The sequence below is a fragment of the Urtica dioica genome, chromosome 1 (genome assembly GCF_054948205.1).
Source record: "Urtica dioica subsp. dioica isolate 48M chromosome 1, U.dioica_male_clone48M_v1_H2, whole genome shotgun sequence".
Classification (NCBI taxonomy): Eukaryota; Viridiplantae; Streptophyta; class Magnoliopsida; order Rosales; family Urticaceae; genus Urtica; species Urtica dioica.
Window position 1 is genome coordinate 15,535,780 of NC_142756.1, and position 125,982 is coordinate 15,661,761.

The window sequence follows — 125,982 nt, forward strand, 5'->3', positions numbered from 1 at the left end:
TTTTTTTTTTACTTTGTCACCGTACGAACGAAATGTTAAGTGCCTATATATTTTCGTTGTGACTATTTGTAATCCAATAAGATTACGACACATCATCACTTTCTCTTCATTAATATAATGAGAATCCAAGGGCAGGTTGAGCGGTTATATTTGCCTTGGAAGAACGAAAGAGAGAAAAAGAGAGGCCCAATAAAAAGAGAGTGCGAGAGATGGAGCGAGAAAGAGAGTTCGGGAGAGAATTGGCTGAAGAACGAGGATTCAACCGCTTAAGGTATGGCTCTCCTTGTTTTCCTTTGGTTATCTTTTGAATTTTAGATACGAAATTCTAGAATTTCGTCTTGCGTTTGATTTGAAGGTTCAAAGATGAAATTTGTCTTCAGTTTTGGGGGTTTAGGCGAGCAAGTCGAAAAGAAATTATGATTCATCGTTGGAATCGCTCAAGGTAAGCAAATATTTCTTCTTGTGTTGTCATATTCCCGAATTGCGACCACTTATGGGTTTTTCATTTGGGATCTTTGGGTTCTTCAATGGGTTTTTTCTGTTTATTTATATTTTTTGGGTTGGGATATGATTTTTTAGAGTCGAACCTCTCTTAGGGTTTTCCTTATACACGTGTATGATATTTTAATTCTGAAAAAAAAAGCTATAACAATATTTGTGTATTTAGAAATATGACCTATCTGTAGGCATTTTTAGGGTTTAGCTATGGTATATTGATAAGGATAGGCTTTGAGATTGATATTTGGTGGTATTATGGAATAAAGCGAAGGAAAAAGGAGGCTTGGTCTCGAAAAGTTCGGGTTTTGGGATCTTTGAGTTACACCCTCACAGCGGGTTTGGGATTGAACTCGAGGAATGATGAAGAGGATAGTAAAGCTGTGGCCAAATTGGAAGAAGTGTTTTCCTCGGTCAGAATTCTTCATTCTTTTGGTTTAATTTAGGGTTTATGTAACTTGAGTTTGACTGGTGAGAATTATGTAATGTTTTTCACAGATGGCCATCCAAATCGGTAGATATATTGTGACGATGATGAGTACGGGAGTAATCCAGGGAGTTGGATTTCGGATATCTGGTAAGTATCAACAAAATCAAAATGAATACATAAATCATGTACTGAAAATGTTTATTGTTTAATGATTGACAAATTTGAACCTGGTTTTTTTTTTTAAGGGGGTGACAGTGTTGATATGGTACGGCTGGCTCGGGGGAATCATCATCGGGCCGATGATCGGGTCCAACATGGTTTTGGAGGAGCATTGCCGAGCCGGTCCACGCATAGTCGTTATAACCAGAAGGTAAGCAAAAAAAAAAAAAAACCCCAAAATCGCCTTTTGACTTCCTTATTTCATGATGCAATTATTAAGGTTGACAAAAACTCGACGTTGGATTTGCTTGTATCGAACAGTACGAGGGGGCTAGGGAAAGCGCTCGCTCGTGAATTATATGTGTGTGTGTGTGTGTGTGTGTGTGTGTGTGTGTGTGTGTGTGTGTAGGTAAATACATAGAAGTCCTTTTTTGTCACTATTACTGCCACATAGAAGCAAAGTTGGATTTCAAAAATCTAAATGATTTGGATACACACATTTCTTAGTTCGTCTAGAGCCATAAAGAGATTAACTTTTTACTTTGGTGAATGTTTTTAGGCTTATACTTGTATGTGGTCTTGTTTGGATACACACATTTCTTAGTTCGTCTAGAGCCATAAAGAGATTAACTTTTTACTTTGGTAAATGTTTTTAGGCTTATACTTGTATGTGGTCTTGTTTTATATTACTCTGAGTTTGTGTGAATTTTTATGTTGTTGGCTTTGAATTTTTTCTTTCACACCTCCCTATTTGGTCTGGCTCAGTACGTAGTTAGTATTACTCTTTTGTAGTTATTTCCAGTGCCTGTGGGTGTGTGATTGCAGGGGCATGTAGGTTGCAACACATTCTACTGGTCGCTACAAGCTTCAATTAAATTGTGTTATAGTGATTACATGAATAACTTTGTGTATGAAACTAATGATCTATTAATATTATAATATTATTAAAATGACGAGCTCGACGTTCCGCCTTCTACCTCGATGACGAGCTCTTAAGCATGGCCTTATCCACGAATTCAGGTTCATATTTTCCCTCTCTCTCTATTAAAAACTCACTTTACCTCTTTCCTTTAATTACAGTCCAAATAATTTGATTCGGTGTTTTCTCTTCTCCAAGGTACGTACATTGATGTCTCAAGCATTTTCTCCTCACAGTTCATTGATTGATGTCTTGCGTAATTTCTCCTTGCAGTGTTCGGTTCTAGGGCATGATTTCGGTCTTCACAAATTTATAGGAGTTTTCTTATTTAAGGTGGTTCATCAAATTAAAATTCTAGCTTTACCATTTAGTATGATTGAGAAACGTATGAATTAAATACTCATTCTTTGGATTCCAGTTCAAAGTTAGCCCATTTATGTAAAAAAAAAAATTAATTTACTTATATATTATCAAGTTTGAAAGCATAATTTACTTATATATTAGCAAATTTTATCGAGCCATGTTGAGCGCAAGAACATAGCTTCCGGTAGGTAATATAATCTGAGCTTCATGTACAATGTCTCTCTGTTGCAAGGACTAATTGTAGATCACTCCTTGAGAATTACTCTGTCAAATCCTGTTTTATTAATTTCATTTATAATTTCTTTATTTTGGATTTTGGATGTTAATTTCAAATGGATCAATTGATGTTTTGTTCTTAAATTTGGGTTTGTTTCAGATTTTCCAAGTATACACCTATATAACCCATTTGTAATTATAGTACGTTTTCCGTATAATGAAGAAGTGGTTAATCTCATCAAAATTCAAGTGTAAAGCAATGGTGCAAATAATTGAAAGTTCATAATTATTTAGAAAGTCATGGTACTAATGCTTCTTCCACATAGCAATGATGCTTGTAGATTGCGCTATGAAATAAGTAGCTCTTGCACCATATTTGGCGTCAAGCTCATTGTGTATGACTTTGCGGAAGAGGAGGTTGATCAAGATTGAAAATTCTAGAGATGAAGAATCAAAATCTATTATCTCTTACTTCATTTGAATTTATTTTACTCCCACGGTTATTATGGAATATTATCTCTTACAATTTCATATTAGTTTTCAATTGTATTTTACTTTGATGAATACTGGTAAAACTCTTTAACAAAGATGTATTAAAAAGCCATAACATTATTTTAAAATAAATTTACCAATTAATATCTATAATCAGCACGTGCGAAGCACGTTCTACATCCTAGTATATATATATATATATATATATATATACTACAAATCTTTGTATACATACATATCTACAATTATCGAAATTCACATTAAAAATTTGTAGACATATATCTACAGTTATCAAAATCATAGACGTACATATCTACAATAACAAAATTGTAGACATACATGTTTACAATTATTGAAATTGTCGACATACATGCCTATAATTACATAAATTATAGATATAACGCTAAAAACTAAGACTATTAAAACTTTTTCTCAACTTCCCAACAAACTTTGATTCATTAACAAAGTAAGAAAAAGAAAAAGAAAACAAATAAGCATCAAATTCCCAACAGTTTTATGAAAATTAAGAGAAATGAAAATCTAATAATCATAAAAGACTTAAATACAAGAATCACGGAATAATTCATAGCATTGCTATCCAAAAGCTTCACCAAGTTAAATTTCAAACATGGCATATAAACAGCAAAACAAAAACAATTGATGCAAAAAAAAAGATATGATTGTTGTCGGTCGTTTTCGGAAAACCCGGAACGCCGAGAAGACACGCCGCTCAAAGGGCCGATGGTCAGGCTGGAGATCCTGAAGAGTGGCAGGCCTTCCGTCATGAGTCGACTGGAAAGTCCTCGTGCCAAACTCTCGGCCCCTCAAGTCGAGCCTCGCTCCTCGAGTCGTTCTCCTCGAGTCGAGCCTCTAGTCACTCTCGTCGAGCCTTCCTCATCGAATCGAGTCACTCTCGTCAAGTAGAGACCTTCATATTTTGCGTGACAAACGTGGTATCCGAAGACCCCTAAGGCCCACAAGAGTCCGAAGAGACGGGCCATGCACCGCGCGCGCAGCACGCCGCGCGCCCCATGCGCCGCGCATCCTGCGCCGCGCCCGGTGACCCGCGCGTTGTGCGCCGTGCGCCTCCACTTGAAGGGGGAACGCCCCCTAGTCCCACATGGACGAAAAAGAAGCCTCCTAAGGCCCTCAAACACCTACAAATACACCCCCTCATTGAGGGGAAAGCCATCCCATTCATTCTCAAGGAACTTGAGACTTCTCTCTGCTTCTCTGGATGCCATCCTTGGCCTGAAGCGGATTCTCCTCAATTTCTCGTTCTCAGAGATTCTGAAGCGCTTTCCGGGGACTCCCGAGTGCCGCCTCTCTTGATCGAACGATTAATCTTGAGACCACGAGTGCTCTAACGGTTTTCGACTGAAAATCGCCTACGCGTCTAGCACCCTAGACGCGTCCACCATTTGTGACAAGAAATCTCCTACGCGTCCGGCATTTCCGACTAGAAATCGCCTACACGTCCGGAATCTCCGCCACAACAAGGAACTCTTGACTTAGAGTCTTCCACGTCTCCAAAAGAGAGAAAACACACATTCTCTCTCGCGCTCGCTGTTATCGGCCCAACCCCGATCGCGGCCGAACGAAGGCGAAGCGAAGTCAAACGCGTCTCGGCAGCTTGCCCCGGCCATTGGCCGGCTCTAGGGCCAGCCGAGGCCCAAGGGCCAGCCTCGGCCAATGGCCGAGCCAAGCTACCCCCGGCCATTGGCCGGCCCTAGGGCTAGCCTCGGCCAATGGCCAGCCCAAATAGCCTCGGCCATTGGCCGGCCCAAGGGCCAGCCTCGGCCAATGGCCGAGCCAAGGCTATCCTCGGCCAAAGGGTTGCCCAAAATGCCCCTTAGTCTCCTATAAATACCAAGGTCCCTCCCTTGGTCCAGGTAATCCAATTTTGAGCCCCGAAATGCTGTCGAATTCATAACTCACTCGTTTCACTCATCTTTGGCCTCTAAACACTCAAACCCTCTACAATCTACCTCAACCCTACTAATGTTGAGCGTCGGAGAGGTAAACAGAGGCAACCCCTCTGTTTCCCCTTTGTAGTTCACGTATCCTCTGCTGCTTTTTAGGTATCGAGGCGAGGTGAGCTTCATCTACAGCTAAGGGACGACTTGGGATATCAAGTCTGACACGCTCGAGCCGGAGTGAGACCACTTGGTCTGGCCTTGGGTCTAACCACTTTGGGCTCCTAAATAGTTGTCCGAAAACGAGCGACAACATTTTGGCGCTAGAAGGAGGGGACCACCGACCTTAGCACGCTCTCCCTTCCATTCCTCACCTTCACTACATCTACGACTCTCGAAAATTGAGTCACATTCCCACAACCTCCGTTGGCACTCGAGCGACGAGCTCGAGGTACGGTCTCCGAAGCCTCGCTCACCGTCTTGAAGGGCAACCTCGTGATAATGAGAGCCAACCCCAAGACCCGGCGAACGACCCTGAGGCCGCGCTCCGAGAGGACACGGCCCGGCGGCTCACGGAGCTTCTAGACCGTCCCAGCGTCGACGGCTCACTCATCGCCAATCTCCTCGGCTACGACGTCGAGGATAGGTCCGCCCGAGATGACTCCGACTCCGACTATGTGGGGGAGTCAAGGACCGATGAGGCAACGCCAAGCCTCACCCCGTCGCGATCCGAGAGGGCGAGCGGCGACTTGGCCAGACCGACGCGGCAACAGGCACGCTCATATTCCCGGGGACTCGCCCCTTCGGTTCCAAGAGGCGGCCGGACAAGGCCCCTCGCCGAGGAGAGAGCGACTCTGGTGGACGATGGGGCCGATAGCCGAAGCGCCCGCCGGACGGTCCGACCAAGGGCGACCTGGCCCCGCCACACACCGAGTGTGGACCTTAGAGATCGCCTGGCGGCGCAGAGAAACTCCCGAGGGGAGGATCTCCGCCAAAGGCTCAATTCTCGGAGGGACGCTTTCCCCGCTGTGACTCTCGGCCGACCTCAGGCCAACGCCGAAGACCAAGCGTCCAACGAGCGCCAACAGGCGACTCACGTGATCCCGGCGGCCAGCCCGACTAATGGGCTTGACATGGTCACGATGATTCAAAGCCTCCAAAACCAAATCATCGAGAAGAGAATCGGGGAGGCAAAGGCCTTACGGAGGGATCGAGGAGTCATACTCTCCCTTCGCCGCTCAAATCCTCGCGCAGCCTTGCGTGGGGAACTTCAAACTGCCGTCCATTCCCCCTTACGACGGGCGGACGGACCCAAACTTCCACATCCAACACTACGAGACGTGGATGACGATGCAAGGACAGTCGGACGCGACCCTCTGTCAAGCCTTCAGCCTGACCCTTACGGGATCGGGATTTGAGTGGTTCCGAAGCTTGAGACCGAGGAGCATCTCGTCCTTCGAGCTCTACGTGAGGATTTCCTTGCGCGATTCACCACTCTCGTGGCGCAAAAGAAATCAAAGACCCACCTCCTCTCCATCCGGCAAGGGAGAGACGAGACGTTGAGACAATACCTCGCTCGCTTCACCGAGGAATCTCACAAGGTCGAAGGTTTCGACGATAAGGATGCCATCACGGCAATCACCGAGGGAGTTCGCACGAGCGACTTCCTCAAGTCTATTGTTGGAAAAGTCCCGCGAGACATGGCGGAGCTAATGTCAAGGGCCCGCACGTATATGGGAATCGAGGACTATCGCGATGGCCGAGACGGCCGGAAATCAGGGGGACAGGATAGTCGCCGCCGCGACGACCAGGATGGAGATCATCCCGACCCTCGAAAGAGGAGGAACAAGGGAGGCCAGGCCCCTATTGGTCGCTCCCTCCCCGGGCCGAGACCACCGCATGTCGATAGCTTCTGAAAGTTCTCGACATTCACCCCCCTGAATACTCCGCAAGAGCGGATCCTGGCTCTGCACCGTGATAAGCTGGGAAGTCCAACTCCTCTCATGAAAGATCCCGCGAAGAGGGATCGAAGCAAGTTCTGTGAATACCACCAAGATCACGGGCATCTGACGTCCGAATGTTACCAACTCAAGCGTCAGATCGAAAAACTGATACAAGATGGGAAATTGAAAGAATATGTCCTGAGAACGATCGGGACGGCCGCGGCGCACGGAGAACGCCCGCGGCAAGAAAGGAAGGGTCCGGAGACGGTGACCGTCACGGATCGAGCGGCAATCGAAGAGCCGGAGAGCTCGCAACTGCACGTGGTGGGCTCGATCATAGGTGGCTCGGAGTTCGGAGACTCGGCCACGCAAAGGAAGAAGTACGTGCGTGAAATTTCCCAAGGGAAAATAGCGCACTACATCAACCACACGTACGAGGCTCCTCCTTTGACCCCCATTCGAGTCCATGTTCTCCACTGGCCAAGAGGCGACGCGAGTCCTCCACCCACACAATGACACGATAGTCGTCTCAGCCCCGGCCACCAACAACCTAGTCCGGAGAATCCTAATCGACAATGGAAGCTCCGCCGATATTATCTTCAAGTCGGCGCTGGACAGGATGAAGCTATCCGGAATGAGACCGACCCCGATCTCGACTCCACTCTTCGGCTTCTCCAGGGAGAGGGTCATGACGGAGGGAACCATCGACCTCCCGGTCACCTTCGGGACACTGGGGGGGCTCGAGGTCACCCACATCGTGTCGTTCCTGGTCGTGGATCAACCTTCTGCTTACAACATCATAATCGGCCCGACCCTCAATCGGTTGAAGGCCATTACGTCCACTTACCACCTCATGATGAAATTCCCGACTAACAAGGGAATAGTCATGATGTTGGGAGACCAATTGATGGCAAGAATGTGCTACATCCAAGGCGTATACGGGAAAGAAAATGGAAAGATGGTGAGCACTGTCTTCCAGCTCGGGGACAAGCTCCCATGCAAGATAGAGGAAGGAGGCACCTTCGGAGAACTGGACCAAAGGGACGATGTCGAGCGTCGAAAGGTGGAGACACCGGACGACCTCGTTCCCGTCGTGTTGGACGACGCCAAGCCTGACCAGGTAGTCAAGGTAGGCGCCCAACTCCCGTCCGAGGTCCGAACCCAACTCGTCGCCTTCCTCCGCGAGTTCAAAGATGTCTTTGCGTGGACACACGCCGACATGCCGGGGATCGACCCCGAGATAATGGTTCACCGTCTCAACGACGACAAGAGAGTGACTGAGTGCGTTTAACCGTGACGGGCGTTCAGCAAAGAGAGGTACCAGACCATTGGTGAAGAGGTTGACAAACTTCTCGCCGCCGACTTCATCAGGGAGGCGGAGCACCCCAAGTGGGTGTCCAACGTGGTGATGGTCAAGAAGCCAAACGGGAAGTGGCGGATCTGTATCGACTACAAAGATCTCAACAAAGCCTGCTCGAAAGACAGCTTCCCTCTCCCGAGGATCGAATAACTCGTGGACGCCACGGCGGGCCACGAGTTGTTGAGCTTCATGGACGCATACTCAGGCTATAATCAGATTCGAATGCGCGAGCCGGATCAGATCAAGACCACCTTTGTTACGAACCGCGGACTCTACTGCTACAAGGTCATGCCCTTTGGCCTCAAAAACGCGGGAGCAACGTATCAAAGGTTCGTGAACCGAATGTTCGCCAATCAAATTGGCAAAACTATGGAGGTCTACGTGGACGATATGCTTGTCAAAAGCCTCAAGGCCCGTGACCACGTTCGAGACCTTAGAGAGATGTTCATGATCCTGCGTCATTATAAGATTAAACTCAACCCCAACAAGTGCACCTTTGGGGTTGAGTCCGGAAAATTCTTAGGCTACATGGTGAGCCGCGCGGGATGGAGGTCAATCCTGAGAAGATTAGGGCGATCTTAGAGATGAGGTCGCCACAAAAGGTGAAAGAAGTACAGAGTTTGACGGGGAGAATCGCCGCCCTGACGCGATTCGTCTCCAAGGCAACCGATAGGTGCCAACCGTTTTTCAAGGCGTTGAAGAAGACTGACGGGTTTGTATGGACGGAGGAGTGCGAGGAAGCGTTCCGCGAAATGAAAGCCTATTTCACCTCCCCCCTATTCCTCGCGAAGCCGAAGGGTGGCGAAACCTTGTACATTTACCTTGCGGTTTCCGATAGGGCCGTGAGCGCGGTTCTCATACGTGAAGAAGACAAGGTGCAATGGCCGGTTTACTACGTCAGCAAAGCGCTACTCGACGCCGAGACCCGATACCCAGAAATCGAGAGATTGTCCTCTCGAATGGCCATTTGGTCCCAGGAGCTGGGAAAATACGGGGTCGAGTTCCAATCGAGAACCGCCATCAAGGGCCAGGCCATCGCCGACTTCATAGCCGAATTCACGAGTGCACCCTCAACTGACGAGGGAGACGAAGGCAACAAGAATGAGGAAGACAAGGAGAACAACCACATCGAGTCGTCGAAGAAGAGAACCAACAGCCCGATAGGGCCAGTCTGGGACTTGCACGTAGATAGCGCGTCAAACGCCCGGGGGGCTGGCGCCGGCGTTGTGCTCATAAATCCCGATAGGGAAAAACTGAGATACGCCCTGCAGTTCGAGTTCAAGGCTTCCAACAACGAGGCGGAGTACGAGGCTCTGATGGTTGGCTTAGAGCTGGCGAACAAGTTAGGCGTCCAAAACCTGCGCATCCACTGCGACTCGCAGTTGATCGTGAACCAGGTTAAGGGCGACTACGCCGCTAAAGAGCCGAACATGATCGCGTACCTGTCAAAGACCTAAAAGAACCTAGAGGCCCTGTCATGGTTTGAGATCGTCCAAGTTCCCCGAGAAGCGAACATCGACGCTGACGCCCTGGCGCGCCTCGCGTCCGGGATAGACGAGGAAGGAGAGGGCAGCGTCCCGATAGAAGTATTGACCCGAACCTACGTCTCGAGAAGCGACGTAGGGGTAGTTGACGGGACTCCGCCCCCCTCGTGGATGACGCCGCTCGTGGAATTCCTTAAGCGATGAGTCATCCCCGAAGACAAAGAAGAGGCCAGAAAGCTGAGAAGCTTGGCGCCGAAATACACGATGAGGGAAGACAACTTGTTCAAGAGAGGCTACTCCATGCCCCTCCTCCGTTGTTTGACAGAAGTTGAGGCGAAGAAAGCGCTCCGTGAAGTGCACGAAGGGGTGTGCGAAAACCATGCCGCCGGACAATCGTTGGCATTGAAGCTCCTAAGGCTCGGATATTTTTGGCCTACCTTGAAAAAGGACTCCCACGAGTAGGCCAAAAAGTGCGACAAATGTCAAAGGTTCGCCCACATCCCGCGCCAAGCGCCGGCCCCGTTATGCCCGATCGTTGTGCCACGACCCTTCGCGAAATGGGGAATCGACCTCATCGGTGAGCTACCCATGGCCCCAAGGCAATACAAGCATGCGATCGTGGCGATCGACTATTTCACGAAGTGGGTAGAGGCCGAACCATTGGCAAAGATCACCGAGGCGAACACGACGAGCTTCATTTGGAAGAACATTGTATGCCGCTTCGGGATCCCCACGTCGATTGTGACCGACAACGGAAAGCAATTTGACAACGCGCGCCTCCGAGACATGTGCGAACAATTGGGCATTAACAAGAATTTCTCTTCTCCCCGCCATCCGCAGGCCAACGGTCAAGTCGAGGCGGTCAACAAGACGATCAAAGAGAACCTGAAGAAGAAGCTGGAAGAAAGAAAAGGGGCTTGGGCCGACGAGCTTTTCATGGTCTTGTGGGCGTACCGAACTACGGCGCGAAATGCGACCGGCGAAACTCCTTTCGCCCTCGCGTTCGGCGTCGAGGCCGTGGTACCTGTCGAGACCAAGCTGCCAACCTTGCGCATCAAGGAGTATGAGAAGCCGCCAACGGCGACGCGATCAGGCTCGAGTTGGACCTCATAGACGAGAAGAGGGCGGCCGCACTCTCCCGCCTCGCTGCACAAAAGAGAAAGGTCGAGAAGTACTACAACTCCAAGGTCAAGCTGCGGAAGTTCGTCGACGGAAGCCTCGTCCTTAGAAGGGTGTTCCGAAACACCAAGGTGCAAGGTGCATGAGTTCTGGGCCCCACCTGGGAAGGCCCGTACTGTTGTCAATGGTGCCCACAAGAAGAGTAGTAGTGTCTATTTATGTACATTTGATGTCATATAGTCTTACGTAGACTCTTGCTTGTAATTGCCTATTCATTCATTAATAAAGTTGAAACGTTCATTCAATCTTCCTTGTCTGAAGCTTTATGATAAAACCATAGTCTTTTAGTCCATAAACAAACTTAACAACTTACGAAGAGACAAATGTAGATTTGCATGAACAAACTCTTCGTAGTTTGCTTAAAACGATATATTCGCAATCTTAGGGTCAAAGGACTATTGACCTCAGTATGATTGTTAGAAGAATCTATGATGTCTGGTTATGAGGCATTGAGAGTTGGAGACTCTATAGTTCTTCTAGGTATCTTCCGAAGGTACTGAATTGACCAGTGCACTTCTAGAGACAATATAAGAACAAACCATTTAACCTCTTATGTCTCGAAGTCACTATGTATGAATTGCATCATGCTTACCTTAATCCTGAAATGAGACATGCCATTTCACACCTTAGTATTCTCATTTGAGAAAGTCAAAGTTCGGACTCACTATGTGATTCCGAACAAGGCCTATTGGTGAAGTACTAAGTTGTGAGTCTGTCATGAGTAACTTTGTGAAGTTCTCATAGATATGGAATTCATGTACAAGATTGCTGAAATGCAATGTATGTCACCTCATGCTTTGTTCCTTGGAGTGTGAATAAATGAACTGGCCAGTGTCCAAATTGAGTCTTGACTCTTTTGGATGAAACAATGTGACTTGTTAGCTCCTCGTCAATACATTGTTTCTAACTTATTCACAAGTGACAAAGGAGTTGAGGAAATAACAGCTAGAAGGGTAAAATGGTAATTTAGTAAATCCCGACTAGCTGATGACATTCATGAAGGGTAAACATAGATAATATTCAGTGGATCCGCTCATCATAATTAGGTCGAATTCTTGAGTAGAAAATAAATTCATTTGAACCGAGAGATTTTCAGTGTCAGCTCTTCAGTGGAGTCAGTTGGCATTAAGCTAAACTTGGAAAAGGTTTGTGAACTTTTGAGTCCAAGTGTTTAGCTAAAGCTTTGTTCATTTGGGTCCATGAGGTCACTGTCACGAATCACATCGATAGGAATAGTTAAACTGGAAGCTAAGCCAAAACAAGAACGAAAATAGTTAAAAGGGTATTTTTGTCTTTTGAGACAAAGGATGAAATGAATGTCAATAAATTTTTTTGACAAGGTCATTTTGTGACATGTTTCACTCGGCCATGACTTGATCATTGGACCTTGTGAATTAATTTCATTTCATAAGAATTTTATTTGAAAATTCTAAATGGGCCTTTTCTTATGTTGTCATGAACAAGTGAAGAAAATTCTAGAAGTCTTTTCTAGAAATGTTGGGCGCCCATAATACCCAAGAAAGAGAGAATATTTTGTGCATAAATGTATCAAGATACTTGCCAAAAGAAAAAGAGGAAACAAATTTGCATGAGGATGCTTAAGGGAATTCGGCCAAGTGAGTCAAAGGCAAGGCAAGGAACAAAAAAAGGAAACAAATCCAAGCCTTCTAGAAGGCTGCCTTGGCCGAGTGACTCATGAGGAAATAAGGCAATATTTTCTCATGAATATGTGATATTCTATAGAAGAGGAAACTACCTTATTGAAGGTGAGACCTCTCCTATAAATAGGAGCCTCATTTCCTCACAATTCATTCATCCAAGTTTAAGAGATTTGAGAGACTCTCTCTCTAGAACTTGGCCGAAGTCCTCTTCTCTCTCTCTCTAGTTTATTTTCGGTTTTCTCTTGTCTTGGCACCTAGGTCCTCACTCGACCTAGTCTTTAGCTCTGCGACTTCGAGACTCGTTCTCAAGTCGTAGTGTTTAAAAGTGCCCACTCACTAATTCCTTCTTTTCGAGTGATTTAGTGATAGAAACTTTCGTGGTTGCTCGAGGTGCCGAGGAAAGAAAAGAGAGACGTGCTGCGAGGGGAGACGAGCGTTGCAAACTTTCCACAAGCTTCTTCAAAGTTCAAGCTTCAAGAAAGGTTAGTAACTTTTATAGCTCATATTAGTTTTTATTTACATGCACATGCTCTTGTCTAGGTTAGTAAAAACTAGTTTTACTTAAAAAGAAATTTTTTAAAATTCCGCCGCTTAACGAAGCGTTAAACTTTTTCTTAAACCCTAGATCGATTCCAACAAATGGTATCAGAGCTATGGTCAAAGGAATGCATGTGCATGTTTTTAAAATTATGAGCTTGAAAATCGTTTTCGAAAGTTTACTAATTTTGTGACAAGTTAGAATTGTAATCTTAGATTTTTTTTAATTTATTGCTCATGCCTTTAAATTAAAAACCATGTTGATTTTCTATGAGTTTGGGATGATTTTAAAACACATTAGAATCAGTTCTAAAATTTTTTAATTTTTTATATTGAAAAACGTGTTTTAAAGGTTTGAGAATTTTCGAGTAAAATTTTGTGACTAGTTTTATTTTCTTGCTAGTTTCGTTTATTTACTTGAATCGTTTTATGCATGTTGTTATTTATTTTATTCTATGTTATTACCCTGCTAATAAAACACAAATAAAAGCTTTAAACAACATCTTAAAACGTTCCGTTACACTCGATTCTTTTTCGCACCTAAAAGGACGAAGCTTTAATTTATTTCTTTTTTTTCGAGCTGGAATGTAAACCCGCATTAAAAGCGGCATAACTCTCTGCTCAGAAATCGAAATTTAATGATTCTTGAATCGAATTAAAGCTCTGTCTGTCCTCTGTCCAATGCCACCGGTTTCGGCTCAAAAGGACATCGGAGCCGCCAGATATGGCGATTTTACTCCGAGGTGCGCGGCTGTCTGAAACTCCAGTTTTTTAGAAATCCGGATTTTCAAACCCCACTACCATGAGTTATAGAACTCTAATGAGAAAATTTTCTTGAGCAAAAATGTTTTTCATATGATTATAAACATGATGTGTAAAGATTAAAAGTTTTGATTTTTGAAAGATTAATTGAAATTGTTTTTTTACAAAACTAGTTTGAATTTTGAAAAACCGTTCTCACTTTCAAACTTGAAAATATTTTGTCATCCAAATCAAATAAGTTTTCAAAATGTTTTCAAAACTATATCTATATCACATATGTTCAAAATCTATATGCTCTTGAAATTTTGAGTGGGAGGACTCTTTGTAGACAAAGCCGAAAAATAAAAAGATGTGTAATCTCAAACTTTCAAGTGTTCGAGTGAGTTGAAGTTCACACTTCCCTCACGCACTTTCCCGAAATAGAAAATAGGAAAAGATCGAGTATGTCCCTTGTGCCTTTATGCACTAATACTGCTCTGAACATGTCGATCTAGGATTCTCTTCTAGTTGTCTGCTCTGTCGCTCTCTAACTAGGAAATTTGTTTCCGAACTTATAAGAGTCGATGAACCAACTCCAAAAACTAAGTGGGAGGGTTATACTTGTTGTTTGTAACCCACGATCCCCAACACTAATGAAAAGTGCAAGTGTCGCCGGACTAAGAGTCACCCTCGTGGCCCTCTCTTAAATGAGAGTACTCAAGGGCGCTTTGCTCTGATCATTGCTCAATGAGCTACGTTCGAGAGTGAGACGATGATGACAAGACCTCCCCTCGGCGGATTGTTTTTCAAAGTCAATCTTTTGGACTAAGTGGTTGGTTACACACTTAGACTCAATCCCTAGTAATCCTCCCTCGAGGCCCTGCGAAAGGATGTGAGTGATCAAACCAATTTACAAGGTGGCTAGTCAAAATTGATGTATTGACATCTTGGCTATGCATTAATGATGAGTCATTTACTTATGAAAGGAGACTCGTTGCGGCCTTCCCTCGAAGGAGTAAAGTGTCATTTCGTTCATAACACCTTTGGATTTTACAAAAGTCTTAATGAAACTTAAATCCTAAACCAAAGACTAATCATAAACTTGTTTCAACTTATATAGGCAATATGTCTCTCAACCCTCTCTCTATCTTTCTTTCCTCGAACCAACTCGAAAACGAAAACTACATAGATTCGAAACATAACCTCGACATAATACCTACCGTTAACAAGCACAAATGGGTACTCACCGCCCCGTGTCCTCCTCTGACGAATGATGATTCAACTCAAGAGGACAATGACGCCTTAGCGGCCTGGCTTCGATCCGATGAGATTGTGAGGTGCTATATCTTAGCATCTATGAACAATATGCTGAACAAGCAACATCGTGACATCGAGACTGCCGCTGACATGCTCTACAATCTCCTTGAGAGTTTTGGAGGGCAAAGGCGTCAAGCAAGGCAAAAAGCAGTCCGACAGTTTATGAACTGTCATATGAAGGCTAGGACTCCTGTTAGAGACTTTATGATACTGATCATTAGTTTTCTAAATAAAATGGAAATCCTAGGATCTGAGACTGATGGGAAGAATCTCATAGATATGATCTTAGAAACTCTCCCCGCGTCTCTTGATACCTCCAAGATGAACTACTCCATAAACAAGCTAGAGTACACTGCTACCAAGCTTATGGAGGAACTTCACACTGCTGTAGGTTTCACTAAGAGAAAGAGGAATCAAGGAGAGGCACATGCTACTGAGCAAAAAGCCTCCGCCTCTGAAACTGTGAAGAGACCTTACAAGGCCGATAAAAAGAACTGTCCCGCCTATCTCAAAGCAAAGGAACATAGTATTGTACTAGTTACCGAAGCATGCTTAGTAGCTGATAATGTATCAACGTGGATTCTTGACTCCGCTGCTACTAACCATATTTGCTGTTCCTTGAATGGTTTCAAGAAAACCAAAAGCTTAGAGGAAGGCGAGTTCTGTTTCAAATGGGGTGATGGGAGCCTGGTGTCTGCAAAGGCTGTGGGATCCGTGACGCTGTCTTTTGAAGACCGCACTTTAAACTTGAATAATGTTTATTTTGTTCCTACCTTTGGGAAGAACTTAATATCCGTTGCTCGTCTTCGTGAGCAAGATTATTGTTTAAAGTTCATTAAGAATGGAATTCGTATTTCGTTTCCTGATAATTCTTTTGTCACTGACGCATGTATGAAGAATGCTCTTTTCTACATCTATCCCACTCAACCTTCTCTTTTAGACACCGAAATAGATAATGATCTTATTAGGGAGCCAAAGAGGATCAAACTTTCTGAATCCTCCGATCTAACAAAATCAACACACCTATGGCACTTAAGACTTGGTCATATCAGTCTAGAAAGGATTAAGAGACTTGTGAGGGATGGTCCACTCCAAGCCTCTGCAATAGGTTCACTACCTACTTGTGAATCCTGCATAGAAGGAAAAATGACTAAGCGACCTTTCTCTGATAAAGGTCGAAGAGCCACTGAGTTGCTGGAACTAATACATTCTGATGTATGTGGTCCGCTCAGCCAACAGGCACGTGGAGGATACGAATACTTCGTTACCTTCACTGATGATTACTCACGATATGGGTTTGTCTATTTGCTCAAACACAAATCCGAGACCTTTAACGTATTTAAGGTCTTTAGGGCTTTAGTGGAAAAGCAAACTGGCAAAGTGATCAAAACCCTTCGATCTGATCGAGGTGGTGAGTATATGTCTGGAGAGTTCGACGACTTTCTTAAAGAAGAAGGTATTGCTTCTCAGCTTACCGCACCTGGCACACCTCAACAAAACGGAGTGTCAGAGAGAAGAAACCGAACTCTTATGGAGATGGTTAGATCGATGATGAGTTACTCATCACTCCCGCTTTCCTTTTGGGGATATGCCCTCGAAACAGCCGCTTACATTCTGAACCAAGTTCCGTCTAAAACGGTTCCTGGTACTCCTTATGAAAGATGGACTGGCCGTAAAGTAAGTTTGGGCCACATCCGAATTTGGGGTTGCCCTGCACATGTGCTAAGGCAAAAGACTAGCAAGTTGGCTAGTAGGTCAGAATTGTGCCTGTTTGTAGGATATCCAAAGGAAACCAAAGGTTTCATTTTCTATAGTCCCGAGGACGATAAGACTTTCGTTAGCACGAATGCTCGTTTCCTTGAGGAGGACTTTATGAAGGATGCGAAACCTAGAAGCAAAATTGTGCTTGAAGAAAAGTTGGGTGAGGAAGCTTCTACCTCATCTGTAAGAACTGTTCTTACCCCAACTGAAACACAACCTAACTCAACAGAATCTCGTCAAGTAGTACTTCGACGTAGTGGGAGGGCTGTTCAAAAGCCTGACAGGTACATGCCTTATGGAGACTCTCTTGTAGCCGTCTCCGACATGGATGATCCTGTTCCCTATAGCCAAGCAATGGCTTGTTCTGAATCAAACCTTTGGCTTGACGCCATGAAAGTTGAAATGCACTCGATGTATGTCAACAAAGTCTGGAAACTTGTAGACCTTCCTGAAGGGATTAAACCCGTAGGGTGTAAGTGGATACACAAGAAGAAAAGGGGTCCTGATGGGAACGTCGAGACGTTCAAAGCACGACTTATGGCAAAGGGTTATACCCAACAAGAAGGGATTGACTATGAAGAAACCTTCTCGCCAGTCGCGATGCTTAAATCCATCCGCATACTCCTATCCATAGCTGCAGCTCTCGACTATGAGACCAGGCAAATGGATGTCAAGACAGCCTTTCTGAATGGCAATCTTGACGAGCGCATTTACATGGCTCAACCAGACGGTTTCGTGGATAAAGGTCAAGAGACCAAGGTTTGTGAGTTGCTTAAATCCATTTATGGACTAAAGCAAGCATCTAGGTCATGGAATATTAGATTCGATGAAACTGTAAAGAGCTTCGGCTTTGAACAGTCAATAGATGAGCCTTGTGTTTACAAGTTAATACACGAAGGCAAAGTTGTGTTTCTGGTACTATATGTCGATGATATACTACTCATTGGTAATGACGTGGGTAAATTATCTGAGGTTAAGGTCTGGCTAGCAAAGCAATTCGATATGAAGGATCTAGGAGAAGCCGCGTACATTCTGGGAATCCAAATCTTTCGAGATAGGAAAAACCGGACCCTGTCGCTCTCTCAAGCATCTTATATTGATAAGGTGATGGATCGCTTCTCGATGCAAGACTGCAAGAGGGGTCAAACACCCTTTAGGCATGGAATTTCACTCTCTAAGGACCAGTCTCCCAAGACTGCACAAGAGATTGAAGACATGAGGAAAATTCCTTACGCCTCTGCCGTAGGAAGCCTCATGTATGCTATGCTTTGCACCCGACCTGATATATGTTTCGCCGTTGGCGTAGTTAGTCGTTTCCAATCCAACCCTGGACCCGAGCACTGGATTGCTGTTAAGCATGTTCTTAAGTATCTTCGAAGAACTAGGAACTTGATGCTTACATACTCAGGTACTGACCTGACTATGACGGGATATACCGACTCCGATTTTCAAGCGGATAAGGATTCCAGGAAATCCACTTCGGGATCTATGTTCATCCTTAATGGTGGAGCTGTCGTGTGGAGGAGTATTAAGCAATCTTGCATTGCTGACTCCACAATGGAGGCAGAATATGTGGCTGCTTGTGAAGCATCCAAAGAGGCTGTATGGCTTAAGAAATTCCTTAAGTATTTGGAAGTTGTTCCAAACGTCGACAAGCCCATGACCCTTTATTGTGATAATAGTGGGGCTCTCGCTAACTCAAAGGAACCTAGAAGCCATAGGCGCTCTAAACATATTGAGAGGAAATACCATTTGATTCGAGAGATCGCGCAACGCGGAGACGTGGAGGTGAAGTAGATCTCTGGCAGATCCATTCACCAAGGCCCTAGCGAACATGGTCTTCGACCAACTTCTAGAGGGATTAGGCATGTAGGACTACTCACATCTTCTTTGAGTCAAGTGGGAGTTTGTTGTCAATGGTGCCCACAAGAAGAGTAGTAGTGTCTATTTATGTACATTTGATGTCATATAGTCTTACGTAGACTCTTGCTTGTAATTGCCTATTCATTCATTAATAAAGTTGAAACGTTCATTCAATCTTCCTTGTCTGAAGCTTTATGATAAAACCATAGTCTTTTAGTCCATAAACAAACTTAACAACTTACGAAGAGACAAATGTAGATTTGCATGAACAAACTCTTCGTAGTTTGCTTAAAACGATATATTCGCAATCTTAGGGTCAAAGGACTATTGACCTCAGTATGATTGTTAGAAGAATCTATGATGTCTGGTTATGAGGCATTGAGAGTTGGAGACTCTATAGTTCTTCTAGGTATCTTCCGAAGGTACTGAATTGACCAGTGCACTTCTAGAGACAATATAAGAACAAACCATTTAACCTCTTATGTCTCGAAGTCACTATGTATGAATTGCATCATGCTTACCTTAATCCTGAAATGAGACATGCCATTTCACACCTTAGTATTCTCATTTGAGAAAGTCAAAGTTCGGACTCACTATGTGATTCCGAACAAGGCCTATTGGTGAAGTACTAAGTTGTGAGTCTGTCATGAGTAACTTTGTGAAGTTCTCATAGATATGGAATTCATGTACAAGATTGCTGAAATGCAATGTATGTCACCTCATGCTTTGTTCCTTGGAGTGTGAATAAATGAACTGGCCAGTGTCCAAATTGAGTCTTGACTCTTTTGGATGAAACAATGTGACTTGTTAGCTCCTCGTCAATACATTGTTTCTAACTTATTCACAAGTGACAAAGGAGTTGAGGAAATAACAGCTAGAAGGGTAAAATGGTAATTTAGTAAATCCCGACTAGCTGATGACATTCATGAAGGGTAAACATAGATAATATTCAGTGGATCCGCTCATCATAATTAGGTCGAATTCTTGAGTAGAAAATAAATTCATTTGAACCGAGAGATTTTCAGTGTCAGCTCTTCAGTGGAGTCAGTTGGCATTAAGCTAAACTTGGAAAAGGTTTGTGAACTTTTGAGTCCAAGTGTTTAGCTAAAGCTTTGTTCATTTGTGTCCATGAGGTCACTGTCACGAATCACATCGATAGGAATAGTTAAACTGGAAGCTAAGCCAAAACAAGAACGAAAATAGTTAAAAGGGTATTTTTGTCTTTTGAGACAAAGGATGAAATGAATGTCAATAAATTTTTTTGACAAGGTCATTTTGTGACATGTTTCACTCGGCCATGACTTGATCATTGGACCTTGTGAATTAATTTCATTTCATAAGAATTTTATTTGAAAATTCTAAATGGGCCTTTTCTTATGTTGTCATGAACAAGTGAAGAAAATTCTAGAAGTCTTTTCTAGAAATGTTGGGCGCCCATAATACCCAAGAAAGAGAGAATATTTTGTGCATAAATGTATCAAGATACTTGCCAAAAGAAAAAGAGGAAACAAATTTGCATGAGGATGCTTAAGGGAATTCGGCCAAGTGAGTCAAAGGCAAGGCAAGGAACAAAAAAAGGAAACAAATCCAAGCCTTCTAGAAGGCTGCCTTGGCCGAGTGACTCATGAGGAAATAAGGCAATATTTTCTCATGAATATGTGATATTCTATAGAAGAGGAAACTACCTTATTGAAGGTGAGACCTCTCCTATAAATAGGAGCCTCATTTCCTCACAATTCATTCATCCAAGTTTAAGAGATTTGAGAGACTCTCTCTCTAGAACTTGGCCGAAGTCCTCTTCTCTCTCTCTCTAGTTTATTTTCGGTTTTCTCTTGTCTTGGCACCTAGGTCCTCACTCGACCTAGTCTTTAGCTCTGCGACTTCGAGACTCGTTCTCAAGTCGTAGTGTTTAAAAGTGCCCACTCACTAATTCCTTCTTTTCGAGTGATTTAGTGATAGAAACTTTCGTGGTTGCTCGAGGTGCCGAGGAAAGAAAAGAGAGACGTGCTGCGAGGGGAGACGAGCGTTGCAAACTTTCCACAAGCTTCTTCAAAGTTCAAGCTTCAAGAAAGGTTAGTAACTTTTATAGCTCATATTAGTTTTTATTTACATGCACATGCTCTTGTCTAGGTTAGTAAAAACTAGTTTTACTTAAAAAGAAATTTTTTAAAATTCCGCCGCTTAACGAAGCGTTAAACTTTTTCTTAAACCCTAGATCGATTCCAACAAATGGTATCAGAGCTATGGTCAAAGGAATGCATGTGCATGTTTTTAAAATTATGAGCTTGAAAATCGTTTTCGAAAGTTTACTAATTTTGTGACAAGTTAGAATTGTAATCTTAGATTTTTTTTAATTTATTGCTCATGCCTTTAAATTAAAAACCATGTTGATTTTCTATGAGTTTGGGATGATTTTAAAACACATTAGAATCAGTTCTAAAATTTTTTAATTTTTTATATTGAAAAACGTGTTTTAAAGGTTTGAGAATTTTCGAGTAAAATTTTGTGACTAGTTTTATTTTCTTGCTAGTTTCGTTTATTTACTTGAATCGTTTTATGCATGTTGTTATTTATTTTATTCTATGTTATTACCCTGCTAATAAAACACAAATAAAAGCTTTAAACAACATCTTAAAACGTTCCGTTACACTCGATTCTTTTTCGCACCTAAAAGGACGAAGCTTTAATTTATTTCTTTTTTTTCGAGCTGGAATGTAAACCCGCATTAAAAGCGGCATAACTCTCTGCTCAGAAATCGAAATTTAATGATTCTTGAATCGAATTAAAGCTCTGTCTGTCCTCTGTCCAATGCCACCGGTTTCGGCTCAAAAGGACATCGGAGCCGCCAGATATGGCGATTTTACTCCGAGGTGCGCGGCTGTCTGAAACTCCAGTTTTTTAGAAATCCGGATTTTCAAACCCCACTACCATGAGTTATAGAACTCTAATGAGAAAATTTTCTTGAGCAAAAATGTTTTTCATATGATTATAAACATGATGTGTAAAGATTAAAAGTTTTGATTTTTGAAAGATTAATTGAAATTGTTTTTTTACAAAACTAGTTTGAATTTTGAAAAACCGTTCTCACTTTCAAACTTGAAAATATTTTGTCATCCAAATCAAATAAGTTTTCAAAATGTTTTCAAAACTATATCTATATCACATATGTTCAAAATCTATATGCTCTTGAAATTTTGAGTGGGAGGACTCTTTGTAGACAAAGCCGAAAAATAAAAAGATGTGTAATCTCAAACTTTCAAGTGTTCGAGTGAGTTGAAGTTCACACTTCCCTCACGCACTTTCCCGAAATAGAAAATAGGAAAAGATCGAGTATGTCCCTTGTGCCTTTATGCACTAATACTGCTCTGAACATGTCGATCTAGGATTCTCTTCTAGTTGTCTGCTCTGTCGCTCTCTAACTAGGAAATTTGTTTCCGAACTTATAAGAGTCGATGAACCAACTCCAAAAACTAAGTGGGAGGGTTATACTTGTTGTTTGTAACCCACGATCCCCAACACTAATGAAAAGTGCAAGTGTCGCCGGACTAAGAGTCACCCTCGTGGCCCTCTCTTAAATGAGAGTACTCAAGGGCGCTTTGCTCTGATCATTGCTCAATGAGCTACGTTCGAGAGTGAGACGATGATGACAAGACCTCCCCTCGGCGGATTGTTTTTCAAAGTCAATCTTTTGGACTAAGTGGTTGGTTACACACTTAGACTCAATCCCTAGTAATCCTCCCTCGAGGCCCTGCGAAAGGATGTGAGTGATCAAACCAATTTACAAGGTGGCTAGTCAAAATTGATGTATTGACATCTTGGCTATGCATTAATGATGAGTCATTTACTTATGAAAGGAGACTCGTTGCGGCCTTCCCTCGAAGGAGTAAAGTGTCATTTCGTTCATAACACCTTTGGATTTTACAAAAGTCTTAATGAAACTTAAATCCTAAACCAAAGACTAATCATAAACTTGTTTCAACTTATATAGGCAATATGTCTCTCAACCCTCTCTCTATCTTTCTTTCCTCGAACCAACTCGAAAACGAAAACTACATAGATTCGAAACATAACCTCGACATAATACCTACCGTTAACAAGCACAAATGGGTACTCACCGCCCCGTGTCCTCCTCTGACGAATGATGATTCAACTCAAGAGGACAATGACGCCTTAGCGGCCTGGCTTCGATCCGATGAGATTGTGAGGTGCTATATCTTAGCATCTATGAACAATATGCTGAACAAGCAACATCGTGACATCGAGACTGCCGCTGACATGCTCTACAATCTCCTTGAGAGTTTTGGAGGGCAAAGGCGTCAAGCAAGGCAAAAAGCAGTCCGACAGTTTATGAACTGTCATATGAAGGCTAGGACTCCTGTTAGAGACTTTATGATACTGATCATTAGTTTTCTAAATAAAATGGAAATCCTAGGATCTGAGACTGATGGGAAGAATCTCATAGATATGATCTTAGAAACTCTCCCCGCGTCTCTTGATACCTCCAAGATGAACTACTCCATAAACAAGCTAGAGTACACTGCTACCAAGCTTATGGAGGAACTTCACACTGCTGTAGGTTTCACTAAGAGAAAGAGGAATCAAGGAGAGGCACATGCTACTGAGCAAAAAGCCTCCGCCTCTGAAACTGTGAAGAGACCTTACAAGGCCGATAAAAAGAACTGTCCCGCCTATCTCAAAGCAAAGGAACATAGTATTGTACTAGTTACCGAAGCATGCTTAGTAGCTGATAATGTATCAACGTGGATTCTTGACTCCGCTGCTACTAACCATATTTGCTGTTCCTTGAATGGTTTCAAGAAAACCAAAAGCTTAGAGGAAGGCGAGTTCTGTTTCAAATGGGGTGATGGGAGCCTGGTGTCTGCAAAGGCTGTGGGATCCGTGACGCTGTCTTTTGAAGACCGCACTTTAAACTTGAATAATGTTTATTTTGTTCCTACCTTTGGGAAGAACTTAATATCCGTTGCTCGTCTTCGTGAGCAAGATTATTGTTTAAAGTTCATTAAGAATGGAATTCGTATTTCGTTTCCTGATAATTCTTTTGTCACTGACGCATGTATGAAGAATGCTCTTTTCTACATCTATCCCACTCAACCTTCTCTTTTAGACACCGAAATAGATAATGATCTTATTAGGGAGCCAAAGAGGATCAAACTTTCTGAATCCTCCGATCTAACAAAATCAACACACCTATGGCACTTAAGACTTGGTCATATCAGTCTAGAAAGGATTAAGAGACTTGTGAGGGATGGTCCACTCCAAGCCTCTGCAATAGGTTCACTACCTACTTGTGAATCCTGCATAGAAGGAAAAATGACTAAGCGACCTTTCTCTGATAAAGGTCGAAGAGCCACTGAGTTGCTGGAACTAATACATTCTGATGTATGTGGTCCGCTCAGCCAACAGGCACGTGGAGGATACGAATACTTCGTTACCTTCACTGATGATTACTCACGATATGGGTTTGTCTATTTGCTCAAACACAAATCCGAGACCTTTAACGTATTTAAGGTCTTTAGGGCTTTAGTGGAAAAGCAAACTGGCAAAGTGATCAAAACCCTTAGATCTGATCGAGGTGGTGAGTATATGTCTGGAGAGTTCGACGACTTTCTTAAAGAAGAAGGTATTGCTTCTCAGCTTACCGCACCTGGCACACCTCAACAAAACGGAGTGTCAGAGAGAAGAAACCGAACTCTTATGGAGATGGTTAGATCGATGATGAGTTACTCATCACTCCCGCTTTCCTTTTGGGGATATGCCCTCGAAACAGCCGCTTACATTCTGAACCAAGTTCCGTCTAAAACGGTTCCTGGTACTCCTTATGAAAGATGGACTGGCCGTAAAGTAAGTTTGGGCCACATCCGAATTTGGGGTTGCCCTGCACATGTGCTAAGGCAAAAGACTAGCAAGTTGGCTAGTAGGTCAGAATTGTGCCTGTTTGTAGGATATCCAAAGGAAACCAAAGGTTTCATTTTCTATAGTCCCGAGGACGATAAGACTTTCGTTAGCACGAATGCTCGTTTCCTTGAGGAGGACTTTATGAAGGATGCGAAACCTAGAAGCAAAATTGTGCTTGAAGAAAAGTTGGGTGAGGAAGCTTCTACCTCATCTGTAAGAACTGTTCTTACCCCAACTGAAACACAACCTAACTCAACAGAATCTCGTCAAGTAGTACTTCGACGTAGTGGGAGGGCTGTTCAAAAGCCTGACAGGTACATGCCTTATGGAGACTCTCTTGTAGCCGTCTCCGACATGGATGATCCTGTTCCCTATAGCCAAGCAATGGCTTGTTCTGAATCAAACCTTTGGCTTGACGCCATGAAAGTTGAAATGCACTCGATGTATGTCAACAAAGTCTGGAAACTTGTAGACCTTCCTGAAGGGATTAAACCCGTAGGGTGTAAGTGGATACACAAGAAGAAAAGGGGTCCTGATGGGAACGTCGAGACGTTCAAAGCACGACTTATGGCAAAGGGTTATACCCAACAAGAAGGGATTGACTATGAAGAAACCTTCTCGCCAGTCGCGATGCTTAAATCCATCCGCATACTCCTATCCATAGCTGCAGCTCTCGACTATGAGACCAGGCAAATGGATGTCAAGACAGCCTTTCTGAATGGCAATCTTGACGAGCGCATTTACATGGCTCAACCAGACGGTTTCGTGGATAAAGGTCAAGAGACCAAGGTTTGTGAGTTGCTTAAATCCATTTATGGACTAAAGCAAGCATCTAGGTCATGGAATATTAGATTCGATGAAACTGTAAAGAGCTTCGGCTTTGAACAGTCAATAGATGAGCCTTGTGTTTACAAGTTAATACACGAAGGCAAAGTTGTGTTTCTGGTACTATATGTCGATGATATACTACTCATTGGTAATGACGTGGGTAAATTATCTGAGGTTAAGGTCTGGCTAGCAAAGCAATTCGATATGAAGGATCTAGGAGAAGCCGCGTACATTCTGGGAATCCAAATCTTTCGAGATAGGAAAAACCGGACCCTGTCGCTCTCTCAAGCATCTTATATTGATAAGGTGATGGATCGCTTCTCGATGCAAGACTGCAAGAGGGGTCAAACACCCTTTAGGCATGGAATTTCACTCTCTAAGGACCAGTCTCCCAAGACTGCACAAGAGATTGAAGACATGAGGAAAATTCCTTACGCCTCTGCCGTAGGAAGCCTCATGTATGCTATGCTTTGCACCCGACCTGATATATGTTTCGCCGTTGGCGTAGTTAGTCGTTTCCAATCCAACCCTGGACCCGAGCACTGGATTGCTGTTAAGCATGTTCTTAAGTATCTTCGAAGAACTAGGAACTTGATGCTTACATACTCAGGTACTGACCTGACTATGACGGGATATACCGACTCCGATTTTCAAGCGGATAAGGATTCCAGGAAATCCACTTCGGGATCTATGTTCATCCTTAATGGTGGAGCTGTCGTGTGGAGGAGTATTAAGCAATCTTGCATTGCTGACTCCACAATGGAGGCAGAATATGTGGCTGCTTGTGAAGCATCCAAAGAGGCTGTATGGCTTAAGAAATTCCTTAAGTATTTGGAAGTTGTTCCAAACGTCGACAAGCCCATGACCCTTTATTGTGATAATAGTGGGGCTCTCGCTAACTCAAAGGAACCTAGAAGCCATAGGCGCTCTAAACATATTGAGAGGAAATACCATTTGATTCGAGAGATCGCGCAACGCGGAGACGTGGAGGTGAAGTAGATCTCTGGCAGATCCATTCACCAAGGCCCTAGCGAACATGGTCTTCGACCAACTTCTAGAGGGATTAGGCATGTAGGACTACTCACATCTTCTTTGAGTCAAGTGGGAGTTTGTTGTCAATGGTGCCCACAAGAAGAGTAGTAGTGTCTATTTATGTACATTTGATGTCATATAGTCTTACGTAGACTCTTGCTTGTAATTGCCTATTCATTCATTAATAAAGTTGAAACGTTCATTCAATCTTCCTTGTCTGAAGCTTTATGATAAAACCATAGTCTTTTAGTCCATAAACAAACTTAACAACTTACGAAGAGACAAATGTAGATTTGCATGAACAAACTCTTCGTAGTTTGCTTAAAACGATATATTCGCAATCTTAGGGTCAAAGGACTATTGACCTCAGTATGATTGTTAGAAGAATCTATGATGTCTGGTTATGAGGCATTGAGAGTTGGAGACTCTATAGTTCTTCTAGGTATCTTCCGAAGGTACTGAATTGACCAGTGCACTTCTAGAGACAATATAAGAACAAACCATTTAACCTCTTATGTCTCGAAGTCACTATGTATGAATTGCATCATGCTTACCTTAATCCTGAAATGAGACATGCCATTTCACACCTTAGTATTCTCATTTGAGAAAGTCAAAGTTCGGACTCACTATGTGATTCCGAACAAGGCCTATTGGTGAAGTACTAAGTTGTGAGTCTGTCATGAGTAACTTTGTGAAGTTCTCATAGATATGGAATTCATGTACAAGATTGCTGAAATGCAATGTATGTCACCTCATGCTTTGTTCCTTGGAGTGTGAATAAATGAACTGGCCAGTGTCCAAATTGAGTCTTGACTCTTTTGGATGAAACAATGTGACTTGTTAGCTCCTCGTCAATACATTGTTTCTAACTTATTCACAAGTGACAAAGGAGTTGAGGAAATAACAGCTAGAAGGGTAAAATGGTAATTTAGTAAATCCCGACTAGCTGATGACATTCATGAAGGGTAAACATAGATAATATTCAGTGGATCCGCTCATCATAATTAGGTCGAATTCTTGAGTAGAAAATAAATTCATTTGAACCGAGAGATTTTCAGTGTCAGCTCTTCAGTGGAGTCAGTTGGCATTAAGCTAAACTTGGAAAAGGTTTGTGAACTTTTGAGTCCAAGTGTTTAGCTAAAGCTTTGTTCATTTGTGTCCATGAGGTCACTGTCACGAATCACATCGATAGGAATAGTTAAACTGGAAGCTAAGCCAAAACAAGAACGAAAATAGTTAAAAGGGTATTTTTGTCTTTTGAGACAAAGGATGAAATGAATGTCAATAAATTTTTTTGACAAGGTCATTTTGTGACATGTTTCACTCGGCCATGACTTGATCATTGGACCTTGTGAATTAATTTCATTTCATAAGAATTTTATTTGAAAATTCTAAATGGGCCTTTTCTTATGTTGTCATGAACAAGTGAAGAAAATTCTAGAAGTCTTTTCTAGAAATGTTGGGCGCCCATAATACCCAAGAAAGAGAGAATATTTTGTGCATAAATGTATCAAGATACTTGCCAAAAGAAAAAGAGGAAACAAATTTGCATGAGGATGCTTAAGGGAATTCGGCCAAGTGAGTCAAAGGCAAGGCAAGGAACAAAAAAAGGAAACAAATCCAAGCCTTCTAGAAGGCTGCCTTGGCCGAGTGACTCATGAGGAAATAAGGCAATATTTTCTCATGAATATGTGATATTCTATAGAAGAGGAAACTACCTTATTGAAGGTGAGACCTCTCCTATAAATAGGAGCCTCATTTCCTCACAATTCATTCATCCAAGTTTAAGAGATTTGAGAGACTCTCTCTCTAGAACTTGGCCGAAGTCCTCTTCTCTCTCTCTCTAGTTTATTTTCGGTTTTCTCTTGTCTTGGCACCTAGGTCCTCACTCGACCTAGTCTTTAGCTCTGCGACTTCGAGACTCGTTCTCAAGTCGTAGTGTTTAAAAGTGCCCACTCACTAATTCCTTCTTTTCGAGTGATTTAGTGATAGAAACTTTCGTGGTTGCTCGAGGTGCCGAGGAAAGAAAAGAGAGACGTGCTGCGAGGGGAGACGAGCGTTGCAAACTTTCCACAAGCTTCTTCAAAGTTCAAGCTTCAAGAAAGGTTAGTAACTTTTATAGCTCATATTAGTTTTTATTTACATGCACATGCTCTTGTCTAGGTTAGTAAAAACTAGTTTTACTTAAAAAGAAATTTTTTAAAATTCCGCCGCTTAACGAAGCGTTAAACTTTTTCTTAAACCCTAGATCGATTCCAACAAATGGTATCAGAGCTATGGTCAAAGGAATGCATGTGCATGTTTTTAAAATTATGAGCTTGAAAATCGTTTTCGAAAGTTTACTAATTTTGTGACAAGTTAGAATTGTAATCTTAGATTTTTTTTAATTTATTGCTCATGCCTTTAAATTAAAAACCATGTTGATTTTCTATGAGTTTGGGATGATTTTAAAACACATTAGAATCAGTTCTAAAATTTTTTAATTTTTTATATTGAAAAACGTGTTTTAAAGGTTTGAGAATTTTCGAGTAAAATTTTGTGACTAGTTTTATTTTCTTGCTAGTTTCGTTTATTTACTTGAATCGTTTTATGCATGTTGTTATTTATTTTATTCTATGTTATTACCCTGCTAATAAAACACAAATAAAAGCTTTAAACAACATCTTAAAACGTTCCGTTACACTCGATTCTTTTTCGCACCTAAAAGGACGAAGCTTTAATTTATTTCTTTTTTTTCGAGCTGGAATGTAAACCCGCATTAAAAGCGGCATAACTCTCTGCTCAGAAATCGAAATTTAATGATTCTTGAATCGAATTAAAGCTCTGTCTGTCCTCTGTCCAATGCCACCGGTTTCGGCTCAAAAGGACATCGGAGCCGCCAGATATGGCGATTTTACTCCGAGGTGCGCGGCTGTCTGAAACTCCAGTTTTTTAGAAATCCGGATTTTCAAACCCCACTACCATGAGTTATAGAACTCTAATGAGAAAATTTTCTTGAGCAAAAATGTTTTTCATATGATTATAAACATGATGTGTAAAGATTAAAAGTTTTGATTTTTGAAAGATTAATTGAAATTGTTTTTTTACAAAACTAGTTTGAATTTTGAAAAACCGTTCTCACTTTCAAACTTGAAAATATTTTGTCATCCAAATCAAATAAGTTTTCAAAATGTTTTCAAAACTATATCTATATCACATATGTTCAAAATCTATATGCTCTTGAAATTTTGAGTGGGAGGACTCTTTGTAGACAAAGCCGAAAAATAAAAAGATGTGTAATCTCAAACTTTCAAGTGTTCGAGTGAGTTGAAGTTCACACTTCCCTCACGCACTTTCCCGAAATAGAAAATAGGAAAAGATCGAGTATGTCCCTTGTGCCTTTATGCACTAATACTGCTCTGAACATGTCGATCTAGGATTCTCTTCTAGTTGTCTGCTCTGTCGCTCTCTAACTAGGAAATTTGTTTCCGAACTTATAAGAGTCGATGAACCAACTCCAAAAACTAAGTGGGAGGGTTATACTTGTTGTTTGTAACCCACGATCCCCAACACTAATGAAAAGTGCAAGTGTCGCCGGACTAAGAGTCACCCTCGTGGCCCTCTCTTAAATGAGAGTACTCAAGGGCGCTTTGCTCTGATCATTGCTCAATGAGCTACGTTCGAGAGTGAGACGATGATGACAAGACCTCCCCTCGGCGGATTGTTTTTCAAAGTCAATCTTTTGGACTAAGTGGTTGGTTACACACTTAGACTCAATCCCTAGTAATCCTCCCTCGAGGCCCTGCGAAAGGATGTGAGTGATCAAACCAATTTACAAGGTGGCTAGTCAAAATTGATGTATTGACATCTTGGCTATGCATTAATGATGAGTCATTTACTTATGAAAGGAGACTCGTTGCGGCCTTCCCTCGAAGGAGTAAAGTGTCATTTCGTTCATAACACCTTTGGATTTTACAAAAGTCTTAATGAAACTTAAATCCTAAACCAAAGACTAATCATAAACTTGTTTCAACTTATATAGGCAATATGTCTCTCAACCCTCTCTCTATCTTTCTTTCCTCGAACCAACTCGAAAACGAAAACTACATAGATTCGAAACATAACCTCGACATAATACCTACCGTTAACAAGCACAAATGGGTACTCACCGCCCCGTGTCCTCCTCTGACGAATGATGATTCAACTCAAGAGGACAATGACGCCTTAGCGGCCTGGCTTCGATCCGATGAGATTGTGAGGTGCTATATCTTAGCATCTATGAACAATATGCTGAACAAGCAACATCGTGACATCGAGACTGCCGCTGACATGCTCTACAATCTCCTTGAGAGTTTTGGAGGGCAAAGGCGTCAAGCAAGGCAAAAAGCAGTCCGACAGTTTATGAACTGTCATATGAAGGCTAGGACTCCTGTTAGAGACTTTATGATACTGATCATTAGTTTTCTAAATAAAATGGAAATCCTAGGAATGTAATTTTTAACTATTTCGACATAATAATTGAATTACATTTCACTTCGAAACTTTTACCCAATTGTATTATAATTTCTAGTCTCATCTACGAGTACACAAGAAACTCGGGGGCTAATAAGGATAACAGGCACATTTTTCGCGCAACGCACTCGCGCGACTCCACGTTTCACGCGCCGAAGGGTAGCGAAACGTCAACAAATCGGATCCGCGCACCGGACCTCTGGCCATCGCGCGACACTCTCGCACGATTCGCTGCCCCACGTACCGATAGGTAGTTGGGCGTCGGCCGATCGCGTCTGCGCACCGGACCGCCGATCCCGGCAGTCAAAACCCAAAACGTGACACGCGTACCGACAGGTACCACGCTCACTAGGAACTGCGTTTACAACGTGCCCGTCCCGACAAATAATGCGCACGCCGATAGGTAGCGTACTCGTCGGAAGATGGGCGCGACGGCCACCCAGCTCGCGCACGCCGATAGGTAGCGAGTCACGAATGGATGGCAAAGAGTCGCGCCCGTCGGGCGAAACTGGTCTAGCCAGCGTCCGCAGGAAACTTCACCGCCAGGTGTGGTAGTAAGCCGTGCAAACCGGTTACGCTAGATATAGTAAGCCGGGTTCATAAGACACGCACTAAACGGATTGCGCAAATCGATTACACTAAGCATAGCAAGTCGAGAAAATAAGACGCATAATAGATAAGAAAAGCTTTAACCAAAGCAAATAATGTCGTACGAACAACCCATCGAGGAAAGTACGAGAATACGACAAATGTCAGACGAAAGAAAAACATAACAAATATCCGGAAGAAAACACGATACAAGCGCTAAACAAGTGCGCGAAAAACCAAAGAAAATTCGGCTACTCTTAGCCGAAGTCGATCTGCTCCTCATCATCCTCGGGGTGAGGGGCGCCAGACCTGCCAATGGATTCTCCATCAAACTGGCGGTTCGTCGACTGGGCGGCCTCCGCGGGGACTCGAGGACACGGGTCGTCCTCCTGCGGCTCATCATCCAAAGGAGGGAACATGGCATCGAAGAAGGAAAACGTGGTCCCGCGAGACGCGTTCTCCTTCGCGGTCGCGTCTCGGACCCGTATGGCCGCCTCATAGCGAGCCACCTCCAGCGCGAGGTCCCAGTCGTCCTCCAGGTCCGTCTTGGATCGCACGGCATCGTCTTTCTCCTCGACGAGGGTCTGCACCTCCGCCTGCAAAGAATCCCTCTCCCTCTCGACCTTGACCCGAGAGATCTCGCTCGCCGATAGTCGAGCGTGGATGATGCTCAACTCCTCATCCCGGCTCGAGAGTGCCGCCTGGAGTTTCTTCGTCTCCCCTAAGAAGGTGTCAACCGCCTGCTCTGCCTTCTCCCGAGACGCCTGCTCGGCCATGCGAAGCGATTTCTCGGCCGCCGATTCCCCGCGAACTCGCTCCAACTCCTCTTCGAGCACTTGAAACTCTCGGGCAGTACGGACCCCCGCTAGAGCGGCAGCATGGGCGGTCGCTGCGCTCTCCTTGTCCTTCTCCATGATCTGCATGCGCCGCAAGAGGTCCCGGAGAATGCGGTCACTCCGCTCTTGGCGTGCGAGCATCTGTGGGAACAAGTGATATACGCATAATCAGAATAAGTATAATGATTACACATGAGACGAGCAAACGAATCATACCTTTCGGGGGTCTCCGATCCCATTTGGAAATGCTCAAGGTCGCTCATTGTCAGCAGACCCTTGAAATCCCGCAGAGAGGTTTCAAGGATCCCTCGGGAGCACTGGTCCCTCAGCTCTGCCGCCTCCGCTAGGAGCATCGAATCCATGTTGTTCGGCGCCGCCAATGTGTGGGCGCGCTTGTGGCCGGAGGGTGATCCGAAGGAAGTCGATGACGATGGTCGCTTGTTGGAAGAGATCGCCTCGTTCCTCGCCCACGGTGGCGACCCCCCATGGTGAGACTCAGCTCGGGGACGAGCCGCGGTTGTAGCTTCGACGGTAGGTGCCACTCTCGGCACTTGTGTACGCAATCGATGTCGTCGGGTCATGGTATCTGAAAAGGAGAAAGGGCATCAGTCGGTTAGAACGTAACAATAAGCGCAAGACAACGAAACGTGCGATAACGCGAAAGCGTATGCATGGCTAGTACCCCCCCCCCCCCCGGGTGGGGGGGAGGGGCAGACAAATCCCCCGCCTCTGATTCAGGATCCTCCGCAACCTCCGCGTCGGGGCCAGGGCATGGAGGAGCGTCGCCGCCCGGCACGAACCGCCCAGTCCTCGCCATTAGGTCCGGGGACTCAAATAATGACCCATGCCGCCTCGAGTCCGGGATTGCCTTGATCACAGCTACGAGTTTGGAATCCTCGGCATCCCCGATGGAGGGGAAGTCGGTCGCGGGCCCAAACGATAGGGGTGCCGCCCCGAAGCCGACTCGGACACCCACACCCATGGGTACCGATACTTCGAGGTAACCTTGGTAACGACAGAGATGCGCTTCCGAGTGAACGCCGAGTGAAAGCCCGGTTTCCCCGGGACCCCGCGAACAACCACGAGGTCTTGAATATCATCTGCGGTGACCGCCCTTTTCTTCGCTTGATAGAGCATCATATGGCACGCAGCGATTACCCGATAGAAGGACGGAGACATCTATGACGCGTGCACCCCCAACCGAATCAATAGCTCCTGGATCACTGGCTGAAAGGGCAACCGTAGCCCTCCGCAGAGACTTGCCTCGTGAATGGCAACGTACCCCTTTCGCGGGTGAGTCGGGAGATGGTCGGGCAACGGTCGCAGGATCAATATGGATGACAGGATGGCGAAGCGCTTCCTCAAGCTTAGGAAACTGGCGAGCGAAAGCGAGCTAGGGATATCGACGCCCGAGCAGTCCAGGTCGCCTCGGATTGCAGATTCCCCGATCGGGAAGGCCAAGGCTCGGGACTCCTCTTGCGCAGTCAGAGTGACGGTGGAGATCGGTGTGGCGCGACGACTCGATGATTCGCCCGAGCATTCGACGTCGGAGGCAGTTCTCGGCTCGGCGAGCCCTTCGCGGCGGCCGCCCGGACCAGCCGAACGACCCCTTGCGCGTGCGCACGGTCCGACGGTCGGCCTCCACTGGTGCGCCACTCCTCAGGGAAGGCCGGGACCAGGCTGCCCGGGCCTCCCTCGCCGCCGCTCGCCTGCCCGACCAGGCTGCCCGCCCAGGGCCGACGCGACGCTCCCGGCGCCCGACTCGGCCGGCACGGCTCCTCCCAGGGCGGGCGTTCCCCAGCACCGCGTGGGCCTCCTCCGGCGACGCCGCCAGCGCAGACAGCGCCGACCAGGGCCGGCGCACCATCGCTCGGGCCCGCCTCACCGAGCGCGCCTCCGCCCAGGCCGCGCGCATCCCCGGCGCCGTCATGGTCTTCTCCGGCGATGCCTCCAGCACAGGCAGCGTCGACGAGGGCCGGCGCACCATTGCCCAGGCCCGCCTCGCCGAGCGTGCCTCCGCCCAAGCCGCGCGCGTCCCCAGCGCCGTCTGGGTCTCCTCCGACGCATACAGCACCGGCGAGAGCCGGCGCGCCTTCGCCCAGGCCCGCCTCACCGAGCGCGCCTCCGCCCAGGCCGACCCAGTTTGCACGCGCGGCGTGCCCGGTGCACCCCCCGACCAAAGCCTAGCTCGAGACTTTCGAGTTCACACTTTTGGCCCAGGTGAGATTACTTGGTCCGGCCTTGGATCGAACCGCCCGAGGTATTCAATCGTTGTTCATTTTCGTGCGACAACATTTTGGCGCTATAAGGAGGGGACTTCCCGACCTGTTCAGCCCGACATCCCTTTTGTCCATCTTCTTCTTTTCTTCTGAAAACTCTACTTTCTCGGACTTGAGGAAAGATGAGCAGTCAGCCACCCGTACGTTCTGAGGGCGTTAACAATCCCAATAATGTCACTGGGACCAAACAAATATTTCTTGCGTTCCCGAGCGCATGGTGACGAAGAGTCGCTCCACGAAGAGAGCTCGACCCCCTCACCATCTCCATCTCCAGATAGCAGGGATGACCGCATCATGGAGTTGGAGGAGAATATCCGCCAACTAAAGGCGAAGAACGCGAGGTACCACAGACAACTGGCTGCGAAGCAACCCGCGCATAACGCGGTAATCCCCGATGGAGATCCCGATAATCTCAATGAGGAAAGTCGCGACCGCGACCCAGATTATGAGGGTGCTGATGATTCGGAGGATATCGAGACTTCTCTCACAAAGGACGGGGAACTCTCCACTGTGAATGAAGCCGGTCCTTCGGATCCTTCACCCAAGACGGGAAACGCACCTGCGGCCTCCCAAGCAGGGAGCTCCCGACGTTCGGCCCATGACCGACTTGGTCAAAGGGAGAATGTTACGGAAAGTCAGGGCACGCGAAGAGCGCGCCGTCTTAGACGAAACCTGCGCCTCCGTGCAGCAAGCCCGGATCTTAGGGACCATCTTACTGCCCAACGCAACAAGCGTGGTGATGACCTAAGAGAGCGACTAAGCTCTCGGCCAAACATCCCCGTAGCAGCCCCAACTAACGGGAACCGCCGCACGGGTCAAGGGTCTAATGAAAGGCGGTAGGTAACTCCTCCCGAACAGGGAGTTACTCCGACTACCGGTCTCGATGTGATCACTATGATCCACAATCTTCGAAATGAAGTACGAGATCTCCGAGAATACGGAATAGGCGGAAGTGCATATGGGGTCATCGAGGAGAATTCATCGCCTTTCACGGCTCAGATATTGGCCGAGGTATGTACGGGAAATTTCAAACTCCCGAACCTCGCTCCCTATGATGAAAAAACGGATCCCGCTTACCATATCCAGCACTATGAAACCTGGATGACGATGCAGGGTATCGCTCCCGGCGCCATGTGCCAAGCTTTTAGTCTTACCCTCGCCGGACCCGGCTTCGAGTGGTTCAAGAACTTATGGCCGAGAAGCATCCGATCGTTCAAAGACCTGAAGGACATGTTCCTAGCACGCTTCGCTACATCTATGGTCCAAAAGAAAACCAAGATGTACCTGTGGTCAATCAGGCAAGAAAATGGTGAGTCTCTTAGACGATACATCGCCCGATTCACTGAAGAATCGAATAAGGTCGACCGCTTTGACGACAAAGACGCAATCACTGCCATCATTGAAGGCTTGCGCATAAGTGACTTCCTTAAGTTCATCGTAGGCCGTGTCCCTGCTACCATGGCCGAGTTAATGACTCGAGCTAAGACCTTCATGGGAGTCGAAGATTACCTCGATGGCCGCAAGGGCAATAATCAAAGCCCTCACCGCCGAGACGAGCCTAGCAACGAGCAAGGCAACTCTCGTAAAAGACGAAATAGATGGGGTCAGACTTCTAATAGCCGACCTCCGATGCCCTAAAAGCCGCGACTTGTGGAAGACTTTAAGGGCTACTCGTCGTTCACGCCATTGAACACGACGCCGGATCAAATCCTAGCTTTGGCACGTGACAAATTCACTCCCCCGGCTCCAATGAGCAAAGATCCCGCGACTCACGATCGATCTAAATATTGCGAGTTCCATCAGGAATACGGTCACTTGACCTTCGAATGCTATAGTCTTAAAAGGCAGATCCAGGCATTGATCCAACGGGGTGAGTGGAAAGAGTTCGTGTTACGCATGATCAGCGCTGTGGGCCCCACAACAAACAGACCACAGTCTGGCAAGGGAGGAGGAACAGCCGCTTCTGCCGACCGAACCACGGCTACTGCCGATGCTAATCCACAGCTCCATGTTGTAACCACCATACTGGGTGGCCCACAAGATGGAGATTCAGGCCGACAACGGAAAAAAGTCCTAAGGGTCGTGGCTCAAGAAGACGTTGCTATGCACGTCAACCTCACCTATGAAGAACCTCTGTCCGTGCCTCACGAGATGATGTACTTCACCAATGAAGAGGCCAAGCGAGTTGTGCATCCGCACAATGACGCGATAGTGCTCAAAGCCCAAGTGGCTAATAACTTGGTGAAAAGGGTTCTCATCGACAACGGCAGCGCTGCCGACATAATTTTCATGTCCACCCTAGAGCGCATGAAGCTCGGGGGGCTACGCCCAACCCCGACCCAGATGCCTTTATTCCGGTTCACTGGGGAGAGAGTCATGACCGAAGGCATCATCGATCTGCCGGTCACCTTCGGAACTTCCAGAGGTATTGAAGTCGTTCACATGGTCCCATTCCTAGTGATTGATCAGGATTCGCCCTACAATGTAATCATTGGGCGGCCCACACTGAACCGACTAAGGGCTATTACTTCTACATACCACCTACTGGTGAAGTTCCCTACCAAGGATGGAATCGGCATCATGGCTGGAGATCAATCCCAAGCCAGAGTATGCTACATCTAAGGAATCGATGGAAAAACCGCTAGAAAGACGGTTAACACGATCTCCAAAATAAGAGATAGCGTCGAGTCGACCAAGGTCCTCCGCGAAGTCCACGAAGACATCTGCATGACACCCAAGTGCAAGGTGCCGACGTCCTCATCCGAACAGGGAAGGACCCCACAAAGTCTACCAAGTCATACATGACGAGACATACTACATCAAATACACGGACGAGACGCCGATCTGTCGCCTGTGGAATGCGGAACACTTGAGACAGTACTACCAGTAGCCAGCGTTTCCCCCATTTTATTTCTTTGCTTTCCAACATTCAATAAGGCCTACAAGCCAATGTTTTAGGATTTCAATTTTTTGCAATATTAATAAAGTTCGAGGTTTTTCTTTCAAAATCCACTTTTTCAAATTTTTTCGGTCGTCAAAATACGATTGTAAACCCAAAACCTCGGGGGGCTAGTGACATAGGCAACGGTAAGTACACTCAAAATCCTCAAGAAAGTACGCTCCACCCAAAGAAAGTATGCTCCACCAAAACAAAACACCCGAACATAAACGGGAACGAGCGTTCAACTAAGACGCCTCCACGGCGTGCCATAAGACATCCCAGAGATGCAGGCTGAAGACGCCTCTGCGGCGCGCCATAAGACATCCTAGAGATGTAGGCTGAAGATGCCTCCGCAGCGCGCCATAAGACATCCCAAAGATGGAGGCTGAAGACGCCTCCACGGCGCGCCATAAGACTACCCAGAGATGCAGGCTTAAGACGCCTCCGCGGCGCGCCATAAGACATCCCAGAGATACGGGCTAAAGTCATCCCTCGCGACGGGCTTAAGACGCCTACATGGCACACCGAAGTCGCCTACATGGCGCACACAAGACGCCTCCGCAGCGCGCCATAAGACATCCCAGAGATGCAGGCTCAAGACGCCTCTACGGCGCGCCATAAGACATCCCAGAGATGCAGGCTGAAGACGCCTCTGCGGCGCGCCATAAGACATCCCAGAGATGCCGGCTAAAGTCGTACCTCGCGACGCGCTTAAGACGCCTACATGGCGCACCAAAGCCGCCTACATGGCGTACACAAGACGCCTACATGGCGCACCTAAGACGCCTACATGACGCACCTAAGACGCCTACATGGCGCTCTTAAGATGCCTACATGGCACATCTAAAATGCCTATACGCCACACCTAGGAAGCCTACATGGCACATCTTGGCCATCCCTCGCAACGTGCCTAAGACGCCTAAACGATGCACAGAACCGTCCCTCACGACGCGCTCTGAGTCGCCACAAGGCGTTGCATGTGATGACTAATCGCGATACACTTGAAGCCGCCACAAGGCGCACCTAAACCTCCATACAAGGCGTAGGTCCTGCCATCTTCGCCACCACCAACTGAGCAACAACTTTGCTTGGCCTGAGCTAGCTAAGACTTCGCTCGAGCAAGCTCCTCCTGGAAGAGTCCCAGGCGACGAGTGAGGTCATGTAGAATATTCTCGAGCCGAGCCTTGCTCCTCGAGTCGAGTCATTCTCCTCACGTCGGGCCTTGCTCCTCGAGTCGAGTCATTCACCTCGAGTCGAGCATCGTTCCTCGGGTCGTGTCACCCTCCTCGAGTCGAGTCTTGCTCCTCGAGTCGAGTCATTTTCCTCGAGTCGAGCCTCGCTCCTCGAGTCAAGTCATTCTCCTCGATTCGAGCTTCGCTCCTCGAGTCGAGTAATTCTCCTCGAGTCAAGCCTTGCTCCTCGAGTCGAGTCATTCTCCTTGAGTCAGGTCTTGCTCCTCGAGTCGAGTCATTCTCCTCGAGTCGAGTCACTCTCCTCGAGTCAAGTCTTGCTCCTCGAGTCGAGTCATTCTCCTTGAGTCGAGCCTTGCTCCTCGAGTCGAGTCATTCTCCTCGAGTCGAGCTTTGCTCCTCGAGTTGAGTCATTCTCCTCGAGTCGAGCCTTACTCCTCGAGTCGAGTCATTCTCCTTGAGTCAGGCCTTGCTCCTCGAGTTAAGTCATTCTCCTCGAGTCGAGTCATTCTCCTCGAGTCGAGTCTTGCTCCTCGAGTCGAGTCATTCTCCTCGAGTCGAGCCTTGCTCCTCGAGTCGAGTCATTCTCCTCGAGTCGAGCATCGCTCCTCGGGTCGTGTCACCCTCCTCGAGTCGACTCTTGCTCCCCAAGTCGAGTCATTCTCCTCGAGTCGAGTCTTGCTCCTCGAGTCGAGTCATTCTCCTCGAGTCGAGCCTTGCTCCTCGAGTCGAGTCATTCTCCTCGAGTCGAGCATCGTTCTTCGGGTCGTGTCACCCTCCTCGAGTCGACTCTTGCTCCCCGAGTCGAGTCATTCTCCTTGAGTCGGGTCTTGCTCCTCGAGTCGAGTCATTCTCCTAAGTCAAGCCTTGCTCCTCGAGTCGAGTCATTCTCCTCGAGTCGAGCATCGCTCCTCGAGTCGTGCCACCCTCCTCGAGTCTAGTCTTGCTCCTCGTGTCGAGTCATTTTCCTCGAGTCGAGTCATTCTCCTCGAGTCGAGCTTTGCTCCTCGAGTCGAGCCATTCTCCTCGAGTCGAGTCACTCTCCTTGAGTCGAGTCCCGCTCCTCGAGCAAGCACCTGAAACAATTTGAAGAACAGGCTAGCCAAAGAAAGACTATTGCAAAACAAAGCAAAAAGACAAACAAAGGAAAACATGCCCTCAGAGCGTTAAAAACGCCATGACATGAGAAGTCTACATCACTACTCGTTACGATGTCCCCTCGCGTCTTTAACAGAGACTCGCACTCACGCCTGGGGAATAAGGGCCGATCTTCTGAATGCAGACGGAGAAGCGTCACCAAAGTCGGAATGGCCGATGCCCCGTGAGACCGACTTATGCTCGATGCGTGATCGAACTTTGAGCATTGATCCCCGAGCAGTCGAAGCCCCCCCGGTGCGGCAGAGCCTTCCACCAGGTGCCACTCCATTTTCTCGAAGCATCAGCCCGCAGCATCAACCTCCGTCTTCGAGACCTCGAAATGAGCACGCCTTTGCGAAACGCAAAAGTGCAGTCGCCTTCCAAGCTGGCCGAGATGGACGCCATGATCTTCCCCTAATAGGTCACGATTACATAATCGTCAGCCCGCAGCATCAACCTCCGTCTTCGAGACCTCGAAATGAGCACGCCTTTGCGAAACGCAAAAGTGCAGTCGCCTTCCAAGCTGGCCGAGATGGACGCCATGATCTTCTCCTAATAGGTCACGATTACATAATCGTCGCCCTGCTAGTCACCATCGAGTCCTACAAACTCTGCTTGAAAATATCATCAAACAAAACGCCATCGAAGAAAGACTTGGGCATGACCTCGCCCAAAGATCAACTAGCCGTAACATGCCGTTCCGCCTCTGCGCACACGCACGCCCTACCTGCGCACGCATGTCCCCGTTGCTCCGGGGCTAGAGCGATGGATGCGATCGCGTCCTCCTCGCCCACGTTGAGCTACGCCTTCTATTCGCTTGAATCCTCCTCCACGTGTTGAACACAGAATCGTGTTGAGAAAGACGGAAAAGAGAAAGAGAGCACATGCAATTATGAAAGTTATCCTTTATAATCACAAAGGCTTTGCGAAGGCGAAGCCCGGGGAAATAAATTTTCCTCAAACACCCGGCGAAACATCTAAAAGTTCACCGCTCGGGGCCTCCCGAGCACTGAACTTGGGGGCTAATGTTGTCGGTCGTTTTCGGAAAACCCGGAACGCCGAGAAGACACGCCGCTCAAAGGGCCGATGGTCAGGCCGGAGATCCTGAAGAGTGGCAGGCCTTCCGTTATGACTCGATTGGAAAGTCCTCGTGCCAAACTCTTGGCCCCTCAAGTCGAGCCTCACTCCTCGAGTCGGGATTCGCTCCTCGAGTCGAGCCTCGAGTCGTTCTCCTCAAGTCGAGCCTCGAGTCGTTCTCCTCGAGTCGAGCCTCGAGTCGTTCTCCTCGACTCGAGCCTCGAGTCGAGCCTCTAGTCACTCTCGTCGAGCCTTGCTCATCGAATCGAGTCACTCTCGTCAAGTAGACACCTTCATATTTTGCGTGACAAGCATGGTATCCGAAGACCCCTAAGGCCCACAAGGGTCCGACGAGACGGGCCATGCACCGCGCGCGCAGCACGCCGCGTCGGCCAATCACGCACAGCAAGCCGCGCGCCGCGCCGGGCAGGCCGCGCGCCACGCCAGACAGCCCGCGCCGCGCCCGGTGACCCGCGCGCCGCGCGTTGTACGCTGCGCTTTGTGCGCCGCACTTTGTGCGCCGTGCGCCTCCACTTGAAGGATGAACGCCCCCTAGTCCTACATGGACGAAAAAGAAGCCTCCTAAGGCCCTCAAACACCTATAAATACACCTCCTCATTGAGGGGAAAGCCATCCCATTCATTCTCAGGGAACTTGAGACTTCTCTCTGCTTCTCTGGATGCCATCCTTGGCTTGAAGCGGATTCTCCTCAATTTCTCGTTCTCAGAGATTCTGAAGCGCTTTCCGGGGACTCCCGAGTGCCGCCTTTCTTGATCGAACGATTAATCTTGAGCCCACGAGTGCTCTAATGGTTTTTGACTGAAAATCGCCTACGCGTCTAGCACCCTAGACGCGTCAACCATTTCTGACAAGAAATTGCCTAAACGTCCGGCATTTCCGACTAGAAATATCCTACGCATCCGCAATCTCCGCCACAACAAGGAACTCTTGACTTAGAGTCTTCCATGTCTTCAAAAGAGAGAAAACACGCATTCTCTCTCGCGCTCGCGATCTCCGAAGTTCTGAGACGTCGCCGAGGACTCCTTCGCGCACCGTCTCCTTCGTCGAGTACGCTTCTCCATTAAGGCTCCGCGCCTCACTCTGCGTTATATACGCTTGAACTACGTTCTGACCTGATCCCACACACGGGTACGTAGGCAGCCGACACACAAGGCACGGTCACTCCTCCTCCTCATCCATTCTCTCCTCAGAGAGGTGGGTTGATCGGAGAAAGCCTAGCTCGAGACTTTCGAGTTCACACTTTTGGCCCGGGTGCGATCACTTGGTCCGGCCTTGGATCGAACCGCCCGAGGTATTCAATCGTTGTTCATTTTCGTGCGACAACATTTTGGCGCTAGAAGGAGGGGACTTCCCGACCTGTTCAGCCCGACATCCCTTCTGTCCATCTTCTTCTTTTCTTCTGAAAACTCTACTTTCTCGGACTTGAGGAAAGATGAGCAGTCAGCCACCCGTACATTCTGAGGAAAGTAGCTCTTGCACCATATTTGGCGTCAAGCTCATTGTGTATGACTTTGCGGAAGAGGAGGTTGATCAAGATTGAAAATTCTAGAGATGAAGAATCAAAATCTATTATCTCTTACTTAATTTGAATTTATTTTACTCCCACGGTTTATTATGGAATATTATCTCTTACAATTTCATATTAGTTTTCAATTGTATTTTACTTTGATGAATACTAGTAAAACTCTTTAACAAAGATGTATTAAAAAGCCATAACATTATTTTAAAATAAATTTACCAATTAATATCTATAATCAGCACGTGCGAAGCACGTTCTACATCCTAGTATATATATATATATATATATATATATATATATATATATATATATATATCTACAAATCTTTGTATACATACATATCTACAATTATCGAAATTCATATTAAAAATTTGTAGACATATATCTACAGTTATCAAAATCATAGACGTACATATCTACAATAACAAAATTGTAGACATACATGTTTACAATTATTGAAATTGTCGACATACATGCCTATAATTACATAAATTATAGATATAACGCTAAAAACTAAGACTATTAAAACTTTTTCTCAACTTCCCAACAAAATTTGATTCATTAACAAAGTAAGAAAAAGAAAAAGAAAACAAATAAGCATCAAATTCCCAACAGTTTTATGAAAATTAAGAGAAATGAAAATCTAATAATCATGAAAGACTTAAATACAAGAATCACGGAATAATTCATAGCATTGCTCATCCAAAAGCTTCACCAAGTTAAATTTCAAACATGGCATATAAACAGCAAAACAAAAACAATTGATGCAAAAAAAAGATATGATTTTTGTCGGTCGTTTTCGGAAAACCCGGAACGCCGAGAAGACACGTCGCTCAAAGGGCCGATGGTCAGGCCGGAGATCCTGAAGAGTGACAGGCCTTCCGTCATGAGTCGACTGGAAAGTCCTCGTGCCAAACTCTCGGCCCCTTAAGTCGAGCCTCGCTCCTCGTGTCGAGCCTCGAGTCGTTCTCCTCGAGAAGAGCCTCGAGTCGTTCTCCTCGAGTCGAGTCTCGAGTCGTTCTCCTCGAGTCGAGTCTCGAGTCGGTCTCCTCGAGTCGAGCCTCGAGTCGTTCTCCTCGAGTCGAGCCTCTAGTCACTCTCGTCGAGCCTTGCTCATCGAATCGAGTCACTCTCATCAAGTAGAGATCTTCATATTTTGCGTGACAAGCGTGCTATCCGAAAACCCCTAAGGCCCACAAGAGTCCGACGAGACGAGCCATGCACCACGCGCGCAGCACGCCGCGCCGGCCAGCCACGCACAGCAAGCCGCGCGCCGTGCCAGACAGACCGCGTGCCGCGCCAAGACAAGCCTGCGCCGCGCGCCCCATGCGCCGCGCATCCCGCGCCGCGTCCGGTGACCCGCACGTTGTGCGCTGCTCTTTATGCGCCGTGCGCCTCCACTTGAAGGGTGAACGCCCCCTAGTCCCACATGGACGAAAAAGAAGCCTCCTAAGGCCCTCAAACACCTATAAATACACCCCCTCATTGAGGGGAAAGCCATCCCATTCCTTCTCAAGGAACTTGAGACTTCTCTCTGCTTCTCTGGATGCCATCCTTGGCTTGAAGCGGATTCTCCTCAATTTCTCGTTCTCAGAGATTCTGAAGAGCTTTCCGGGGACTCCCGAGTGCCGCCTCTCTTGATCGAACGATTAATCTTGAGCCCACGAGTGCTCTAACGGTTTTCGACTGAAAATCGCCTACGCGTCGAGCACCCTAGACGCGTCCACCATTTCTGACAAGAAATCGCCTACGCGTCCGGCATTTCCGACTAGAAATCGCCTACGCGTCCGGAATCTCCGCCACAACAAGGAACTCTTGACTTAGAGTCTTCCACGTCTCCAAAAGAGAGAAAACACACATTCTCTCTCGCGCTCGCAATCTCCGAAGTTCTGAAACGTCGCCGAGGACTCCTCCGCGCACCGTCTCCTTCGTCGAGTACGCTTCTCCATTAAGGCTACGCGCCTCACTCTGCGTTACATACGCTTGAACTATATTTTGACCTGATCCCACACACGGGTACGTAGGCAGTCGACACACAAGGCACGGTCACTCCTCCTCATCATCCCTTCTCTCCTCGGAGAGGTGGGTTGATCGGAGAAAGCCTAGCTCGAGACTTTCGAGTTCACACTTTTGGCCCGGGTGCGATCACTTGGTCCGGCCTTGGATCGAACCGTCCGAGGTATTCAATCGTTGTTCATTTTCGTGCGACAACAATGATGTTGCCTATATTTTATTTTGGTTATAACATTTTACAATCATTGCAACAATTTATGGGATAGACCAGCAAATCCCAGCCATGAAGTCATTTTATGGGATAGACCAGCGAACTCCTAAATACTAATAATCAACATTTGGCCATCAGTATGAAAGGGAAAAAAACTCAAAGCCTTAAAAATGGAAACCAATTACCTCTCGGGAATTTTATCAAGCACCAAGCGTGCACGAAAATAGTAGAGTTCATCAAGATGTTGTTTCCAATTAGATCTCTCATGTTCTTTAGTCCAAATGAAAAACCAATAAAAACTAACACACTACTAATAACTAACCACTAATAGGGCACATGATCCACTATTTCAGCACACAACACAAACATGGCTTTAATTAACACAAAATAAATCAAGATTAATGGTTATTTTTTAGTTTAATTAAAATAACACACAAAAAATCAAGATTACACGTCACAATTTGGGGAGTTTCGGCACGGCGAGTCATAACTAGGCGACACCGGGGTACAGTGAGGTTTGAAGCGTACGGGGCCCACACGAAGTCCACTCAGGTTGAGATCTCCGGGACGACGGCGCGGTAATCAGAGTGCCGCTTGAAGAGATCGGAGGTGAAATTCCAAATCAAGATGAGGGAGAGGAGGGAGAGAGTGATGAGCCGAGCTTGGGAGTAAAGATGGACATTTTTTCCTTTCTTACGTTACTCTCTTCTTCACTCTTCCGCCCCCAATTCTTCTTGTCTCTGATATACAAAAAAAAAATGGGTGTGTGTGGTTGAATGAAGAAGGTTCAGAAAGAAAGGAAAAAAGAAAGTAAGGGTAAAAAAAAAGTTCTTTCATGAGACTCACTAGTAAAAGTGTCCTAAATTAAACTTTGGTAGTTTTTGGACAGAAAATACATCTTTATGCCAATATCAAGCTATACTATAGTTTTGTTCTTGTGAAAGTCTTAAAAAAGTTAATTGCAAATACACAGAGTATATGTGGTGACGGTCTGCCTCTAGTTCCAATACCCCAACCTCATTGTGGAAAATGTTATGCAAACTCAAACTCACTCCGAAAATAAAAATGTTCCTTTGGAAACTCGGCCAAAATGGAATTTTTCAAGAGAAAAGTTTGCTCGTTTTGCAGATCATCGCCCGAGATGCTAACACATGCCATTTGTCAAGAATGTTTATAACACCATATTGGCCTCAAACTTGAAGGTTTCAAATTTGCTCACGGCCATAACATCACTGAGGTCATCCTCCTCTCAGATTACCAACTTGGGCCTCGTCATAGAGGATATCAGGCTTTAGCATTCTCTTCTTGTTATTTCCTTTTCCGCACATGCATCCACAGTGAGGCGGCTCATTTACTTGCACCTTTACCTATACCAAACATGTTACATTACTACAAAGAAACAAAAATTAGGCCAGTGAATGCAATTGGCTTAGATGGATCTACCTCTTACCGCAGCTGTATACATAACCGTTTTAACTCGAGAAAAATACAGCAGTGAAATTTTATAATGTAGGGACAATGTTTTACCATTTTTGACCTGACTAAGGTTTGGGCCCAAGGAACGGTTCTAGCCCGACTACTGCTTGGGCCAAGCATTGCAACAACAAACCAAAAGAGTCACGGCTAGGCGCCCAGTTGATCGAGAAAAACCCAAATATATATATATATATATATATATATATATATATATATATATATATATATTTCATTGAAATCAATACACCTCTAAACAACTGGTAATCATATTTTTTTTCTTCTGTTCTTGTTGATGTGTACGTCATTAAATATTGCTCCATCGATTACACCATAGAAAACATAGACGTGAGAAATCAGGAAGTGATACATAAAGTGATTATAGAGATTTTCATGCTAAATTAATTATCGACGGTGAAGAAATAAAAACCCTTGTCGTTGAGGTCGAACCCCATATTGAAGCCCTTGTTGAGCCGGACGCCGAGGACGGTCCATTCGGCGGGGAATTTGGAATTAGCTATGGCGGTGCAGAAATACTTTCTGTTGATATTGTAATAGAGGTGACGCGCACCCAGCACCATGGAGGTCCCATCCTTGAAGAGAAGGGTCAGTCTCGGGAAGGCCTTGATCTGCTCCACCGCCCTGTAATAAAAGTCCTTGTGGCCCAAATAAAGATGATTGAACATTTTGAAACCTAGCCTGGCCATTATTTTTTGAACTTTTTTAAAAAAAATCATATTATTTTTATTATGATTATAATATTGGCTTTTTTAGGTCCACCTCAGGCCTTTTTTAAGTCCGGGCCCAGATTGGGGTCGAGGGCTTTGTCCTGATTTGGACCTAAGGTCATATTTTTTAGGCCCCTTCGGCACGACCCGAATTCTTTTATTGGAGGCCCGGGCCGGAGGGGCCTAAAAAATATGACCTTAGGTCAAAATCAGGACCATGCCCTCGACCTCAATCTGGGCCCGGACTTAAAAAGGCCTGAGGTGGACCTAAAAAAGCCAATATTATAATCATAATAAAAATAATATGATTTTTTTAAAAAAATCAAAAAATAATGGCTAGGCTAAAAAGTTCGACCATCTTTATTTTGGCCACAAGGACTTTTATTACAGGGCGGTGGAGCAGATCAAGGCCTTCCCGAGACTGACCCTTCTCTTCAAGGATGGGACCTCCATGGTGCTGGGTGCGCGTCACCTCTATTACAATATCAACATAAAGTATTTCTGCACCGCCTTAGCTAATTCCAAATCCCCCGCCGAAGGGACCGTCCTCGGCGTCCGGGCTCAACAAGGCTTCAATATGGGGTTCAACCTCAACGACAAGGGTTTTTATTTCTTCACCGTCGATAATTGTCGCAATTTAGCATGAAAATCTCTATAATCACTTTATGTATCACTTCCTGATTTCTCACGTCTATGTTTTCTATGGTGTAATCGATGGAGCAATATTTAATGACGTACACATCAACAAGAACAGAAGAAAAAAAATATGATTACCAGTTGTTTAGTGGTGTATTGGTTTCAATGAAATATTTATAGATATGAAAAGGCCTTTTATCTATTACAACACAATGTCAATATTGATATATATACGAGAATCTTTGACATTTGTCGCATTTTCTGGATAGTTCGAATGTATCTTTCTTGAGAGTGGGCCAGAAGTAGCCTTGCTTTAGGGTCTTAAGTGTCAAAGAGTGTCCTGCATAGTGGTTCCCGCAGATTCTTTCGTGGATTTCTCTCAACACGTAATTGGCCTCGGCCTCAACCAAGCATCGGAAGAGTGGCTGCGAAAATCCTCTTTTGTATAGCTTAGTTCCTCGTAGAACATATCTTTGCGCTTGATACTTCACCTTCCTGGCTTCCGCCTGGTTGCTAGAGAGGGTGTCTTCGCGAAGATAATCTATGATTGGCGTCATCTAGTTTCGCTTCGGGTCATCTTCTATTGTGTTCACTTCTTCGTTCTTGATTGACGGGTACTACATGGTTTCGACGGGTACTTTCCCTAAGTTTTCATCGTCGGCCCCGGAGACCATTCGTGGTTGTTCTCGAGATGCCTTCCTTCTAGCGCCAAAATGTTAATGCGATTTCTAGGATAACATTCGTGAAACACGTGTCAGAGTGCGAGTTGGCGACGTGTCTCAATCTTGTGTTCGGAGTCACGTTTCCTCGGTTCTCAAAAAGGATTGTGACGACTTGCTGTCCTTTTGAGAGTCCTTCGGATTAGAGAATATCTTCTCGTTGCCTTCTTAGTTGTTCATGTTGAATTCATTGTCTTCTATTTGATGTCTTTGTTGGGAAATCAGATCTTCAATCTTTCTCTTTTTCTTTTTCGTCGACTCGTATTATCGGTCTTTGTTTGTGAGTTTAGAGAATTCTAAGTTGAGAAAGGGTTCTGAGTCCTCTGGTTTGTGGTTTGTGTGAGTGAGCTATTTATAGGGTATTAATCTCAGTGCTTGTTGCTTGGCGTTTGGCGTTTGGCGCTTGTCGCTTGGCGCTTGGCGTTTGGCGTTTGGCGCTTGCCGCTTGTCACTTGCTGCTTGTCGCAGTGCCGCGTGCCATCATGAAATAGCATGCGAGCATGTTTACCGGTCCTCGGTTTTGGTCAAACATATTTTCGGCCCGTTTGACTGAGTTATTCTTTTTGCATTGTGACATCATTTTTGCAATTGTAACGTCGCTTTAACAATTTAGGCGTCGATTTTACCATAAGAAAAATGACGGTATAACAACTATTATAACATTTAAAAGAGGATTTTTATTACAAGCGGACTTTATCTTCAGAAGTGGATATCCACTTTTAAAAGCAGTCAACACAAAATTCATTTTCGAGCATCGTTACAAGCAGATTCCATATATTACAAGCGGAATAATCTGCTTGTAAAACACACACACACACAAAATTACAAGAGGAATCATTCGCTTGTAATTTTTAAGTTTTGATTTTAATTTTTCCCGGCATTTAATTCCCTCTATTTTTATCGTTTTAATTTCAAGTTTTCATTGCTAACTAATTTTTAACATATAAAGGAAAATCCGCTTGTAATTTATCTCATTTATATGACCACGCGGTCTTCTTCTTCAATCCATTTTATTGACTCTTCAATCCAATGAAGAGAAGATCAAGACCGAAATCCCGAATTTCAAGCGAAGAGAAGATCAAAGACAGTAAAACCGACTTTCCAATGAAAAGAAGATCAAGAACAATAACCACTATCTTTATTCTTATTGTCTATCGTAAGGCTATTTAGAGGTTGTAGCATATCGGGTCTGCCCTTTCATAGCACGGTCCTCTCTTGTCCGACGAAAAAAGGATACTACAGCATCACCAATCTCTCTTGTTTTTGTTGTCTTTCCTAAAACTCTTTAGAGATCGTGACATATGGGGTCCGCCCTTTCATAATCACGGCCCTCTCTAGGCCAACGGAGAAATAGCAAAAACAACATCTCTAGTGCACGTGGCATCTCAGGTTCGCCCCTTACATCGTCATGCGTGCTCTTTAGTGTCGATCCAAAAAAAAACAGCGTTAACACTTATTGTTAGTAATCTTCTTCACAATAAATGTTGACATTATTGTACGTGAGCTAATTAAGATAAAAAAAAAACCCAAAACTGAAAAAATGGCGTTTAATTCATATTGTTATGCTTACCGTCCATGTCCATGCCACACCCTAGAAAAATCCTATACATCATCCAGGTTGATCAACCTTTCTCTTAAAAAAATAGTAATTATCAAGAACTTGATTAATTCTGAATACAGCACAGAGTACGGTTGAAAACTCTATTTTCCCGTGTATATATATATATATATATATATATATATATATATATATATATATATATATACGTATATATAGATATGTATATATCTAATTAATTAAGGAAATTGTAATAAATATATACTCAGGGACGGTGACTGTAACTATGGTATAATAACCTCAAATTATTTTTTGACTTATTTTATATTATTTTGTGTGTATGAGAAAATACTCCTAGAAAACAATCTTCTATTAGTTCTTACAAACGATGATAATAATACCCGTGTATTTGTTTGGATATTTGCTTCAATTTAACACAACTAAAATAAATGTTCATCTTTCAGGGACAAATAGTTTAGTTCAAACTGTTTAACATACCTTTAATATATTTCATGGCTCTATTATATTAGACTTATTAATAATTGTATTACGCGCGTCTAAATTAATAAGAGGTATTGATCTAAAGAAATTAATTAATAAGAGGTATAAAGACGAACTTCGAGAAATACTTATTGACCCGATGGTGAGGTAATATTGTAAATACTAAAGCCGGATTTAATGTTCATGGAGAGCCAAGGAAGTTGTAAAAGGCAAATCGAAGTTCTAAAACAGTCATTTCATCATTAAAAATAAAATTATGCAGCTGTCACATTTTTTTTTTTTTTTGAAGATATTCAGCTGTCACGTTAGTTTTGCTGATTTGATCACTTACATATACTTTGAAATTTTGATCTTATCCAAAGTTCAGCGTATGCAATTAATTGAAAATACTATTAATACATGCATATTACACGTCTCTAGATAGTAGTGAAGTTTATAAATATACTTGTATTGAGTTACCATTTATAAATTCCGTTTCCAGTTCTTTTACATTGACCATCCTTGACGAAAGACATGCATTGGTATCATTGTCACATGTCAAAGATATTCTATTATTATTATTATTATTTTATATATATATATATATATATATATATATATATATATATATATATTCCTAAAGGAATGTATGCTTTAAATCGAAGATATGTTTATTGAGATGGTTGTCACATCATTACAGCACCCGTAACTTCGTAAGAATTTAAAAAAAAAATTAAAATAAAAAAAGACTCGAGTTAAAAGAGGTTAAGCTATTCTCTTAATATAATGTTAATTATTAAGAAAGTCGAATAATAATTACACCGTGGAAAAACCATTTGCCTTTTTCCATGTTCACTATTAACGACATATATAAGAGCTGAATAAAAAGATATTGAATTAAATTTTTTTCAATAAATATTAATTAGTGTACTCTAACTAAATATATATAGTAATCTAAATTTAATATAATATATTTGTTTATTGGGTTATATTAGGGGTGGCAATTTGGTCCGGACACGAAACACGAAACGGTTACGACACGATTTAAAGCGGATTTTGATCTCAATAAATGGGTCGGTTCTTAATTGGATCGAACACGCTAACACGATTAAATAATCAAAACGACACGATTACGGTAACACGATAAAAAACCGATTAACACGATTATTAAATGGTCGACAAGAAACACGATTACGACCCGCACGAATATGATCCAATTAACACGATTACGAGTAATAGCACGATTACGATCCATTTAAACACGATTAATATCATATATGTAAAATTATAAATTTATAACTATAAACATAAAATTATAATTATAAACATAAAATTGATATTAGAAAACATGATGTAATAAATAAAGTATATTCGTATAAATATCAATTCACGTATGATAACATATAGTCAATAGTATACCAATTGACTTAACAGGAGCAATAAAAATCTCAATTCATTTCAAACAATCACAATTACTATAGTCTCATAATAATATATCATATTCAATTTTGTTTTATTTCAATTCATATCAAACAATTTTCATTCACAATAACAATAACTATTATCTCATAATAACGTATCATATTCAATTTTATTGGATTTCAATTAAATTCATATTGAAAAATCACAATTTGAAATTGAAAGTACGTATCACATTCAATTTTATTTTATTTCAATTCAATTAAATTCATATCGAACAATTACAATTTACAATCACAATAACTATCATCTCATAATAACGTATCATATTCAATTTTATGTGATTTTAATTCAATTCAATTCACAATCACAATAACTATCATCTCATAATAACGTATCATATTCAATTTTGTTTGATTTCAATTCAATTAAATTCATATTGCAAAATCATAATTTATAATTGACAGTCACAATAATTATAGTCTCATTACAATGTATCATATTCAGTTTCTTTAAATCATTTGAGTATTGGTTAGAGAGTCACTCGTAGTGTATTTGTTGAATATGTGAATGTGAATTTGGGTATTGATTATGTACTTGTTGAACTTTTGATTTTCGGTATTGTTGAACTTCTGGTCTTGGGCATTGTTGAACTTTTGATTTTGGCTTGAGTTTAAAGTGTGTTTGTTTTTGATGTAAGTGTTTTTATTTATATTTTTTTACAGGCTATAAATGGATTGTGATTCTAAATCAGTTGAATAAACAATGTCGATGTATCGGAAGTTAGTACAAAAAGAAAGATGACAATTCTGATCTTATGGATGTTATGTTTTTTATAATTATATCGCAACTAATTGAGTCCAAATGTCTAAACACTGTTAAAACACGGTTAAATACCCATTTAACACGACTATTAAACGGTTTAATTTAAACGGTTATGGATCTGTAAAAAAAAATAAACGGTCGGATTTGGATCTAGATTTCAAACACGATTAATAAATGGTCGGATTTGGTTCTAGCAATTATTTATACAAACACGATTAACACGACACGATTACGACACGAACACGAAATTGTCATCCCTATATATAGGTGAATAGCTATGGTTATAGAGGATTTGCTTTTAGCTAACCTTTTGTTACTTGTCAGTAAATAGCTGCACCCACCAATTAACAACTAATTAAAAGACCAAGCAGACCTCAATTAATATCCCGCTCATTTTGAACTGAATAATAAAACATAATTACAAAGATTTGGTCATCATAACTGTCGCGCTATTCCTGGAAGCAAATTAAAATTCATTAATTTGTTAGCTCCTCACCCTAACCATATTCCCGAAACAAAAAACCAAAAAAAAAAAAAAAAAAAAAAAAAAAAAAAAAACACAACAACCTAAAATTCATCTGATTGAGGATCCTCCGATGAAGACAGATGCCGCCGCCACCAGGGGCTGGTGTTGTCCGAGCGCGAGATCTGGAGAAAGGAGCCCCTTACCACGCGATTCCGAGAAGAGAAGAATGGGCGCCGGCTTGGACCTTCGCGTGGGCCCGCCCGTCGTCCACGCTGAGAGGCAAATCCCAGCCCGAGGAGGAGGCGCCGCCACGACACGGGTCGGAGAGGACGGACGTCGCTGCCACCTGGGACTGATCTCGATCGGGTCGAATTTCTTCAGATCGAGCTTCATTGTTGTTCTTTATGCATGATTTTTTTGGTTTTATTTTCCTCTTTCTTCCTCGCCTTATGGATGTAAATTGGATTTGTAAATAAGAGTCACATAAATTGTAAACTGATTCATTTATATGTAAATTGATGTCATGTTAATAAGAGAGTTATTCACACGTTAGAAAAAAGATCCAACCAAAATAAATAACAGATTTTCAGATTTACAGATTTTAAATCTTAAAATACACGTTAATAAATCTTATTAACAGATTTTCAGATAATGTTATGTAACAAAATTAGAAACTAATCACCTAAAAACATGCACTAAGATATTCAAATCCACGGCCTCAAAATTTTAAATTTCAGACCGAAAATATTTAAGGGTTCTCGTCATAAATTTGAAATTTCAATTAATACTTACCAATTTGGTTTAAAATATTTCTTTCAAATTTAAAAAAAAAAAAAAAAAAAAAAAAAAAAAAAAAAAACAACAACAATCTTTCCAACACAAACTTGATAACGATAACTTAATGAGTTTAGCAAGTATTTACTAACAAACTAAGTTAAACTGGAATATAGAGCCAAGGTTAACAAAAAATAAACCACTTGAATAATGTATATGGAAGTCTGTGATCGACTATGACTTTCAGTTCAAACAATAAATTAGAGAGAAGTAATCAAAGTCCGAACCCATGATCAGGGCGGCGGCGAAGAGAGACCGGTGAGAGAAGAGAGAGACCCGCTTGGAGGGAGTCGGAGAGAAGGGAGTTTTTTTTTTTTTCAGCGTTGCTTGGGTCTGCTTGGAGACGAGGAAGAGCACTGTGAGAGAAAGAGAGAGAAAATTAACTCATTGCATTTATAAAATGTTGGTTTTAATTGTATACCCTCATCTCATTTTTATTTTCTTTTCTATTTATTTTTTCATTCCAAAACATCAAAATTACTTATATACCCATGTTTATTTTTTATTAAAAATAAAATAGAAAACTTGTCAACTTCCGCCTGAATGAAGCTTTAATGGCTGGTGTGGTGAACGAGCCCAAGCACGAGAGAGCACCTTCTCAGGCTGTTTCTCTAGGCTGTAGTTTTTTTAAAAAATATTAATAAAAAAAGAAAAAGAGAATGGTATATTTGAGAGATGAGGTATTATTTGTTTAAGAAAGGCATTCACTTAAAATTGAAACTTTTAAGGGCATGGAACAAAATGTGGTAATTTTTAAGGGTAAGAACCAAAATCACCCTTAAAATTGAAGGTATTTTTCAATTTTTTTTTTTTTTTTTTTGCTGATGTGGGTCAAAAAATAAAAAGAAAAAAGAAAAAAAATTAATAGGAAGAATAAATAGGAAGAATAAAAAGACCATTAATAGGAAGAATAAAAAAGTAATAATATAAGTTGAGATTGAAAAAAGATGCATTATCAGGTTTAATAATTAATTTTAATTTATATTTTAACTACTTAAAATCGGGGTCACGCTAAATTTCATGTCTGGTCAACTAAAAAATTATTGATTAAACTTTATTTCATGATACAAAGATTAACTCTTCATTTTTTTTAATATTCATGAATATTTTATATTTGGTTTATGTATGATAATTCAAATCTGTTCACATACTCATACCATCTAAATATGATATTGACAAGGAAAAATAACACATATATACCCGTCTTTTAGTAAAATGTCGAGTTTAACCTTTGGTTTTTTAAAATGTCGAGTTCATATCATCTGTTTAACTAAAATGATAAATTTATACCCTGAAATAGATAACACTGTCACAAATCTCTCTTTCATTGATATTAACTCTTATATAAAAAAATAAATTATAAAAAAAAAACCGAATCAAATCCAAATTAGTACCTTAACTTCCAAATTCCCAATTTTGAAATAAAAATAGCCTTAAATTAAAATTAAATAATTAAATTCATATCTCTCCAGAGATGATTTAATTCTGTGTTCGAATTGAACCACTGAATCATGGATTCTCTGTTCGAATATTGATGATATCAACTGTCGATTTTTATCCATTTGCATCTTTCTGTATTCTTCACGATTAAGAGACTGTTGTTTACTTTTTAGTTTTTAAATAAATTACATATATGGCGCGAATGAATAAAGATAATTGGTGTTTACATATAATAGTCAACGTCAATGAAAATTAAATAAAAATTCAAGAAAAAGAAGTTTTGTGGCACTGTTGTCTATTTTATGGTATAATTTCGTCATTTTAATTAAACAGAAGGTACTAATTCGACATTTTTGAAAACCAAAGGTTAAACTCGACATTTCACTAAAATATATGGTATGTATGTGTCATTTTCCCAATTGACAATCTCATGGCCTGGTTTTAGCGGGATGCAATCTAGAGCATGGAAAATCCATATTTCATTGGCATTTATGAATTGTGCAAAGACCAACTGTCACAACGACCTCAGTTTCAAAGATTTGATGAGTCGTAACCAAGAAATATTGGAAAAACAAAGTTCGTGAATGATCTAGAATCTGACTTCCTCAATGGTTTGGGTTCTCAAAGTAAAACACTTCCGTTTCATGAACGTCGAAGGGTCGAAATCTTTCCTATGGAAGAGAGTTTGAGCCGGTACTTTACTAACCTCTGTTGCTACTATGGATTGTTTGTTTTTATTTTGGTAAAATTTATGTTCTATGTATGATGTTGAAAACGTATATGATTTGATATGTGTTATCCTATTTTACATCAGTTGCTATGGATTGGTTGTTCTTATATTCTACAGTTTTGTAATGATCTGGTAATTTATATTCTTGAGTTGCTAGTTTTCAATAAATATAAGAATGGCTTATGAGTGGTGTTTATTTAGCGTGTGTATATATATATATATATATATATATATATATATATATATATATATATATTGTTGACGTGAAAGATCACCTCAAATCAGTCTCAACAATTCGTAATGAAAATGGTAGATTTGGATTTTCAGCGATGGGCCTCATAATTTTGTAACTAGATTAAATCCGATCTGAAATAATGAACAGACGGGGATAATATAAATAACGTAAATTAAATTAACGAAATATGGCTCTGGGTCTTTTTATTGAATTGAAAATACAATGAACAATGAAGATGAAGATTAAAAAATGGAAACGATGAGCTTGGGAACACAATACATGTAAAGGTTGATAGCAGATTGTAGCGTGCGTAAATATGCTCCTAAATATTGTATTTATAGATGTAGGCGAGCTTGCGCGAGCTCCAAATCTCTAGGGCCACGTCATATGTCGGATCGGACCTCGTTGCTTGTTTGGGGGCCACGTATTGCATTTGACCCGGTCATGAAGGAACAATTAAATAGTTTGCGTTTTGGTCCGTCTACGCTGTCCGAATCTTTAGGAGACGGTTGAATAGTTCGTTGAGTGAGCTGATCTTTGCCAAGGTTAGCTCGCGGGATGCATGGTCGAGCTCGGCATTGCTTCACTTTGAGATATCGAGAGCTGACTATGAATCAATGTCCATCTCGATGTCCTTCATGAGCTGATATTTCGGGCTTCAGATCACTCTCTGAACCCAAACTAAATTAGTCTTGATGGCCCTTGCAAATAAATATTAATGGAGGATGAAGTCCAACATCAACACACACACACACACACACACACACACACACACACACACACACACACACACACACACACACACAGATATATATATATATATATGTATATATATATGTATATATATATATATGGAATTTGATAGATATACGAGATTGGCATCCGAGACTGGGTACAAAATCTGATCCTCCTCCTCTATGATCTCCTCTTCCACAATGTCCTCTTATGATTTCCTGGACTCATTGAATCCACAGTCGAATGCACTCATAAATTACAATAATGATGTCGACACGTTCCAGGCCTTATATGTGGTGTTGAATGTGAGCAAGACATTAGCGTCACTCCAAATGGGATCTCGATCCGAGGCACTCCTCTTACAGCAACCCTCACTCTTTTCCAACCTAGCCTCTCCCATCAACAACTTGATCTCCAATTTGTGAACACTTTTGTCTTCCTAAACGATACATGTTATAGCGTCATTTTTTCATGATGAAAAAATGATACTCCGACTAAAAACGACAATAAAAGCCTAAGAGCAGCGGTCCAGACCACAAAATCAAGACACATGCTTGTGAAATCAAGGCACATGTCCAAACACGAAGACCACAAGTCGGGTATGCAAAATTGGAACCCAGAACAAAGAGCAAGTCACAAGTCCATGACTATAATTGAGTACTTGGTAAAAAAAACAACCAAAAATAATGTGCAAAGTGACCAGCACCGAGTCCATTGGCCTTCCAGCCTCCTTGTCGGGAACCTCAAGGCTGATCAACTCCCATCGGTGCACGCCTCGACACATGTTCTCGATGGTCTCAACATGCAGCCTCGACATAGAGTCCCTCGCGACCCACTTGGCAAGTAACTACCGAGCCCCTCTTTTCCAAAGACGTCTTGCCTGAAGTCTACGCCATGCCTCGTCCACATTGACCCTTTCGCTGCCGAGCACATCCTTGCCACAAACTTGAAGACGCCAAGTAAAAAAGCCCACGAAAATGCTTCCCCGAGCTACAACCACATGAAAAGTTCTTCTACGGTAGTTTGACGATGATTTAAACCTTGTACGGTGTTAATGCAAGTACTTTGCAATTAACACCATATAGTATCGAGGTTCATTCATATGTAGAGAATATTCGATTTGTTGCAGATTTTGTAGCGACGTATTCTGTGACATTCTCGGATTCATCTAATATCCGCGAGATTTTCTAGGGGTCAGAAGATATGATATCTCTGATGCCAACAACTGAATTGAGAAGCCCTAATTCGCCTCGAAGACTATATGTAGCGTCTGTTGTCAATGGTGCCCACAAGAAGAGTTGTAGCCTTTACTTTTGTACATTTGATGTAATAAAGTCTTACGAAGACTCTTGCTTGAAACTGTTGAATAATCAATAAAATTTGAAACGTTCATTCATTCTTCCTTGTCTGAAGCTTTATGATAAAACCTTAGTCTTTAGTCCATAAAGAAACCTAACAACACATGAAGAGACAAATGTAGATTTGCATGAACAAACTCTTCATGGTTTGCTTAAAACAATATATTCGCAATCTAAGGGTCAAAGGACTATTGACCTCAGTACGATTGTTAGGAGAATCTATGATGTCTGGTTATGGGACATTGAGAGTTGGAGACTCTATAATTCTTCTAGGTATCTTCCGAAGGTACTGAATTGACCAGTGCACTTCTAGAGACAAAAGAACAAGTCATTTAACCTCTTATGTCTCGAGGTCACTACGTATGAATTGCATCATGCTTACCTTAATCCTGAAATAAGACATGTCATTTCATAGCTTACGTATTCTCATTTGAGAAAGTCAGAGTTCGGACTCACTATGTGATTTCGAACATGACCTATTGGTGAAGTACTAAGTTATGAAGATGTCATGAGTAACTTTGTGAAGTTCTCATAGATATGGAATTCATGTACAAGATTGCTGAAATGCAATGTATATCACCTTATGCTCTGTTCCTTGGAATGTGAATACATGAACTGGCCAGTGTCCAAATTGAGTCTTGAATCTTTTGGATGAAATAATGTGACTTGTTAGCTCATCGTCAATACATTGTTTCTAACTTATTCACAAGCGACAAAGGAGTTGAGGAAATAACAGCTAGAAGGGTAAAATGGTAATTTTGTAAATCCCGACTAGCTGATGATATTCATGAAGGGTAAACATTGATAATATTCATTGGATCCGCTCATTACAATTAGGTTGAATTCTTGAGTAGAAAATAAATTCATTTGAACCGAGAGATTTTCAGTGTCAACTCTTTAGTGGAGTCAGTTGACATTAAGCTAAACTTGGAAAAGGTTTGTGAACTTTTGAGTCCAAGTGTTTAGCTCAAGCTTTGTTCATTTGGATCCATGAGGTCACTGTCACAAATCACATCGAGTAGGAATAGTTAAACTAGAAGCTAAGTCAAAACAAGAACGAGACAAGTTTTACGAAAATTGTCTAAAGAGTATTTTTATCTTTTACGACATAGGACGAAATGAATGTCAATAAATTTTTTGACATTGTCATATGATGACAAATGAAGTTAAAACCACACGGCCAACTTAAAGAATTTGGGCCTTGAGGATTAATTTCATTTCATAGAATTTTACTTGAAAATTCTTAATGGGCTTTTCTTATGTTGTCATGAACAAATGAAGAAACATCTAGAAGCTCCTTCTAGAAGCTCAAATTTCTTCCAACCCAAGGAAAATAAGGCTGAATTTCGTTCATGCCATAGTGGGAAAGAGAGTTTATTTTGTGCAATAATGTATGAAGATACTTGCCAAAAGAAAACGAGGAAACAAATTTCCTCTAGAAGAAAAATGCATTTTCGGCCAACTAAGAGGAAATCAAATGAGGAAACAAATCCTAAGCCTTCATGAGGCATGTTGGACGTGCAAGGCTATAGGAAAAGAGGAAATAAGATTTTCTCATGAATATGTGATATTCTATAGAAAAGAGGAAACTACCTTTTGAAGGTAATCCTCCTCCTATAAATACGCCACCTCATTCCTCTCATTTCATTGATTCCGCATAAGTTAGAGATTGAGAGCTTCTCTCTCTAGACCTTGTGGCCAATCCTCTCTCTCTCTCTAGTTATTTTCGGTTTTGTTTTGGCACCTAGGTCCACATTTGACCTAGTGTTATAGCTCTTCGACTCTAAGACTTGTTCTTGAGTCGTCGTGTTTAAAAGTGCCCACTAACTAATTCATTTTCTCTCGAGTGATTCTTGTGATAGAAACTATCGTGGTTGCTCGTGTTGCCGAGGAAAGAAGAGAGACGTGCTGCGAGGGAGACGAACGTTTTCAACCTTCCAAAGGCTCATCAACGTTCAAGCTTCTAAAAAGGTTAGTAAATTATTTATGCTCATAATAGTTTTTATTTACGTGTACTAGATCTTTGTCTAGGTTAGTAAAATCGTTTTACTAATTAAAAGAAAATTTTTAAAATTCCGCCGCTTACCCGAAGCGTTAAACTTTTTCTTAAACCCTAGATCTTTTCCAACAGTGTCCTCCTTTCATAAACCATTTTGACGCTTCTGGGAAACACTTTTTGGGAGTTTATTTTTTAGCGTTGTATTGTTGATAAACTCTCACACCTCGTGAAGGTTCTCCGGAGTCTGTAAAGGTCGATTGCTTTGTGTTATGAAAAGCAAGGTCATACTTGGTTAAGTACGGGAAACACATAGGGAACATACACTTTCTGTCTCGGGAGAGATAGAGGTGGAAACGAGGGGATCTCGTACCTAGGGGGAGTTCTAGGTCACCATCACTGGGTAGATGTCTAGGTTGATAACATGGAATTGTTGAATTGTAAACCTTGTAAAACGTTACACCGAATAGTGAATTGTGTTCCACAGAGCAGAGAATCCCCCCAGAGTAGGCACGTTTGCCAAACTGGGTTACCAATCCATGTGTTCTTTATAATTTCGTACTTACTGTATTTCTCTGTTTGATCACTCGAACTTAGTGTTTGTCACTCGAATTTACGTAATTTCATACGGTATCAGAGCGGTTCACTCCTCACCTTGAGTGTGATCCGTGAGTTTTACTGATCTGGTATTCGAGATGGATTTCATGAAGGAAGGTGAGTCGATTAGCCGACCTCCATTACTTGATGGCAACAACTACTCTAATTGGAAGGCGCGTATGAAGGTGTTTCTGAAGTCCTTGGATGAAAAGGCTTGGAGAGTGATTCTCACGGGATGGACTCATCCGACCACTAAGGAAGCCAATGGAAGCTCGACTCTCAACCCTGAAGAAAGTTGGTCTCTAGATGAAGAAAGGCTTGCTAACTCCAACTCGAAAGCACTCAATGCCATCTTCTCCGCTGTGGACGCCAACACCTTCAAACTCATCCACACCTGCGAGGTTTCCAAAGACGCATGGACAATCCTTCAAGTCCACCATGAAGGAACCGATACGATACGTATGTCGAGCCTTCAACTATTGACCACCAAATTTGAAAATCTCATAATGGAAGAAAGTGAAACTGTGAATGAGTTCAATTCTCGTCTTTGTGATCTGGCTAATGAATCTTTTACCCTTGTCGAGAAAATTCTTGAGGAGAAACTTGTCGGGAAAGTTTTGCGATCGCTGCTCAAGCGATTCGTCTACAAAGTCACTGTTATTGAGGAGGCCAAAGACATAAGGAGCATGAAACTTGAAGAACTCATGGGTTTTCTCTGAACCTTTGAGATGAAAATTGATCCGGAGCCCAAAACAAAGGGAATCGCCTTGAAAGCGGATGCCATGGAGACCTTGCACCCTCCGACGATGATGATATAGCCAAAAGCATAGCCCTGCTGGCAAAGAACTTCGGGAAATTTGGGAAGTACATGAAGAAGCTCAACCATAATCCAAGTGGGAATACCACATAATCTGGCCTAGACAAATTCCACAACAACAATCGAGCTCCCAATCCTCAGAGAAAACCAAAGGCTGCTGAGACATCACTTGACCAGAGAGGCAAATCCAAGGGGATACAGTGCAGAGAATGTGAAGTGTTCGGTCACATATAGGCAGAATGTGCGAATACAATTAAGAAGAACAACAAGAGCTACAATACTACTTGGAGTGATGAAGAGTCAGAAGATGAAGATAGTCTGACCAACCTCCTTGCATTCACCACTCGGGAAGTGACCGATCCTCAGTCTCATCAGGATGTCATAGAAAATGTCGCTTACAAATTCTGTGATAACGCTTCTTCCAGTGAGAGTGATGTTGAAATCTTATTGGACTCCGTCTCACGAGCCTATCGTCACTACCAGAAATTTGGCTTCTAACTACTGCAGAATGCCGTAGTCATTTTAAGTCGACTACAGTTTACCGACTGTCATCTATTGCACTGGAGTCTTATCTCTTTGATTATGACTCCGGTTTTTGGTCGTAGTGTATATGTTTTATAAGACTGTAATTAAAATATATTACTACATTTTATAGATGTAGTACTAGTCTCATCTACAAATACTACATCGTTATGCTGTAGTTATATAGAACTCAATTGCATAAGAAAAAAACACTACAGTTTTAACAAGTAATCTTAATTGATTCAATTTGATAGACTGCGGTGTTTTTGTGGCATCTATTGCACTGAAGTCTTATCTTTTTTGTTTTTGACTTCAGTCTTTTCTGTCGAAGACTACATCTTTTAAGTGTAGTTTGTATTCATGAAATTTTATTTTAACAGTATAGACTACTTCTTATTTATGTAGAGTAATTTTTTAAATAAAAATATATATATTTAAATAAATATAAAATAAAATACATTTATAATAAATGAATATCTAAAAAATACATAATAATAATATCCAAAATATCTCATATTTCATTAAATCAATAATAAATATCATTGTGGCATACACACACATACTCACTTATAACATAATCTTGCAAATCACTTGTCACATTCACTAACTAAAACAGACACATTCACACACACAGACCACACATAAATATAGCCAACGAGTAAATCTTATAAGCCTTTATTTATATAACCACAGCTGAACATATTTCTCATGACCAAAACATAGAAAAGTTTATGAAAGTTCATATTTCACTACCTGATTCAGATCTGCAACAAAATAAACTACTCGTCACTTGTGAATTTCTTTTTCACGAAAAGACTTAAGTTGGTCATTTTATTTGCAAAGCTTCTTGTTCTCCTTGCTTGTATCTAACTTGGATTAAGCTCCCGAGAGTTTTCTGCGACTGGAAATATATTATCCGGGAACAAAACGCACCAAGACAACACTCCATCCACAATTTCTTTTTCATAAAAAAAAAACACTCCAGCCACAATGATCAAACATAGCAAATGGGTACACAATACACTGCTACTTATACACACACTCACCCACACATACACACACACACTGATTCATTTACACACAGACAGACACTCAAATACACTGCACACATACACAGAAACAATCATAGACCACATTTGGAGAGATTACTTACATAGGGCTGAGAAAAATCTCGGGGACGAGGTGGAACTCCATTAATGCTTGCACTGAAACCCAATTTCCATATCAATAATGCTCATACAAAAACAAATAAAATTAATGGCTCTTATATTATACCTTTATAGTTGACTCTTTTGGGAGAGAGTATTCCACTTGCACAATCACAAAACAAGGCAAAAGCTAAGAAGCTAAGAAGAACAGAGTGGTCATAGTGACACGTCGAGGCCTCGCAACTCGCGCCCGCACCGCTGCTACGCCTCTCGCAGCGTTAAAGTTCCTTGACGCGTCACGAAACAGGACGCCAAAAATTGGGCAGCCTTCTTTGCCGCGTCGCTGAACCCGAGCAAATCCTCGATGCTCGTCCGTGACTCGCCGGAACCTTCTTTGAGTCTCCTCGCACCTATGGTACTTAATGCAAATGGTTTACACTTACTGTGACATCATAAATCCAATCTTAGTCATTCAACCAAGGCTCTCTAAACACATTATTGAAGATAAAAACATTATATTACTTTTGAGTACTCAAAACATGTTGATGCAATATGTTTGAAACCTCATTCTCACGTGATGCACTGACTTAACAAAAATTGTTTTCAGCAATTTAAGGGTGTGAGGTAGAGGGTGATGAAGAGTCAGAGAAAAATTACCGATGAGCTCGTGCAGCGTTCGGCATTGGTCGCAGCTCTCTGTTAGCAGACAACGGCTCGGGACAGCTAGGAAAGCCTGAAACCTTTAATAGAGCACGAGAAGGAAAAACTCAATAATCAATCCATCGTATATAATTCCAAAATTAGAGACTACGACATCATAGAAGAGATATATCAATTCAGCTCCAACAAACAATAGTTGTCACAAAATAAGCAAGACAAGTTTTATATTCAGATTTCAAATCCCAATTTCCAACTCTGAAATTCGAGACAGAGAAAAAAGAAATCAGAGGTCCTTGCCTTGCTGTGGGATCCGGTGAGCTGCCTTTATGTCTCGGGTCACCTTCTCTTCTTCTTCAACTCTGATTCACGATGCCAAACTCTTCGAGTACAAACCCGAACCAAATCACCGTGAGATCTCTTGGAGAGGCATTAAAATTCTGAACATTACATTAGCAAAAAAAACAGAGTTTGACAATGCAATACATCACTACTATCAATTCAACAACTACACGAAATTGTAATACTACGAATCATTAACGTGAGAGTTATTCCAAAACCTTAGGATTGAATAGTTCAACTCCCCCAGATCCACAACGCACCCTTTTATCCTCTCCATCATGTCCTGGTTTCTCAGCAAAAATATTTCAAGAATCGAACCATATCTACAAAAAAGAAATAAAAATAACATCTTAAGGCTTTCACTTCGCATATCTCAGTTTCAGTCAATTGGATCCACAAAACCCCAATTTAAACATTAAAATTCGAATCAAAATTTTCTCAACTACAAAACAAAGTCAGAAATAAAACCCTAAATCTTACAATAGCATTTTATCAAACACCTACTGAGCAATATGCATTAAATCAGATTAATAAGAAAAACTTGGACTCATTCCACCAAATTTATCAATTGATTCCTTGCCTATCTCTTCACTATGCAAAACAGTCACAATAAAAATAAAAATAAATAAAAAAGAGAAATATAGACCAAGATTGAGCGCTCAGAGAGACTTACGGTAATTGGTATTCCATTTTTGTGGAGGAGCAGAGAAGAGGATGCACAACTGAGCTCAGTTTGTGATTCGAAGCCTAAATCAATGATTTTGATTCATGGTACGAAACCATCAACAAAAACTGATTTTTGGTCAAATGGGCTTTTTTTGAGAGAGCTTACAAAGATAAAGAGAATGTTGAAATGAGATATATAGACGTTGAGATAGATAGAGAGTAATGAGAACGAGGGACTTACCTTCGTGGCGACAAACTGAGACGAAGAGTCGACGACCGGAGACAAGGAGCTCCGAGAAAGAACATATCTTAGGAGAAGTTAGTTTGGTGGTGGTAGCGGCAAGGGACGAATAGATTTCAGAGAGAGATACAATGTCGATGATGAAGAAAATAAAAGAGGGTTGCAGAAAAGCACGAAGATGTTGAAAATGATATGGTGTTGTAAGGCATTTGTTGCAAAATTGGGAGCTTTTGGTATAACGATGGCGGTGCTGCGTGGTGGCTTACGTGGTGGTGGTTGCAATTTAAGAGCTAGGCACAGATAGAGAAATGGAGAGATAGTGTTTGAGATAGAAAGAAAAGATACACGAAGATGAAAGAAAGAGTCTATTTTCAATACTTGGTAGATTTTAGTTTATTTTCATCTACCGCCCAAATCAATTTGTCAGTGGGAAATTTCCTTCCAATATGAAATGTTGGAAATTTTTAATTTTTGGAATTTTTTTAAGTGTTATTACTACTTCTTTAGATTAGACTGTAGTGAATATATGTAATATTTTAGTGGGAAATTTCCCTCCATTCTAAAATGGTGAAATTTTGGTAATTTATAATTTTTTGAGTATTACCACTACTTCCTTATATTGGCTGTAGTGAAAATTACTCCATTAACTATAGTTTTATATTCGACTATAGTCTAATAACGGCTAAAAAAAGGGTGACAGTAGTCTGTCTTAAAAGACTCCATTAAAAGGCTAAACTAGAGTTATAAAAAAAAAAAAAAAAAAAAAAAAAAAAAAAAAAAAAAGCTGTAGTTGTATCTCATATTTCTGGTAGTGCGTGAACTGTTTAGTCAGTGGACCAAAGTCGTACGGCTGAATAAAAACCTTCGCACAAAGGTTAATGTCGTCTCTAAGGAAAAGGAAGTATTTGCCTCAACCATTGTTTCTCTTCAACGATCACTTCAGTCAGAGAAGACACAGCAAGATAAGCTATTTTTTGAATTTAATGCTCTTAAAAGAAATATTCGCATGCTCAATTCAGGAACATCTAATCTTGATGACATTCTCTGCCTTGGGAAAAATGCAGGAAATCATCACGACATTGGTTATGATGCCCGACAACCTGTTTCTAAAACCACGTTTGTAAAGAGCAACAAAAACCCAAAGAAGGCTGATGTCATAGAATATGCTGCAACAACTCCTATGACAAGATGCAATCGGCGAGGTTGGGCTTGTCATTACTGCCTAAAGCCTGGCCACATCAGACCTTGGTGCTACCGACTCCAGAAAGATCTGAAGAAGCAGTTCCAGAGCCATTAAAAGACCGTTGCCTCTCCCAAGAAGATTTGGAGAGTTCGTGAACCAGACATCCGATGCAATGTCGCTTACACTTCAATCAGAGCAATGACTGCCGAAGATTGGTATTTTAATAGTGGCTGCTTCAGCCAAATGACCGGTCAAAAGGATCTTTTGAAGAATATCGAGATTTGTCCTAGTCGCCATGTTACCTTTGGTGACAGGGTCAAAGGGAAAATCATCGGTGTAGGCACACTGAATGTTGATGGCCTGCCCCCTCTTGTCAAAATCCTCTACGTACAAGACCTTAAAGCCAATCTTATTAGCGTCAGCCAATTGTGTGATGCCGAGCTCTATGTCCACTTCAACAAGACTACGTGTGATATGACCAATGCCTCAAACAATCATGTTATGATGGGTAACGCTCCTCCGACAATTGCTACTTATGGATGCATCTAGATATGCTGCCAGAAACCTGTTTGAAGACCAAACTCGAGGAGACGGATCGCACAAGCGTCTCGGACATCTCAACTACCGCAGCTTGAATGACGTTGTTTTGAAGGAAGCTATTCGTGGTATTCCTGCACTGAAGTACCAGGGTGGAAAGATATGTGGAGATTGTCAGATAGGCAAACAGACCAAGATGTCACACAGCATGTCACAACATCTTTCTACGACACGTGTTCTAGAACTGCTCCATATGGACCTCATGGGTCCTATGCAGGTTGAAAGCTTGGGAGGTAAAAAATATGTTTACATGTGTGTAGATAATTTCTCACGTTTCTGTTGGGTGGAATTTTTACGAGATGAATCAGAGACGTTCCAAGTCTTCAAGGCTCTCTGCTTCCGCCTTCAAAAGGAGAAAGCTCGTGACATAGGCAAGGTAATACGAATCCGCAGCGATCATGGTCGTGAGTTCGAGAACAACGCCTTTGCGGAATTCTGTGGAGACCATGGCATCTCCCACAAGTTTTCGGCACCAATCACTCCCCAACAGAACAGTATTGTCGAGCGCAAGAACAGGTCGCTACAAGAGATGGCAAGAGCTACACGCTGCCAATATACCTCTCAAATTTTGGGCCGAAGCATTTAACACCACCTGCTACATCCTCAACCGTGTTTCTCTTTGTGCCGGCACCTCTACCACATGCTACGAGATATGGAAGGGAAGGAAGCCGAATATAAAATACTTCCGTGTTTTTGGAAGTCCTGTTATGTGTTGAATGATAGGGAACAGCGGAGCAAGCTAGATGATAAGAGTGATGAAGGAGTTTTTCTTGGCTATTCAACCACTAGTCGTGCTTTTTGCGTGTAAAACAAATGCACACGCTCCATTACGGAGTCAATCAACGTGGTGATCAATGATGATATTACTACCCAGAATCGGCCCACTACTGTTGGAATCGATCTAGGGTTTGAGAAAATAATTAACGCTTCGGTAAGCGACGGAATTTTAAAAATTTTCTTTTACAAGTAAAAACGGTTTTTACTAACCTAGACAAGTGCAAGTACATGTAATTAAAAACCAATATGAGCTAGAAGTTTACTAACCTTTCTTGAAGCTTGAACTTTGAAGAAGCTTGTGGAAAGTTTGCAACGCTCGTCTCCCCTCGCAGCACGTCTCTCTTTCTTTCCTCGGCACCTCGAGCAACCACGAAAGTTTCTATCACTAAATCACTCGAAAAGAAGGAATCAGTGAGTGGGCACTTTTAAACACTACGACTTAAGAACAAGTCTTGAAGTCGCAGAGCTAAACACTAGGTCGAGTGAGGACCTAGGTGCCAAGACAAGAAAAATCGAAAATAAACTAGAAAGAGAGAGAGAGAGGATTTCGGCCACAATGTCTAGAGAGAGAGTCTCTCAATCTCTAACTTGTGTGGGATGAGAAAAATGAGAAGAATGAGGCTCCTATTTATAAGAGAGGTCTTACCTTCAATAAGGTAGTTTCCTCTTCTATAGAATATCACATATTCATGAGCCAATTTCCCTTTTTCTTCAATGAGGCACACGGCCAAAGCTTGCCAAGCAAGTCCTTGGATATGTTTCCTCTTTTATTTGCTTCTCTCTTGACCCTTGTGGCCGAAATTCCCTTATGCCATGCATAGGAAATTTGTTTCCTCTTTTTCTTTTGGCAAGTATCTAAATACATTTATGCACAAAATAAACTCTCTTTCCTCTTGGGTAATATGGGCGCCTACACCATCTAGAAAGGGCTTCTAGAAGCTTTTCCATTTTGTTCATGACAACATGAAAAAGGCCCATTAAGAATTTTCAATAAAATTCTTATGAAATGAAATTAATTCACAAGGCCCAATTAATCATATTATGGCCGAGTGACATTAAGTCATCAAATGAACTTGTCAAAATTTATTGACATCCATTTCATCCTTATGTCTCAAAAGACAAAAATACCCTTTCGACAATTTTCGTTCTTGTTTTGGCTTAGCTTCCAGTTTAACAATTCCTATCGATGTGATTCGTGACAGTGACCTCATGGACCCAAATGAACAAAGCTTGAGCTAAACACTTGGACTCAAAAGTTCACAAACCTTTTCCAAGTTTAGCTTAATGCCAACTGACTCCACTAAAGAGCTGACACTGAAAATCTCTCGGTTCAAATGAATTTATTTTCTACTCAAGAATTCGACCTAATTATGATGAGCGGATCCACTGAATATTATCTATGTTTACCCTTCATGAATGTCATCAGCTAGTCGGGATTTACTAAATTACCATTTTACCCTTCTAGCTGTTATTTCCTCAACTCCTTTGTCGCTTGTGAATAAGTTAGAAACAATGTATTGACGAGGAGCTAACAAGTCACATTGTTTCATCCAAAAGAGTCAGGACTAAATTTGGACACTGGCCAGTTCATTTATTCACACTCCAAGGAACAAAGCATGAGGTGACATACATTGCATTTCAGCAATCTTGTACATGAATTCCATATCTATGAGAACTTCACAAAGTTACTCATGACAGACTCACAACTTAGTACTTCACCAATAGGCCTTGTTCGGAATCACATAGTGAGTCCGAACTTTGACTTTCTCAAATGAGAATACTAAGGTGTGAAATGGCATGTCTCATTTCAGGATTTAGGTAAGCATGATGCAATTCATACATAGTGACTTCGAGACATAAGAGGTTAAATGGTTTGTTCTTATATTGTCTCTAGAAGTGCACTGGTCAATTCAGTACCTTCGGAAGATACCTAGAAGAACTATAGAGTCTCCAACTCTCAATGCCTCATAACCAGACATCATAGATTCTTCTAACAATCATACTGAGGTCAATAGTCCTTTGACCCTTAGATTGCGAATATATCGTTTTAAGCAAACTACGAAGAGTTTGTTCATGCAAATCTACATTTGTCTCTTCGTAAGTTGTTAAGTTTGTTTATGGACTAAAAGACTAAGGTTTTATCATAAAGCTTCAAACAAAGAAAGAATGAATGAACGTTTCAACTTTATTAATGAATAGATAGGCAATTACAAGCAAGAGTCTTCATGAGACTTTATTAAATCAAATGTACAAAATAAAGACTACAACTCTTCTTGTGGGCACCATTGACAACAACTACCTCAGGTGATAATGAACCAGAAGCTGCAGATACTCCAATAGAGACAGAAAATGTTCAAGACAGAAACTGCAACATTGATCAGAACCGAGATGACACAGACGTCTCTACAACAGAGCCGTCATGCAGGATAAAGAAGAATCATCCCTCCACAGACATCATCGAAAACATTGACGACGGGATGCGTACCAGACGAGTTCCAAGAGTCAACTACAGAGAGATGATTAGGTTTGTCTGATTCACCTCACACATTGAACCGAAAGAGCATCAAGAAGCATTGAGAGACGATTATTGGATTGCTGCTATGCAAGATGAGCTCGAACCATTCGAAAGAAGCAAGGTGTGGGATCTTGTTCCCCGCCCCAATGGTGTTAATGTTACTGGCACCAAGTGGATCTTCAAAAACAAGATCGATGAGCAAGGGAATGCTATCAGAAACAAGGCCCGCCTTGACGTACAAGGCTATACGCAGATGGAAGGGGTTGACTTCGACGAGACTTTTGCTCCCGTGGCACGCCTTGAGGCTATCCGCCTTTTACTTGCTATTTCATGTATTTGGAGATTCAAGTTATACCAGATGGATGTCAAAAGTGCCTTCCTCAATGGATACTTGAATGAGGAGGTGTTCGTGGAGCAGCCGAAAGGATTCAAAGATCCACACCATCTAAATCATGTGTACAAACTTAAGAAGGCGTTATATGGGCTGAAGCAAGCCCCTCGAGCATGGTATGATCGTCTCACCGACTTTCTGACCTCTAACGGGTATAGGCGTAGAGGCATTGACAAGATCCTGTTTATGAAGAAGGAAGGTTCTGATCTCCTGATCGCCCAGCTTTACGTCGACGATATCATTTTGGTTCTGTGTCACAGAATATGCTAGAACATTTTGTGCGGCAAATGCAGATAGTTTGAAATGAGTATGGTTGGAGAACTGCATTGTTTCTTGGGCTTACATGTCACACAACTGAAGGAATGGCTATTTATTTCACAGAGCAAGTATGCACGCAACCTTGTGAAGAAATTTGGCCTTGCGAATGCCACACACATGCGCACTCCGGCAGCCACACACGTCAAGACGACTCGAGACGAGGCTGGAAAATTGGTGGATCAGACTCTTTATCGCAGCATGATTGGGAGTCTCCTATACCTCAACGCCAGTCGACCTGACATTTCCTATGCCGTTGGAGTTTGCGCTCGCTATCAAGCTTCACCAAAAGAAAGTCATCTCTTGAACGTGAAGCGGATTATCAGGTATATTGTCGGTACTTGTGAATACGGTCTTTGGTACGCATTTGATACTAATGCAACACTTGTTGGCTTTTGTGATGCTGACTGGGGCGGGGAGCGCGGAAGACCGTAAGAGTACCTCAAGTGGATGCTTCTTTCTTGGCAACAACTTGGTGTCATGGTTTAGCAAGAAGCAGCATTGCATCTCTTTATCCACCGCCGAAGCCAAGTACATTGCGGTTGGAAGCAGTTGCACACAACTCCTATGGATGAAACAGATGTTGGAGGAATACGGGATCTCACAAGATATGCTCACTCTCTACTGCGACAATATGAATACCATAAACATATCGAAGAACTCTATGCAACATTCTCGAACCAAGCGTATCGACAAACGACATCATTTCATTCGAGACCTTGTGGAAAGAAGACGCTTACCCTTGAGCACGTCTCTATCGATCGACAGCTAACCGACATCCTCACGAAGGCTCTCAATGCTTCACAGTTCGAAGCACTTAGATCCGCCTTGGGTCTATATGTTATCGAATCTTGAGTCATCACCTTTGTGAGCTATTTCCCTTAAAAAACGAAAGAAAAAAAAACAAAAATAAGGGGGGAATATCAGCACTAGCCCCACCATCCCACTTCCGCTGCTTCTACACATGCTGGAACCGCCTCCGCATCGACCTCAGCCGCTGTTGATTATGCAGACGAGTCTTCCGTCGGTTCTGCTGAGTTTTGAGACATGTTTGCTGCTCTGTTTTTGAGGTGATGAGCTGTTTTGATTTTTTGATTGGCCCGCTTTGTACCCTTCTTTTTGTCTTAGACTTTGGCTTTGATTGTCTCCCGTTTCTTCAAGCATGTCTTCAGGCAAAAAGGGGGAGTATAATATCGAGGTTCATTCATATGTTGAGACTATGTTGATTGCGTTTATATTTCCCATATTATGTGTAATCTGTATTGACGCTCATCTTAGCGCGCTCATGAGTTACACTTGAACCTCGATTGATTTTGCCTAAACACCGCCAAAGGGGGAGATTGTTAATGCAACTACTTTGCAATTATTGGCGATGTTTAATTGGCAAAATTGCTCAGAAAAGGAGGATATCTGTTGTTGATGTGGAGTCTTCATGCGGAAGAGAATATTTGATTTGTTGCAGATTTTGTAGCGACGTATTTTGCGAAATTCTCGGAGTCATCGAATATCCGCGAGATTTTCCAGGGGTCAGAAGATATGATATCCCTGATGCCAGCAACTGAATTGAGAAGCCCTAATTCGCCTCGAAGACTATATGTGGCGTCCTCCTTTCATAGACCCTTTTGACGCTTTTGGGAAACACTTTTTGGGAGTTTATTTTTTAGCGATGTATTGTTGATAAAACTCTCACACCTCGTGAAGGTTCTCTGGAGTCTGTAAAGGTCGATTGCTTTGTGTTATGAAAAGCAAGGTCCTACTTGGTTAAGTACAGGAAAGACATAGGGAACATACACTTTCAGTCTCGGGAGAGATAGAGGTGGAAACGAGGGGATCTCGTACCTAGGGGGAGTTCTAGGTCACCATCATTGGGTAGACGTTGTGGGGGTATAAAAATTCAAATACTTAAATATTATTTCGGATGGGCTTTGGCCCGACTGAAGCCCATAATCCATTTGAAGACTGGCCCGCGAAATCAATTATGGGCCTAGCTCACTCTCGGCAGATCGGCCCAAGTCCAGCAACACTTCCGGACTCGATGAAGGACTCTAGTTCGACCACGTCTTCCTGATCAGAAGGATCGGTCAGTCAAAGAGTAGACCACACCGCGAAGACCGGATCTTGGACGACTTCAGCCTTGACGAGGAGTGTGGATCGATGAACACGTGTCTTCGGCCAGAAGGTTCCATCTCGCCTATAAATAGAAGAGGAGACGGCGATTTTCGCACATGCAAGCTTCCAGTCTCAGTTCTCAATTAATTCTATTTTGTACTCTTATATTCACGGTCTTAAGCTCGTCTTGTTGAGCTCGTCACCTCGCCCCTTTTGTAATTCATTTCGATATTAATATATTTAAATTAATATTCCTATATTATTATAATTTATGCCTTCATATTGCTTCTTATACGACGTCCTTCGAAATCCACCTAAATACAATACCTTAGCAATCTTTTATTTATTTTTTATTGTTGATCGTTGTAAAAATCGACATCAACAATTTGGCGTCGTCTGTGGGAAACCTCAGAAAGAAGCAGTTCGTAAAAGCAATTCATTACCATGTCTTCCACTCCGACTCATTACGAATCCGGAGAGGAGATCCCTCCGGGGATCAGGGCAATCCTGGACATGTTGACTAAAAAAATAGACGAGCAAGCCGAGACCAATCGTGCTCTTAATGACCGGTTGAATACTCTCTCGCCTCCTCAAAACACCCCGGATCCTCAAGTGGGATCCGGAGATATGACCGCTTCTGAGTCAGCTCGTCAAGAAACCTCGGTTGCCCAAACAAGCCGAGCTATCTCTCCCGGAGTCCGTCTGGATTTCTCCGGGATACAGGTCGCCCGAGGAACAGACCAGTCTCCCATCACAAGCTTTCAGCTTGGGGGGACTGCTGGCGAAGTCGCGACAGAAGTCATGATCGATCCTTCCGGACTCCCTCCGCCTCCCCTTGGGGGAGCACCATCTGGATCTTTCCCGACTGATGCGGGACCTCGCCCTCCAGCGACCTATCAAACATTCACCCCCAGCGTCTTGGTGGGATGAATCAGACCTGTCATGGCCCGGTAAGTGCAACCGCGGTCACTCTGGCACAGTCGGGACCTCGTCTCTTTCGCAGTGGCGAACCCAGTATGACCGAGCTGGATAGGTTCAAGGAATCGATAACGGCCGAGATGAGAGTTGTTCGTTCAGTATTTCATTATGCGACCAGCTCGGCTCCCGAGATAGATTGTCTCATTGAAGAAACAAGGCGAACTCATTTCTCCAGAAATATCACTGAAGTGCAACTGGGAGATACCGAAAAAGTTTGCCTTCCACAATATAGTGGCACTTCAAGTCCGAAAGCTTTAATATTGTCCTTCAGAGTCGCAATGGGACATGTTATGCTCGCTGAGAGAGAATTAAAGGCAGGATACTGCCAACTATTCGTTGAAAGCTTGTCCGGACCCGCTTTAGAGTGGTTCTCCAAACTCGAACCGAACTCCATTGATGGTTTCGATAAGCTATCGGCTGCATTCCTGAAACATTATTCGATGTTCGTGGAGGACGATCTGACCATAGCAGACTTATGGGGGATCCAACAAAGAGAGAACGAATCCTTGAAGGATTTCATGATCCGTTACAAGGACGTACTCTCGAAAATCTCTAACGTATGTCACGAATCTGCCATAACCTCTCTAAGGAACGGATTAAGGCACGACTCAAAACTGAAATTGGAGATGACTGTTAACCGCCCCCTCACACTAGAGGATGCAATTCACAAAGCCGCGAATTACGCAAAAGCCGAAGAGGAATTCGCTTCCTACGAGAGGCAACGCGCGGATGAAAAGAAAACACCCTCCAATACTTGGGTGAGGCCCGCAAACACTGGGAATAACCCTCGCAGGATTAATCCCCACGACGCCGCACCTCACACCAAAAAGAAATACGCCCCTCCTAATTATATGTTCAATGTCGGCGATGACATTAAGGAGGGAGGTCCCCAGGCAAAGAAATGGACACGGGACCCCAATGCGTATTGCAGTTTCCACAAGACTAACGGCCACGACACGGTTAATTGTGAGACCATGCGTAAGGCTTTAGCGGAGAAATATGCAAATGGGGAACTAAAAGATGTCGATCTAGGACCCCCGCCAAAGAAGAAGGTCTTTAATAGCAACAACAGGGGAAGGGGCAACCCATCCCCCAAGAGAGCAAGACCCGATGAGGAAGGGGAACCAAACTCCCCGCCAACTGTCGTAAAACACAGGGTTGACTTCATAATGGGCGGCTCAAAGTTTTGCAACGAAACAGTTAACTCAATCAAAGCGCATCAACGTCGGTTAAGTAACCCAACCACCAAAATCAGATTAGAACAAGATGTTCAAATCTCGTTCTCCGAAAAGAAGCGATAGGGACAACCGAACCGCACGACGACGCACTCGTAATCACGATCGACGTGTCTAACTGTGAGGTTGCGAGAGTTCTAATTGATGGAGGCAGCTCTGTAGATCTTATTTTCAAAGATACCATGGCAAGAATGGGAATCAGCGAAGACGAGATTAAAATGGAACAGACCCATTTAACAGGTTTCAATGGGTCCACTACTCCATCCTTAGGAACAATCAGGTTGCCTGTAAAAACACAAGGAATCAACAAAATAGTAGAATTTCAAGTACTGGACTGTCTCTCCCTTTACAACATTATCTTGGGAAGACCATGGATACATAGGATGATGGCCGTGCCTTCAACCTTTCATCAATGCATCCGCTTCCCTACGCCTGAGGGGGTAAAAGAGATCCGAGGCAATCAGGTAACCTCCCGTAGCTGCTATCTCACTAGCCACAAACATTGCGCTAAAACAATTAAAGAAGAACAATAGCAATTAATGAATGTGGAGTCGGACGAGGGCATCTCTACGCTAAAAGAACCCGACTCCCTCGATGCACCGAGTACCGAAATAACGACCCAAGTACAGCTCGATGGCTCCGATCCTTCCAAGTGCGTCGGAATCGGGACCAAGCTCAGTGGTAGTGTCCGGCGAGAACTGATTTGCTTCTTAAAACGAAACAAATCCACCTTCGCCTGGTCAACCGAAGATATGCCGGGAATAAGCATCGATATTACGTCTCACCAGCTTAATGTTGACCCCAGCTTTAAACCCGTGAAACAAAAAAGACGAAAGCTCGGTCTCGATAGGGCACGGGTTGTCAATGATGAAGTCGAAAGATTGCTTAGTGCAGATTCAATCCGAGAAGTGAAATACCCGGATTAGCTGGCGAACACCGTCGTCGTAAAGAAAAAATGGGAAATGGCGGGTATTCGTTGATTTCACCGACCTAAATAAAGCATGCCCCAAAGATAGCTTCCCGCTGCCTCACATCGACCAGCTAGTCGAAGCAACCGCGGGGCATAAAATCCTCTCATTCATGGACGTATTCTCAAGATATAACCAAATCCTGATGCATCCAGATGACCAAGAAAAAACAGCTTTCATCACCGACCGAGGCACGTATTGCTATAAGGTCATGCCATTTGGACTAAAAAACGCTGGCGCCACCTATCAAAGGTTAGTCAATGAAATGTTCAAAGAAAAGATAGGGAAGACGATGGAAGTGTATATCGACGACATGCTCGTAAAATCCCTACAGGAGAACGACCATATAGGGCATTTGGAGGAATGTTTCGAGGTATTGCATAAGTATCAAATGAAACTCAATCCCACCAAATGTTCATTCGGAGTATCATCCGGAAAGTTCCTTGGGTATTTAGTTACCCAACGAGGAATTGAGGCTAACCCGGATCAATGACACGCCTTGCGAGAGATGCCTTCACCCCGTAATAGGCGTGAAGTTCAAAGGTTGACGGGACGCATCGCTGCCCTCAACTGCTTCATCTCTCGGTCTACAGATAAATGTCTTCCTTTCTACCGGCTCCTTAAAGGGAACAAGAAGCTCGAATGGGACGACAAATGCGAAGAGGCGTTCAAAAAATTAAAAGAGTATCTATCGACACCCCCAATCTTGGCAAAACCCGTTGCGGGGGAGCCACTCTATCTATATGTCGCAGTGTCTCAAGCGGCAGTTGGTGGAGTACTCGTCAGAGAAGAGCAAGGGGACCAACGACCAATCTTTTATACAAGCAAGTCGTTAGTCGATACTGAAACTCGATATCCTATTATGGAGAAGCTCGCCTTGGCCATCGTTTCCGCCGCGCGAAAACTTCGATCATACTTCCAATCTCACACCATAATAGTAATGACATCACATCCGCTCAGAAGTTTCCTATATAGCCCTAATCAATCAGGAAGATTAACTAAGTAGGCCGTAGAGCTGAGCGAATACGATATTGAGTACCGAGTGAATACATCCACAAAATCGCAAGTTTTAGCGGATTTCATCATCGAACTCCCGAGAGAAAGTCCCACTGTGACCGAGGTCGAAGGCACCTGGACACTTAAAGGGGACGGGGCATCATCGAAGCAAGGGGCAGGAGTGGGAATACACTTGACGTCCCCTCACGGTGAGACAATAGAACAATCGTTCAGGCTCGACTTCGTCGCATCAAACAACAAAGCCGAATACGAAGCACTAATCGCTGGACTTAGGTTGGCTACCGCAGTTGGATCAAAGAAAGTAGAAGCTTTCTGCGATTCCCAACTCGTGGCAAACCAATACTCTGGAGAGTACGAGGCTAGGGACGAGCGAATGGAGGCTTACCTGAAAGTCGTAAAAGATCTCATGAAACAATTCGAAGAATTCTCCCTGACTAGGATTCCTCGGGATGAAAATACTTCGGTCGACGCATTGGCTGCCTCTGCATCTACCTCGGATCCGGACCTCAAAAGGATCATCCTAGTCGAAACAATCAAACAAACTTCCATTGCCATAACCACTACCGCGGTCGTAACAATAGAAGAGGGGATTGGAGAGATGAAATATTACATTACATCACGACTGGTATGACCCCATCCGATAAGACGGCAAACGCAAACTTATGCTGAGAAGCGCGAGGTTTTGCATCATAGATGGAAACCTATTTAAAAGAAGCTTCGCAGGACCCTACCTCAAGTGCGTCGGGATGGAGGAATCCAAGCGAATCCTGGAAGACGTGCACGAAGGAGAATGCGGAAGTCATGCGGGCGAGCGAGCGCTTGCCATCAAAATAAAGAGGCAAGACTACTTTTGGCCGACCATGCTGGCAGACTGCGAGGCGCACTCGCGCCGCTGCAATCAATGCCAACGCCATGCTCCCAACATAAAAAGACCCGCGGAAGAATTGCCCTCTATCTCGGCGCCATACCCATTCATGAAATGGTCAATGGACATTGTGGGACCGATGCCGGTCGCCCCTGGCGGGTTAAGATTTCTATTAATCTTAACAGATTATTTTTCAAAGTGGGTGGAAGCTAGCGCCTTCGTCTTGATAAAAGATGTCGACGTCACAACATTCATCTGGAAAAATATAATCTATCGGCATGGAACTCCCCACGAGATCATAACGGACAACGGATCACAGTTCATATCGAAAAAGTTTAGAAAGTTTTGCTTCCATAACAACATTGAGGTAAGAATGTCAACACCACGATATCCTCAAGGAAATGGGCACGCGGAAGCAACAAATAAGACCATAGTTGACTCCATAAGGAAAATGCTCGATGCCAAGAAAGGGCGGTGGGCAGAAGAACTGCCAGGTGTGCTGTAGGCGTACCGAACCAGCCCGCGGAGGCCGACAGGGGAAACTCCGTTTTCCCTCGTCCATGGAGTCGAATCTGTCATCCCAATCGAGCACCAGGTGCAAACCCTTAGGGTAACATATGCACCTGAGGATGAGCCAAAAAATGACGAGGCCCTATGCGATCCCTTAGATCTTGTGGAGGAAAAGCGAGATTCAGCCCTAGCACGATTATCCCGTTATAGGCAATCCATCGCTAGATTCTACAACAAAGATGTTAATACGAGAAGATTCGATGTAGGGGACTTGGTCCTCCGAAAAATCTTCTAGAACACTGCCTAGGCAAATGCCGGGAAACTCGGGGCGAAATGGGAAGGCCCCTACAGGGTCACCAGAGTAACCTACCCCGGCGTTTATGAACTTGAAACACTCAACGGAATCCCGGTTTAAGATCATGGAACGTCTCAAACCTCAAAAAATACTACTGTTAAAACCAGTAAGAATTGAACTACGTCCGACTTGATCCCTGCATAAGGGTACGTAGGCAACCTTTCACTACAAAGGCACAGTCTCCCGCCTCTTTGAGCTACGGAGCTCGCACCTCGGCCGATGACCCCGACCTCGGACTAGGCCAACAGTGCAAATACCTCACGATGTTTTGAGCGAGAACCGACATCTCACAGCGTCATCAGAGGTCGACCTCGCCCAGAAATCTTAAGGGAAACTTTTTAGATCCCCTATCTAAAAGACTTAACAGAACTTTAACCAAATTTATTTGCGGACTTCGGCTTCAAATCTAAAGGAAAACGCTTCGGACCGGTAATAATCCGAACAACTAAACAGATTTCGAACGACGAACCAATTCAAAACCTCAGCCTAAGGGAAACTTTTTAGTTCTATGACGATCTAAAAGACTTAGCAAATCATCTGAAATCTTTAAGGGAAACTTTTTAGTTCTATGACGATCTAAAAGACTTAGTAAATCATCTGAAATCTTTAAGGGAAACATTTTAGGCCGAGTAAGGGTGACCTAAAAGACTTAACAGATTATGCAAATCCGAACTATCTCAGATGTAAACAAAACAAATATTCAGATTGGTCGGACGGACTGAATAAAATAGAATATAAACATCTGTGCAGGCAAAGGAAAGTTTGACGAGCTAAACGACTTGACAAGTTCTTAAACATAAAATTGCATTAAAATTAATAAGAAAAATAATTCGAATATAAAAATAGAGGTACCGAAGCCCCCTATAATTGTATCAAAAGCAATAAAAACTTCGCCCAAAACATACGGGCCCCAGAAATAAAATAAACATTTTTATTGAACTTAAAAAAAATGTGTAAAAAAGAATGGGCCGAGAAGACTCAAGCTTGGTCACGGGGTTCGACCTTGGCATCTCGATGCTCCGGAGTAGGCGTGAACGCCGCCACCTCTTCGTTCTCCTCTGGGATAGAGTTGAGGATCTCGTCGGTACGGCCAAGCATTGAGCCGTGCTCATTGATGACAGAGGTCTCTCCATCGGTCGCGAGTGCATCGGCGGGAGATCGATCCGAGTACGGGGTGAACGGGACGTCCTCGACCTCGGGAATGGAGATGGCTGCGTAATCGGCTTCGTACTGAGCGATGCCGTCCTCAGTATCCTTCATCTCAGAAGCCCAATCCAAGATCTCCCCCTTTAAAGCCTCCGAGATAAGCTCTTTGTTTCCCCGACACTGCTCAAGCCTCTTGAGGATAAGGACGGCTTCGTCCATCTTCTCCTTCTGTGCGCGGTGCTTGAGTATCTGCTCACGATACGTCAGCGAAGTCGTCTTCCTCGCTGCGTGCACAGCCCGATCTCGCTCCACCTTCGCCGTCCTCTTCATCCGGGCGATCTCCTCCAGAGCGTCCTTCATCTCTTTATCCCGAGCCTCCAGGTCGGCCGCCAGCTTATTTCTCTCTCTCTCGAAGCCGCCAGAACGAGCCACCCACCTCTTGATTTTCTCCTTCTTGTCATCCAGGTCAACCGATAAGAATTGAACTTTGCCGGTGAGGCGTTCAATCTTGCCGTGCGACCTCTCCAGCAAAGTATCCTTAGCTAGGAGATCGTCCTGGAGGGTGGCGATCTTGTCGTTCATCCCCTGGAGCTCGGCCTGAAGAGACTCCGTCCCCTTCTGAACCTCGGCGAGCTTCTCCTGCTCGACCTTGGCGTCATGAAGGCACTTTTCATAGCGAAAAACACATCGGTTCAGTTGGGTGGATAGCTGAAATTAACCCAACTCTCTCATTAGTTCGACCATAACAAAAAATAATAATTTTTCACAAGTATAACAGATCGGTTATATACAAAAAATGTTCCCAAAAAAAAAACTCACCCCAGTTATGGCCGATGCCATCATCCTGAACCAGTCCGCCTCGGTGAGCTCAAGAACCTTTGGGAGCTCCATCCCGGAACACGTCACCTGACGAAGAAACCCCGCCGAGGAGTAAATATCGTCGCACAGCAGATGATCCCGCGCGTAGTGGAAGTTGACGACGTGTTTCTTTTTCCGGGATGCAGATGGGACGGAGTCATCTCGGCCCCCAGACCTCGACTTCGAGGAAGACTTGCTTCCTTCAACTGCGGCTTTGCCTCTGTTCGCCCGAGTCACCGCGGTCACAGGAGCCTCAGGGGTGGGCTCTTCCCCGTCCCGGCCGACGAGGTCGGAAGCCGGCTCTTTCCTCTTCTTTTTCTTCCTCTCTCCGGGAGCACCCCCCTCAGGGACTCGGTTCGCCGGCATCTTCCTTTTCTTGGCCGCGCCCGCGACCTCGGCCCTTTCGGGGACCCGAACTCTCTCGACCCCCTCAGGGGAGTCGTTCTCGATCCTGGGGGCTTGATCTTCCTCGACCTCAGGAACCCCGGCTCCCTGGACGCCTATTGGAACATCCTCGGCCGTCTCAGGTACCCCGTCAGAAGGCACCAAGACGACCGGGATCTCAGATACCAGGCGAACCCCGGTCACTTCGACCTCAGAAGTGTCCACAGGGACAGCCGGGGTCGGGGTCGAAGTCGAAGCGATCCCCCATTTCTTCTGCTTCCTCGCCTCGCGGGCGCTGATCGGAGTGTTCATGTTGTCCCCGACGACTAAAAAGAAGAAAAGAGTGAACGACGGAGATGACTAATGTGAAACACAAGAAAAGGGAACAGGTTTGTCCAACTAACCTTCTAAATGTTCGGAAAAATTTGGTGGGCAAGGCCAAACTTTGGCCGATATGAATCTGAAAGGAGTGAAGCTCGACCACTCTACTTCGCCCAATTGCAGTAACATTAACTTCTCGGCGAACTCCACTCCTTGGGATGACGCTTTGATTTTTTCTATAAAAAAAAAAAAGCGTTAGTCTATTTCATTTGCCTGCATAATATAAACAAAATAGATGGGTAAATAAATTTTTTTTATGCATACTCGGCGAGCTCGCCCACTTTGACGAGAAAGAACGAGCTCGATCCCCGAGAGAATGTTCATTTACGGCAAAGTAAAAATATCGCCTCCCCCAAAATTTATCCTTTGACGGCAAGCCCAAGATCACTCCCTTGCCAGCAGCCTTCGAAAGGTAGAAACACTTCGGATCGTGTTTCGAATTCGCCTTAACAACACATAAACGGACTAAATCCATCAATGTGAGTTCGACTTTCTCCTCGTAGGCTACGACTATAAGACCCATCACCATCCTAACGAAGTTTGGACACATCTGAGGAAGGGTCAGCCCTAAAGTCTGGGCGAAGTCGAATAGAAGAGGGTGAATAGGAAACCTTAGCCCATACTTTTCTAGCCAGATCTCGTATATATAACAGAAACCATCCATTACGGTATCGGTTGTAGCCCCAGGTGGAGGAAGAAGGATGTTTATTTCTGGGGGAATCTGGTATTTTTCGCGAATTGACCTAAGGTCGGCCGAGGTCACGTCAGAAGGTAATAAGATATCCTCGTTCCCGAGAGGTTGAGACCCAGATGGACGAAGTCCTGAGCTCGACATCTAGTTCTAAGGTGTTCTACGGACGAAGTGTTTAAATCTATAAACTCGTTTGAGTTCGCTAGTCGAACTGAGAGTCGATAATAGCCGAAGTGCAAGTAAGCTTAAAGAACTTAGAGAGAATACTCGAAATCGGAAAGAAAGCGAGAAGTTAGAAAGAGAGGGAGAATAACCTTTTTAACCGCGGATGATGAGAATATAAATGAGAAGAAGCGACTCTTCGGTCCGCTTATTTATATGTTTCATTATTAACCAAAATCCCGAAAAAATCTAATGATTTCGGAAAATGAATCGAATCAAATCTAAGATATTTCCATCGATATCTGCAAAGATAACAGATTCTCCGACTCTTCGACTTCGACCTACAAAATACGGTTACGTCACGCCACGTGTGAAGAAGACGCGCTCTCACACGATGCCACGTGGTCCCAAATCTTCGATCTCCCCCATTTTTTTATTCGGAATAGTTCGAATTCTCCGCGCTAAATATTTTCAAAATATTTTCAAAATATTTGGGGGCTAATTGTGGGGGTATAAAAATTCAAATATTTAAATATTATTTCGGATGGGCTTTGGCCCGACTGAAGCCCATGATCCATTTGAAGACCAGTCCGCGAAATCAATTATGGGCCTAGCTCGCTCTCGACAGATCGGCCCAAGTCCAGCAACACTTCCCGACTCGATGAAGGACTCCAGTTCGACCACGTCTTCCTGATCAGAAGGATCGATCAGTCAAAGAGTAGACCACGTCGCGAAGACCGGATCTTGGACGACTTCAGCCTTGACGAGGAGTGTGGATCGATGAACACGTGTCTTCGGTCAGAAGGTTCCATCTCGCCTATAAATAGAAGAGGAGACGACGAATTTCGCACATGCAAGCTTCCAGTCTCAGTTCTCAATTAATTCTATTTTGTACTCTTATATTCACGGTCTTAAGCTCGTCTTGTTGAGCTCGTCACCTCGCCCCTTTTGTAATTCATTTCGAGGTTAATATATTTAAATTAATATTCATATATTATTATAATTTCTGCCTTCATATTGCTTCTTATACGACGTCCTTCGAAACCCACCTAAATACAATACCTTAGCAATCTTTTATTTATTTTTGATTGTTGATCGTTGTAAAAATCGACATCAACAGACGTCTAGGTTGATAGCAGGGGATTGTTGAATTGTAAACCTTGTAAAACGTTACACCGAATAGTGAATTGTGTTCCACAGGGCAGAGAGTCCCCCCAGAGTAGGCACGTTTGCCGAACTTGGTTACCAATCTCTGTGTTCTTTATAATTTCGTACTTACTGTACTTCTCTGTTTGATCACTCGAATTTAAGTGTTTGTCACATAATCCGTCACAACATATTCTGTGACATACGCACAGATTACGTAATTTCATACGGTATATACAAATTCTTTTACACCTCTGGTTTTTCGAACTGAGAACGAGTTCTTGCCCGCAGTTATCTCACCAAAGGAAGGGCTCTGGCCCGTAGTCACCCTTGCTCTAGCGGACCCTCGCCTTCCTCGGTCCATCCAAGCCCCTTTGGCCACCTGGTTGCTTAGCCTTCTTGGCTCCCTAATACTTTAACTGAAGTTGAGTTTCGAAATGCGCTTTAAAAAAAACCCTCAGGACAAAAGAAGAACAAGAAGCCGATTACCTCATTGTTTTCGTAGCACTTTCAAAGATTCACTAAAGATGGTGGCGTATACGATTTGTTCTTTTATAGCCACAATTCTCTCGACAAGAACAAAGTCTTTAGCATACATGACAATCCGAGACAGTCCCTTATTCGCCACATATACTCTTGAGTGCGATTCGGGCCCCTTTTTTTATGGCTGCATTTACTCTTGAGCGTGATCCAGAGATCGAGCCTTTATTTTTTTTGTTTTCCTACTTCGTAAGCATAATTTTATTTTAGTACACGGGAATTGTTGAGAATGTTGATGAGCTTTATTTAGGACAAAACTCTAGCAGTGTATCCATGAGTCAGCGGAACCACCATCAAACATGTATATCTAGCATTTTTTACTGATCTATTAATTTATATTCAGTTAGCTGGTTTAGAATAAATATACGAATAACTGATAACTGTGGTTTATTTAATAAAATTAAAAATAGAATGAGTTTGTTAGATAGGTGAGCGTGACATCCGAGAGCGTAGGTACATAATCCGATCCTCCTCGTCCACGATCTCCTCATCCTCGATCTCCTCCAGCCGTTTGCTTGACTCGTCGTACCAACCATCTTCTTGAATTCTAAAATACGGCGACGATACGTTTGAGTCCTTTTCTGTGGCTTTGACCGTGAGAACGTCGTTAGCGTCCATGCTGAACGTGATCTCGATCCGAGGCACTCCTCTCGGAGCAGCCCTTATTCCGTTCAGACGAAACCTCGCAAGCATGTCACAGTCCTTTGCCAACCGCCTATCTCCCCTCAACACCCTGATCTCCACCGCCGTCTGGTTGTCTCTGCTGGTCGTGAACATCTTCGTCTTACTAATCGGTGTAAAGCTATTTCTCGCAAGTGTTTTCGTCATAACTCCTCCGAGAGTTTCCACTCCCACGCTCCGAGGAAGGATGATCCAAATGGCGAAAATCTCCTCGGCTTCCCAATTCCGAAGCTCAAAAGCTCCCATTGTCAGAGCCTCGTCGTGATCGAGACCCTCTTCGTGTTCAAACGCTTCTTTCCCCTCAAAGAGCTCCTCGAACAGGCTTCGAAGCTTCTTTGCTCCGCCACCAGTGAGAACATATCCGCCGATATCTGACGCGTTAAGCTGCGCCGTTTCCAAGCCCCTTTCCACCATCGCCCTCGCCGTCTTCTCCAAAAACTCTGTCTTCATTTCTATCTCCTCCGTTATAGAAGCCAAATGGTCGAAGAACTTGCGGTGGTCAAGGGCGATGGTGTTGCTCCAAATGTTTAATTCGCAGGAAGACTCGCCGAGGTGGAACACCAAATAAATCGGTTCGTCTCTTCTGGTATCGCAGAAATTATGGGCACAAAGTACGATAACATGATGGGGAACTGGTATAGGCTCTTCGAACCCAACGCTCACCGCCACTTCCTTTATCGCCCACCTTTCTTCTTGGCCGAAACAACCTTCACTTTCAACCAAACAACCATTACAATCCACCATTATAAATTAGTACATTTACACGTAATTTTACTGGTGCAAACAAACCTGGAACCAAAAACACGGCTTTTCTAATTCTTTTGCGGAAATGGTCCTCTGCCAAACCCTTGACCTTCCTCACAAACACGGCCAGTAAATCCTCGGGACTGAAAACCCGGTCACCGAACTGAATGTGAGGCTTTCCTTCTCTGTTGACAATTTTGTGAGGAGAAACCTCAATTTCTCTCTGCACTTCTCGATCATCAAACCTGAAAAACACATTGGTATATTAAATATAATCCAGACAAGACCCAATAATTAAATTACTTACTTTCTTCGTAGGAGGTGTTTGAGATGGAGAACGGGATTGAGCGGATTACGGTCTCCGGCGAGGTATCCGACGAGAGCAGTTCCGTTGGGAGAAAAAGAGATGGAATTGGGAGTGTGTTGAATAATCTCGACCTTTCCATTATTCTCAACGCCCACGCGAGTGTAGGTCTCGTGGATTATAATCACGATGCGAATCCCGTAACGCTCGAACTTGTCTGAATATATTTCGTCCTTGAAAAGCGGAACCAGCGATTCATCGTCGCCTTCTTGTTCTTCTGATGATGATGATGACACAGTCACTAATCAACACAGCACAGCGTGTGTTAGTTGTAATCGAAATCAAAGTAAAAAAAAATAAATAAATAAATAAAATCATGGACTTACGCGAGGCGGCGAAGAGAAGCGCAATTAGGAAACCGACTCTAATGTTCATCATCATCTTCTTCACCGTGGTTGGTTTCAGTTTCCTCTTCCATGCACTTGCTTTGTTTGTGTGTTTTATAATTCCATATCATTCCCTTATTCTCTTACACGTCACACCTCCATTTGCCTTACGCCACGTCATTTTCTCTTACGGAGGAGAATATTGATGATGGTCTTCTTAAATTCGACATTAGGAAAATTTGATGGTGGTTTATGCTGTTTTAACTTTTAATTAACGAATAATTATGTATGTATATATTGAAAATCGATACAAAATAACTATTTAAAATTAATCAATTACATAAATACTTAAAGTCTTAAATCTTTCGTAAACTAGCTAAAAAAAATTGAATTGTCAATAAAATTTTGACATTGTACACTATATTGCTTTAAAGAAAATTAATTAGTGATAGTAAGATTATTGAATCTTGATACTTACATATTTTCATAAATTTTAGTTAGAGGAATTGCCGGCATAAATCCCTAATGTTTTCATGACCATACACTTAACTCCCTAATCTTTTTTTTTTCGCGGCTAAAATACCTAATGTGCATTTTCGGTTGCACCGTTAGAGGTTTGGCGAGATTTGGCTGTTAAATTTCAAATGAACGGCATGGATTAAACATGTTAGTAAAATGTTAATTTTCTGATTCTATTATATTTTTTGGTAATTTTTTATCTGATGTGAAATTAAAATACATAAATAAAAGCTTGAAAATCGGATTCAAAAAACAAACGATAAAAAAGTATGAGAATCCCCAAATAATATAATCGAAGAAGAACAAAAACTCGTACATTTGGAAGACTGGAATCGCAGAGCATCATTATCGAAGATGGACGACGACGAAGGCCATCCAGATGGTGTAGAAGAGGAGTTCGTCTTTGAAGAAGAAGAGTATGTCGAAACTGAAATCCAACAAGCAAAAAACGTTCAGACCACGACTCAACCTCAGGCTTGGTGGTCTGTTGTGAACGAGATGTGCAATGACGTTAGCGACGAAGATTCAGAAGGCATAATATCATGTAGCGACCTCGACAGCCTGTGTAGCGATGACGAGGACGGTAACTCGACAAAGAAAAGCAAGCGAGAGTATAATCCTCGAGCAAACCCAGCGGATTTCAAGTTTCAACTCGGTATGATATTTCCATCTATGGAGCATTTTAGGTTTGCTTTGAAGGAAGAGTTTATTAAAGTTGATAGGGAGTTTCAGTTCGTGGCTAATGATAAGACCAGAGTCCGAGCCAAATGCAAAGGAGAAGGGTGTATGTGGACTATCTATGCTAAGGTTCAGAACTCGGACAATAAAATAGTGACAGTTAATACCTTAATCGACAAGCATAATTGTGGTATCGTATTCGACAATAGGCTTGTCACAGCCCCATGGCTAGCGAAGAATTTTCTTGAGCAATTTCGGCTAAATCCTAACATGGATTATGAAAGCTTCAGGAACATGACGACTACGACGAAGTTCAGCAATGTCTCGAAGTCGGTGTTTTATAGACCTAAAAAAGAAGCGAGGCTGATACACGAGGGGTCTGTCAAAGATCAATATGCAATCCTTGATGATTATTGTAGACAGTTGACCACAACAAACCCAGGTAAATTGGTTATGAACTTAATTTACTGATTTGGTTAAATTGAAGGATTATTGATGTATTGATTTGGTGTTACATTCATATAGGAACCACAGCCATCCTCAAAACTGATTTGGTAGATGACAAACGAGTTTTTGAAAGAGTGTATATATGCTTGAAAGCCTGCAAGGAAGGCTTCTACAAAGGTTGTAGACCGTTAATTGGCTTCGACGGTTGTTTCTTGAAGGGCTATTGCAAAGACATGCTTTTGGCGGCGACATGGATTGATCCAAACAATTCTCAATTCCCTATTGCTTTTTCCATCGTCGAGAAGGAAAACACTGAAACGTGGACTTGGTTTATGGAGCTGTTACGTGAAGATTTTCGTATTGAAAACTCGACTGCATTCACAGTGATGGCAAAATGGCTTGGAGAAGGCGGTGGCAGATATATTCTCCGGTGCAGAACAAAGATTTTGTGTCAGACATCTTCACGCCAATTTCAAGAACGACCACTCGGGGTTACTGCTGAAACAAATGCTCTGAAAGTGTGCACGAGAGACAACACGTACTGAGTTTTCTAACTGTATGAAAGAGCTGAAAGCAGAGGACGAGGAAGCTCACACATGGTTGCTTGGAAGAGACCCTAAAAAGTGGAGCAAATCTCATTTTAGGGTGGATGTCAAGTGTGACATGCTTCTCAACAACTTATGCGAAAGCTTCAATTCTGCTATCCTTCCAGCAAGAGACAAACTTATTGTGACATTGTTTGAAAGAATTCGTTTCTGGTTGATGTGTCGATTTGTAGCCAAGAGATGTGAAGCAGAGAAATGGACTCATCCTGTTGGAAAACGAATCATGGCGATTCTTGAGAAGCACAAGCATATATCAAGGTATTGTCAAGCTACACAAGCCGGTAATGGTAAGTTCCAAGTTACATTCGTTAGAGCTTAATCGTTTGTTGTAGATTTGCGAGAGAAAGTGTGTACTTGTAGAAGTTACGAGCTAACAGGTATACCTTGTCCACACGTCTTATCGTGCATTTGGGCCTCTGGTCTTAGTGTCTTCGATTTCATTTCGGACTGGTACAAGAAAGAGGCTTACATGGCAACATATAGCGGTATCATTTCACCAATGACTAGCCCCGATAAATGGCCGGAATCAAGGCTACATCCGATTCTCCCACCTCTTGACATTACATTACCTGGACGGCCAAAGAAGAAAAGGAACAAAAGCATTGATGAGGCACCTGGATTTGAAGGTAAGGGTACAAAACAAAGCAGGGTCGGTCAAGTTAATCGATGCAGTAACTGTAAACAAACAGGGCACTCTAAGAAGACATGTCCTAATCCGGCTACTGTCGAGGTAAATTATTTTTGATCGTTGCTGTTTTGATCTATGCTGTTTTGGTCAAATATGTTTTGATCTTTGTTGTTTTGAATCAGACTAAGGTAACAAAGAAGCGAGGGAGACCATGCAAGGAGAATCCGACTACTGAGACATTGAAACGAAGAGAGAGACGGGAAAGAATGAAGAATCAAGCGACATCTTGATTATGTTAGAGGCCTCATTATGTTCTTTTTGTTAGAGGTCATTATGATTAAATTGTAAAGATGTTATGTTAGAGGCCTCATTATGTTCTTTTTGAAAGTGGCCATGATGATCATTATGTTAAACTTTAGCCATAACTACTTGTTAAAATTTAGCCCTTTCGTCAATTTAAATATAGCCATAACTACCTGTTAAAATTTAGCCCTTTTGTCAATGTAAATATAGCCATAACTACCTGCTAAAAATTGGTGTCTACATTGCCATAACAAGATGCTAAAAACAGTTCCACACTTTCATTACAATTCAATGAACAAAACCATACAACCATTACTTCAGTGAACAAAACAGTTCCACACTTTCATTACAATTCAGTGAACAAAACCATACAACCATTATTTCTTAGAATTCAGTGAACAAAACCATACAACCATTACTTCAGTGAACAAAACAGTTCCACACTTTCATTACAATTCAATGCACAAAACCATACAACCATTACAATCCCACACTTTCATACAACCATTTCAATTCCATACAGCCATTACAGTACAATCCCACACTTTCATTTTCATTTCAGTACAAGACGATAAAAAGCAACACAACAACAATATCAGTTCCAGCCATAACCATTAAAAGTCTCGAACCGGATGCTGGCGCTGTCTTTGTTTCCACACGGCCAGCCGCTCGAATTTGATCAATTTCGAATTGTAAGCCGTTAATTCTCCGAAGCAAACCAGGTATAATTTTTTTTTACCTTTCACACATCTCCGGGTCTATCTACCTGAAGAACGTACATCCACCTCCTGACTGGACATGAAACACGAATTTGAAAAGAAAAAAACACGAATTTGAAAAGAAAAAACACGAGATTTAAAAAAAACGAATTTGAAGACAAGTTCTCAGGATTGACTAATTAACTTACTTCTTTCTTGTAGCAACCCAAAAATCTTCTCCCAGGACTGAGATCCACGCTGTCCTCTCAACCACAGCTACGCCACATTTACAACACTCTTCAAACGCCATTTCTTTTCTCATCTTCGATGAAGAATCGCTCCGACATGAGCACTGGTTTTTCTTGCTCCAGTTGGATGAACACGAGTATTCGTCTACCATGATGCCGATTTTTTTTTTATTGCGGTTGATGAAGAACAGACCCAATTTAGGGTTACGAATTGGGGAAAAAAATGCTTCAAAAATGATACGGGCAAAAGAAATGCATATAACATTTGATTTTCTTTTTAAAAGAAATATATAGAGTTATATATGCTTTTAAAGAGGATTTTAAACCATTCTTTGTAAATAAAAAAGACCAATTCAATCTGGCAGCTACAAGTGGATCAACGTTAAATTTAACAGCCAAACCTCTAACGGTGCAACTGAAAATGCACATTAGGTATTTTAGCCGCAAAAAATAAAGATTAGGGAGTTAAGTGTATGGTCATGAAAACATTAGGGATTTATGCCGGCAATTCCTCTTTTAGTTATTTCACTAATTTTAGACTGATTTTTAAATATTTTGAAAATTTATTATTTTCAATTATATATTTAGTTATAACACTTTTGCGCCGATCCGGACGCTTGAACCTCGATGCGAGGTCTTTGAAGATGCGATCATCGTACTTGATTTTGCGGCGCCGACCCTCCCAACGATGGGAAATCTTCTTCGTCGGAGCGATCTGCAACGAAAATCTGTGGAGTATCATAGAGGAAGCCCCGATCGGTACCAAAGAACCACGCCGCCAAATTCAATGACGCTGGAGGAAGGCAAGCTCGGTGGCCGACAGTTGTTGTCAATGAGCATTCCATTTGGGTATTTTGTTTCGGGTTTTGAAATGCTGAAAATGAGTTTGGGGTATAATAGGTATGTTAAAATGTCATCAGCTGAAGTGAAATTGGTTATTTTTTTGGGCTACAATTTTAAAGAGCGGGGCTGTTTGGGTTAGTTATTTAGCTTGCCTTTAAAAAACATTGAAAACAGAAATACACACACAATTATGACAAAACCAAAAAAACGGAAGAAAAAAACATAAAACATCAAACAAAGAATACATAATCAGAAAAATATCATAATTACCATAACAAAACGAAACTGCGGTTTGTGAAATCTTTTTTGTTTGTAGTGAAAGGAGAATAATAGGATTGATTGATATTAAAAAAAGGAAAGGAAAATGGTATAGTGGTAAGTTGAAGTTGAACTATTTAATTAAATAATATTTTTTATATTATAAGAAAGGCTAAGAAATAGGCTAATTTATGGTGAATGTTCAAATCAATGTTCAAAATTCCGAGATTCCCATTTTACAAATGTATCGACTACGTACCTATTAATATATCAACAAGGAAGTTAATGATAATTTTAATATTAATATTGATTTCTACAGATTTTAATTTATGAGTATACGAATTTTATAAAAAAATATAGAAAAAAATAAATTTATATATACGTTCAAGAAAATAAAAACGAGATATTTTCAAAAAAATTATATAGTTAAATACAAGATTTTTTTATGCTATATATATACTTGCATTCAAATGAGGTATTAAATTTATTTTTATATTAAATTTATCTCTTTATTTTCTAGCCTCTAGTGCAATTAGTGCAATACTACGATACCAAATAATATTCATTAAAAATTAGTTATCGTAATTTAATGAAAAAGCTATATGAAATAAACAAAAAGCTATTTACAATTAAAATTATCAAGTATTTGTTGCAACTATCCAATCATTTACATTTTCTTAAGGATCTAGTCCCATTTCGTCACAAGCTCAAATCCAGTTCGTTCACACCTGCTCAGCTCTCCGTCAAGACCAAGTCTAACTGATCGTGCGGTCAGCCCGGATTAAGCGCTCTTCAGCCAATTTTCTAGTCCACTCCAGCTCAAGTCAAAACGCACGTGGCACCTCGGAGTCCTCCAGTCCGACCACATGTTCTTCATATCGACGGCAGAGCAGCGGCGACCTCAGTTATAAATAGACGAAGAATTGAGTCCTATCGGGGCACGCAATTCTCATTATTTTACTCTGTTATTTTATTTCGATTTTGTACTTAAGCTTTGTTGAGCTCGTCTCTTCTCAGTTCGTCGAACTCGACCCCAGTTGTACTAAGTTTGATCAGCTTGCAATACAATCATTTGATTCGATCTTCTTTATTTATTATTATTTTTTCGATATATTTAAGCTTATTTCGATTATGTTACGACGAATTTTTGAGATCGACACACATACAAATAAATACGATACACAAATATATTATATAGTTTCGTGATTGTCGAGGGACCGAATCCGACATCAATATTAGGTTATTGATGTAATTACCCTTAAAATTATTTAAATATGAAAAGACTAATTTAATTCATGCCTAAGTCTTTATAATACACCTCATGGGTCTTGTTTGAGCTTCTTCAAAATTTCGATTAGAATTTTAATGTAAGGAATTCAAATAGATTATATACATAACTTTCCCTAATTTAATTGTACTACATTAATTGAATACACAAATACATTTTGGTGAAAAAATTCTACGAAGTTTGTTTGTTTGTTTTTTATTTTTATTTTTATTTTATAAAACACCATCGTAACTACATTACCATTATGTCTTAATTTCTTTTTCTTCCTTTCATAAACATCAAAGCCCTAAAAACTTTAAATATTTAAAATAAAATAAAAAAATTCCCGGGCTGTACTGGGTCACGCGGTGACCGGTCTACTACCAAATATTTGTAATAACATTATTTTCATTTCACAAACCGCCATTTTGTCTAAGTTCAAAATAATCTAAAAAAATCTTCGATCTCACTTCACTTTCTTGATATCTCCTAGAAAATTTTGCCCCAATTCCCCATTTGCACTACGATTTCCGATCTGGAAATGGAGGATTTCGGGGAATGGAGGAAGAAGGACGACATACAGTCGCGGCGGCTCAGTATTATCGACTTTTCATCGGAGGACGATTCGCTCTTAGGCGCGTCTTCAGGTTTTTCCTATATGATATATGAGGCGTTTAATCGGATTGTGTGTTTTTAATTTATAATCAAGGAAGAGAGATGGCTGATTTTGTTAATTTAGGTCGTTTTCCTATATTGTGTGTTTTTTTTTTCTTCCTTTCACTGAGACGCGAGGGTAATTGATCTTCGAGTACTTTTTGTGATATGTAATGTGATTTCTTTATTTCTTTTTATGCGAAAAGTTTTTGGGATTCGAGTAGGGAAATGGTTAGAAGTGAATTTTAAGAGATGCTGTTGTCTGTTCGAAGTTTTGCAATTCAAGTCGTAAAGACGGTTACTTTGATGAATTTAGGCCATTTGAGCTTGTGCATCGCTCATGTTTTGAGTCCAGGTGCCCGTCGGCTGTTCTACTAATTAATTTGTGATCTTTTAATAATGCATTGATAAAGATTTGATGGTCAAGAAATATTTTGAGCAGGCTTTTCAGGATTTGATAAAAATACTTGATAAATTTGAAAATCAGGATTTGTCCTTGGCCCATCATGGTTAAAGAGATTTTATTTCGTATCGAACTTGTTAAATTTATTTGAGTTCTACGTTTTCTTTTGTTGCAATTTTCTTTTTTCATCTGGATTGACGTGATCAGCCATGTTATTATTTTGTGTTTAATCTGGATTCCCTTCATCCTTATTCAGAGAGCTTAGGCCAGAGGAGTGAAGATATTTTTCAGTCTTTTGATGATGATAAAAGAGAGGAGCTTTTTGAGCGAGTAGTCAGTGCTAACAAATTACAAGAAATTCCTGAAACTGAAGAATTAGTTCCTCAGCTTTCTGAATGCCCGGAACCAGAGATGATTAGGAAAAATGGCAAGTGTAACTTGCGCAAAAGTTTGGCCTGGGACAGTGCGTTCTTGACCTGTGAAGGTAACCCTCCATGAATGATGAATTTGTAAAGATAGTAATTATACTTTTTTTTTTTACTGATCTTACTTTTCATTTTCACAACAATCTTCTTTGTAATGCAGGTATCATGGACGCCGAGGAGTTGTCGAGCATGATTTCGATCGATAAAAGTCAAGGGAGGATGTTGCCTGGAATTCAAGAGGAAGTTCATAGATCCACTGATTCAATATCCACATTAGGAAGTGATACTTTGACTCTAGAAAGTGTTGAAAGTAGTTTGTTTGAAGATGTAAGAGCTTCAATACAAAGATCAAGAAATCCCGTAAAAGGGACTAGCGGAGATAGTAAAGTAGGATTGGGTGTAAGAGAAGCCAAAGTTGGTAGCGGTGAGTATGCTTAATTTTTAGTTGATTGATCAATAATACTTGACAGTCAGAGTGATATAGACCAGCGAAACATACAAAGCATTTTAGAGACTACTTGCATATATTTAAAAGCTAACTAAACATGCCTATTTTGTTTTCAGATGTGAAAAAAGTGGGATTAGTTTCTCAACCAAAGGTATGTTAGTGTTGGGAGAATGTAAATCTTGTTTCTTTTGTATATAGTGTGTGAGCTCCTTCTTACATAACTCTTTACCAAATTTCAGCTTAAGCCCAAAGTTGTTGCCAAGAATCCAATTATTAGCATGCAAATCCCTGGGAAATTGCCTAGGCCAGTCCGTGGTTCTCAGCAGTTACCTCAGGTATGTAAAAGCAAACTAACTTTGAAGCGATTTTCCTATTGTGAAACATAGGGAGCATCAATCCAAAAATTCAGAATGAAATGTGTTTTTACCATTTTATTTGCTTCTAAAGATCACATGTTGCTATGTGATTGTTATGTATATAACTTTTGAATACGATCAACTGAGATATTTGTTTCTCCTATTTTACCCATATAGTCCATGGCCACCGGTAGAGAGTCAAGTACATCTATTTTGAAGCGGCCTAAAGTATTAGACAAGCCCATTCCTAGCTCCGCAAGAACGGCTAAGAGGGCTTCTCTAGGCGGTGACCTTTTGAAAGCAGAGAATGATAACACAAAAGTCGTGGCTGGTAAAAATTATATTTGATGGAATAGGTTACTAAGAAGTTTAATTACTATGAACCACACTTGAACGAATTTCCTTCTAAGCTTATTGAGCATTGCAGGTAGAGGAGCTCCTGTGCCAAAAATACCGGGTAGTTTACGAAATGTGCCTAGACCGACTAAATCGTCTTCTTTGGGCGCATCTTCCACGAACACAACGGGTCCCTCTTCCTCCATCGATAGCTCCGGAAGTACCTCGTCTGTCAAGTCTGTTATGAGCCCTTTAAATTCCATGAAAAGAACCGCCTCTAAAACTGGTAATCCAATGAATTCTTCAAGGTCGACTCCGAAGACTCAGTCACGAGCTATGTCCGGGGATCGTATCGAGTCTGGAAAATCCCGACTCTCTGGTCAATCTATGCCTTCGCCCAGAATGTCCTCCAACATATCACCAGGCAGCTCTATTAGTGACTGGTCATCGGAATCTGTTTCCTCAATTTCTAGCACGCAACATATTTCTCATAGCTCGAGAGACAGCCTTAGCAGAAGCTACTCCTCCAAGAAGGTCCCCGTGGATTTCGACTCTCCTCGGTGCATGGATCACGATGACAAGACCTCTGACGGATCTGCTAATCGGGGATTGCCCGGTAACAGCACATCGAGAGCGTCCACCGGAACGGTTGCACTTCACCAAACTTCAAAACCTTCAGGCCTTCGATTGCCATCACCGAAAATTGGTTTTTTCGACGGGGTCAGTTTTTGCCATCCCTTTCTGGGGTCTAATTTCATTTTTTTTTTCATTACTTTAGTTTGTCAAAATCATACTTATTTCGGCCACTTTGTACTTCTGTATGCATTTTGCAGGCAAAATCGACAGTTCGCACTACTCCTAAGAGGTCTAATCCAGTGGCACCGAGTAATTTACCAAAAGCTGCCGCTTCTGTAGGCACAAGCCCACGAGGGAGTGGAATCAAGTCGAAACTTGGAAAGGTCAATCCGGAAAAAGCTGCTACAATTGGTGGTGCTAAGACTGACGCAAGTTTCTCAAATATGAAGCCCAAAATTTCTTCCTCACTCGAAGCATCAAAAGCTGCCAAAAAAGAGGTCAACAGTGGTTCAGTCACACCTCCGCTTTTGAAAACCAACTCACCGCTCATAGTTGACGAAGAAGATCACTCCAATGGTGATGAAGTTGGAAATGGCAGATCGGATATGGGTTCACAGAATAAAGATGTTGGTTTTTGTGAGAATAACGAGACCTCCGATGCTTTGAAAGCTGAACTGATACTGGAAACTCAGCATAGTGCTCACAAAGAAGAAATTGGAAATGGGGGAAATGATATGAGTTCACACTGTAAAGATATTGGTTTGTGTGAGAACATTGAGACCGCCGATGCTTTGAAGGCTGAGCTGATACTGGAAACTCAGGTTGATGCTCACAAAGAGGATGTGAAGATCAGTGGTTTAAGCAATATTAGTCCCACCTCCAACTTTGAATATACGAGTTGTTTGGAAGAACTGACCAGAGACGAGTTCAAAATTGATCACGAAGATTCTGATAAGGGTGGTGAAGTTGGAAGTGGCTGCGGATATGATCTGGATTTACATGATAAAGATATTGGTTTCTCTGAGAACAACGAGATCACTGGTAATTCACTGGAGGATGTAAAGATTACTGGTCTGAGCATTATCAGTCCCGCTTCTGATTCAAAAAACGGGAGTTGTTCAGAAGAATTCGCTAAAGAAAAATCTGATTCGGAGGACCAGATTGATTGCTTGATCACACAGTTAGGTTCCATGGAAATCAGGGGGACTGAAGGAATGCTTTTTGATGAACCGGATAATAATGATGGTGTTTTGCAGTTAAACTCGAGCCGGGATATTACTGTTTCTGTTGAGAAAGAGGAGTCTCAGAATAGTTTGCCAAAGCCTATCATATTTACATCTCCGGAAAATGACAAAAGAATACCATTTTCTGCCAAGGATTCGTTGTGCAATATTGGTGCGTCAGTTGAGGGAGAGAAAACCAGCCAACCATCACCACCTTTCTCGGAAGACCATTTTGAAACAGAACAGCGGTCGTAGGTCAACATTTTATAAAATTTTGACTTTTTTTCCTGGTCGTTTGTAGAGTCAGATTCATGGATTAGCTTTTACCATAAGCGTTTATGAGTGTCGTTATCTTGGTTAATTCAACAGTCATGTCCCACCCTGAATGTGAATGCCGTGCCCAAAGTCAGGGATTACTGACTATGAGCCTGGTTGATGCCATTTTCTTACTCTAGTCGTGTATGTATTTCGAAAGTAAAAATGGTATTTAAACTTTGAAGCATGAATTAGTAATTTATTTCTTAATTTAGTGTATTGTGATTTTCTCAATTTCCTTTTATTTGTTTATTTGTCATTGCTGTGTTACTTGAAGTTCAAGAAATCTGTTTCTGAATTTCCGCAGAATGAATGTATTAGATAATTTTGAGTGACATCACAAGGTCATCAGAAGAAGAGATTCTATCGGAAACTCGAGGTGCATGATCCGATCGTCCTCGTCCTCGATGTCCTCCCACGTTTTTCCCGTCTCATCGAACTCTGTGTTGTATACACTCATATGACTAGACGTTGACGCGTTCGACGCCTTCTCCGCGGCCTTGACATTGAGCAAGCCTTCTCTTGACACCCTAGCTAATATTGATCCGAAAACATGATCTCGATCTGAGGCACACCTCTTGGAGTAGCCTTATTTCCATTCAGACTAAACGTTCCGACCTCCTTAACACCTTCATCTCCACCCCCGTCTGGTTGCCTTTGTTGGTCGTGAACATCTTTGTCCTACTAATTGGTATGGAGTTTCTTCTCTCCAACGTTTTCGCCGTAGCGATAAATATAATACTACATGCAATTTAAAAATAAATATTCAGTTAAATATTAAGAAAGATGACGGTTCATAAATTAATAACCATTATTGTTTGGGATAAAAACTTTATGGTACAATTAAATTAAATAATAATATAATAAAAAAACAGTACTACACCCAATTTCCACTATGTTTTTTAGGAAATAAAAGTCGATAGCATCTCGCACCAACCGGCCTAAGGAACCCGATTCATTACCCGGCCGAAGAAGGTTTCATCTCGAAGAAACTTAAAGAGTTCGTCGTTTACCATTAACTTGTCGTTTATAATGAACTCTTTAAACTCATGCTTGGTGACCTTTGGGTTTGGGTTAGCACGTACTGTGTGGCCTTGGTAAATCTTGTACTCTGAGAATCAATGTAACAGTGATAATCTCTGGTTTTACTTCTAAAGTCCTCTCTTCTCCACTTGCTCAGGACTTGGCCCTCTCCATAAAAGAGCCTATCATCTACACCCTCACTGTCACTGACTGGTATGTGTGTTTTCACTCAACTTCTGCGCTTCTCTTTTCGCACACCAGGTGTTTGCGAAATTGTTTTACAAAGTACCTCCAATCATTATAATAAATGAAAATTACTTTTAGGGGTCTTGACGAACTTTCCTGTGATGCTCAGAACAATTTTATACTAGATAAAGTTCGCATCTTTAGGAGATAAATAAATAAATTAAAAACACGTTCAAGAAATGAAAAAGCATATAAAAAAAACCCCCTCATTCACACAACTAATATTATATTCTTGTTGCCACTTGTTGCTTGTGTTATTTAACATTGCTCATGATACTCGACTAAACTCAGGATTCAAACTCATTCAGTACTTAGTACCTTCTGTGATTGACCTTGAAAATCAAGAGCTTATTAAGCAGGTGAATTACAATGGAGCTCACAATAACACGCCCCGACGATTGGCATCTTCACCTTCGTGACGGGGATCTTCTCAAAGCCGTTATACCTCACAGGTAAGTACTGATCAGTATACCCTCTTGTGTGATTGGAAAAACTCCAAAATAGATCTGGGTCAACTCAAATTTATACTTGCAGCGCAAGGGAGTTCAGGAGGGCGATAGTGATGCCGAATCTGAAACCCCCCATCACAACAACCGCTGCGGCTTTGTCTTATCGAGAGTCCATCTTGAAAGCATTGCCTTCCGAAACTGACTTCACGCCTCTGATGACGCTTTACTTGACCGACACCATGAGCCCCAATGAGATCAAGCTCGCAAGTGAGTCCCTTAGGCCTGAAAGACCAAATTAATCTTTTATTAATTTAGTTTCCCCCTCGTCATTAAATTATATTTTACGAGAAGAGCTATCGAGGATTGGTTCACATCTCGAATAGTGAACCGAATTTACACGGCTACGTTTTGTCGTTGATGAGACTATTTGGGGAAAAAAAATGACAGGAAAAAGTGGGGCTGTGTTTGGTGTGAAGCTGTACCCTGCTGGAGCAACAACAAACTCTCAAGACGGAGTCACCGATCTCTTCGGGAAATGTCTGCCCGTCCTCGAGCAAATGGTCGAGCACAACATGCCTCTTTTGGTAATGATTTCATTAATAATAACCCGGCTGCTAAAAGAATGCTCAACAAGAATACGAGTCTATAAAGCTCTTTGTTGTTTTTACGTGTTGTCAGGTTCACGGCGAGGTCACGGATCCCGGGGTCGATGTATTCGATCGCGAAAAGGTGTACATCGACACGATATTGCGGCCACTGATCGAGAGGCTTCCGCTCCTGAAAGTTGTGATGGAGCACATAACTACCGCAGACGCCGTTGGCTTTGTCGAGTCTTGCAAAGAAGGTTTGTTTTTATCGAGTCGGTAGTGGTGTTTTGAGGTTTTTCTTTTCGACGTTTGTGTTTCTCAGCCGCGCTCGTTATTATTATTTAAAAAAAAAAAAGGGTTCGTAGCGGCGACCGTGACTCCACAGCATCTCCTACTAAATAGGAATTCTCTGTTCCAAGGCGGATTACGGCCACATAATTACTGCCTCCCAGTGCTCAAAAGAGAGACCCACAGTGAGTGAGCTTTGTATGTAAATTCAATCATTTTAAGTGTCTTGTAATTGATTGATGGCCGTCGGACACATTTCAGCCTTGGGTCTCTCCAATAAAAAAGAAAAAAAGAAAAAGGAAAGTAGTGTTGTACATCTATGAACTATTTCCGTCCCATTCAGGACAAGCTATTGTGTCCGCTGTCACGAGCGGTAGCAAAAGATTCTTCCTTGGGACCGATAGCGCTCCTCACGAGAAACGAAGCAAAGAATGCTCGTGTGGTTGCGCCGGCATATTCAATTCCTCTGTTGCAATCTCAGCTTATGCCAAAGTCTTTGAAGACGTAAGTTTAGTATCTTTATTAAAAAGAAATTGTCAATTTAGCTCCTAAAATTTAATGTATTGGCACTGATTACGGTATTGGTTGTGTTGGCTCGATCAAGTTCTGAAAAATGTTCACATTTTTATAGGCGGGAGCTATGGACAAGCTAGAGGCATTCACAAGTTTTAATGGGCCGGATTTCTATGGACTTCCAAGAAACACTTCGAAAATAAAACTTAGCAAGAGTCCTTGGAAGGTTCCGGAATCTTACTCGTTTTCATTCGGAGAGATTGTCCCGATGTTTGCCGGCCAAATCCTCGACTGGAAACCATCCTCGGTCTGATACTGACCACTCCTTTCTTGGAGATAAGTATTGCGTATTTTTTTTTTTTTGCCTTTTCTCTCTTTGAAATTTGAATATTATTTTGGTCCAGTTTTATCTGCGATACAATTGTAACTCGATATGCTCAATTGTTGTACTAATTAATAAAGGAGAAGTGCTGATGAAATCTTGTTTATCGACAATTCGCAAACAATAATTTCCGGCTTGACTTGATGTTACTAATTTGTTCATTGGACTTGAATTGGTCTATCTATTATGTGCTCTTTATGATTTTATGCTATTTTGCATTCTTTAATACGTTCATACTAGTCCGAACCGGACTGTGAAATGCAATATCTTTCTTTAAAACTCAAAAACTTAAATTAATTTAAGTTGTGTATTATTAACAAAGGCATGTATTATGTCACCCGAGTTTAGAGCTTCTGTCTCCGTCTACTAAACCAAATGTTGATTTTTCTGTTTATTGGTTTGCTTTGTCTAAACTAGAATTTGTATAGCTCAATGCCTACACAACACAGTCATTTGTGGTCACTCATTACTAAAAAGCTCTTGTGTTTTCCTACTTAAAGATGTTATCAGATTTAGTAAGAACTCAAGTAATTTTTCATAACCTTTTTCTTTAACTCTTGTTCTATGTACTTGTTATACCGGAATGGTAAATCAGTAATTTAATTTTTTCTAGGTCCTTTGGATTATGAGAATGTTGAGTGAGTTATTTATGTAGTTGGGTTATTTAGAAGTAGAGTAATCTCGAGGGAGAGATTGGCCTACCTCTCGGATTGTAAGCCGTTTTGGGTGTACTATTCTATTCAATTATCAATAAAAATACCATATAGGTTTAGTTATATGTTCTTTAAAGGTGTTTACATAAACCATTTTGAGTTTCGCAACCTAAAAAGTTTGCCTAAGCTTTAAGACTTTTAGCCACGTCAAGTTTCTTCACTTCATCTCCCACGCTTTTAGTTTAGCTTAGAAATTTGGCGAAGGAAAAAAAATAGTTCCCTTTTTAGAGTTTTAGCAAGCGCTAATACATTTTTCATCTTAAGTGTAAAGTGTTTTGTGGCGAGGGGAAAAAAGTTCTTTTGTTTAAATGGTTAAAAACGTACGGAGTTGTTTAAGATTGTCTTTGTTCAGGAAATTGAGGTGATTGATATTTTCATACCCCATTTTGATTCTAGACTTGACAACTTAATTTCAAAAGAAATTAAAACCTTGATAGAATAAAATATCTCGTCGTTATATGTGATTGTTGAACAAATTAAAGCAATCATAAAAATCCAGTCTCATCCTTAGTTTTTTAATTTATTTGTATCATATGGTCTCAAATCTCAATGGAACAAAAAGAAAAGGTTTGCAGTTATTAGGAACGCCATTTTGTTAATATTCCACTCAAGGATTGTCGGTAACCACTTTCCTTTATTTCCCACTTGTTCTCCTTTTTTTTTCCTTCAAAATATTTCTGGCTAGAGTCTATGATCCACGGCGACAATAATTTAGAGTCATTAATTTCAAGTTAATGTTCCAAACTGAAATAAAAAGAGAGCTATAATGTAGTTTAAATATATATTTAAACACAATAAAAATATGGCTCTCAAATGAAGAAGATATTTATGAAGTGTATAAATATCTATGGCATGCATGTATAATGTATATGAGCTATAAAGTAATGCATATTTATGAGCTTGAACTTCAATAAACGGACACGAGTCATTTTCATGCTTCGCGTGACATGTATTATCACTGCGTAAAAGATGTCCGTACTGGTTCTGGTTGGTTGGTGGTGGTGTAGCTATTCAAAGAATGAAATGAGAGCATAGCATCTTATAATATTCCCTACCTTATTTTATTTTAAAAAATAATATATCAACTTCTTTTATTTTATTTTTCTAAAAGAGATCTCAGTAATCTTATTAAATGCCATGCTCTCACTCTCTAATTTATTATTATCATATGGCAATCCAATCTGTTTCCATGCCTCTTCAATTTTGGAATTAATATGCCTAGTCCAATAGTAAATTATGAAATACACAAGCTTTCTCATTTTGGCCCTATTTACATGAAGAATAAAAAAATTACGTGTAAGTTTTGTTCATTATGAAAAGAACCTACTCTTGAGTTTTGTGTTCTAGTTTTGGTACATTATTTTTAAAAAAATAATACGCTCTCTCTCACTCTCTGAACTGACTTAGAGTCTGTAGAGAATGATCAATTAGAGGATAAAATTGATTAAATAATCAAACTTCAAATCATAATTATTGACGCTAATATATTGAGATGATAAGCTTAGAGGTTGCTCAATCATATTCAACACCAGATTAGAACCATCCACTATTACATAGTCACAAAAATATAAATATTTTAAGCGATGAACAATTATGTTATTGCATTTTGAGTTTATTTATATATTCTGGTATGTCATTAGTATTATTGTTTAGTTAGTATTTTTATTCATATGTAATTCAATCGTGACTACAGTTACATCACATATTTACAAATGTATCTATTCTCAAATCATGTTTTAGAAAGTTTATTGTCAACTCCATAACGAGTAACCGCATAATTTTTTTTAATGTTAATGTATCAAATTTAATATTATTACTCTTATTTATTTTTTTTTATTTTTTTATTTTTTTTGTTTTGCAAGTTTATGTTACAAAGATCATATATATGAAAACTATGTTTTGTGTATACAAAATTAAGAAATAGACGTCATGTCTTTGGAATATCCATCGATATATATGTGGATAAAGGATATCTACATAATCGAACTATCACTATACATCTATGACTTGTAGAAAATCAGTGTTTCCAGCCAAAGAAACACTACTCGAATTGTAAGTTTATCATTCATTTTTCAAATAAATTTACGATGAATTAAGTGTTTGGGAAGATCACGCCATAAAGTTTATTAAAACGAAAAAGTATAGCTTTTTTATACTTATATTAACGTATATTATTTGACCAAAGTTTAATGCGTTGAAAGCTAAGCATCATTCAATAGGACTAAAGAGCTAACTCCGCATCAGTAGTGTATGAAAAAGAAACAATAAAAGAATATTGCGCCTTAATTAACTATTCTTGAATTTATCATACTTTTTCTTTTAAATGATATTTCATAATTAAAATAAATAAATAAATAAAAGCGCTGCTTTCGGTCCTTCTTCATTGACATTTTAGGTGTTACTCATCTACTACATACATTTGTGAGAGAGACAATCTTTATCCCTTTACTTGAATGAAATAGTGACTTGTTGAGTGAGCAAAAGAGCATCTTCTATTTTCCTTGAAAAAGACTATAAAGCACTTCATATCTACCCAAAATCTTCTTTAACCACATTCAATTGTGTATTGTCACTGTATATCTTTTGGTGCATATACGATTTCATATGCCAGGTGACCCAGGTCATATAATATCTTGTATGGATATATATATATACTAGTTTTTCAGCATCGCGCGTAGCGCGAATGATTTTAGCATATTATAAATGATAATAACAAGTAAAATTTGTAGAGGTTAATTTGTGTTATCAAGATTTGTAAACAATGGGCACCAAAGAAACCGGCAATTAAGAAAAACCCTTAAAAATCATAAACAAATAATAAAATGTAAAAAATTTATTTTGTACATTGATTAGACTTTCATGAGTAAATAAGACTTGCGTTCGCTTTCCAATGAAATATGGAGACACATATAAGGTGAAGTAAAATAAATGTCAAATATAAACTAATAAAGAAAATATAAAACTAACATACACTCAAAATAATGTATGTTATTGATATAGACTACGTTTGGTTGGGATTAAAAAGCCTTGTTTTTGTTTTTAGAAAAAACAAAACTGTTTATCCAGTGATTGGCAAAACTGTTTTTAAAAAAATTTCAAAAACGTTTTAGATTTTGTACATGAGATAGAAAAGTTAGTATTCTTAGCTTTTAGAAAAAGTGTTTTTAAGTTTGCTATATAAATTACTGTAATATCATCGTACAAAATATTATTTATATATATATATATATGTATATAAATAAGCATATCAGTAATTATTAATTAATTATTAAGAACATGTCTATTTTAGTTTTTTTACTATAATATATTTATTTTATCAAACGCTAAATCAGTTTTTGTTACCAGCAACAACTGGACCTCGCATCCCTCGGCCTGACGAGCTCGACATCGGCCTCAGCTCGACCTCGTCCTGACGAGCTCGACCTCGGCCTCAGCTCGACCTCGTCCTGACGAGCTCGACCTCGGCCTGACGAGCTCGACCTCGGCCTCAGCTCGACCTCAGCTCGACGTCGGCCTGACGACCTCGACCTCGACCTCAGCTCGACCTCGACCTGACGAGCTCGACCTCGGCCTGACGAGCTCGACCTCGGCCTCAGCTCGACCTCGGTCTGACGAGCTCGACCTCGGCCTCAGCTCGACCTCAGCTCGACGTCGGCCTGACGAGCTCGAGCTCGGCCTCAGCTTGACCTTAGCTCGATGTCGGCCTGACGAGCTCGACCTCGGCCTGATGAGCTCGACCTCTGCCTCAGCTCGACCTCAGCTCGACCTCGGCCTAACGAGCTCGACCTCGACCTCAGCTCGACCTCGGCCTCAGCTCGACCTCGGCCTGATGAGCTCGACCTCGGCCTCAGCTCGACTTCGCATCCCTCGGCCTGACGAGCTCGACCTCGGCCTCAGCTCGACCTCAGCTCGACGTCGGCCTGACGAGCTCGACCTCGACCTCAGCTCGACCTCGGCCTAACGAGCTCGACCTCGACCTCAGCTCCACCTCGGCTTGATGAGCTCGACCTCGACCTCAGCTCCACCTGGGCCTGACGAGCTCGACCTCGACCTCAGCTCGACCTCGACCTCGGCCTGATGAGCTCGACCTCGGCCTCAGCTCGACTTCGCATCCCTCGGCCTAACGAGCTCGACCTCGGCCTCAGCTCGAGCTCGGCCGGACGTTTTTCAAATGTCTTCAAATCACCTAAAAAAATGACTTAATATTTGAATAGAATGACTTAGAAAAGTGTCCACGTAGACAAAGAAATGCTGACGTGGAGGGGTCTTTAAAGACATTTTTTATATGTCTTTGTAGAATTATAAAAAATGACTTAAATCTCTTTATAAAACGACTTGAAATGGTTCCACGTCATCAATAAAAGATGACGTGGACAAGTTATGAAGACGTTTTATAAGAGTCTTTATAATTCTTTAAAAAACGACGTAATAAACGCTGACATAATCAATGTTGCTGACATGTACTCATTTTTAAGACATTTTTTTTATGTCTTAATTGCATATCGCTGACGTATAATTATATTAAGAAGACGTTATTATTATTATTTTTTTTAATAAAGAAGACGTTATTTTTAAATGGGTGCAATTTAGAAGACGTTTTTATTAGTCAATTTGGGATGCTGACGTGGATGCGCCAATTTATTAATTTTGAGAAATTTAAATATTTTCATAATATATTTAATACATGATCATATTTTCATAATATTTTCAATACCTTTTCTATAATTACAAATAGCATAACCAAAAAAAAAAAATTCATTTATAGTCTCAAATTGGCATCAACAATTCAAAATGCAATATATTAATCCAAAGTGCAATAATGCAATACAGCAGAAATGTACGAAGTGACAACAAAAACAACTATAGTATTGGATTCAAATGGAAAGTGTAAAAACGAGCATGCCTTGGGAAGAAGCTGCATTCATTTGTCAAGCATAACTTCTAGTTAGACTTTAAGTTGTAATCCTTCAATTACACATTCCGCCCAAATAGCTCGAACTTCGTTGATTTCATCAGCCGTATATAATGATCTTTTATCAAACTACATTTTCAAAATAACAAAAAGAGGTCAGGAAAGATTATATGAATAATAAAACATACAAACCAAATATATAACTGAAAAAGGGAAGATTATTGGCAATCTTATTGTATAACTATTAGAAACCTGGTAGAGACTAGCTAATTTCATTTTTATTTTATGGTAGAAACCTGTATGAAAGAAGTCACATTTTTTAACGGTACCTCTGAGATAGACTAGCACTCAAATATACCTGGTAGTGCACTGAAGTGCAGAATATGTGCGTAAGTGCATCATTATATATGTATATATATATATATATATATATATATATATATATATACACATACACTTACATGTGAATCAACAACAGTGTAAAAGTCACGTGCAGTTATAAGGTCATGCATGAATCTCAGTACATAAAAGCCACATTCGAAAGTCGACGGTTGTCTTGGGCACTAAAATGAAAGCAAAAAATATGTTAAAAAACTTGCAGACATATTACAATTTTTTTACTTACAAAACATGCAGAGATCAGTAAGAAATTAAAGGTTTATAAGAAAAAAAAAGTCAGCTATACTTACATTGCAATGTGTTAAATTGAAATACAAACTTTTTGGCTGTACTTTGCGCATTCCTTTGAGCAATGCAAACTTCATCATGGCTCTAGCATGATTATATATCACGTGAGAAATAAATATATGCATCGTCGCTAATAAGTGTAATAAGAAATGAAGAAAAACACTTACTCATCAAGCATATCATAAGTGTCTTTGCTCATAGTTTGTCTCAGTGGGTCAGAGTAATAAGCCATCTTAGCTGAAGCATCAATCACAACTAATGTCCAATGACCTCTACATGACAAAAAAAACGTAGATAACAATGTCAGAAAACAGTGGTATTCGTTTCATCTCACAATATTTTATTCACTTCCTTCATGAAAGACGAAGTGAGAGAGATTGGGTGTGTTAGTGGTAAGGTGAGCTTCATAATATCATATATCATTTAGGCTTGTTCCCTGATTTTGATGTTGTACATTATGTTTCCCAAGTTGATCTCATTTTCTTTTCTCTCTTACCAATTTATGTTGAGGACTTTCATATTAAATTACTTCACAGCGCATAAACCATTGAGCATAGACCATTGACTGACCAACTAAGAAATGAAAAATAACAAATCACTTGATAAAGACTTACCCGGTGTTCAAAGGGATATATAATAATTGTTTCTCTAGTAAAACTTCCATCTTTTTTGTAATACATGTCGACCTTTGACTAGATGTTCCAATATCTTTTGCAATCTGTGAAGGCTCTATGAAAGAGACAGAATTTGTCTTCCCTTCTTGGTACAACACATGATATAAATATCTGTAGGTAAAATTTCGAATTAAATGTCAACTACTAAAAAATTAAAGAAACTCACCACTTAATATAATAAAGTTTGTAAATCATACCTTAAATATATTGTTATTGCAGACGATCCTATATCTTGCATGATACAAAATTGTCTAATATCCTCCTTAAAGATTGGCATGTTTACAGCAACACCCATAATTGAGGCATCAAAGTAGATATAACCTGCTTTCGTTTCTTCCCAGTCTTTAATACGGTCCCATAGTTCATCCAATCTTGGCGGTATTTCAAAAGAACTAGTATAATTTTGTGAACCACACTAAGATGCAAAAACTCTTGCAGAACCACAAGGTGATATGACTTTGGTAGCTTTTCTTATCTGTTTCAATTAAAACTAGATATAATGACTTTAAAAAAATTTATATATATCTTTTGAAGACATTATTTTATTGACTTCAAAAGTTTATTTGAGACGTTTTTTAAATGACGTGAAAATCCAAACGAAAATTTAGATTATTAAAGTCGTGCATTTTATAGAACATCTTAAATCCCATGTCTTCTAATGTGCATTTTGAAGTTGTGTCGACGTCGGCCTGACGAGCTCGACCTCGGCCTGATGAGCTCGACCTCGGCCTCAGCTCGACGTCGGCCTGACGAGCTCGACCTCGGCCTGACGAGCTCGACATCGACCTCAGCTCGACCTCGGCTTGACGAGCTCGACCTCGGCCTCAGCTCGACCTCGGCCTGACGAGCTCGACCTCGGCCTCAGCTCGACCTCAGCTCGACCTCGGCCTGACGAGCTCGACCTCGGCCTCAGCTCGACTTCGCATCCCTCGGCCTGACGAGCTCGACCTCGACCTCAGCTCGACCCGGCTTGACGAGTTCGACCTCGGCCTCAGCTCGACCTCGCATCCCTCGGCCTGACGAGCTCGACCTCGGCCTGACGACCTCGGCCTCAGCTCGACCTCGGCCTCAGCTCGACCTCGGTCTGACGAGCTCGACCTCGGCCTCAGCTCGAACTCGGTCTGACGAGCTCGACCTCGGTCTGACGAGCTTGACCTCGGCCTGCAAGCTCGACCTCGGCCTGACGAGCTCGACCTCGGCCTCAGCTCGACCTCGGTCTGACGAGCTCGACCTCGGTCTGACGAGCTCGACCTCGGCCTCAGCTCGACCTCAGCTTGACGAGCTCGACCTCGGCCTGACGAGCTCGACCTCGGCCTCAGCTCGACTTCGCATCCCTCGGCCTGACGAGCTCGACCTCGACCTCAGCTCGACCTCGGCTTGACGAGCTCGACCTCGGCCTCAGCTCGACCTCAGCTCGACGTCGGCCTGACGAGCTCGACCTCGGCCTCAGCTCGACCTCAGCTCGACCTCGGCCTGATGAGCTTGACCTCGGCCTCAGCTCGACCTCGGCCTGACGAGCTCGACCTCGGCCTCAGCTCGACCTCGCATCCCTCAGCCTGACGAGCTCGACCTCGACCTCAGCTCGATCTCGGCTTGACGAGCTCGACCTCGGCCTCAGCTCGACCTCGGCCTGATGAGCTCGACCTCGGCCTCAGCTCGACTTCGCATCCCTCGGCCTGACGAGCTCGACCTCGGCCTCAGCTCGACCTCGTCCTCAGCTCGACCTCGCATCCCTCGGCCTGACGAGCTCGACCTCGACCTCAGCTCGACCTCGGCTTGACGAGCTCGACCTCGGCCTCAGCTCGACCTCGGCCTCAGCTCGACCTCGGCCTGATGAGCTCGACCTCGGCCTCAGCTGGACTTCGCATCCCTCGGCCTGACGAGCTCGACCTCGGCCTTAGCTTGACCTCGGCCTGACAAGCTCGACTTCGGCCTCAGCTCGACGTCGGCCTGACGAGCTCGACCACGGCCTCAGCTCGACCTCGGCCTGACGAGCTCGACCTCGGCTTGACGAGCTCGACCTCAGCTCGACGTCGGCCTGACGAGCTCGACCTCGGCCTCATCTCGACCTCAGCTCGACTTCGGCCTGACGAGCTCGACCTCGACCTCTGCTCGACCTCGGCATCAGCTCGACCTCGGCCCGATGAGCTCGACCTCGGCCTCAGCTCGACTTCGCATCCCTCGGCCTGACGAGCTCGACCTCGGCCTCAGCTCGACCTCGGCCTCAGCTCGACCTCGGCCTGACGAGCTCGACCTCGGCTTGACGAGCTCGACCTCGGCCTCAGCTCGACCTCGGCCTGACGAGCTCGATCTCGACCTCAGCTCGACCTCGGCCTGACGAGCTCGACCTCGGCCTCAGCTCGACCTCAGCTCGACCTCAGCTCGACCTCGGCCTGACGAGCTCGACCTCGGCTTGACGAGTTCGACCTCGGCCTCAGCTCGACCTCGGCCTGACGAGCTCGACCTCGGCCTCAGCTCGACCTCGGCTTGACGAGCTCGACCTCAGCTCGACGTCGGCCTGACGAGCTCGACCTCGGCCTCATCTCGACCTCAGCTCGACCTCGGCCTGACGAGCTCGACCTCGACCTCTGCTCGACCTCGGCATCAGCTCGACCTCGGCCTGATGAGCTCGACCTCGGCCTCAGCTCGACTTCGCATCCCTCGGCCTGACGAGCTCGACCTCGGCCTCAGCTCAACCTCGGCCTGACGAGCTCGACCTCGGCTTGACGAGCTCGACCTCGGCCTCAGCTCGACCTCGGCCTGACGAGCTCGATCTCGACCTCAGCTCGACCTCAGCTCGACCTCGGCCTGACGAGCTCGACCTCGGCCTCAGCTCGACCTCGGCCTGACGAGCTCGACCTCGGCCTCAGCTCGACCTCGGCCTGATGAGCTCGACCTCGGCCTCAGCTCGACTTCGCATCCCTCGGCCTGACGAGCTCGACCTCGGCCTCAGCTCGACCTCGGCCTGACGAGCTCGACCTCGGCCTCAGCTCGACCTCAGCTCGACGTCGGCCTGACGAGCTCGACCTCGGCCTCAGCTCGACCTCAACTCGGCCTCCACGTCTCAGAGGCGTCCCTCGCCTCCATGGCCGCCTAAGAGCCGGCCCTCGTCTCCAAGGTCTCCTCAGAGCCGGCCCTCGTCCCCAAGGCCGCCTCAGAGCCGGCCCTCGTCTCCAAGGCCGCCTCAGAGCCGGCCCTCGTCCCCAAGGCCGCCTCAGAGCCGGCCCTCGTCTCCAAGGCCGCCTCAGAGCCGGCCTTTACCTCCATGGCCGACCCAAGGTCGGCCTTCGGCCAAGGGGATGCCCAAAATGCCCCTTGGTCGCCTATAAGTATCGGGGTCCCTCCCTTGGTACATGTAATCCAATTTTGAGTCCCGGAACGCTGTCGAACCCGTACTTCACTCGTTTCGCTCATCTTTGGCCTCTCACCACCTCTAAAACCTCTATACTCCACCTCAATCCTACTAATGTTGAGCGTCGGAGAGGTAAACAGAGGCACCCCCTCTGTTTTCCCTTCCTAGTTCACCTGTTCTTTACTCCTTTTCAGGTACTTTTACGAACTCGAGGGACATTCACAGCTAAGGGACGACTTGGGATACCAAGTCCGACACGCTCGAGCCGAAGTGAGACCACTTGGTCTGGCCTTGGGTCTAACCACTTTGGGCTCCTAAATCGTTGTCCGAAAATCAGCGACAACAATTTTTATAAAAGCACTTTTTTTAAAAACAAAGCTATGTCAAACGGGGCCACAGTATAATATAGCATTAGTAATTATGATTATAAAATACATAAAATAAATTACACAAAATATATTGATGAGAGTGGGAGGGAAAAAAACAATATATATATATATATATATATATATATATATATATATATATATATATAAATATGGAGACACATATAAGGTGAAGGAAAATAAATATCAAAGAGAAACTAATAAAGAAAATATAAAACTAACATACACTCAAAATAATGTATGTTATTGATATAGGTTGCGTTTGGTTGAGATTAAAAAGATTTGTTTTTGTTTTTAGAAAAAACTAAACTGTTTATCCGTTGTTTGGCAAAACTGTTTTTACAAAAAATTTCAAAAACGTTTTTAGATTTTGTACATGAGAGGGAAAAGCTAGGATTCTTAGCTTTTAGAAAAAGTGTTTTTAAGTTTGCTATATAAATTATTGTAATATCCTCGTACAAAATATTATTTATATATATGTATATAAATAAGCATATGAATAATTATTATTTAATTATTAAGAACATGTCTATTTTAGTTTTTTAACTATAATATATTTCTTTTACCAAACGCTAAACCAGTTTATTTTACCAGCAACAACCGTTTTATAAACAGTTTACCAAACACTTTGTCATTTAAAAAAAAAAACAATCTAAAAGCACTTTTTTAAAAACAAAGTTATGTTAAACGGGGCCATAGTATAATATAACATCAGTAATTATGATTATAAAATACATAAAAAAAAAATTATACAAAATATATCGATGAGAGAGAGAGGAAAAAACCAATATACATAAAAAAAAAAATTTTACAAAATAGATTGAAAAAAAATTTAAAAAAAAAAAGAACCAATGAAATATAACATTAGTAATTATGATTATAAAATACATAAAAAAAATTATACAAAATATATTGATGATAGAGGGAGAAAAAAAAACATTAAAAAAGGATTTACAAAATAGATTGAAAAAAAAAAAAAAAAAAAAAAAACCCAACGAAAGGCAAAGTAAAAAGGAAAAAGAAAAAGAAAAAAAAAACAAACAAACAAACCGGAAAGGCACAAAAAAAAAAAAACACCGAAAAGGCGCAAGAAAAAAAAAACCGCCACGTGGCGGCGTGTGGATGAAAGTTGAAAATGTTCTCCTCTTTATTATCTATGTTATAGATATATATATATAGATATAGATATATATATATATATATATATATATATATATGTGTGTGTGTGTGTGTGTGTTTTAATATATGGATATATGTTATAGCCAATATAATATTTTCATATCACCAAAAATTTAAAAATAAAAAATTTCCACGTCAAGGTAGCATAGTCCACAATTTATCCGAAATTAGGCTTAAAGTTTAAGTCACGATTCTAAAAAAAATAAACCCGATTCTTATAGTTTGAATTGCATGTCCAAATTTTAATCCATTCTTATTATACAAAATATGAGTCTATTCTGAGTTGGAATCAAATCTCTCTTTGTATTAATGTATCTTACATAAATCCATGTCTAACAATAGTGAGTGAACGTAATATATATATATATATATATATATATATATATATATATATATATATATATATATATATATATATTGACTAGTTACAGTTCATCCACGAAAAAATTATTAAAATATATTGACTTTTTATTTAGCGTAATATTATAGATTTCGAAGCATTGGAACAGATGTGGGTTGTCATGAAGAGGGACAATTATTTCTTACCTAAAATTCACATAACAAAACACTGCCAACTAATATTTGTCTTTTTTCTCTAATACAGTTGTATTTATTTTCTTGGATATTATACTTCACATATACAATTTTTTTTTTTTTTTTTTGGGGGGGAAAATGAAAGAAAAGGTGGACCAGGTATTGCTAACGAATTTTCTAGGAAAAACAAAAACAAAAAAAGTATTGTGAACAATTTCATTTTCGTATTTCATAAGCATCAAAGAGACCCAAATACACTAAGCTTTCAACAATTTTTCACAAATTGAAAATTTAGCATAAAAAGAGACACCCAAATACACTAAACTTTCACGTATTATAATATTATTGGTGTATGACTTCGCACATTATATCAAACAAAATAGAGTTATCTCTCATATAAAGATGTTATTGTTGGATTGGCCTGTAGCATAAATTCTAGTTTGACAAAACAAATTATAACGCTTGTTCAAATCGAAGCTACAAAAAGTTGTTCAACCAAGTTCAAGATCCGGAGTACTTACGTCAATTTTCTCAAGCTCGAATTGAACTAAAAATATTGTATTTTTAGTTCCAAAAATCATGGAGATACGATCGAATTTGAGTTTCAGATAGTTCTAATTCGCGGAGATTTTTGTTGACCCCTACAAAACCCTTTTTAGGGTTACATTAGGTCAATTGGCACTTTGCATTACAACAGAAAATCTTCATCGATAATTGGTTCAAGGAACTTTTGCTGCAGTGCTTTATTTGTACGGAGTTTGTGAGTGCGTGTTTTTGCGTTGGTACGCTAAGAAGATCTTCGGGAGAGGATCGTGTGATCTTCAAAAGGAAGAGTCGCGTGAAAAAGATAAGGAGTCTCTGATTTGAGGGGAGCTCATATTGCCATCCATTGGAAAAGTCAAAGAAGCTAGGCATTTGAGAGCGAGTCTATAAACCTAAGTCTTGTACCTTCGATCATTTAGATAGTGGATCGTTTTTCACCATCAGATGTATCAGTCCTCCTGAGTAGGTTGGTGTCTTTTATTGCTTTCTGTTTGATTGATTGTTTAATTTTTTTATTTGATTAATCCTGCTAAAATCAATCAGTTGTTCAACAAATGATTCCACCGACATTGTTGAACCACCTTCTAAGTATAAGTTAAGTAATTTCAATTGGTATCAGAGTAGGTCACTCAATATAAAGAGTGTGATCTATTTATGTCTACTAAGGTGTGTTAATTTTGAGATTAACATTAAAGAAGGATAGAGCACCGGTCGACCTCCGCTTTTGGAAGGACCAAGCTATGGCTACTGGAAGACACGGGTGAACGCTTTTCTGAAAGTGATGTATGAGAAAGCTTTGAGTGCTATTGAGAATGCTTGGATTGCTCCTACAATCATTGATGACAAAGGAACAAAGACCACATTCACGTAAGATACGTGGTCATCAGATCAACATAAAGATGCCATGGGAAACTCGAGAGCTATGAACACCATATTTTCTGTTGTTGATGAGAATATATTCAAGCTGAACTCTAACTGCAAAATTGCCAAGGAAGCATGGGATATTCTGCAACTTGCTCACGAGGGTACATATAAAGTCAGATCTCAACGTCTCCGGATGCTTACTACCAAGTTTGAGAATATCATGATGAAAAAAGATGAAATAATCTCTGAATTCAGTGCTAGAATTTATGATATCTCTAATGAATCTTTTGCCTTGGGAGAACCTATTGATAATGCAAAACTAGTAAGAAATGTGCTGAGAACTCTTCCAGAGCGATTCAACATAAAGGTGTATGCCTTAGATGAACTTCATGATGTGGGGGAAATGAGACTTAATGAGCTGATGGGATCTCTTAGAACCTTTGAGATGAATATGAAAGTGAATGAGAAACATAAGGAGAACAAATGTGTGGATATCAAAGCTAAAGTACTCTCGGATGCTGAAGAGGATGGTGACATTTCAGAGCAGGCTGCCTACCTTGCTAAGAAGTTTAGCAGATTCATGAAGAAGGTCAACCAGAGAGAAACAGATAAAGGGTAGCAGTCTACACCGAGTATGCAAAATAGAAGAGGTAATGACTTCCAGAGGAGGAACAGATTCAATCACTATGGCCAAGATAACTGTGGAGAAAGATCAAAAGAAATCCAGTGCAGAGAATGTGAATGATTTGGGCACATCCAGACAAAATGCGCAAATACCTTGAAGAAAAACAACAAGTCTTATGTTGTGAACTAGAGTGATGATTAGTCTGACTACATCATGCAAGATGAGGAAAATGCTAACTTTCTCGCTTTTAATGTTGTCACGGATTTTAAAGATGAAGATAATGGTTGTTTTAGCTCAGACCAGAAGTTGGTTGAGCAACTTCCTAATGACTGGAGCAATGATGACAAAGTTGATACTACTGAGGCAGATATTATCAAGAATTACTATATTCTGGATGAGAAGTGGCTTGATGTGTGACTGAGAACAATAAGAAGCTGAATCAATATAGTGCTAGTCTGTAGCTCGAGAAGAATGGTCTTGAGAAGAAGGTATCACTGAGAATCATGAATTATCTGATATTGTGGTTATGTTGAAGGATCAGGTAACACATGCTAATAGAGCTTACTATGAGGCATTTGAATACCTGAGCCAACTAAGGAAGAATGTGAAGATTATGAATTCTGGCTCCAGCAATCTTGATTCCATCCTTGCTTCACAAAGGAGGAGTAGATGGCCAGAGTCTTTGAAGATAATGAATATACAGAGAGTAATGATGACGTGGAAACCTCTCGTGTTTCAGGGATTGCCCCTTGAAGGATAAAGGACAATCATCATCAGCACCTGGAGTTTAAAAGAAAGGTGTTTTTTTGTTGTTTCTCAGGCTCAGGCCAATAAAGGGAATATTGTGGTGAAAAGATAAGTGATCCACGAGTCGCTACTTGATGAGGAGAAGTACACAATTTCTGAGATTGTGTCATTGTTGAAGAGGTACAAATTTTTGTTAGGAATTCTTGCCCACAAGAAGATTTTATTTTGAATTCTCGTTGATTTTATTTTATTTTGTAATTCTCCACTGTTACCTCGTTAGAGAAACTTGCTACTCAGATTGTGAGAGGTGTTTTAGCAAGCTTAATTGAGGATTTTGGGGAGTTATCAAGCTCAAACTTTAGAATGTTCAAAATCATAGGGAAGTAGTTTTCCATTACTCCTGATGTGATTAATGATTATCATGGTTCAGTTGTGCGAGAGGTTGTTCAAGAAGAACCCGATCTGAACAAAGTTTCCATGTGCTTAACTGGAAGATAGAAATCATTGGAATTGATCAACACATGTTCTTGGTTGCTGTTGACAATAAGAGCAGCGTATCTATTGGGCATATTATCTTTGATCATATTATTGCTCATGCCACATCTGAGAAAGTGAATCACCCCATTGGTTTTCTTATCTCATTTGTGACGCAGTACTCAAGAAGTGCCTAGAATTCAAAACACATTATGATGCATTTTTTCTACGTTTCAATACAGATCCCAAGTTGTTCATAGGGAAGAATAGGAACAACATTGTGGGAGAGCAGACTGCTCTAATTATTTAGGAAGTTATTCCACCAACTTTCCCTGGTACAAGTATATCTTATTTTCTTTCTCCTGCCATGAAAGAGAGGATCTTCAGACAGCTCAAAGTAGAGATTAATTTCAAGACTACTGGGGTATAGAGGATTATTACTTCCAAAAAAACATCTATCCTTGCTTCTACATGACTTAAAGTACCCGGTTGAAGAAGTCCAAGCTGAAGATGAAGAAGAAGAGCGTGTACAAGCCGCTGCGTGAAGAATTATGTAATTTTTTTCTTTTGTATTCTCTTCATTATTTTTAGTACTTTTAATATCAACCTAGACTATTATATTTTCTTGTCTTGTCTTTTTGTGGCAAAAATTGGGAGTATTTTGGGTTGTAAGTTATGCTTGAACTCGTTAGAATTGTTATAGCTATTTTGTTTGCCCGAAGCACTCTGCGTAAGTTGTTCAAGTCGAAGCCAAGGGGGATATTGTTGGATCCTCTGTGGCATAGGTTTTATTTTTAAAAAACAAATTGCAATAGTTGTTCAAGTCGAAGCTAGAAGAAGTTGTTCAACCAAGTTCAAGACCAAGAGTACTTTCGTCAATTGCAATAGTTGACCTAAAAATATTGCGTTTTAAGTTTCAAAAATCATGGAGATACAATCGGATTTAGTTTCAAGATCGTTATAATTCGCGGAGATTCTTTTATTGACCCCTACAAAACCCCCTTAAGGTTTTATTAGGTCAATTCGTACTTTTAGGTTAATACACGCCGGCCTTAACCTTAAACCAGCATGTCTGATAGGAGATCTCAATCGACAACTAGTTCAAGGAACTTGCTGCTACTGTGCTTTATATATACAGAGTTTGTGAGTGCGTGTTTTTGCGTTGATACACTGAGAAGATCTTCAAGAGAAGATCGTGCGATCTTTGGGAGGAAGAGTCGTGTGAAAAAGAGAAAGAGTCTTTGATCTGTGGGGAGCTCTGATTTTCATCCATTGGAAAAGTTAAAGAAGCTAGGCGTTTGAGAGCGAGTCTACAAATCTAAGTCTTGTACAATTTGATTATTGAGATGGTGGATCGCTTTTCACCACCGAACGTATCAGTCCCCCTGAGTAGACTGTTTATACCGAACATGGTTACCAATTCCGTGTGTCCCTTATTGTTTTCTGTTTGATTGATTATTTAATTTTCGATTTAATTAATCCTGCTAAAATCAATCAGTTGTTCAACAAGTAGTTCCACCGACATTGTTGAAAAACCTTCTCAGCACACGTTAAGTAATTTCAGTTATCAACTTACGAGGGCCTATCATTGCTCAGTCTACTTCGGATTAGGGGAGGGGGAAGAAAAATAATGGTTAATTCAAACCTCTTCCGCTTTTAATCAAGGGAGGATAAGCGAAAGCATTAGTCTCACACGAGACTAGACCCAGTTGTTAACCAGTTCAAACCTTTCTCCCTTTTAATCAAGGGAGGAGAAATGAATGCATTAGTCTCGCACTCGACTCGCAGAGAACCAGTTCAAAAATCTCAATGGAGAAACGGATCGAGTAAGACGCATGTCACGATCTGATGAAGTATCATCCGAAGACCGTGGAGCTTACCACATATTCTCTTTCATTATAAATAGCCATGTAATATTGAAAAGTCATCTAATTTTTATAGACACACATTTTTCATTCTCTTTCTTTCGATTTGTTTTACTCCGAAGTTCACAACAATAAGAATCAACACCCATTTCTATATTTTTTTTCTACAAGAAATGTATATTTCACCTTATATCTTTATAATTCTTTTTTATTTTGTTGTACGAAGCTTGTCGACGGGAGTTCGACACTAATATTGTATAAAGTGAAATCGTGTGTTCATTCGATCGAAAGCACGTGGCTGTTTAACAAGAGGGCTTATATGTCAACAACTATTCAAATTGGAATACTCAAATAGTGTGGAAAATTTCCAAAATATTGCTAAAAAAAGTTCACTAGAAATTGAAGTGCATCATACGATCATTCTTAAATTACTGCGCGGTATGAGGATTAGGGTTTTGTCAAAATAACACTTATCTGGGACTAATATATTAGCTTATATATACTAACAACTCTTGACTAAAGGAATTTATTGAAATAAAGTCCCAAGGATTGATATTTGATAGGGAAAAGTTAATATAAAATTTTGATCCGTAATATGTTTTAAAATTCCGGCGCAAATTTCGGTATATAGAGGAAAGAGTCGTGTCCTTTGGTAGTGTTAATTGTTGAATACTACAAATGGATTGAGAAAGCAAAACAAGAAATATGTAAAAAATGAGAAAGTGAGAGGTCTCGGTGGACGTGTCACATGGGGATAGTAATAGTATTAGTATTTATTTAGTATGTTTTTGGGGAGAAAACTATCTAGTCCTATATAATATTTAGTAGTCTTTCTCTCAAAAAAAAAAAAAAAAAAAAATTTAATAGTCTTCTTGATAGATCTATCCCTACACCTTTATATATCTTTGTCTGCGACTCTTGTGTAAACCAAAATGCCTCACCTCAATAAATAAAGCATATATCTTCTTCAAGCCAAATGACCTAGTTCATTATTATATCAATAATATATGACGCATGGAAGACATATAAATATTCTAGTTATATAGAAATGTTTTAGTGAGACGTTACACGTGTGGACCATGGATGGTAAACAAACTTGTCCCCAAAATAGTGTTATAGTCGAGTGTATCTATTTATATACAGAATATTCGTGGTCACATAAAATATAATATGTTAAATTAAGTATATATTACTTGGTTATATGAATTCTTAGTATTATGACGCACATGCAAGTAAATTTTAATTCGTGATTAATTTTAATATTGTAAATGACGATTATTTTACTAAGTAGTAAATTAATTAAAATAGACATTATTTTAATTTCTCTTTTTAATCTGTATTTTGATTAGTTTTACTATATGATTTATTGATATACTTTAAAATTATTTACCAAATTTAAATAATACTTACTTTGGAAACATTTTTAAATAGTTAAATATTAAAAACAGTCATTTTATTGAGCAGAACTATCATTAGTGGTATTTAGAATTATTTTAATATTTATATTTTATTTTTCAAAAGTAATATTCTCATTAAAATTATTTATTTGACTTAAACGGACATTGGTGTACCAAACAATATATGTGTAAGCCATTGTCATTATAAAATCATAATCCCTTACAATTAAATTTAGTACTTAGGTTAGGTAAGGTTTTTATGGAAAACCTCTTATATGTCTAAAAATGATAAAATAAAATAAATATCAACTTTTATCAAGATATATAATGATATAATGATGGAACAATCATTTATCGAAACACTCCCCGTAAAAATCAGGTATGTCTTTTTTTTTTTTGGAGGAGTGTCAAACCAAGGATTGAAATGCCGACAGTCAATTTCGTGTTGATGACCTTAAAAAACAGAAATTATGGTGGTCGATGGGAATTGCGACGAAAAAAATGCGGAAATTTGCTAAAAAAAATACCGACGAAAATTGCGGTGCCAACATGAATTTCGATAAAACACGGAAATGTCGACGGAAATAATGTTGCATAATTCTGAATATAAGAAATAAAATTCATACTTCAGACATGTAAAAAAAAGTAGTTTCAATCACACATATAATAAGTTTAAACTCCAAATTCAAGTTTCCAATACACGTAATAAGTTTACACATGATATATTATACATAAACAAAGTGTCCAACAAACAAAGAAAATTTCTTAACACATATTCAATTCAACAAAGATAAAAAAAAGACTCAATAGTAGGTTGAGTGGCGATGGGGTTGGTAGAAACCCTCGGTTCGTGCTTGGAGATCACAGTAGTCAACCCATGTCATGTGATCCTCATAGTTGGTTCGGTAGTTTATGAAATGAGCATTGTAGTTAAACTGGTTATCTCCAACAACACTGCAGAGGACTTGATACTCAGGTAATACCCCATGAAGCGTCTCGACCGTATATCCAATAATTTGAGGCGAACCATCATCTACGTTGTCCATAGGGGTGGGGACGGGAACAGGTCGTGTAACAGGTGACGAAGCTGTCTCTCCCACCGCTCGACTGCAATATCCACAACCTATTGTTTGTTTGGACTTTTTTCCAACTTTGTCTTCATCAAGTTGAATATGTGGTAAAGCGCACCTAAAAAATTCAAAACATAATAAGCTCATAACGTAATATGTTCATGACATAATAAGTTCAAACACGTACCTAAGGTCGGGACGACTTCTATATCCACGAAGCGTATAGCGGTATATATAGGCTCGAACACCTTACAAACTCCGTCAAGGTGTAACCAAAACGTTTGATCGAGTACTTTTGATTCAACAAATCTTCCGATCGAAGTAGTACGGAACGTGGTCGTCTCCCACTAATCAGAGGTGAACATTTCCCTCAAGCCTCTCTTATTGCCCTTTAAACTTGTAAGGGCTAAATAGTTGGTGCCAAACCTTGTCGAACATGGGCGAACAATCTCACCTTCTCCTTGCTCTCTCATCTTTGATAACACAATCCCGTGATTGTAGATGAATTTGGTAATTTCCCTTTCATCCTTCACGACCCGTGAAATAGTTTCTCTCTTACCAACGTCTTCCAACATCAAGTCCATGCAATAAACGGTACACAGTGTCCAATAAAAATTAAATATGTCCATCAACTTCTTACCGGCCTTTTTATACGCCGATCCGTTATCCTTCATAACTTGGATCACGTTGTGTTGCCCGATCTCTTTCACCACCTCCGACAATATCTTGTAAATGGGTATTGCCAATTCTTTATCTTGTCTGACATGTCGATAGACTTCAAGAAAACAGTCTTTTTAGCAAAGTAAACCATGACATTGATAATGCTCAATATAGTTGGTCCGATCCAACCGTCAGACATGATGGTGCACCCATACTCTTGCCATATTGGTCTTTGAATATCAACGTAAGCCTATGCATCCGCCACCTCTTCTTTAAGATATGTGTTGTGAATCTCGTACGGGGAAAGTGAAGGGACACCACGACCTGTAAACAATTTTTTTTTACATAATCCAATAATCATAAACCGGTTAATCAATTCATCAGTATTCATCTTACAATTTTACAAGTTCCCGTGCCTATTTTCGATGCTTCGTGCATCATATTCTGAAAATGGTGGGACTTCACTTTGTTCGCCGGCACACTCTCGTGAATGAAGAAACGACTCACAATTTTACCCAAACGCTTTTTCGGTGACGTCTTTGCCTCCGGATTAATGGTTGCTTTTCGTGCACTATCTGATCGATAAAGAGATGGTGCAGCTGTTGACGTCCCCCTTTGCAAATCACGATGCGATTGTGAACCGCTACCTAGACCGGATCTCCAATTTGTCGCAGCAGCTTCTGCACGACTTCTCTTCATTGCCTTGTACAGGTCACGCTCCATCTCAGCATCGAAGTCTCTTGCTTCATCAACTGGACCAAGGGTCGCTTGCATCTCTCTCTGAATTGTCTCCTCCATCATTTTTATTTATTTTTCTTCTTCATTTCTGCCTCTTGTAGCAACAACATCATCTCTTCTCTAACTTCTGGCAGACACTTCTCACACTGTTTCACATTCTTTTTTGGGTTGTTTCCACTCAAATGAAGTTTCATACGAGTCACACCCCCTCCTCTTGTCGTCACTCCACAGAACTTGCATGTTAAATGATTATTGCTCCCCACCACCTTCATACAATGCTTTCGTACGCCTTCATCCGCCGTCGTTATTTATCTACAAGAATTGAACAATAATTTCCTCTATGAATTAGTAAATACCAATTAACAATTTCATTAACATAAATCTAATTCTAAACTATTTAAAACATCAATTTTTGGAATGGTTTTAAAAAATTTCAAATTTATCATTTCAAATCCGTTAACATAAACATAGATCTGAATTTCATGAACACAAACCAACTATTAGTAAATATCAATTAACAATTTCATTCACATAAATCTAGTTCTAAGCTATTTAAAACATCAATTTTCGTAATGGGTTTAAAAAAATTGAAAAAAACATATGTTAACTGCACAACATATATAAACAACTTTCATTCAATAACATATCACCAAAAAAATTCAAAACACACGAAAATAGCTATTTTCTCCAGTCCGACACAAATCGTCGGAATTAATGCCGAAATCACGACGACATGACGGGGAAATACCGAAAACTTGTTGAATTTGCACATGTAAAGTCGAAATAACCTGGATTCGGTGGAAATGGCATGGAAATTTCGCTGGCCCTCTTCGTCTTCAAGCTTTGTATTAGCTAGGTCTTTTTCCTGTTTTGTTTCGGTGAAATTTTCCGAAAATGAGTCTTTCGTAGCATAAAAGCGACAACTGCCGGCACGACATGGAAACGAAAACGATATGCCCAGGAAATTTTGACGACAATATTACGCGAAACGACATATGGTAATTTTTTGGCTGGACTTCTCCTTTCACCGCGATTTCGCCGCCGTTTCGCCGACATTTCCCGACAATTTTAATCCTTGTGTCAAATAAATAATGTCTCAATATACCCTAAAGATTTGACCTTCCAATTTCCTGGTAAATTACTTGCCACATAAATATATTGATAGATAAATAAATAACTAAAGAATAAGTACTTTAGCAGCGGATAAATCGCTTATTTACTACCAAATCAAAGAGTGTTTATGAACAATTGAATACATATAACACATATTTTCACTGGATATGTATGTTAAACATTAGGCGTTGTACATTTGTAGCAAAAAATTGGGTTGTAGCCAACGTTTGCAGATGTTTAGGAAAATAATCAATGACAATTATAGTTGACTTAAATATCCTCTTATTATACATGTTATAATTAACAAAAAAAATGTATATATTTGACGTGTTATGGCTCTAAATTTCTAGAAAAATTTCAACTTACTTTCTTAATTAAAAATAAAATTTTCACAATTTTCGTTTCTTAACTTTTCTCTGTAAACCCAGACTAATCTTTATTAAATTTCCATTTATTTCCAAAATATTTCCGGAAATTTTCTGTTATTTCCATAAAAAAATGACATTAATTTATAGTTTTTCATAAAAATAGCTTGGAGTATTACTGAGAAGAAAAGATAACGATAATGACGACCATTCAATTTATTATGCCTTGGTCTTGAAAATGCGGATGATAAACCACCTCTCGCCGGTGAATGGAAAATGTACCAATGGTGGATTCCGGGGGAATTCTACAGTAGAAGACATGACCTTTCACCCAACAATGGATCTATATTTGAAGCTCTCCTCGTCACGAATCCGTAGGATTTAGAATCACTTAATTTCAAGTTCATATGAGAAAGATATGAATTTTTTAAGGTTTGATGAGAAAAAAAAGTGTATAAGAGAGATAGACGAGTCACAGTAGCAAAAAAAAAACATGTCTTTAAACAGAGGACAAAATAGAAAATTCAAAAGACTTATTCAAGTGCCACTTCATATGTTTGGTTATTTTTTTAATAAGTTTTCAAACGTTGGCTATATAAAAAACATGATGTTTGGAATGACTTAATAAGTTACAAATTTCTTAAACATAAGCATCAAAATTTATAATTAGTATCATTCAAATAATGAAATTATCATCTTTTTTACATTTTACTTCAATTAGTGACGCTTCGTTCTACAAGATATACTAATTTTCTCCTCTCTCTGAAGATACTTCTCGTCTTCCTCTCTGCGTCGCTCCAGATCCAACGATTAAATATCGCCGAATCAGTATCTTATCTTTCAAACCCTTATAGAGAACAACATAATGATGAGCTATATCATAAGCACAAAAAGGCACTCTAAGGAGGAGTCACAACTGTCATATTTTTCGTAAAAATCTTCGCATAGTGACGTGATTATGTTTCCTTGCAGTGGCGGACCCAGCCTATTACAAAAAGGGGGCCCGTGATATTTTTAGGCTGAAAATATAGATTAAAAATTTGGGCAAAATTTTTAGGGTAAAAATATTGGGCTTGGGAGAGGTCAAGGCATCTTCAGTCTGCCACCTAGGTCCACCCTTGTTTTTTTGCAATTCGAGAGACCCTTCTATATGTTATTTCCATTCGATCACTTAAGAAATGATCTCTTCTTTGACACGAGCGATGTACCAACAAGGAAAAGAAGATGGGACGATAAGTTGCCTAACTAGAGTCAATTTGATATGTTAAACGGTGTTGAGAGAGTAAGAGCATCTTTAATGGTTTCTTGCTTAAGAATTGTAGGGATTTGCTTGCAAATATCAAAAATGTTTAGCTAGTTGTTTAACCATTGTTTTGCATATTGGCTATTGATTTAGCTAAGCAAATCTAAGCAAATTGGCTAATTTAAGCTAGTTGCTTAACTATTTAGCTCTAGAAAATCTATGTGGTAAAAATACTATTTAGTTAAGCAATAGCCTAAGCTAAACCATTAAAGATGAAGAGAAAGATTTTTTTTTAATCAAAATCTGAGATAAATAAGGGTATTATAAGAATTTTGAAAAAATATTAAG

At 41.5% G+C, this 125,982-nt stretch overlaps 6 protein-coding genes and 1 long non-coding RNA gene across 16 annotated transcripts; 5 read left to right on the forward strand and 2 right to left on the reverse strand.

Moving 5' to 3' along the window:
- Positions 1-64: 64 nt before the first annotated feature.
- LOC149407486 (uncharacterized) lies at positions 65-3,055 on the forward strand. 6 transcript variants are annotated; one of them, XR_016301366.1, is made up of 8 exons: positions 65-271; positions 356-442; positions 765-908; positions 994-1,072; positions 1,171-1,295; positions 1,910-2,104; positions 2,202-2,336; positions 2,924-3,055. It is a non-coding gene; the product is annotated as an uncharacterized LOC149407486 (long non-coding RNA). The 6 variants fall into 6 exon arrangements; XR_016301367.1 differs by having other exon boundaries at positions 66-271; positions 2,277-2,336; XR_016301360.1 differs by lacking the exon at positions 2,924-3,055 and having other exon boundaries at positions 66-271; positions 2,202-2,639.
- Positions 3,056-61,242: 58,187 nt separating this feature from the next.
- LOC149407487 (uncharacterized) lies at positions 61,243-61,863 on the forward strand. The gene has a single exon (XM_089620381.1). It carries the CDS (start codon positions 61,243-61,245, stop codon positions 61,861-61,863), a length of 621 nt encoding a protein of 206 aa, XP_089476507.1.
- Positions 61,864-74,440: 12,577 nt separating this feature from the next.
- On the forward strand, positions 74,441-75,703 carry LOC149407488 (uncharacterized). The gene has a single exon (XM_089620417.1). It carries the CDS (start codon positions 74,441-74,443, stop codon positions 75,701-75,703), a length of 1,263 nt encoding a protein of 420 aa, XP_089476543.1.
- Positions 75,704-84,956: 9,253 nt separating this feature from the next.
- LOC149407489 (luminal-binding protein 4-like) lies at positions 84,957-86,863 on the reverse strand. Its single transcript, XM_089627586.1, has 4 exons — positions 86,776-86,863; positions 86,393-86,690; positions 86,131-86,330; positions 84,957-86,048 (listed from the first exon to the last, which is right to left on the reverse strand). The coding sequence occupies exons 1-4, from the start codon at positions 86,828-86,830 to the stop codon at positions 85,081-85,083; spliced, it is 1,521 nt and encodes a 506-aa protein (XP_089483712.1). The 5' UTR covers positions 86,831-86,863; the 3' UTR covers positions 84,957-85,080.
- A 6,804-nt stretch (positions 86,864-93,667) lies between these two features.
- On the forward strand, positions 93,668-98,224 carry LOC149407490 (uncharacterized). Of its 2 annotated transcripts, none has more exons than XM_089614130.1 (8): positions 93,668-93,916; positions 94,583-94,810; positions 94,912-95,175; positions 95,316-95,350; positions 95,439-95,534; positions 95,733-95,886; positions 95,983-96,611; positions 96,725-98,224. In XM_089614130.1, the coding sequence occupies exons 1-8, from the start codon at positions 93,811-93,813 to the stop codon at positions 97,943-97,945; spliced, it is 2,733 nt and encodes a 910-aa protein (XP_089470256.1). In that variant the 5' UTR covers positions 93,668-93,810; the 3' UTR covers positions 97,946-98,224. The 2 variants fall into 2 exon arrangements, with proteins under 2 accessions (XP_089470256.1, XP_089470259.1); XM_089614133.1 differs by having other exon boundaries at positions 93,668-93,904.
- Positions 98,225-98,959: 735 nt separating this feature from the next.
- PYR4 (pyrimidin 4) lies at positions 98,960-101,673 on the forward strand. 4 transcript variants are annotated; one of them, XM_089614147.1, is made up of 9 exons: positions 98,960-99,005; positions 99,186-99,241; positions 99,631-99,726; positions 99,809-99,990; positions 100,171-100,307; positions 100,402-100,567; positions 100,667-100,783; positions 100,942-101,102; positions 101,230-101,673. In XM_089614147.1, exons 3-9 carry the CDS (start codon positions 99,644-99,646, stop codon positions 101,422-101,424), a joined length of 1,041 nt encoding a protein of 346 aa, XP_089470273.1. In that variant the 5' UTR covers positions 98,960-99,005; positions 99,186-99,241; positions 99,631-99,643; the 3' UTR covers positions 101,425-101,673. The 4 variants fall into 4 exon arrangements, with proteins under 4 accessions (XP_089470273.1, XP_089470264.1, XP_089470271.1 ...); XM_089614141.1 differs by lacking the exon at positions 98,960-99,005 and adding an exon at positions 99,071-99,102 and having other exon boundaries at positions 99,566-99,726; XM_089614138.1 differs by lacking the exon at positions 98,960-99,005 and having other exon boundaries at positions 99,067-99,241; positions 99,566-99,726.
- Positions 101,674-107,151: 5,478 nt separating this feature from the next.
- On the reverse strand, positions 107,152-108,774 carry LOC149407492 (uncharacterized). The gene is made up of 6 exons (XM_089620439.1): positions 108,677-108,774; positions 108,492-108,590; positions 107,973-108,077; positions 107,808-107,889; positions 107,580-107,681; positions 107,152-107,247 (listed from the first exon to the last, which is right to left on the reverse strand). The coding sequence occupies exons 1-6, from the start codon at positions 108,772-108,774 to the stop codon at positions 107,152-107,154; spliced, it is 582 nt and encodes a 193-aa protein (XP_089476565.1).
- Positions 108,775-125,982: the final 17,208 nt, after the last annotated feature.

Excerpts from the sequence above, each read along its gene's own strand:
- LOC149407489 (XM_089627586.1), bottom strand. The coding sequence starts at position 86,830 with ATGATGATGAACATTAGAGTCGGTTTCCTAATTGCGCTTCTCTTCGCC. Across the intron at positions 86,691-86,775 it reads GCTTCTCTTCGCCGCCTCGC|TGACTGTGTCATCATCATCA; the intron begins GTAAGTCCATGA and ends TGTGTTGATTAG. Across the intron at positions 86,049-86,130 it reads AGCCGTGTTTTTGGTTCCAG|GTTGTTTCGGCCAAGAAGAA; the intron begins GTTTGTTTGCAC and ends TTGAAAGTGAAG.
- LOC149407488 (XM_089620417.1), top strand. The coding sequence starts at position 74,441 with ATGACCGAGCTGGATAGGTTCAAGGAATCGATAACGGCCGAGATGAGA.
- PYR4 (XM_089614147.1), top strand. The coding sequence starts at position 99,644 with ATGGAGCTCACAATAACACGCCCCGACGATTGGCATCTTCACCTTCGT. Across the intron at positions 99,991-100,170 it reads CAATGAGATCAAGCTCGCAA|GAAAAAGTGGGGCTGTGTTT; the intron begins GTGAGTCCCTTA and ends AAAAAATGACAG. Across the intron at positions 101,103-101,229 it reads ATGCCAAAGTCTTTGAAGAC|GCGGGAGCTATGGACAAGCT; the intron begins GTAAGTTTAGTA and ends ACATTTTTATAG.
- LOC149407487 (XM_089620381.1), top strand. The coding sequence starts at position 61,243 with ATGGATTTCATGAAGGAAGGTGAGTCGATTAGCCGACCTCCATTACTT.
- LOC149407490 (XM_089614130.1), top strand. The coding sequence starts at position 93,811 with ATGGAGGATTTCGGGGAATGGAGGAAGAAGGACGACATACAGTCGCGG. Across the intron at positions 94,811-94,911 it reads TGCGTTCTTGACCTGTGAAG|GTATCATGGACGCCGAGGAG; the intron begins GTAACCCTCCAT and ends TTTGTAATGCAG. Across the intron at positions 96,612-96,724 it reads AAATTGGTTTTTTCGACGGG|GCAAAATCGACAGTTCGCAC; the intron begins GTCAGTTTTTGC and ends TGCATTTTGCAG.
- LOC149407492 (XM_089620439.1), bottom strand. The coding sequence starts at position 108,774 with ATGGGTGTTGCTGTAAACATGCCAATCTTTAAGGAGGATATTAGACAA. Across the intron at positions 108,591-108,676 it reads GCAATAACAATATATTTAAG|ATATTTATATCATGTGTTGT; the intron begins GTATGATTTACA and ends TTTTACCTACAG. Across the intron at positions 108,078-108,491 it reads ATTGGAACATCTAGTCAAAG|AGGTCATTGGACATTAGTTG; the intron begins GTCGACATGTAT and ends TTTGTCATGTAG.